The sequence below is a fragment of the Protopterus annectens genome, chromosome 3.part1 (genome assembly GCF_019279795.1).
Source record: "Protopterus annectens isolate FY-2018-M chromosome 3.part1, PAN1.0, whole genome shotgun sequence".
NCBI classification, from domain to species: domain Eukaryota; kingdom Metazoa; phylum Chordata; order Ceratodontiformes; family Protopteridae; genus Protopterus; species Protopterus annectens.
Window position 1 is genome coordinate 230,197,251 of NC_056732.1, and position 144,179 is coordinate 230,341,429.

A 144,179-nucleotide genomic window follows, 5' to 3' on the forward strand; every position below is an offset into this window, starting at 1 on the left:
ACGAGGGTAAGGCAGTCCACACAGCCTATCTGGACCTTGCCAAGGCCTTCGACACCATCTTTCTAAGCTGGGCATAAATCCCTACGTCACTCCATGGGTTGCTAACTGGCTTACTGACAGAACCCAGACTGTAAAAGTAGCCAACTCCAAATCCAGCTCCAGACAAGTGACAAGTGGAGTACCTCAGGGTTCAGTCCTGGGACCACTCTTGTTTGGCATCTACTTCTCTGAAGTACAGGCCAACACTAAGGGACTCTGGCTAACAAAGTTTGCAGATGACTGCAAACTGGGAGTCATTATTGAATCCCCAAATGATGTGGATATTCTACAAAAGGGCCTTACAGAAACAGATGCCTGGTGCCAGAGCCATGGGCTTAAGCTTAATGCCCAGAAATGTATAGTTATCCCCTTTGGAAAAAAATGTGTATCCATGAATTACCACATAGGTGGCAGGACACTAAACATCAAAAGTGTGATGAGAGACTTAGGGACACAGGTGGACAGTGGTCTCACTTTCAATAACCGCATCACCACAACAGTCAGGAAATCCTTGTATGTGGCACACCTCATCACTAAGGGCTCATTAGACTCATTGTAGAGTAAAATGCCCCATTTGGTATGTACCTCACAAGACATCTGCAACAGCTGGAAAGGCCACAGAAATACCTCACTAAAAGAATCACAGGCCTAAAGCAGATGCCATATGCTGACTGTCTAAAAAAACTCCAGCTATACTCTTTAGCATATTGTCTACTCAGAGGTGATCTCTGCTTAACATACAAGGCCATGTCAAACCCTGAGCTGTTGGACATGCTCCACTTAAAGAAATCCCAATCCCTCAGAGCCACATGCTCCAGGGATCTAAACTTTGTCATCATGATGAACAAAACATGCTGGAGGGATAGGTTTCTGACCCAGAGACTCCCCATACTCTGGAATAGACTGTCCATACATGTCAAGCAGAGTGCCTCATTGGCCCTCTTCAAAAGGAACTTTGATGATTGGATGGGAGATAGGAAATTCACCCCGGGGATCATGTCAGTCACCCTGCTAGACAGGGGTCCAGAGAAGTAAATATTGTGGGAAGAAATATTCAGGGAATTGTTATGGCTAGGCTTGCATAGGCCCTAGGGCCGATAGCCTAGTACCAACCTATGAACCTATGAACCTATGAATATGTAGTATGGTTGCACACTAAGCATCAGTGACCACCTCCATTCATACACTAGTTAGGATATACCAAAATTAAGCAAGAGTCAGCCTTTCAATGGGAAGAGGATGGGGATACTATCCAGACACAAGGGGGGCAAATAAGAATAGAACTGCTTTTTGGGAAAGTACTGTAAGTATTCTAGGTGAACATATGCATCACCATTTTTACAGGTGGCAGTTAATTACAACATAAAGTACTAATACACAAAAAATGCAGGAGAAATATAAGAGAATTACAGATTAAAATAAGTATCCTGCCATATAAACTTACTCTGCTCCCACTTCATCGTCCCCACTGTACCAATGATGACATTTTGTATGTCTCTGAAGTCCCAAATTATTTTGTATGGCAACATAAAAATAATCTAAGGTACAGTACCACAGCAAACAGCATTTGAGAAGAAATATAATATAAAAAAACAGTATAATAAATGTTTGTTTAACAGCAATGAATTAACTCTTGAAATATTTAAATATTGAGGACATTCAGTACCTCCATAGTTAAATAAAGCAGTTCAGCAGAATTATTCATCTAAGCAGAGACAAATGTGATTATTATTTATATGATGCCTTTTGACATCACTGAACAGAAGCCAGTAAGCACTCAAGCATGACTTTAGCAGTAATATAAGTAACTTTTGTGAAATAAAAAAAATAATTTTAAGAAGAGAGAGAATGTCAGATGACTAGTGACAGCAGACCATGCACCACACAGCATAGCCAACAGATATCCCATGCATCAGGTATAGTCTATGTGTTTTTTACAAGAAAGGAAACAGTAACTTGAATGTCATGGTCCATAGTTCTGGACTAAACAATGCCTCTTGACCTGCGCAGCCACATACCATGCACAACCTTGCTGCATCGGGTGCCTTACTACTGTGGTTGGCTGTTCACCATTAGTCATAGTGGGACTAGAACTGGGATCTGCAGTGACAGCATGGATCACTTCATCACCAGAACAGTGTATGATCATGTTGTGCAGAATGCAACGTGGAGTAAACATCCTGCAGGCAGCAGCTGGGTCATATTGAAGGGCACCCCCAGAATCATGCAGGCACCTAAAATTACTCTTCAAGAGGCCAAACACGGTCTCTATGACAATACAAGTCTGGGACAGGGATGTTGTACAGGTACCTCAGGGAAACTTGTCACTCCATCAAATGCACTCATAGTCCAGGGTCTATCTTGAGGCAACCCTGGGAAATAGATGTACTGATCCACTTATGGGCAAGATTATATCCAGGAACTCCTGCAGTATTCTCAAGGCAGAAGTCTGTGAGATACCCAATGTGTCCCCATGTCTGTCTCTGGAAGGTCCCTGTGGCAAGTATAGTGAGGGCTATACATACCTTGATGTCCACATGAATAGAAAGTCCACACATTCCTACAGTACCCCCATGGAGGTCTGAAATACCCACTAAGACTCTTTTAATGTCCCTGTTCACTCTGAACTTATTAAGAATTTCATGATTTTCAAAGTTGTAATGAGTTATCCTTTATTTACATTTTCATCTTCTTGACAGGCAAGTGATGCTGAGTGCAAACAGTTTTAACCCAGCCAAGACAAGCAACTCACACCTGGAAATTGCAAAACTAGTAGCAAGGAACAGCATTATCAAGGACTGCAACTTAGATTTGCCTTTATGAATTATAGCTCAGTTGTAATCATTCACAGACACATAGCTCTCAACCTTCCATTTCCAAAATGAGGAACACTAGATCTCATAATGTAGAAGAAATGGGAAAAATGTGGAACACATACTAACAGCTTCAACTAGAAAGGTCATGGGATTGTTAAAATGTGCTGGTTTTACTTATTAAAAAGATATTTTAGTGAATTAATATGATTCTTTGCTGTTTAACATGGATATCAGTTAAAAAACTCTTAACACTGAATGTGTGACAGACCCTTTTAATGTTGAACTTCGAGTAACATAAACTTTTTAAGCCTCCAAATGAGGTATGCTCCTCGTAATGAAGTACACTTGAGAGGTATGGACGGACATCATAAATAGCCTAAAAGTGTTCTTGCAAAGCCCTTGATAACAATGCTTTAATTAAACATAACACAGTATGTGCAAATTTTACTAAGTTTGTATTTAGCGCAGGACTCAATGTGTTCAATACTTTAAGGGATGTTAATAGTAACAACTTGATGGAAGTTAAAGAACTCAGATGACAAGTGTACCTTGACAATTCTAATTACCCAGAGTTATGTGAATACATTAACATTAAATGTTATTTAAAATCCTTGCAAGCTAGTATATAAAAACAATCCCCAGGATTCAGCAAGCTCTGCACTCTGTGCAGGAATAGTGCAAGAGCTGCTGCAAGCAATATGGCCGATGTGCGATGCAGGAATGAGTTCTCGGGATGTGCACGAGCACTCCTGCACTATTCCTGCATGGACACAGTCCCTGTATGCTAATTACCTCATTGGCTGGTGAAAACCATGCAAAAGAGGTGAATTAGCGATCCAGGAAGCAGGCAGGAATCCGTGCAGAAATAGTGTAGACTGCAGAAATGTATTCAGCCAGTAGCTGAATACATTTCTGCAAACTACAAAACGGAAGCATGACAGCTCATAAAAAAGCATGTATTATAAGGGTTAGGCATGCCAGTGGCCAAATATATGGCCATAGGCATGAAAAATAGTTAGTTTCGGTTGGCCACGGTGGTGCAGCAGTTAGCGTTGCCACCTCACAGCAATAGGTTTTCTGGTTCGATTATTGGCTGGGGTGCCTTCTGTGTGGAATCTGCATGTCTTCCCTGTGGTCACGTGGGTTTCCTCCAGGTGCTCCGGTTTCCTCCCACATCCCAAAGACATGCTGTAGTTGGATTGGACACTCTAAATTGGCCCTAGGTGTGAGTGTGTGCGTGTGTGTGCCTTCTGTGGAAGGTTGGGCACCGGGCTGGCAACTCGACATTGTAAAACTCCACTGCCAATCATGAGCGGACAGGTGATCCACTGTGGTGACCCCTAACCAGGAAAAAGCCAGAAGAAGAAGAGGAAGGCATGAAAAATAGTTTCAAAATTATAAAAAAACTTTTTTTTTTTGGCCGATTTTGGCCATTTAAGCGTAGGGGAGCGGTGCGCAAATGGGACCAGCCTGAAAATAAGAAAAAAAGCTGGAAATAAGCTTTTAAACCAAAATCATCATTTTGCCATAATAGTCAATGGCATGCATAAGACAACAAGACCATGGAATAGTGGTTGCTAAAGGGGAAGGCTGAATGTTGGTTTTGTAACCATGCATTAGCAGTCAGGTCTATGCAAATGAGGGGAATGATACTGAATCACAGATTTCCCCTCAGTGCTAGCTTGCACCCAACCATGTAGGTGCAATAGCACCATGGTCTAAGCCTAATAGCTAGATGACCTCATGAGGGGGAGTGTCATGACTGCTGTAAGTTTATTGGAGCACAGTGGCCCGTGTTTGCCATTAGCTAAGCAGAGCTAATGAAGGGGGTATGCCTGAAGCTGCCTAGCAGTATTTACATTGCCTAAACACGTGTGCGCACCGGGTTTTAAACAAATAAAAAAAAAAAACAGGAAATAGCATCCCCGTTCACATCTGAGCACTGGGTTTGAGTGGTGCACCTTGGGGCTTAAACAGGAAGTCAATGGGAAGGGAAACCAGCACTAGGAAGACAATCAAGGGGAACTAGCATAGCTGGCAGGTGAAATGTATCAGAATCAGCCAATTACACAGGCAGCAACCCAGCCCAGCCCAGCAAACTACTATAAACTATGCAAACACCTTTCACTCTGTTTTTTCCCACAAACTCTACACCACCAGTGTACACAAACAGGGAAATTTTACCTAACAAAACTAAGAAAATGATAGGGGCTACTGTCGCTCTCATACATCAATATGTGGAAGAGGCTGAGGATGGTGAGAATGAGAATGCTGATGACCAACCCACAGTGAGGAGAAGGAGAAGAGTGTACAGACCCAGGGTAACCTACCAGGGGCTACATGAGCTGGAGATAGTGGAGTGTTATAGGGTGGACAGGGACCTCCTACAGCAAATTGTTGAGCTGTGCCGGTCATGCCTCACACACAGAACCAACAGAGGGGAACCCATCCCAGTGGATACCAAGGTATGTGTAGGCTTAAGAATACTAGACACAGGTACCTTCCAAAGGCCAACTGGGGATATCATGGGGATCTCACAGGCATCAGCATCCAGGGTACTCCACCAGTTCCTGGATGCCATGTCAACACATGCTGGTGAGCACATATATTTCCTCAACACCCATGAGGCATTGACCAGCAATATGCATATCTTCCACAAAATAGCAGAATACCCCGAGGTAGTGGGTGCTATAGACTGCATGCACATACACATCAAAGCACCACCCAGTGAGCGGGGTAGGGTCTACATAAACTGCAAGGGCTTCCTCTCCATCAACTGCCAGGTCATGTGCAATGCCTAGGGCATTATAATGAATGTGCATGCTGGCAGCCCTGGAAGCTATCACGACTCCCACATCTGGCATATGACACAGCTGTACCAGAGATTTGCCAGTGGGGACATCCCATATGGCCACCTAGTGGGGGATGTTGGTTACGCACTGGAGCCATGGCTGATGACACCCATCAGAAATGCACACACACCTGAACAAGAACTCCATAATGAGGCACACGCAGAAATCAGAATCATAATACAGTATGTGTTTGGGATGCTCAAGTCACGGTTCCAGTGCCTGGGCATATCCAGTGGAGCCTTGCAGTACTCTCCAGCAAGATGTACACAATTTTTCATTGTATGTGCCATGCTACACAATATGATCCTGTGGAAACAGATGGAGCAGGAACAGCAAGGGGTGATGCCACACAGCCCCTCACCATTGCCAAGGCCAGCACAGGCACAGAGGGACTCAGAGGAGGAACAACCTGATCCTGCCTCTGTAGGCAGAAGGAGGCATGCCCAGTATGCCCAGGCTTTGGCAAAGAGGCATAACACATACACTGACATTGTAGGAACCCAGGGAATGACACCTCTCCCTGACTCATGCATACAGTAAAAGGGATGCCAAACATGACACTACCTGTGCTTTACAATGTATAGGGAGTGTACTATGTGCATCCGACATAGTCAGCCCACTAGCACCATCCTCAATACTGGCACAGCCACAAAGTAAGTCACTCTCCCTATCAATTGCTGAATGGAGTAGTATGTTCTGCTACTTGTATCTATGGTATGGATGTGAGCATGCAAGGGAATCAGGTGACTGAATGGGATGGCAGCAGACAGTGGACACCTATATGGGCAGCATGAAATCCATAACAAATACTGGTGTCAACAAAGTAGGCAGTACTAGACAAGGTGACAAATCCCACTGCAGGACATGTGGTGGGCCAATTGTGTGTCCATAGGACACACACATACATGTCAGTGAGGCTCACATACCCAACAACAGTCTCAGCCAGCAGGACAGGTGTAGATGACCACAAAGAAAGGCTGTGCTAAGACCTCTAATTGATGGCAATGGAGAACAGCCCCCCTCCAGACCTACACAGACAGTCTGCAACAGGTCAGGCAGTTGGATGTTAGTTCTGAAGGGTAAGACGTCTGAAACTGAAATGTAGGTCAATAAAACCTAAGATCTGTACTCCACTGATATGCCTCTAGTCTGCATGATAGGTCAGAATACAAAACAAAATGGAAGCCAACAGAATACCTGAAATACCAGTACAGTCATAGCAAATGTTTACAGTTCTCAGGTGTGCCACCCCCCACCACAATCATATGTAGAAATGTAGTAACATGTATGTGTGGGTTTAATAACAGTGGAGCACATATTACCTGAGCTGGCCTAATTAGCAGGATAGATTGTTGCACATGTATAATATGCAGGGCTCTGTGTGTTAGGTTGTTGTGTGTTGTATATTGAGTGGAAGTGGTCAGCATGTAGGCACGGAGGGTTTTGTCCTGGTGGCCTATTGCCAGTACTGTTGATGACAGGGCCATGTTCTGACAACTGCAGTGCCAACCACAATGCATCCCAGCAAGACCCAATCCAGGTTTCATCCATACTCATTGTTCGGATGTAATATCTGTCACCATCTGAAAGATGGACATGCCATGAATGAGGGCCCAGACATACACACAGTACACAGGTGGAAGTACCCTAGACAGAGTATATAAAATGTAACTGTCAAATGCACACACCTTTGGAATTGTACATACAGGTTAGTAGCACATTAGTTGGCTGTGTAGTATGGAATACTGATGTAGTCTGGCCAATCACTGGCAGACCACAAAGGGCACAGTTATGAAGTAATGAGAAACTGCCAATGTCCCCGCACAAGTCAGCATAAGGGGAATGTCCCAGGTATATCTGTGAGTCAGCTGCAAGAAGCTTCCATATCACACATGCACTCAGCTCACCCAACCATCAGCCACAGGTTCATCACAGGTCATATCCCTGCTCTTGGGAATGACTACAGTATGACCCCCACTTCTGTATGGGAATACCCACAGAATGCAGCATGCTGAAGAGGTGTCCCATACAGGTGTGTCCCTAGCTGCAAGCAGCACCCTGCCAGCATTCACACCAATGGATTAATAAGGACAGGAACTATTGCCATTAACACCTTGCACACTTACCTTGTCATCCCAGGGGAATCCAATGGCTTGCAGCCTGGGACTGTAGGAGTGACAGAATGCACTGGCCTGCTGCAGATAGCCTGCAACACTACAAAATGCCCTACAGTCCTCTGTCAAAGGCCTGTGCCTCATCCGTACTGCCAATGTATGTTATCTAATGGGGTCCGAAATAACAACATAACACAGTCCACAGAATACAAATTCAAGGCCATGTCAACAAATCCCAGTAGCATACCCCCATGTCCTACTGCATGAACTGTGGAACAACCCCTAAATACCACTGGGATGAAGGGACAACTATAGGGATACTTATCAGATATCGCTCGCATAATGTTAGGAAGAGGATAGAATAATTGGGGGGTGTAGAAGCATGGACGCCATGGAGTGTGTGAAGTCTGAAACTCTGATGTGTGCCCATACTACCCCTGCCTGCAAACCCAGTAATATGTGGCTACAAACCTGCTCATAAACCACAATGTGAATGGGAACTGACCAGATATATGAGCTCTGCCTCTGGGTAACCTGTATGAATCTGTACAGCTGAGAGGTATGGGCACAGCAGGATATGGCCATTCTGTCACGTCGATAGATGTACAAGCAGGGGATCCTTAGCCACCACAGTACCAAGGTGCTGGACTATTTAAACAAACCCATCAGCAGGTGTCTGCAGCCACCCCTCCAGAATGGCATGAGTGTGCAAGTATATGTAGGCTGCAGACCACAATACTGGACACAGCTTCATTCATCTTGTATTCCCCAGGAAATTACTGTGAGCAAATAAGTATATCTGTCAGTAGTTGATGCCATAATACATCACAGTGTAAAACAGTACATATGTCTGAATATCTCTGCTATCACCAAAACCATGTAGCACAAACAGCACAGACACAATAGTTACAGTATCCCACTATCCTTTACCCATTGTGACTCCATATTGTTAACCTATCTACAGATATCTTGCAGAAACAGGTTGCTAGCTGTAGGTGTAGAACACAAATTCCTGCACTGGAGTACAACCTACCTGTAATGGATTCACACATTCAATACAGAAGGTCATACTGGGCATGCTCCCACACTTAGAGAAATGAAGCCCATGTCTGACAACAAAATATAGAAGGTCATACTGGGCATGCTCCCACACTTAGAGAAATGAAGCCCATGTCTGACAAAACAGCGGACTATATCTATCTGTCAGTCACAAATTTCTGCACACACACACCACATTGCACACCATTCATGCTTTGCACACTCATCGGATAGGAATACACACATATATCCAAGGACAACACACTATAATAGGTCAAACATACACAAACAGAGATGTGGGGAGGAGAGAGACAGACAGTGACAAAGAGCTTCCCATCACGAGGCCTGTCCCACCCACCACACATCCAATTGGCCAATATCACATGATGTGCCGATGTCTATCACTGTAGACGTTTGCTTCTGTGGTACTTGTGATAACTGTGTAACATGACAGTACAAATCAGTATTCATCTAGCAGTCGTATACCCAGTCCTGTCATATGTAAAGTTGTGTGTGACTGAGAGTTGTGTGTGTGTTTCCAGAGGAATGGTTTATGGGCCATTCACACACACACACACACACACACACACACACACACACACACACACTGCACTCCCCATTGCCCTACTTTAGCAAGCCTGCTGATGTCAGTCACCTTGAAATGCCCCTTTGGAGAAGGTTCATCCCTATAAGCTCTGTGGTGCATGCAATAACTGTGTAATGCTATAGCGTGACATACTACATGCATGGCAACTATGAAACTGTGTGCGTGTGTGTTTGCATGTGCAGGGATCACTGATTTTGAGGCCATTCACAGTAACTACACCTCTCATTGCCCTACTTTAGCAAGCTTGCTGCTGTCAGTCACCTTGAAATACCACTTTGAATGAGTCTCAGCCCTGTAAGCTCCATGGTGCAATAACTGTGTAATGCTATAGTATGATGTACCTGTTAGGTAGGAGTTCTAATCTCAGACATGGAAACTGTGTGTGTGTGTGTGTGTGTGTGTGTGTGTGTGTGTGTGTGTGTGTGTGTGTGTGTGTGTGTGTGTGTGTGTGTGTGTGTGTATGTGCCTGTGGGAGTAGGGATCAATGATTTTGAGGCCATTCACAGTCACTCACTTCCCCTTGCCCTACTTTAGCAAGCCTACTGATGTTCGTCACATTACAATACCTCTTTGGAAAAGGCTCAGCCCTGTAAGCTCAGTGGCATGTGCAACAACTGCATAATGCTTAAGTGTGATGTACTAGTTAGGTAGAAGTTCCAATCCCAGACATGGCAAGTGTGTGTGTGTGTGTGTGTGTGTGTGTGTGTGTGTGTGTGTGTGTGTGTGTGTGTGTGTGTGTGTGTGTCTGTTTTTGAGGGGCCATCACAGTAACTACACCTCACATTGCCCTACTTTAGCAAGCCTGCTGATGTCAGTCACCTTGAAATACCTCTTTGGACAAGATTCAGCCCTGTAAGCTCCATGGTGCATGCAATAACTGCATAATGCTATAGTGTGACATACTAGTTAGGTAGGAGTTATAATCCCAGATTTGGTAACTGTGTGTGCGTGAGATAGAGAGTGTGTGTCATTGATAATACCTGATATTATGGACATTTACACTTACTACTCTCCCCTTACCCGTCCTTTAACACTGCTGCTGATGTTAGTCACCTTCAAAGATACTCATGGAGAGCTCTTCAACATGTAAGCTTCATGATGCATGCTATAAATGTGGAACAATGTTGTAGCAATAACTATGCAGGTATGGGTTTGAATCTCATCTGTGGCAATTGTTTGCATGTGTACTTCAAACATTTTGTCACCATTTACACTCAATACACATCTCAGAGCCTGTCTTTAGCAGTCCTGCAGATATCATCCACCTTAGAAGTACCTGTTACCAACCCTAAACCATGACAGGTCAGTGGTGCATGTGCTAAATGCTTAACATAATGGTCTGTAAAGATTGTTAAATACAGGTTTTAACCTCACCCCTGGCAAATGTAAATGTGTGTTTTGGGTATAAATGTTGGATCTCTCAACTAGTACATCACCCAATGTCAGTATTTACAAGGGCTGGTGATGTGCCTCACCTTAGAAGTACCTTGGAACAGCATCCATAATATGAGCTCCATGGTGCATGCAATAAATGTGGTGTACTGTAGTAGCAATACATAGGTAGGGGTTTGATTCTCAGTACTGGCAAGTGTCTGTCATCAGTAGCCTGTGTGGAGGTTGCTGTGACTCTGTAATAACAGGATGCATTGTGGAGTGGATTTTGCTACTTTATTATGTTGAGGACCTAGTATATGTCACAATGTCCACCTTACAAGGACAACAGATGTCAAACACCAGAGAGGCTGGTGTACACAATCCATAGCCCTACATGTGAACAATATAGACAGCCCTTATATTACTCAGAGAACACTCTCCACATACGTCTCCTACACAACCACACTTGGCTAGGCAACAACCACTATATTGATACTTCCCTGCATATTGCCTCACAGATAGTAACCACAATGTGATTGCAGTGGACTACATGCCTGTTGACCACAAAAGTGCCACTGACATCAGAAAGTACTGAGATAGGTTACATCTCCTGACTTGAGTGTGTGTTATCCAGCAAGTAAAAGGACATGGCACCCTGTTCCATCCCTACAATAGGCACATAAATGCTTATAGTGGTCCTTTTGCTATGTTCCTCACTGGATGCCTGCAATAACTGTAGAGTCTGCGAATGCAACCCACAAAGGGAATACCATGCTTTATACACATGCCCTGTATGGACAGATGCCACTAATTCCACTGAATACATGTATCATGCTGTCAATGTAGGTGGAAGCAACACCTCAGTTCAATAGCCAGGTCTCACCAAATGAGGTCAGGAATGCCACATCAGAAGATAACAATCTGTCCACACAACATGCCCCAGAGATCTCAATTACACTTCCACATGTCACACAACATGCATGTGGGACATGTGCACAACCCAGACGCTGCCCATGGTATGGAATATAGATCACATACATTGGAAGCAGTGCACATCAATGGCCACCCACAATAGTAACCCAGATGAGTGGATGGTGAATAAAATACCTACCTGTGGGGACCAATCCAGGGACTACACACACTGGAGACCATTGTCATGTGGCCTGATGCCAAGATATCCCCTTTGCCTAGCCTTGTACAGCCTTTAGGCCCATTCACATACTACACACCTGTGAAGCAATGAACCTATGCATCTCAGTACTGGCAAGTGTGTGTGTGTGTGTGTGTGTGTGTGTGTGTGTGTGTGTGTGTGTGTGTGTGGAGATTAATGAATTTGAAACCATTCATAGTCACTACACCTCCCATTGCCCTACTTTAGCATGCCTGCTGATGTCATTCACCTTGAAATACACCTTTGGACAAAGGCCAGCCCTATAAGCTCCATGGCACTTGTGAAAATTGTGTAATATTGTAGTATAGCAAAATAGTTAGGTAGGAGTTCTAATCTTGACCCTGCCAATCGTGATAATGTGTGTGTTTCCCTGAGACAGTGTGTGTGTGTCTTCATTGACACCTGCTTTTGTGGACAATCACATGTATTATACTTACCTTATCCCTCCTTTAGCAGTGTTGCTTATGTCACTCACCTTCAAAGATACATTTGGAGAGCCTTGCAACACATCAGCTCCATGCCACATGCAATATCTGTATAACTCTGTAATAACAATACATAGTCAGGTAGGGGTTTGAGACTCAGTACTGGTAAGTGTGTGTGTGTGTGTGTGTGTGTGTGTGTGTGTGTGTGTGTGTGTGTGTGTGTGTGTGTGTGTGTGTGTGTGTGTGTCATCAGTATCCTCTGTGGATGATGGGATGATTGTGTAATGACAGCATCCACTGCAGTGTGTGTTTTGCTACATCATAATATTGAGGACTTATATGTCCCATTTTCCACATGACAAGGCCAACATTTGTCAAACACTGTAGAGATTGCTGTAGACAATCTTCAGCCATAAATGTGTACAGCCGTGTGCAATTACTATGTGACAGTATGGCTTAGTAAACAATATAAGCAACCATTATAATGCCCGGATACCACTCTCCACCCATGAATCATACACAAACATGCCTGGTTCTTACTCTCTTACTCTCTTCCTTTCTTACATTGTCTCTGTGTGTGTCTCTCTCTCTTTCCCTCTCTGGTGGATGTAAAAAAGTACATCTGCTTTGTATAGGTAGCAGCTTCAGTTCTGTCAGCAATGCTCATGATCAGCTGATGCCCTTGCATGAATTGCAGTCCCCACTTGCTAATTGCATGTGGAACAGCTGTGGTATCATTCCCATAGCCAATTGCATGGAAACACATGCCTATAACTAAGCACTTCCTGTGGGTGTTGGCCCTTTTCTTTCACTGTGAGCAGGACTTCATGTGGGTGTTTGGTAAACAGCATTTCAGGAGGTTTTTGGAAAGACCTCTTACAACATAAACTGTGGAGACAGGCCAACAAACAGTTGGGGGCTGTTCCAGACATAGGGACAGAATGTAAATATTGCTGTTCTACATTTGAAGTAATGTTGGTTTAACAGTGTTTGTGTGGATATGGCTGTTCTACATTATTTAAAGTCTGCCATGGCAGTGTTATGTTGTTGAGAAAACTCTCACCTGTAGGGCTATCTGCAGACTGGCCAGAGTTTGGAGTCTTACATGTGTTGTGTTACTCACACATTTCCTATCTGTAGAAATGCAGTAGCATACTCTGATAATTGCAGTCAGTACATGGTGACATCCATGTGAGTTACTGACTTCATATCCCTCAGAAGAGATATATCACAACAAACCCTGTTACACCAGGAAATGTCTCAGTTTATCACAGCAATATGTCAATTTTGGCCCTGTGTTTGTGCCTTCAACCCCCAAGTCTGTCACCCTTTGTCCATATGTCATGCAGTAAGAGGTGCATATGTACAGTGCATCATTATTTACTGACATCATACCTGATAACAAGCCAGTGAGATATCAGACTGCTAGACATATTATGTATAGTAGGCCTTACAGTTGAGGACAAAACCTGGACATTCTGTTGTAGTGTGTACAGTAGTGAGGTCTATGTACTTATGGTGATTGTTGACAGTGTGTGTATTGTGAAAATGTTATTTGGCCTGTGTACAGACTGTGGTAGAAGTCATTGTTCTTGGTCCTGTTCTATCCAATGTTGCATGCTGCTCCAGTTTATGGTATCCTATCAGCGTACATGTTTGTAGGGCCAGACTGACATGTCCCATACCACAGTCAGGCATCAGACTACACTATTGGCCCAGTAAATGTAGGGTTAGTGTGTGAGTGGCACATATGAGGATGGTTTTGTCCACACAGTCCATATACTGCAATATTAATTAGGCTTACCATAATGTGACTGTGGCTGTGTTCATATTGGTTGTGGGTATGCACTTTCACACTGGTGTCTGTTACTCTGTGCTGTTACATGCCTGTAGTGCCTGCTATATTTGCAAGTACATGTGCATTCCCCTATAGGAAACTTAGGCCACTGCTGTGGCAGTCTGCCTGTAGTTTGCACAGTGCTTTGTGACATGCCTAGCAGCTCAGTGTATTTACCTAGTGTGATGTTATGTCCAGATATTTGTCAGATGTACTGTTGCCTGGCCACCATAAGTGTTGTGTATTTCTGACAAAGCAGTGGGATGCTGTAACAATGTATGTCACTAACTAGTGGGAAGTATGTCGGCTTGGTACCTCTGCTCCTCCAGTTAATATGTGCTAGGACAGACAGGAGTGTGTGAATGCATAAACTGTGTGAGCTTATCTGTTCCAGTATTTTACTGATATCCTCATTTACATGGCTGTAAACGTCCACTTTGTCAGGCTTGGTCCACATGTCTTGCACTAAGGTGTTCTGTGTATACCTCTGGACTGACCATATTGTGTCAGACTGTCCACAGTTATTGGTCATATCTCTGCTGTATTCCACAGGATCATTACTGTGATTTGTGTGGTATTGCACTATGATGATCTTATGATGCCTGTCAGTATTTGATGGCATACATGTCAGTATCAGATGTGACTTCCCACACATGTCTGTTAACACAACTCCTGTTACTGTAGTAACATTCTACATTTATACCTGCAATACTTACATGACATCCCCTTGAATTAAGAGGTTGTGACTACTGGTGCTGTTGTATGACTCCAGTACATGTTATGGGCATATGTTATACATATGTATATATATATATATATATATATATATATATATATATATATATATAGATACACACACACACACACACACACACAAACACACACACATCTATATATCTATATCTATATATATATATATGTGTGTGTGTGTGTGTGTGTGTGTGTGTGTGTTTGTACATATATATATATATATATATATATATATATATATATATATATATATATATATATATATATGTGTGTGTGTATGTGTGTGTTTGTGTATATATATATATATATATATATATATATATATATATATATATACACACACACACACACACACACATATATATATATATATATATATATATATAAAGCAATATATAGATATATAAATAGATATGTATGTGTATGTAAATATACATATATCAGCATGTGTGTGTGTGTGTGTGTGTGTGTGTGTGTGTGTGTGTGGGTGTGTGTATCTATCTATATATATATATATATATATATATATATATATATATATATATATATATATATCCATATCCTTGTTATGTGTATACATGAGTGTTGTATGTACCTTCCCAGATGTATCTAACCATATTCATCTGATATGTGTATATATAGATATAACAACTGATTCAACACTATTTTCACTAACAAGTACTACACAATTGTAGAAGTCAAAGCAGTTGTTTGCTACTATTCAGTATGTATACTGACAGATATATTAGAAAAAGAACAAACATTTGCACAGCTTTGATGGCTTTGTGGTTAACTGCTGTGACTGTATTGTACAGGGTTCTGGGTTCAAGACCTGCCAGGGCTGTTTATTTTGTTGCTAGGCAGAACAAGAAATGTTGGATACAGAGTGGTTAAGGCAGTTTTGAGCAGCTTTAAGTGTGTTTGTGCAGGTTTGTTCGATGGTAAGTGATGCTAACGTATGGTTAAATGAAAAGCCGCTTACACCATTTCAGCTTTGCTTACCAGTGTGCAAATCTGCTTAGCAGTTACATTTAAACAATGCTTACTCCTGCTAAACATACCTCAGCCCTGGTAACCACTGATCACATTCCAGTCTGATGAAATAGCAGGATAATGGCATCTTTAATAAGTGTATTTAATTCCATGTACATAATATGATTCTATGTGCTGTCATTACAGTAGAAAGGGGTGTGAGTATACTGTTTGGGACACCTGAGTATATATGGCTAATACAACAATCTTTGCCATTTGTCTGTGTTTCATTCATGGGTAGTATTCCAGGTTATATGCAGTCACACTTACATGTAGTGTATCATTATGTTACTACTGTTAACAGTGCTTACGCAAGTAAGAGTAGATTACAAATTATAGTACTGGAACCAAACACCCCTGTATGCAAAGCAGAACTCTGAGTCCTGATTATCGTGTTCTTGGTGTGTGAGCTGTGTTGCATTAAGTATTTCCTACTGGATATTGATCTGACATGTGGACATTAACTGTAGACTGCTGTGTGTATATGACATGTTATTGAGGGCTGCTGTCATGTAGTAATGGCATACCTATCAGTGTCAGACGTCTATCTATCAAAACATTCATCCTAATGCATAACCAGTTGGCTAGCTGATGTCTGTCTGTTCTCTGTGCAGGTGTGCAGATGTCAAGTTTCCATCTTGTCTGCTTACAGGCAATTTATGCTTGACTGACACTGACATGTCTGCCCAGCTGTGTTGTGAATGCCACAGCTAGGAAACCCCACCATGTATGCACCACATGCCATGGATACCTCAGCTACACTACCACAGTCAACAGAACATGCTTGGATACAGGTCTCCAGGACAGGTGCTGACCATGTTATGTAATATATGTTGCATACATGTCAATTGGTGCACCTTACTGCCCCTCTGCAAGAGGCAACCAGAAGATTGGATGTTGCATTTAACTCTCACCCTGAGGATCACTCATGTGGCATCTGTTATAAATGGCCTGCTGACAAATGGCAGGTGGCATGATTCCACTGTACCCACATCCTCTACTCTTCTCATCTCTCCATGGACAATATCCTGATACACACCTAGGAACAACTGCACCTATGAACCCCAGTACTGACAAATGTGTCGGTGTGCATTACTGAGAATAACAGTGTTTGTGTGTTTGTAAACCTGTAGTTGATAATACTCTGAGGGCCTTCTCACCCACTACACCCCCCATTGCCATAGTTAGAAATTACTGCTGTTGTGATGGACATTACATGTACCTTGTTACACTCTTCACCCTATGGGCTACCTGGAGCTTGCAGTACCAGCACAACAATGTTGTACAAATGGGTAGATAGGCATGGGTTACCCTCTGAGTCCTGGCAAGTGTGTGTATGTGTGCAAGTGTGTATATTTGTAGGATACAGCATTCTGAAGCCACATTCTCCAAATACAGTATACCTTGCCATGCAGTATAAAGGATAGTGATATTGCTGACAGTAGGACAGCTATGACAAACCATCACCCAACTATCCCTGTGGCATGTGCAATAGATGCATATCCCTGTAGTAGCACTCTTGAGATAGACAAGGGGTTCTATTGCAGTCCTGGTTAAAGTATGATTGTGGGTATGTCAGAGTATTATCATGGGTTTCAATGAGTAAAATATCCAATGTGGGGTCTGGGTGCTGGGTATACTGTCTTTACATCATGGTACCATTAGTACATGTGCCAAGGTCCACTGTATGTGGACCACTGTCACCATCAACCATACAGGTAACTGATTACACTATCCAGCCCAAATGATGCATGTGCTGTGTGCAAATTATCTGTAACATAATGGACTCACTGACAAAGTAGTTAGCACTGATAAATCCAGGTCTCTCAGATGTGTCTATGACTGTTATGTGTTTGTCAGTATGTATATGACAGTATGTCACACTATGTATTGTTCATTAACAACCAGTACATCTCCCATTACCATACTGTACAGGACCTGGTGATGTTCTTCACTTAACAAAAAACTTGGGACATACCTCATCCTAAAAGCTGTGTGGTGTGTGTAATTAAGGCCACACACAATAGTAGCAATAAGTACCTAGGTAGGGGTTCTACTCTCAGTGTTACCAAGTAAGTGTGTGTGTGTGCATGTGAAGGGATCTACTTCAGTTTGCAGAAAATACATATCCCAGGAGGTCATCTGTCTGAGAACTGAATGGCAAATGCTAACATTTCAAAGGTATCATCTTGTGGAAATTCATTCCATCAAAACTAGTAGTAGATGTGTAAACGTGCTCTTCCCCACTGTATAGCTGTACAGCAATACTGGGGTTGGTATATATAGTTGGTTGTGGATGTTGTGGACACAGCTACCAACATTGGGGCTATTACTGTATGTATCCCCTCGCTTAGTCGGCTGTAATACTATACAGTTTATGTTAACAGGTTAAGTAGCTGTCAATCACACTATCTGCGGTTCTACACCACCCCACACCCTCCAAAGTGTAGGGCTGTGCAACTCACACCAACACACCTATGTTTACCAAGCAGAGGACTGCACTACATTGGGGAAGGGGACATATACCCTGTCAGCACCATTGTCAATGACATTAAACTAGCAGACTGATTATTTACTGATGTGATGTTGTGCCTATTTTGTCTTGGTGGAATTACATAGGCTAAAATGGGTTAATCGGAAAAGTACATACATCCATTTGTACAGTATTCTTTGTGTATTGCATCAACACCAAAGCCTCTGTGTGTGTGTGTGTGTGTGTGTGTGTGTGTGTGTGTGTGTGTGTGTGTGTGTGTGTGTGTGTGTGTGTGTGTGTGTGTTATACACAAACATGTGATGTGTACCACCCAGTACACTTACTATTGTCCACTGTAGATGGGCTGCTGACATCAGCCACCATGCACTCACCTGTATACTCCCCTCAGACCTATCAGCCATGTGGCATATGCAGTAACTGTTATACAGACCTGTTACTTGTGTTCAGCTGTATCCAGGATATGGCACAGTCAAGGTGTCACCACAGTGCCACACCTCTTGTAGGAAAGGACAGCAGACCAACATTCTGTTGACACATAGACACCTACAACACAAACTGAATACATTATGGAGGCTACAATCAGTCAGTGTTAATAACAGCTATAATGCATCATAGCTGGACAGCTACACATCCTGACATGTAGGCATTAAACTTTACTGCTGAAAACATGTTACACAGCATTACATTGGGTACACCTTAGTAAATTCACCTTGTGCATCAGAACCATATTAGCCTGTCCCTGCATTGATGTTATGGATGACAGGGATGTGCACAGGTATCATATGCACAGGGTGTGTTGTGGGTTTGCCAAAGACCTAGGCTGAGCTGTTTGGTTGACATCATGTGTGTGTGTGTTAGGGGGTTTCATTATTTGGCTGTGCAGATGTGCTGTGTGTAGATATGGGGTTGCCCTAGCTGTGTTGGTGAAATGTGTGTGTATGCATGCACACAGTTCTGTCATGTGGCTGCACTATACAGGGGTTTGTTGGACAGCTGCAGAGCATACATGGCAGGGTGTGCAGTTCACTGTCTCTGGCCATGCACACAAGAATTGTGCCTGCTAGGGGTTCCACGGCACTACCAAGTACAAGGCCAGATATCGTACTCTCCCCTGACGATGACAAATGTCCGCTGGATCCAGGTCCCTCTTGGGACGGTCAGGGCCATGTGCATGTGGCCTGCTATGTTGTAGTGTGGACAGCACCCCCAAACAATGCTGGTGCTGGTACTGTCACTATGAGAGCGGCTCTGACTTGTTGCATGTCCACGTAGACCTCCACCTGCTGGTGTTGCTGACCTATGTCCACGTGGCTGTCACCCTACTCCCACCATATCTACAAGCACAGACATTGCACGGTGGAGGATTCCCACCATCTCACCCAACCATCTATCCAGGACCTCTGCAAAATAAGGGTGGGCACCTGCAAGATCATGGATGTCAATAACAGCAGAATGAGTAGCCGTCTGGAGCCTCAGATCCTGTCTGATATAACATTCCATATGTGCCTGTGCCTCCATGATGGCCTGAAACATGCATCTGGTGACACCTGCTGTGGCACTTCTGCCAGGGGCATGATGACCAACAGCCCTCCTACGAGCATCCCTGTATATCTGCCTGTGTGGTACCTCGCCGGTCATCCAGCTATGGCTGCTGTGTCCTGACACTCTTGCCATAGTCACCACACTGTCCTGTCCCATGCCACCACCCACCAACTGTCCCTCATCTATGGCCACTGGTGATGGGGTATGTATAGGCAATGCGACTGTGTGCGGGGATGGGGTGGATAGCAGTGGGATGTCAACTGATTGCACAGATTCAGCCCCTGACAACCCTGCCTGTGCCTCACCATACCTCTCATCATTGTCAGAGTCTGTATGGACACTAACATCAGTTTACCTGCAGGAGGAACACTGACCCACCTCGCCACCTGTGAGAGGAAAAGAAGAAATGCACTTTAAGACCTGTACATCATTGCTTAACTGTACGCACACTCACACACACACACACACACACACACACACACACACACACACACACACACACACACACACACACACACACACACACTTACAGGTGAGGTTGCACAAAGATATTACACACAGACCTCTCATAACCCAACTGTCAACATGCATGACATATGGCACTCAACAGCATGCACTGCAGCTATAGTCAATCCCTGTTACCAACATTATACATATCTGTGATGCATGAGTTGTGTTGGTAGGTGATGCCCCTTCCCCTGGAACACAATGCATCCATGTACACAATATTGCTATGCACCTGTTAAGCACCGTAGCATGTACTGTGCACCATACCTCATGGGTGTACACGCCATTGCTGAATGTGTATATGTGTGTCAGTGTGTTTGCTCTGTTGCTCACAGCCCCTATGTGTTTGTCCGACACATACCTGGGATGATATGAGGACAGATATAAATAGTGAATGCCTGATGTCTGATTAGCAGATCTCATCATCAGCAGTGCATATATGAGCAATAAAATACAATTACACTGACACCCTTCAAAGCTTACTGTGGCTATGAGGAGTGTACACACCCTTATTGACATGGCATCCTCTTCTCTGATATGCCATGGGGCCGCAATACTGCATATGTTAACATTACACAAACCTGATATGTGACATATGACTTGTGCAATCAAATGCAGTATCAAACAAATTTGTTAGTTGTGCAGATGCTGATTGAGATGCATACGATATGTGGGTGCATAAGTGTGCACACCCTTAACATGATGGTTTGTTGCATCAACTGTTAAGTGTACTACAGCAGTCACTATTCCTGGAAGGGGTATACTAGCATGGCCCATCTGCACTTGCCAGTATTTGGTTACTCTGCCCTAAAAATGTCCCCCAACTCAGCCAGATTGCAAGGTCAAGTCATGTGCAAAGCCCTTGGAGGTCACACAGTGCCTTCACTATTGCTGTGGAGTCAGGGTTATGTCTGCCTCAATTCATGACCTTGACTGCGTTCAGATACAGCCATTCTTAGCAAGCTTTGGATGTCTGCTTCAGTTCATTGTTATGTTTCAGGATGACACCCCTCCCCATCCTCAGCTTTTTTGCAGATGCTTGACAACTATCGGCCACACATGAGCGTCATTTTGCAGTGTCCCAAATTCAGAACACCATGTGTACCAGCCTAGTTCTTGCTAATGAACGTCAAACATACAGGTGTACACTGGCACCAGCAAGGTACATATGGGGATGGTGGTCCTGAGGTGGAGTGAGGTATTGATTGTGCAGCACATGTATCTTTATTAATACTATCTGTAGGTTTTGGACTTGGTCTTGGTACACCATTACACATTGCAACACATGCCTTTGGGGGACTTTTGATGTTATGCATATGTAACCTGTAGAGAGCCCTGGATGATGTTTCCTGTGGACCAACTTTCCCATCTGATTACCCTAACCCTAGGCCACACTTATGCAAAATCCAGGCAATTGCTGACACAGGTAATGCACAGGCAGTACTTGCTAGACATTCCTGCAACTCCTTCAGTGTTGTGGCATGTTTCTAGGCAGCCTTCATGACCAATTTGCAACATGTATCATCGTCTGTCTTGGATGGTCATCTGTTTATTTTCTACATTAATGTTGTCCCATACTTCCTCGTCACATACTTGACTGTCTGCACTGTTTGCAATGGTATATGCATTGGTGAGGTAAAGTTACGTCTCTGACTCCTGAGTGCTACCTGTTGGATATGGGATCCATTCCATGGTTTGTAAGATGTGTGCAAGCCATGACTGCCTCTGTTGCAGGTGAGTAGGCAAATGTCATGGACATACGTCTTGGACAGCAAACCATTTCTTGATGTGACATTGAGGACCTGTACTTGATGGAAGGTGCATACTCATGAAGAGTGAATGCTGTCAGTACCTCAAAAGCTGCTTCCACAATATGTTATTTGGAGTGTGAGCACACATATGCTTCCAGTGTTTGCTAAGGTATGTATTCCCCATATTTGCTGTCCTAACATATGATTCCATATTACACATTCATTGCTCATGTTCGGATCACATTACAGGCTGTAAGGGTTATGGAATGTGGTATTGTGATATGCCGTTGTGTATATCTGTAACAGTTGCCATTGTAATAGTGGTATAAACACTCCTGTAGCCACTGTATAAGGGTAATGTTTCAGACATGTTCCTGTAGGCCATTTGTCCAACCATTATGTTCATCTCTGTGCACACATCTTGCAATGACAGGTTGTTACTTATACTGCAGGACTCTTACATACCCTTCAGATATGCCACCTTGGTGACCAGTGTGATGCAGTGCAGTTAACAGCAACAATAAGTGAACATGTACAGCATGCATTATGGGTAGGTGTGTTAAATGTGTGGATGGCAAATACCATGGCCATAACATGGCCGGTGTATTGGCAAACCTAAACAAAAAATACTATACTCACCAGCTGCAGGCTGCTGTCCCAGAGGTATATCGGAGGGGTACACATACATACATCTACATATATAAATACATTTTCCCTACTGTTGAATGACTGCGCTGCATGATATGTTTGAGAAAACATCAAATTTATTTACATCTTAAATGGCTTAGTGGTAAATCACTTTGACTATAGTGTGCAGGGTCCTGGGTTTCAGACTTGCAAGGGCTAATTATTTTGTTGCTGGGAAAAACAGGGGCTGTTGGAGACAGAGTGATTAAGGCACTTTAAAGCAGTTGTAAGCGAGTTTGTGGTAAGCTCAGCTTCGCTTACGCCCGCTTACGGCTGCTTAAACCCATGCTAATTTCAAATAAAGAAAAGAAAACAGGGAGATAGGAAAGTGGTAAAATTGGGGCAAGCAGGGGGGAAAAAAAGAGGAGAAAAAAGGTAGGGATGTGCAGGATGGGTGTAGGAAAGGACCATAGCTCTGTATTTCTTTGGCAGCAACAGCTGTTTCAATATGGGCAATTTAGAATTTGGAGCCTCACACCTTACAGGGAGGTGTGTGGGCATCATACAATATGGATGATTGGTAGGATTAGATTTTGTGATGGGTACATGTCTCTGGGCGAAATGCAGAGCTATGTATAGGACATGATTTTTTTTGGGACAGATGGCCTTTCTTTTTTTTTTTTAAGGTGAGAGTGGGATGTTAAGGAAGGATTATGGATAAGTGTGGTGAGGGAGGTTTGTTAGGAGAGGTTGCATTTGCAGGCAGACAAGACAGACAAGACAGCAGACAGGGGTGGTGTATGACACATGGCAGGGTTAAACACCTTGACAGGGAGGGTTGCTGGGAATCAGAGGCTCATGAGCCTCCCAGATGGTACTAGTGGCACTGTCCCCACCCAATGACAGCCACCACTACTCCTTCACAGCCCCAAAGGTGGTTGTGCTGGGGGCTGGGCTGCAGGGGCTGCCTGCCCCTCTAGCTGCACCAGCCTGCCCTCCACCTGGTGCAGGTGGTCATCCAGCTCCATCTGGAAGACACTGCACCATGCCACAGACGATGTCCCGGGTGACAAAATCTTCACCGCACCTACTTGCGGGGGGGGGGTGAGCCCCATCCCCTGCAGTGGTTCTACCCGAGGGACTGTGCAGAACCAGCAGATGAGGGACATCGGTTGGGTCCCAGACATGCTGGGACCCATTGCCTAGGCCAGGTGGGGTGGGAGAGGCAGATCTACTGGGATCTGCCTTAACATATGTGCAATGGTGTGGAAATTAACAATTAATATTGGTTAGTCATGCAAAACACATTACAACATTAGTCAAAATAGCATGCATGGATATTCCCATTTACCCAAAACAGTGCAATTATAACAGTGCCATAGCAAACAGAACCCATGCATATATGGAATGGCATTCAGAGTTGCAACAGAATGCCAGTTAGTGGTATGTCAGGCAGGCAATAACAATGATTATTCAACAGGGAATATTAGTATGCACATAGTTTAAACAATGATAAACCAAATGGAACAACAGTCCCAACAGTAGAGGTTTGTTTAGGAAAATACCCATGTTGGTTTCAGTGTGATGATTGGATCAATTGAGTGGTGGGGGGAAGGGAACAGATTTAATTGACAACTGCTATCAAGTATATTTGTCAGTACACTACTATTCACTACTCTACATTCTGACCACACTTACACTCTACCTGGGCCATGGGGCTGCTACAGCACGCCAACAGTTGTACATCTCAACAGAGCATTTGTACCCTTATTTTAGTTATACACATCATACCTGTTTCTATACCGATTTCTTTACCTGTGGGTCCTGTGCAGATGAACTGTGTGCACATTACATTGCTGTTTCTACACATATTTCAGATTCACATATTAGTTGCAGGTCCTGGAGTGTGTGTTGTGCCTTTGACATACATCTACTGTGACATTCTCCATGTGCGGGTTTCTTGGCAACTGGGGAAACTATCCATCACAGCGTGACACTTGAGGGGCTTGTCTGGGCCAGACTGCAGAGTGTGGATGTCTAGCTTGCATCTATTTGTAGGACTGGGGCTGATCAACACAGCAATTGTACACCTTTTGTAGTTATACACATCATACTAGTATTTCTATTCAGATTTCTTTACCTGTGTGCCCTGTGTGGAAGATATATATGTTGCAGTACATTACTTTTTCTATTCATATTGCAGTTTACAACTGTAGAACCAGACTGACATGTTAGTGGCGGTCCATGGATTCGAACCATGGTGTGTGTGCAAAATTGAACTACAGGCCTAGTCCTTATCAGACTAAGCTACTGGGGAGGTGTTGTGTGTTGCTTGTGACATTTCTATCTAGTACATATTTTTGTGCACAGTACTTTTCTTATCACATGTTGCATTATTTGTTTCCCATTTTCAGTAGAAATTATGTATACACAACAGACATTGGTGTCACTGTTTGAGAAACATGTGCACATTCGCTGGATAGCACATTTGACTGTTGTACAACTACATACTGCAATTTAGATTCCTGAGTACACAGTGTAGGTTTTAAGTCTGCACCTGTTAGCCTTATACCTTTTTCAGTACATTCACAGCTACATACATCTGAAACTGAAAGGTGAACACAGGACAATGCTGGCAGACACACATGTAAAACACATTCTGATGGAAATATGTACTGTTGCTTTTTTCAGTTATTTGACATGCCCATTCTAAAGTATGCAGATAAGCAGTGCTAAATCAGTTCACCTCAGTTAATGCATTCTGCAGGATATACATATTTCTATTTTTCAGGTACAAGTGAGATGACACACACCAGTGTTTGGGATCACCTTTATTAGTTTTGACATACATATCTGTGCACAACTCAGAAATCCACAATTACTATTCCTGCATGATCTGCACAGGGGAATGCTTTTCATTTCTAAGTGTTACAGTAGCCCTGACATGGCACTTTCTTGGCAGGCTCACTCAGACACACTCGTACAGATTCTAATATTCCTCTCCTGCATATTTTACCTTGTTTGCTACTGACATCTGTATTACACAGCAGCTGGAAATACTCCATTGTAATGCTGGCAGCCTGACACAGTCATTTATTCTTGACTTTTACACAATTATATATATACAGGCAGTACTACCATTACTATAGTTTTGATTTCTTACTGCTAATATTAGGAGGTATGCTGTATTCACCATAATGCTGATGCAGCTGGGCCAGTCGCTGGGCATGACCCTCAACATTCTGGGACCTCTCTGCAGCAGCTGTATGGGGAGACATGACACATTAATCACACCTGCACAATCAGAAGTTGAACTTTTTCCATACTTACAAATACCTAAGACTGCATACTTACAGACACATGGGACATCCTGCGCTCAGGTTTCTTGGATTCACTGGTCCAAGACTGCACCCCTCCTCCACTTCAGGTCATTATGGTGGTGACGTACCTGCTCACCAGTCCAGGGTATGCCAGTGGCACCGGTGAGATCATGTGCAAGCTGGTCTCAGGCCTCCACTTTGTACTGGGAGCCCTGGTACTGGCCCTGCAGAAGCCTGGCATCATGTTTTTTTACTAGGAGCCCAACCATGACCCTGGACTCCTGGATGCCCCAATGTTGCACTCAGAAGCGAACACCTTCACCTACACCAGACATTTTGGTCCTGCTGTGAGCAATCCCAAATGGTTATGGCTGTATTCCCACCTGTGCTGTTTAAATAGGGCACTTTTCCTGCCCTTTTTCTTGATTGGCTGGTTTTAACATGTTGAACTATGCTTAACTCCACGCAAATCCACATAGCAATGCTTAAACCAGATAAGCACAGCTGAAAGCATGTAAGCAATACTTACACTAGCAAAGCATTGCTTAAATCTATTTTTTCCCATTAAATTTATAAAGCATTTTTACATTTATATTTTACATATTCCCACCCCTACTGTGCTATACGTGAGGCATATGATTGACATCTATCAATCAAATTCCTTAAAATTTTATTAAATAAATTGGCAGAGGGGATGCAAACTGAGCATATTCTACATGCTAAACCATGACAGTACCACTATGCTACAGCAGCTTGATGATGTTTTTTTATCACAGTAGCACTTGTCTATCATTTTCAGGATTTCAGCCAGACTAAGCATAGTGATGCGCCATGCAAACAAGCAGCGCACTGCTTAAATTTCGGATTTATTTAATGAAAAAAAAATACATTTTTTTGTATTTTTATTGCTTTCCTCTTGCCCTACTGCTTCCATGCATGTAGGGGAAGAGTGCATACATTCAGGGGTGTGCACTTGAAGGCTGCTGCCTTCCAGGTGTGTTTGTGTTTTGTTTTCTTTTTAGTTTAGTGTCCACAGACACTGAAATTTAGCTACTTACATTTCAGTGTCTGCGGACACTGGTTTAGTACATAATATTAGAGCCAGGCACCAATATTATGTACAGTGACACTCGTCTGTGTCACAAAGTGCCATACGGCACTTTCTGAGCAAAGGGGGCATGTTACATGTGCAGGCACTGCTGATACATGCCTCCTGTGCTCGTTCATGGTTCCTGTCCATTTAGATTAAACAGCAGCGTGCCTTCATTCATATGCAAGGAGCGCTGCTATTCTAAACAGACACAAACCACTCCATGCAAGAATAGTCTTATTCTTGCGTGGAGCTTCGTGAATCCCAGGGAATGTCTTATTTAATAAATTAATGTGGTATTGTTAAATTGTATGTGTTGAATATAATTAATTCTTTAGCATATATTCACATTTTGTTGACTGAAGTTTTAATTTTTAACAAATTGGTTAATTAATTGTATAGTTGTTTGATTGGTTTAATGAACTTGTTATTTAAGTCTGTGATTTGTACAGTGTGTTGAATTGTGAAGAAGTTTGTGTATGTATAAAAAATGCTTAATTCTATTTATTAAACTGTAGTTCCGGTGGTCGGTCTGATGCTTCTTATGGTTTTAGTTTTCTGAGTATCACTAGTTTACTGGAGATTTTTTTGGCAAGTTTTGTTTTGTTTTGTTTTGTATTTCTTATGTATTGCCACTCCAGTTTTGGCCTTAGGAACTATGGCACACCGTACCTCATCTGACCTAGGGTCAGATCTTATGGTTAGAATAGGAGCTGTGGCTATTGTTGATCAACAGACAATGAACATTTTGAGTGAATTTTTACATTCTCAGTGCTCACTGGATTTATTTCGGACTATGGCACATGCTTCCTTAACAGAGTACTATGGCAGTAAAACATTGGTACAAGTTTCTTCTCCACTTTGAGTCCTAAACCAATAGATTTTACTAAAACTAAGGACATGCCTGCTGTTTTAAGATGTTTTAATGTTCCATGTAATCCATTTCAGCAGTCTGCTCAAGTCTCGGTTTCTTCTAAAGCTAATAACACTGCAATGGACATTAAGTCTTAGAGAAGAAACCTTTTAAATATAAGTCCTTGGTCTAAGATAATTTATATGTGGACCAGTGTATATATAGTCTAATCAGGTTCCTAAGGGGCTTAGAGTTCTTAAATTCCTGAATGGCATTTCTAACACTGATCCAGCATATATTGAGTTGGTTGAATTGTTTAATAAAACTGGTTTATAGCTTATTAAAATTTTACAGAAAGGCAGTATCACCATGTTAAATGGTTTAGAGAAAGAAATGAAAAATACTGTATCTTTGTGTCTTTATTTTTCTGATTTGGCTTTGAAAGATGTCAGATTGGATAGACATATAGCCAGTATGATAGCCAAAAAAATATAAAAAAATGAAAGTGACTGAAGCCTGTAGCAATTGTACTACTTATCCTTTAACCAGTTTTAAGCAAAACCATAGTCATCAAATCAATCAGGATACAGCCAATTATGTCAGCATGGATTAGGTTTTTTTCAGAGACAGGTGAACAAGCCACCATTGAGAAGGATATCCAGGACAGCCAGCAAAGGAGTACAGAATGTTTTGCAGATATCAGAGGGCTTGGAAATTAACAGGATACATTTTTTCAACCAGAATCAATTCCAACATTCATGGAGAGGCAGACGGGGAGGGCAGATAATGAGCTACCAGACTGAGGATTCTTATATAAATAATCTTAATTATGTTAATATATTTGAGACTTTAACATCAGTGTTGCATAAAGGCATATCTTGTGTACCAGCATGTAGGGCCAACTTGATAAACACTGTGATAGAGTTAAAGATGTAAACGAGAGAGAGAGAATCAGTAATTTGGTGTAATTAGATCCAGGTTTTCCAAGGTAGGAATGTCCACCTGCTCTAATTGTAAATGGTGTTTGCAATGTTTTGTTTTTAGTGCATTCACAAACTAGGCTTTATATTAAACAATACTATTACTGTCAAAGTACAGACAAGAGCTATATTGCACAGTGTGTTAGTAATCCAGTTTTATGTGGGAAAAAACAAAAGGAAATTTTTTTAGAAGATTAAAGAACATGTTAAAGATATTAGAAATAGAATGATAAGAATGCTTTAGCTAAACATCTCACAGTAGGTGAACATTTTAATAAATTTATATTTAGAGCATTGGACTCAGTGTACAATAATTTACAGGGTGGTGATAGTAACAACTTGTTGGAAGTTAAACTCTGATGGCAATTGTACATTGACACTTCTAATTATTCTGGGTTAAATAAATGCATAAATGTTAAATGTTATTTCAAATTCTTGCTTGAGAGGAAATTAAAATAATGCCTTATTTAATAAAATTAATGTAATACTTGTCAAACTGTATGTGTTGAATATAATTCATTCTTTAGCATACATATTTATATTTTGTTGATTGAAGTTTGCATTTCAAACCAAGCCATTGTTCTGGTTAAGTGATTTAATTAGAACTGGACATTATCCAAGGGAGACTGGTGGACTCAAACCCAGGACCATTGCTGGCCTTATAAATATTGCCTAGGTGCCAAGCTTGACATTCCTACAAGGGTAATCTTTCCCTGTTTATTATGTTTTTAGAATGATGCTTCTTTGCTCTAATTATGAATAGATAAAAAATTGCCTCAGAAGTAGAAGAAGAAAATATTCCCAGGAGCTTTGGGCATCCAATGGGCAGTGGTCAGCGCCACTAATTGTAAATTATGGAAACAGTGTGAGGTCACAGGAGTATAGGCCTTGCATCATTCAAATGTAGGTGTGAAGGTGCCTTTCATGGATTTTCTGTTTACTATTTGCTACCTGCGATAAAAGCAGGGACATTCTTCAAAGTTATAGGAATATTTCAAAGAGTGGAGCTTTGAAAAAGTGTATTATTTTAAAATAAAGTTGGCAATGATCACCCAGATACTTTTTGATAATCTATTAGCTTTTTGTTGACAGTTGAGATGACAGAAGTGGTGTGGTTGCAAGATAAGTATTTTTACAGTATTATTGGCAGGGCTAGCCACCCAGCGGTGCAAACCTTGGCTGGAGATGATTGTCACTGTTGAAGTGACACCCTGACCCCATGTACAAAAATGGGAAAAAGGGGTTGAGGATGGATGGATGGATTGGCAGTGATCAACCAAATATTTTGGGCAATATTTCTAGCTGTGTGATTTGTGTGAAAAGTTAAAGGCAAGATGGATGTTATTTTTGCAGGGATGCTGGTAGTGATCAACCAGATATTCTGGGCAATATATCTCTGGTTTGTGATTTATGTGGCACAACTTGAACTAGCCTATTCAACTTGTTTGCACAGACTGTGGTGATGAAAAATTACATGGCCATCAGTCATAGCTCTCAATGAATCAGGGAAACATCTGAAAAGAACTGGGAAGGAATTCAGGAAGAATCAGCAAGACTTTTAAAATATTAGTACTGTTAACGTAATACATTGGCAGAATAAGACAATGTGGATTAATATATAATTTTTGAAGTAAAAGAATTCACTGACTCCAGTTATTGTCCTTATTCACTAAGTGAAATTCACCGCCTTATCTCCAAAAGTCACCAGTTTTAGTAGGGATTTAGAGGGACAGCTAAAATTTGGGTGGGGGCTGTGGTTGGCTGTATAAAAGTGACTGATCCTCCTGAAATTTGCTCAGTTTAAACCATCATTTTATGGCTCAGAAGGACTAATGTGCATTTGTGAGAAGTAAGATGAACTTCTTAACTGGACACCTGATAAGCACAGAGTAGGCATAATTGCTGTGATTGTCTTCTTTGGTGGGAAATGACTAACTGCCTGCTGCTGTTTACTTATTATTTTGGTTTTGTGATTATGTGAAGCAACATGCAATATTTTAATGTGTGGCAACTGTTTGTTTGGACCAAAGTTTAAAATACATGGTCATCCTCTTTTATCATGATCTTACATCTGAATTGTGGATAGATGTGGCTACGCCTGCTTGTTAGGGGTTGTCCGGAAGAAACTAACTGACCCTGGTGTCACTTGTTTAGTTTAGCAGGCATCTCCCAATAATTAAGGGGGATAAATGCACCAGAGAATATCAACACCTTTAGAACTCCTGTGGGCTGGAGGCCCCACATACCAGGGCTTTATAAGTGGATTTTGACATAGGCTTAGTAATCACCTCTGCCATGAGCCCCACCTAGTCCAAATCCAGCCCCTCACATTGGCGTACAGTTCTCTGTACTTGTGTGTTTGTGTGTGTGTGTGTGTGTGTGTGTGTGTGTGTGTGTGTGTGTGTGTGTGTGTGTGTGTGTGTGTGCGTGCGTGTGTGGGCTGGGGGTGATGTCATTATTTCTTTAACGTTCCTCCTAAATCTCAGAGGTTGCTGTATGTATATAATCAGTACTAATTCCTCTTTTTTACAGTTACCACTTTACACTACACTTACTATAGGACAATTGGATCCACGTCAAACAAGAATACTCTACCTAAAAATAACCTAATAAGTCCTATACAAATAATAAACTAATAAGTCCTATACAACTAACACCATCGGGTGGTGTATGTCCTATACAAATAATACCATCGGGCAGTATATGTCCTATACAAATAATACCATTGGGCAGTATATGTCCTATACAAATAATACCATCGGGCAGTATATGTCCTATACAAATAATACCATTGGGTGGTATATGTCCTATTCAAATAATACCATTGGGCAGTATATGTCCTATACAAGTAATAACATCGGGTGGTGTATGTCCTATACAAATAATACCATCGGGCAGTATATGTCCTATACAAATAATACCATCAGGAAGTATATGTCCTATACAAATAATACCATCAGGCGCTATATGTCCTATACAAATAATACTATAGAGCAGTATATATCATATATAAATAATACAATTGGGCAGTATATGTCCTATACAAATAATACCATTGGGCAGTATATGTCCTATACAAATAATACCATCAGGTGGTATATGTCCTATGCAAATAATACCATTGGGCGGTATATGTCCTATACAAATAATACCATCAGGAAATATATGTCCTATACAAATAATACCATTGGGCAGTATATGTCCTATACAAATAATACCATCAGGTGGTATATGTCCTATACAAATAATACCATCAGGCAGTATATGTCCTATACAAATAATACCATCAGGCAGTATATGTCCTATACAAATAATAACATCGGGTGGTGTATGTCCTATACAAATAATACCATCGGGCGGTATATCTCTCTTCTTTTGTAGTCTTGCTACCTTCACTTTATATTTTAATAGTCTGACTCAGTACAGTATCTGTTCACAAATTCCTTTCTGTAATAGCCAGGCTTTAATATTTTGTACTCTTTGATTGATTACTTAGTTTACAACTAGATCCTGATTGTTTTAAACTCTGTTGCTTTCACTGTGTGATCAATTCTAATCAAATTATTTTAAATTGTATGGATTATGTATTATGCTCTATGTGGAGCTTTCCTCCCTGGGCCTCTGCTGAAAAAGGCCATATGTCCAGTCGGACTTTCCCGGTAAACAAATGTAAAATAAATAAATAAATAAATAAATAAATATTGTATTGGGCCAGGGCAGTGTGGTTATTATTTCTTTAACTTTCCTCACAAACTTCAGAGAAGCACAGAAGGTCATTATAGCTTGTATATAATATATATTACCGCTGGAAGTAACAAATTGCAAACATTACTGTGATAATTTTTTTCATTTTCTTCACAATCAAACATTTAGTGCATACATAGATGGCTATCTTTTGGGGGAGATTGAATAAGCATACTGTTCATATATGACTGGTAGCAAATATGTTATATTCTGTTTGTCTTTTCAGTTTTGTTCCCGACCCCTTGTCTGAAATCAGAAGGGTACACACAGGATGGCTACCTTTTGGGGGTAGAGGATGAGGAGGCATGCTGTATATAAATAAGATAATGCCATCTTCAGATATGACTGTTGGCATTTATGCCTTAGTTTTAATCCCAATTTAACACCACAGGGGGTTACACAGAAAGTGGCTACCTATTTTGATGTAGGGGTGGGGTGGGCACTATTCCCAGATGTAAATATCCTCACAAGTATTTGTTTTCTCAAGTTTATTGTGAAGTGGTGTTTGGTCAGCTTTGAGCATTAAAGGTCAGATGCAACTTATTCCTTCCTTGAAACAAGACAAGTAGGATTCAAATTCTTTTCCGTATTGCTGAATTTTGTTCAGACCACCATTGGATCAAAAGGTTTGGATAAAAGTTGTAAAATTCACCTCAGAGCATCTCTACCCTACAGCTTCTGGGTGCACAGCACCCCTGCTTAATTTAGTTATTGCAGGGTAGTCTTGGTTAGTTAGGATGTGCTGAAAGGGTGTAGAAAAAAAAAACAAAGTTCAACAGTAAGACTGAATTTCTTTCTTTCATCATAGTTTTGTTTTGACAAGCATTGGATGAAAAAAGGTTGTTTAAAAAAACTCTAAAATGCATCGCAGAGCATTTAAAAACCTCATGGCTTCTAGGGGCCACAGATCCCCAGCTTAATGCTGTTGTTTCCTCCATGGTTGTCAGTGTACAGTGTTGTCTTGATAGAACATGTTGAATGGATGAATGATCCACCAAATGAATGAATAACTGCAGAAAAAAAAAACTGAAAAATAAGATAAACTTTTAGAAAAAGGGTTTTTGGGGCTTGGCACCATAGGGCCTTTTTGCCTAGAGTGAAAGTTTACCTAATGCCGACCCTGCTCAGCACTATAGGATGAAGCTTGTTCACAACTCACAGTCTTACCCTACCATAGTGTGCTGCAATCAAAATGTTTTTAATGTATTAGGAACACCACATTTCTGGTAGCATTACAGAATAATTATTTATGTCTTGTTATATGTCTGTTTTCTGTGAGGACTAGTTTTGTTTCACTTAACCCTGCCATATGCGATGTACCTAACCATTTTGTTTGCCTTTGAATTAAATATACATTTATGTCTTAATAAAATAGTGACCATCGATCTGACTTCAACATCAGGGTAGAACATTATGCTGTAGTGTTCATGGTCAAACCTGGAGTCTGTTCAGCTAATGGCAGATTTAATAAAAGCATGATGTTGTTGTTGTCTTTCGGCTTTTCCTGGTTAGGGGTTGCTACAACGGAACTCCGGTCCGCTAATGATTGGCAGTAGATTTTGACGAAGGCCGAGGTGCCAGCTTGACGTTCAACCTTCAACGAAGGCACACCCATTTATGCATGTCTTTCGAATGTCCACCCTACCGCGGGGAGGACATACAGACTCCACACAGAAGGCACTCCCCGCACTCCAGCCGAGAATCGAACGGGAGAACCTCTTACTGTGAGGCAACAAAGCTACCGCTGCACCACCGTGGATGTAATTTAATAAAAGCATGATACCATTCATAAAATGAATCCTCTAAGATAGCTTAGGCCCTGCATGTATACGCATTCAATAGAACTTGCTGAGCCAGGAAGACTAATAGTTTAAATTGTTTGCAATGGTTCTTGGTAGAGTGCAAGAGGCAAAACACTTAAGAAATACAATCTGCAGAATATCTGAAAAAGCAAGATGATTAGAAGTAACTTCTGAAACATCTGGGAGAGCAATAACTGACAAAAGGAAGTTAGACTGTTTATGTTCATATTTGTGTGTTTTCTTTCTAGTTGGATTTGCATGTCAATAATACCTGTTACTATGGAACAAAGAATCGTAACCAGGAAGACATTAATTGACTATGGTAAAAGACAGGAGGTCTGCAGTCAGAAGCATTGCTTTCAGTCCCACAGACAAGCTACACTCAAACTCTAGCCGCAGTTTCCATTAAATTCAAAGATGGGGATTGCTCATTCGACCTGCTAAATTAATATGAATACTCTTCTTGCTCAGTGCAAACTATCTGTAATTGAAAATTTGTCATGAAGGATCATATTCTTTAAACATATTTTGATGTATGAGCTTAAGAAGAAGAAGAATGTTTTGTATACTTATTTGAAACACACTGAATAAATTGGTAAATGGCATTTGCTTGCTCTTATATTGCTTAATGTCTGCTGTAATTTAAACATGAATCAATTCATCTGCAGGCAAATGCATTTATTTTGTAGTAAAGCCCAAGGTATGTTCATTATTTCATAAATAAATGCTAGAAACTGTTGTCTGACTCTTTCATTTTGTTTTAGTGTTTGTCATATTTGCTTGAAAGTAGTTTTTCCACATTTTCAATTACTTTATAGAAGTATTAGTTGTACTATTGGCTGGAAATTAAATCAAAAAGCAGCAATTTGTAAAAAAATGGATATGACTTCTCATTCATAGTTGTGTCATATTTCAGTGGGGAGCACATAGCTCACTTAACCGACATGTACATTACTGTTTCTCAATCTTCACACGTCATTGCCAGTGGTACAAAGTGAACTTTGCTAGTATCAGTAATACATATGCTCATTCTGAAGATTAAGCAGTAAACATGTTGTATATCAGTTTATAAAGTCAATGCATTTTAATCACAGATCTGACTTTTGCAGAGTAGCTGTCATTTTAGCATTTCCTTTCATAGAAATGAATGCCTCATGTTTAACTGAAAACTGAAGTCAGAAGGATGACTTTCAAAAGACACTTGCTAAGTTCCGTCCAGGATCATTTATTAACAAAATAAGAGTAGGTGTTCATGAATACATAAATAAAGCACTGGGGAATCTGCAGCATTCAATCAAAGTGCTGTGATTAGAGCAGTGACTTTACAAAACGAATGCATAAGTATCTGTCCGACCATCCATTTAAAAGTTACTGCCTGGAATGCTGTTACTCAAACTCTGACAATCCATTTGTTTTTGCATTTCCAGAGGGAATTGTGCAGCAAATACATCGTTAAGTATATTCTGTGCAGGTCTATGAAAGTATTTTGCCTAGCATCTGAAAATAAAAATTATCTAATTAAATGTGAGTCAAGTGTTTATTTTGGTCTATATAAGAATATGAAAAAAGAAAAAAAAAAACTCACATAGCCTAAAGACTGCAGGAAAATAAATGTCAGAGAGAACATGAGAAACAAGACTGCGCATTCAGTTTACAGAGGGCCTTTTGTTTATTAACATTCCCCTCATAACATGATAGAGGAGTAGTTCACTTTGTCGACTGCTGCCTTTGCTGACAGTGCGTTGTGTTACAACAAATGAGAGTGTGTTAATGCCAAACATTTGAATATGCCACAGATTTTGGCATTTGGAGTGGTAGTGTGAAACAAGTGTTTGCATGTTAGGGTTCAAGTTAGGGCTAGGTAAAGGGAGTGAAGGAATAGTGTTAGTATTGTGTAATGTGTGAGTTAGGGCTAGGTAAAGGGAGTGAAGGAATAGTGTTAGTATTGTGTAATGTGTGAGTTAGGGCTAGGTAAAGGGAGTGAAGGAATAGTGTTAGTATTGTGTAATGTGTGAGTTAGGGCTAGGTAAAGGGAGTGAAGGAATAGTGTTAGTATTGTGTAATGTGTGATGTATGGGAGATGGATTGTGTAATGCTACTTTCATGGTAAAGGTTTTTGTCAGGTAATAGGCAAGTTTGGGGTTAGGAGCAGGCTCAGAGTTAGTGTTAGGGTTAGCATACATGAAAGTTTGTGTGGAGGGTGAAGATGTAAAACATTTTACACTCATGCCCTTATTTTTGTTTTTACATTTTTCACCCTTACCCTTTTTTATTTCTTTTGTATCTAGTATCTAATACTGCAGTCAGGCAGTTAGAGTTCCACTTACTACAAAGAATCACGACTGGATCCTTTTAACCATAACTCGCTATGTGTTCTCAACGTGTATGTCATGATCTACCACTTGAACTTCACTTCACTGCTGTCAAGGTGAATTTCTTGACATGCATGTCGCAAACACATAACAAGCTGATTCTGTATGGGGCCCCAGTCATAATCTTCTGTGTGAAGCACGTGAGCATCTACAATCATTTTTGGGGACACTGTATATGCACATGTCCAATCATGTGTAGCTCTGCTATGGGGTAGATATTAAAAGGGAGATGGCATGGAAAATATGTACTTAGGCATTTACAGAAAAAAATAGTAATAGTGGTACCCAATGAAAAGAATGTGTTGGTTGTTACCATACATGTCAATAAGCTCAGCTTGTAACAAAGGCATTATTCTGAACACATTGCAGCTAGGCATTTTAAGGTGACGCAAAACACACAGCAGAGTTTAAATGGAGAAGAGGGTTGAATATGTGGGATCATCGATAAGAATATGAGAATAAACTCTAGGAGGTAACCATCGACAGTGAGTCTGCATGGCCAATGTCAAATAAAATGTGTGTATATGTCTTCGTTGCAAGTGGAAATGGCCATTTTAGTGATGCTGGACTGTGATTGGCTGGACACCATACAGAGAAATAAGAATTTAGTCAAATTACCTGTTAAGTTCACTGCATTTCTTCATTTAGTTTTCATTAATGAGCTATGGCATTTTGTTAAAATACCATCATGTGAGACCTCTTACTGGTCACAATACTTAGTTAATAATGTCTGTGATAACCACACTTCAGTCAAGTGCAAATGGTAACTGGCAAATTACGGTTGCAGTGGAGATCTTCATCTGTGGAAGTGAACTCAGATCCATATTTTCTCAAGGTGGGTGTGTTACATCATATCCAAATAAAGGGAGGTAAGAGATATCACTCTGACAACAACTGTGAACAATTCATTTTTTATTGTTTCAAGACCTTATTTTAGGCAGTTTTGCTGAGTGGACAATGACGATGGAGACAGAAAGAGCAAGAAGTCGAGTGTTAATGACAACTTAGGTCATCCATACTGTAGTATAGTGGGCCTTGTAAATGTAGTTAGGAGCACAGTGTACAAATACTGTAAATGTAGTTAGGAGCACAGTATACAAATACTCATCCTTAAATCAAATATCTACCCTAAAGAGACCAAAAGCTACAAACAATATTTATAATTAAGCCTGTCTTCTATTTTCTTATAGGTTCATAGGTTCATAGGTTGGTACTAGGCTATCAGCCCTAGGGCCTATACAAGCCTAGCCATAACAATTCCCTGGCTATTTCCTCCCACACTATTTACTTCCCTGGACCCCTGTCTAGCAGGGTGACTGAAGTGATCCCCGGGGTGAATTTCCTTTCTCCCATCCAATCGTCAAGTTTCCTTTTGAAGAGGACCAAAGAGGCACTCTGCTTGGCATGTATGGGCAATCTATTCCAGAGTCTGGGGAGTCTCTAGGTCAGGAACCTATCCCTCCAGCATGTTTTGTTTATTTTGATGACAAGGTTTAGATCCCTGGAGCGTCTGGCTCTGAGGGATTGGGATTTCTTTAAGTGTATATAACTATATTATATTATATTATAACTACCTGATTCTGTTAACATTATTACCCACTGCTTATGATACCTTACAGTATTACAGGTCCACTGTCCTAAGCTAGTACTGTTCAACTAATACTGTCTATGAAGTGATTTGTTTAGGAGACCTTCCTTTTCCATCCTTCCACCCCCCCAACCAATGCAGAATACAGTTTTAGGAAATCCAATCCTCTTTCTAGTGGTATGGTCTTTCAGAAGCTAATTCAGATGCCCTGGGCCTTGTAAGTGTTTCATGCTGAGTAATTACTGTTCCCAGATCATTTATTTGTAATATTAAGTAATTGATTTAATGTAAACAAAATATATATGATCTGATTACCTTATTACAACCTATATACTAATAACTGAAATGGCAGGACAAGTGTAGGAAGCAGCATTAATCTCATACAACTGCATCACACATTCAAAGCTGCACTTTTTGGTCAGTGCCAAAAGTTATCCAAGCACACTCCTAGCTGTATTGTTACTCAGCTTCAAATAAGGAGATCTATAAACATCAACACAGCAACTTGTTATATCCCCCCTGCATATTTGACTGTTCTGGAAGAAACACTATTAAATATTCTTATTCTGTTTCACAGGAGCAAACTGGTCCTACTAGGAGAACCATACCTCTCAAATGTCCAGACTTTCACATAATGTCCAAATGTTTGCCCCATATTTTTGGTTTGTTCCTCATAAAATTTGTGGTTATCAAGATTTTTGTGGCAAATCAGAGAGGACTGAATTCATTAAATAATGTCAGGCATTTGAGTTTCAGACTTCATATCCTTTAAAAAATACATGATAACACAATGCCTTTTATTCTAGCAACTTCTAAGTTTAAGAGATCAATATTTAAAACTTGCCCCTATTTTTGGAGCTTCGTCCCCCCATTATTTTTGGCTTTATCCAGATTAGTTGTACTAAGAGGTTGAGAGGCATGGAGAATTTAGCCTTGATGTGGCAGGTATTAAAAACTTGTAAATTACTAGACTGCTGAATCATCGTGGTCTAAGGTAACTAATTTCACCCCCCCAGTTATAACGTATTAAAACAAAGTTCACCACTTATTCTACTTACTACAAATATCCCACACCGAATTTATGTTTATCCATCATGTTATGCTCGCTTAGTTACCACTGCCACAGAAAATAATTTATTTCTTTTAAAATGACTTTTCCCTAAATCAAAAGAAGAACTTACAACTGAAATCTCCTCTACAAAATGGTCATTCATCTACCAATAAAGTGACCTTTATAGAAATGTATACTGTCTTAAAAGTATCTTACATCAAATTCTTAGCAAAATACTACCATCTTCCAGGAAAAGAGTTAGATGAAATAACTGTCCTTGAATAACACCCAGCATCAGATAGATCTTTAAATTATGTGACATCTCATGGATTCAGTGAAAAACAACCTCACAACATACAGACTGCTAGCAATTTGTTACATTACATAACAAATGCAGACTTCTGTTCAAAGAAGCCAAAAACTGCTACCTTAGGAATAAACAGGCACTGACCACTAAAACTTCTACCTTTCTTGAAGGTTATAAGCAACTCAGAAATCATGTAAAAAATGGATTATGTTGGATAAATGCCAATATTTCACTAAATTTCAAAGCTCACATGACTCCACCAAATTCTGGATTACTATCAATGCCCTGCTCCACACTGGTTCTCCTACCATCCCTAACCCTTTCCCCTATCACTCTCCCTCTGAAACTGCAGACTTACTCAACAAACACTTCATAGACAGCATCTCTAAACTCCTACCCTCTGGTAACTCTGCCCATTCCAACTCTTCTGTGTCACCCTCACCTCCCCTAAACCTCTATGCTCCTCTGTCTCTCAGCCTTTTATCTTGCAGCCTGTTTCTACTAAATACATCAAATCCTTGCTTCTTAAACTAAAACCATGCTCTTTGTCCACTGATAAACTCCCCCCTCAATTTCTGAAAATTGCTGCTGACTCTATTGTATATCTTGTATCTATCTTAATCAACAGCTCTATTCAGGAATCTACTGTACCAGAAATATGGAAATCCTTCTATACCACTCCTCTGCATAAAGGTGGCAACTCTGTTGAACCCTCTAACTATAGACCAATCACTATTCTCTCACTGCTCTCTAAGATCCTTGAAAAATGTATACATACTCAACTACTGTCCTATCTCATTCAAGAAAATCTCCTCACCCCCTCACAACATGATTTCTGCCCTAAGCACAGTACCTCAACTGCCTTACTATCCTTTACTCAAAGGGTCGCAGAAGCTAGGAACAACAACCTCCTCATCTCCTGTCTATTCCTTGATCTCTCTAAAGCCTTCGACACTGTGTCTCATCCCATCCTTCTTAACAAACTCTCAGACCTAAACCTCTCTCCTTCTACTCTTGGCTGGTTCCAATCCTACCTTACTGGCAGAAAACAAGCTGTTAGATGGCAGCAGGCTTTCTCACCCTTCCTTACTGTTCAAACAGGAATACCCCAAGGCTCCATACTTGGACCGCTCCATTTCAATATTTTTACCAACAACCTACATTCATCCTGCAGTCTCTCATCTGTAATACAATATGCAGATGACTCTACTCTCTTATCTATCTCCAATACTATCTCTGAACTGCACACACTAACACAAACTTCCTTTATCTCTGTTGAAAAATGGCTCCGAAACAATCCACTAATCCTTAACCCTAAGAAAACTCAACTTCTTCTCTTCCTACCTCAGACACTCTCTCACCTTAAATCCAACTTTTCTCTTTCCTCCCTAGATGGCACCACTATCTCCCCTGCCTCACACACCAAACTCCTTGGGGTAATAATTCATGAGCAACTAAAATTTGACTTGCACATACAATAGGCCATCAAAAAAACCCACCAAAACTTGGACTACTTTATAGGAACAAAAAATTCCTCACTGCTGCCACTAAACGCACTCTTGGACAGGCATTTCTCTTACCCAGTCATCTATATGCTTCCCCCATCCTTAGCAATATCCAAACTACCTCAATGCAGAAACTGGAACAAACGTACAACAAAATTGCCAGAATTATTCTAAACCAACCACTCTCTTCACATCACTATCTCTCACTAAGCAAACTTCAGTGGCTGTAATTCCCGCACCTTCTCCTACAATCGCAACTCCACACTACCTTTTCCATACTCAACAACCCCGCTGCCTGCCCAGCTCTCGCCTCCCATGTTGCTCTCTGCTCTCTGCCCCAGCCTCTCTGGAGTGCATCTCTCAGTTTATAAACCCAAAAGGAATATTTCCAAACTACTTTACACACACTCTGTCTCACTAAATTGGAAAAACTCCCTCTCCATATTAGATCCAACCTTTCCTTTCCCTGTTTTAAAAAGGAGCTTAAATCCCACCTACTAAACTTGAAATGATGCCGTTGCCTTGACCACACTTAGTCATAGTCTCTCCCACTGTATAACCTGTTGCATCTTCTAACTGTATTTCTTTGTTAGTAACTTCTGCTTAAACTAATCTCCTAAACCCTCAGCTTTACTACTATAGCCCCCTCCCATTCTCCACACTATTTATCTCCCTCTCACTTCCTATCAATGTCTGTACATCGTCCTTTGTTTGAACAACAATTATCTTTTTGTTTTTACTCTCATATGTAGTACATTTTAGCCCACTATCAGTGCAACCCTTAATGTTCATCATTTTTTTCTTTTGTTTTTCTCTTTATAATTAATTTTGTATTTGCAGTGTTGTTTTTAGTAGTTTTGTCCTGTATGTTTATCTTTGCTTATGTTTGCTGGGGTTCTTTCCCCTTGGGTCTCCACTGAAAATGGGTTGCTTACTATCAATGCAATGCAAATAGTTAATAACCTTTGTTAATAATAGTTAATAACCCTGCACCCAGTCTCTACAAAAACAATTGCTAAACTCCTCAAAAAACTAAAACCAACCACACCGGCAGCTGATAATCTGCCAGCAGACATCCTTCAGATGACTTCTGAAGCAATAGCCTACCCAGTATCCATCATAATAAATAGGTCAATATCAGAATGTAAAGTGCCTCACTCATGGAAGATATCGCATATTATACCACTGCACAAAGGAGGTAAATCCCTTGAGCTAACCAACTATAGTCCCATCGCTATTCTATCTCCTCTATCAAAAATATTGGAAAGAGTTGTTCATTCTCAACTCATGCAGTTCCTTCTACAAAATTACCTACTATCCGAATCTCAGCATGGCTTTAGACCTTCCCACAGCACCACCACAGCACTACTCTCTTTCACTAACACAGTCAATCATCATAGAAACAAAGGACTATTTGTATCCTCCATATTATTAGACTTATCCAAAGCCTTTGATATGGTTAACCATACTATACTCCTGGAGACTCTATCTACCCTTAACATAAGCACCTCCACCATTTCATGGTTCAGTAACTATTTATCAGTCCGTCAACAAGCTGTCCTATGGCAAGGCCAACTGTCCCCACTACTACCAGTAGCCATAGGCATCCCTCAAGGGTCTATCCTCGGTCCTTTGCTGTTCTCACTTTTTACTAATCAGACTGCCTCAGCCTCACCCGCAACCTCAGTGGTGCAATATGCAGATGACACCACCATTATATATGCAGCCCGCACCCTAAATGAGCTTCAAACCATAACTCAAAACAGCTTTACCCATGTAGAATCATGGTTCACTAACATCAAACTTATTCATAATCCCAAAAAGACAAAACTCATTCTCTTCAGTCCTGGAAAATCTCACCCTCTAAACAACAACTTTACCATTACATCTAAAGACAACATAAAGATCAACCCAACCACACACACTAAACTGCTAGGTGTTGAAATTGACAATAATCTGAAATTCGACATACATATAGCCCAAACTATAAAGAAAGTTAACAAAAACCTTGGTCTCCTTTATAGGAACAAACAGTTCATCACCACACATACCAAAGCCACTATTGCAAGGTCCCACCTCCTATCTATTCTCCTTTATGCCTCCCCTATCTTGCGTTTATATCACGCTATCAAAAGATGAAAATAGAGAATGCTATTTCATCTAACCTAAAATATCTAAACCACATAATATCGAACATTCAGAACAGTGAATTCTTTCCTTGGGAAAAAATTTGCTATTCCGAAACACATACACACAACACAAGCACACCTAAAAACATCAATCCACACACATACACTTATAATCCTACAACTAACCTTACACTAAACTGTACATACACTACTATCTATCCACTTACCTTAACCCAAACCCTAACCCTAACGAACACACAATCGCACACTTACCTGAACCCGACCTGTAACTTTCCACCACAGAGCTGAAAATAGGGAAGCCACACAACTGGCCAACCAAATTCTTTCCCTAGGAAAGAATTCGGTGTTCTGCACCTTCGCTATTTTTGGTGTTCACTCAAAACGGGTCGATATTAGAACATTCAAAGTTTTAAAACTTCGATGTTCTGATATAGACCCCCTATCTTTACCAACCTTCGCCAAAGCGAACTAAACAAAATGGAATCTTGTTACAACAAGATTGCCAAGTTCGCCACAGATGCCACTCATCCCATCACTGCCTTGCCCTCAAACAAGTAAATTAGCTTGAGTTACCTCAGCTACTCCTACTAAACCAACTCTTAATAGCTCACAAGCTCTACTACCTTCCAGAAAAACACCCAGCCCTTCAGCACTTAATTCATCACTATACCACCACTAGAGCCTTAAGATCCAATAATCAAAACCTAATCAGTTTCATCAAACATAAAATTGAAGCTGCGAAATCTCTCTTTGCCTACTCCATTGCCAACATCTGGGGCACACTCCCAATCCAGTTAACTTCTATCACCTCCCATCTCCAATTTAAAAAACTCCTCAAAACCCATTACTTAAATAACTCCCCAGGTTAATCTGCACTGTTACTAGGAATTTATCATGATCCAACTATTCTAATGATAAGTCCTTTTCAGTGCCAATAGACCTGTGTAACTAATGTAAAGTTCTGAACAGAAAGAGCAACCTTCTAGTAAAAAAAAAAAAAAAAAAAAGTAACTCAAGCTTTTCTTCATGTATCATTCGCTATTGCAACTACCTATAAATTGTTAATGCTTGATTATGTATGCTATATGTATTCTTTGATGTATTCATTCTTAGTGTTATGTGGAGCTTTTCTCCCCGGGCCTCCCCTGAAAATGGACTGTGTCCAGTTGGACTTCCCAGGTTAACAAATGTAAAATAAAATAAATAAAAAATAATAAAATAAAAACCTTTTCTTTTTTACAATTATTTTGTATTGTGATTGTTATTTAATATTTGTATATTGTCACTTTATTTTTACTTATGTTTACTGGGGCTTATCCCCCCGGGTCTCCACTGAAAATGGGTTTGTTTGCAAAGTCAATTGGACTAACCTGGTTAACAAATGTGAAATAAATAAATAAATAAATAAATAAATAAATAAATAAATAAATAAGATCAAAGCTCTTTCTTCACATAGTCATCATTTAACATGACAAATGGCTATCACTATTTCTAACATTTCCCTGACTGTGCCTATCCTACATTAAAACATGTCAGGGGTTTACTATTTGAAGATGAGAATAAGCACAGGCCAAACCCTACCTCTAGTCACCCATACCTTTAAAGCTAGTAGCAAATGATATAGCAAAACAAGTTGCCTACATTTATAGTCTAGAGAAAAGTTCTACTGTATAACCACCAGGAAAGAGTCTCAGACTAGGTTTTAGATTTTAGCGCTTTTGTTGTTTAATAAGTAACAAAAAACTTTTTTAGAAACTAAAACCCATACAAAGGCAGCAGTTTAAAAAGAATACTAAAAAACACATGACTAGAAAACATCCAATAACAGTGCAACAAAAAATAGGTGTTTCCTTAAAAACCCAATGTGAAGAATGTACTAGTATGATGAAGACTTACAAGAGGCCTCATAATTTAAAATCTCCTTCTTAGAAAATCACACATCTTTCCATTTTTTGATACTCAGTGTATCTGAGGCTTACAAGTGTGGGACATGCAAGCAGTGTCAGTACATCTGCAATCCCTCTAATGTGCATGTTAAGTCCCTCGGAGTAGACATTTGAGCTAAAAAAAATTATGGCTGCAACTCCAAAGGTGTGGTTTATTTGGTGATGTGTGACTGTCCTAGCTTCTATGTTGGGAAGACAATCAGAAGACTTTTCCGGAGAATATACGCATATATGTTAGCAATTAAAAACAAAGATCAAAATAACACTTTGGCCAAACACTCTCTATGTTGCACCAATTTCAAAAAAATGTTTCTGTTTTTAGTAGTTGATTCAGTTAGCCTTGGTGACTTTTTGGGGAACTACTACTTCATTTTGGAATTCTGTGAATCTTTGTGGCAGATTAAACTGACAGTTGACCACGATCCCGGGCTTAACGAGTGTGTAAATATTAAATGCTTCTTCGTCATACTATTACATTCTTCACATTGGGTATTTAAGAAAACACCTAGTTTTTCTTGCACTATTATCAGATATTTTCTAGTCATATCTTTTTTAGCATTCTTTTTAAACTGCTGGCTTTGTATGTGTTTTAGTTTCTGGAGAAGTTCTTTGTTACTTATTAAAGACATAAAACACTAAAATCTAAAACCTAGTCCAAGATTCTTTCCTGGTAGTTATACAGTAGAACTTTTCTCTGTTTTTTTTTTTTTTTTGTCATTCTACGACACTTTTTGGATTGCCTATATTTATAGTCTGTCAGTCATCTCAGCTACAGTGCCCCCTCAGCTTAAGCATTCACTTTTTATTTTATTTTATTTATTTATTTATTTATTTATTTAACATTTGTTGACTGGGAAAGTCCGACTAGGTTCCACAGAGCCTGTTTTCAGCGGAGGCCCGGGGAGAAATGCTCCAGAAGGCACTTAAATTCCCTTTCCCTAAGATTCATCTCCCTAATAATTTTAAGACTTCATACCAATCAATAAAGTATGCCTCTTCACCAAAATATATACTCTGCAGACATATAATGGATTATATCAAGAATTACTGAATAAAAAATATATGTTTACTGAATATATAGAGGCAGTGAGCATGATTTCCATGATGGTGATAGTGTTTTGAAACTCTGTATGCAGCAACCAGTGACATCTATTTATTTACTTATTTATTCATTTTGATAACCAGGTATAGGGACTTGTCAACAGACCCTTTTAAGCCATGACCTTGGACAGAGCCTCCCCACAAAAAAAAAAAAAAAACATGGTATTAGAACATAGGCAATCTACATAAGACATAGCAAATTGATTATATATAATATATAAATGGGCATAAAAAATAGACATGAGCTTAAGACATGATTAAGTTGTTGACAAAAAGCAGTGTGCAGATGATAAATCAGCTTGATTAGGTATATATACAGTATTTTTAAACTGTGCTTTTAATTTTAATTTATTTTTAAACTGTTCAAGAGTTTATTGCATTTTAACATTAGATAAAATAATGATTCCATATTGCAGGACAAAGTATATAATGTCCTTTCACCAGTAACTGTTTTGAAATGTGGTCTGATGAGTGTAAGAGCATCTTCCTGTCCATTTCTCAGAGAGTAACTTTGTGGTCTAAATTTAATTTTCTTTTTAGGGGAGAGCAATGTCTCATAGTTTCATAGGTTCATAGGTAGGTACTAGGCTATTGGCCCAAGGGCCTACATAAGCTTAGCCAACAAGGTTCCCTGGCTTATGCCACCGAAGAATGTTATTTTCCAGTGCCCCTCTTGAGCAGAGCCACAAAAGTGATCCCCGGGGTGTATTTCCTATTTCCCATCCACTAATCAAGATTTTTGTTGAAGAGTGCTAATGAGGAACTTTGCTTGACATAGATGGGTAGCTTGTTCCAGAGTATAGGAAGTCTCTGGGACAGGGTTCTATCCCTCCAGCATGTCCTGTTTATTGTGGTAACGAGCGTGTAGCTCGGAGGGATTGGGATTTCTTTAGGTGCAGCATGTCCAACAGCTCTGGGTTTAACATAGCTTTATATGTTAGGCAGAGATCACCTTGGAGTAGGCGATATGCTACGGAGTAAAGCTGGAGTTTTTTGAGATGGTCATTTTATTGCTTCATTGCTTTTTCAATTACAGGAAGCCAGACAAAATACTCAGTAGTTGGCAATGATGAGCTTTGTTAGTCGGCAGAGTGAATCTGCAAATTCTGTTTATATTGGTTTAAATTTTATATGCATCTCTGCTCCAGGGGTACATGATTAAGGGGATGCCATATTCAAAAGGATGCTTCTTGTTAAGGCTGTATGAGCAGAGGGGGTAAAATGGTGTTGAGATTTTATAGCACAGCTTTAGCTGGTGGAGAAATGTATGAAAATATTGTAAATATGCTCAGTTAAGGTTATTGAAGGGTCTAATATTATAGATAGATATTGGTGTTCTGTTGCCAGGGGTAGAATCTTTCCTCTTAGGTTTGATATGCTAATATATAAGGTATAGGGGAGTTTTTGAGGCATCTCAAAGATCATGACATTGGATTTATGTGAATTAATAAACAAGTTCTGGGGACAGACTTCTATGCACTGGGATATTTACTGACTTCAAAATGTCTTTTGAAGTTATTCAGCAACTCCTTCTACATAAACTTCAAAATATAGGCTTTGGTATTAATATTATCTATTGGTTGGCCAACTATCTTTCAAACTGCTCCTTCAATAAACTTAATGATGATTAACTCTCCTCTATAGGAACCTTCTCTTCAGGTGTCTCTCAGGGGCTACATTTGGATCAGTGCTATTCTCTCTCTTTATTAGTGACTTAACTACCTACATTTCTCCCAACTATCCCATTCTGTATGCTGATGACATCTCTATTTGCATCACTCAGACCCTTCCCTGAAAGGAGGGGAAGCAACCCCTTCAAAAGATTTTACAACAATCTGTAACTATTTCATTGGCAACAAACTTCAACTGACCCCATCCAAATCTGCTATAATGGTATCTGGTAACCAGCAAACACTAAAGGATAACCACATTATGAACATATGAGACAAAAACCACAACTGTATCCTCCAATAAACCACCTGCTGTTACCTTGGTCTTCAGGCTTGACTCCTCACTTAATTTTTCACAACAGACTAAATAGATCTCAGAGAAAGCCTTTCAAAACTAAAATCTTGCTACTTAATTTCTTGTCATCCCATAGGTAATTCTAGATCTGTATTTGCTGAAGGTGCACTTATCCTAGGATTGGTATATTCAATCCTTTTAACTGCTCTCCACTTATTCCAACTCCCAAATCTCCTGCAAGTCATTATCAATAAAAAATAGTCCATTTTAACTGCAACAGCCTACCTAAAGTGCTTAGGAATGAGATGAATTACTTGAAATTTAAGGAAAAAAAAACATTGATAGACATTATTTAATATCACTGTTTTATGGATGCAGATTAACAGTATCATAAATGCAATATACAATTTCTGCTAAACACCTAACATCATTTATCCTATTACCTAAAGTATATCTGTGGTTGCTTGTAAATATTGCATAAAAATAACATCTTACTTCCTTCTACTCTTACTTCATAATACTTCATCGAAAGCACCTTTCTTCCTATTGTACCTTTACTTACTTGTACTCCCCAGCACTGCCATACTTATAATAACAGTTTATTTTTCTCTTCAGTAAGTCTATTCACTCCCCATACATCCTAATCTATACATATCTTCTCTGTATCCACATTTTATCCTTGCTCACTGATAAAGAGGCAGCAATAGTAACAATAATACATGTATTTTCTAAACTGTCTAAAATTGCATAGACCTTACAATACATAAATGTATTCTCGCTAATTGTACCTTGTTGTAACCTTGCTTTTATTGAGTCTTGTTTGGCCTTTATGTGGCTGAAAGGAGTCCTCAGACCAGCCCACCTGCTTATTTGTGTATGTATTATAACCTGTTTGTTGTTGACAGGTGCTTTTCTGCTTGTGATACAACACTGTCGACTATCTTCCAGTTCTCCACAAAGCCAGTTAGATACTTTTTTTCTGTTCCTCATAAAATTTTTGTTTACTGGTAGATCATTGGCAATTCATTGAGGATTGAAATCAGAAAATAATGACAGACATTTGAGTTTCAGAGAACATACCTGCATAAAGTGCACAGCACCTCAGATCCTGAAAATTATAAATCCACCATCCTAACAAGCCTAGTTTTCAAAGTCATTTATTTATTTATTTTATTTATTTTCAGTTTGATTACCGGGGGAGTCCACTGGGCCAAGAAGTGTCTATTTTCAGTGGAGGCCCAGGGAGAAAAGCTCCATGAACAGTATAATACAATATAGGTTACAAAATGCAAATAAAGGTTGCAAAGTGAAATACCATACAGTATAGGTTGCAAAATAGAAAATAAAGGTTACAAAGTGAAATACAAGAGTAGGGTTCATACATTCGAGAGTTGCAGAGTGTAACATACATTATGAGACAGTTTAACAACTTGACGACAGAGTGTTTTTTTTTTTTTTTTTTTTGATGAAACAATATTTACATGCTTGGAGTCAATTAAAGTCTGCTAGTTCTGAAATGAATGATATCTGATTTTATAAAGTCTGATGTAAAACATCTTCCTGCTGTAGACCTTCAAAAATACATTGTTTGCAAAAGAAGATCATATCTGCTTTATTCAGTGAACATCTTTGAGAATGTCACTGAAACTATAGCTAGTGACCATGCTATTCTTACATTATACCTGACTCTAGCCAAGGTCCTAATGGTAATCATGTTTCATGTTTCAGAAACAAACCCTGTAGCTTTTCAGCAGGGATCAAAGAGGGTGTGCTTGACAAACCCTGCACTGATTAAGCAACAAGGTGTATCCGATCTGTAGAGGTGATACATTTAGTTTTAGAGAGTACAATTAGGACATGTTCTGTAATAATCTTGATGGGGTGGGGGACTCAGGAATTTGTAGGACTTCAATGACTGTTTCTGGTATGAAGATGGTTAGATTTATTTGCAGGTATACAAGCAATATCTTTAGGTCTGGAGTTGGTAATACCATTATGAATTAATTCAGAGCATTGCTGTGTGCCATTTCTTAATTATCTGGTATAGTTAAAGAAGGATTTATGATCATTGTTGTCTTCAGACACTAATTTTTTGCTTTGCTATTCCTTAAAGTGACATTCAGACTTTTGTTAACCTTTTTGATAGTCTTAAATGTGGGTAGATTTTGATTTATTATAGGCCTTAAATAGATTTTTTCTTTTAATATGTAGTTGCATCAGTGCTGACTGGCATTTCACAAAGTTGGCTTATTTTTACATTCCCCAGCATATTTGGTTCGTATTGCCTGGTTTATGCTATATTATTCATTGGAATAAGTGACAGATGAAGTTACACTGACTTGGGCTGGAAATCTTGCAGTTGAATTTTGAGTCTATCACACAGTTTTTAACAGATTTTCATTGTTAAAGTCCTTCACTTTAGAAGTGACAATTGTGATGGTTTAGATGACCTGAAGAGGAAGCCTACTGCTTAGAGACTGGATTTCACCAGAGGTGGGCAAACTATAGGAGTAGTACAAGTAGGTGTGATGTTAGTGAGGAAGAGGAAGAGGTCAATAAGATTTTCACCCCTTGGGGTATATCTGTTTGTACAAGGGAGATAGAATTCACAAAGTCTAAGATTTGTTGGGTGCACTCAGCCTTTTCAGTATAAGTATTCCAGTTAATCAATGGTAACTGAAGACAAAGAGCATTTGTATTTATCGGTGGTTCATTTGTCTTGCTTGGGGTAATCTGAAGTAAGTTTTGTTTGTGGGTTGCAATGATTCTTTCTTGAGATAACTGAGTCTCTGACAGATATTAATACTTTCTTCAGTTTCCGGCTGGTCTGAACGTGTGATGTGCATTGTAACACAATAAAGAAGTAGCACTGCTTTACATAGAAACCAAGTCTTAGTTACAACACAGACATGGATGTATTCAAGTTGCAGGAGACCCTTGAGAATGATTAATATATTGTTAAGATTTCTGGCATTAGGCAGATCAGCCTTGCTATGGTCCAGTTTGGAATTAACTGCAAGCTAATTTTTTATGCTGGAATGTCCAATAGGTGAACTTGGTTTGAAAAAGGCAAAATGGGGCAGTAGGTGGCTTGGCCAATATATGGACTGTATGGAACCAAACTTGCAGGACATCCTTGATGTAGCAAAGACTGTCAATCATCTTGCCCCAAGCTGACCTATACTGGATCTCTCTAGAATGACACCAATTACTTATGCAATTGTTAAAGCCAATTATCTTTTTTTGTAACTGGGCATCCTACTGCATGAAAGTATGACTGCACTCATGGCCAGAGTTTTCCCTGTATTTGGCACGTGCGTAACAAGCTGATGTATATCTGGCTACATGTCATTCTGGTTTGAGTGTCTCAGGTCATTCACATCTACATGAACCACCATCATATCTGTCCTACGGAGGGACTGTTTCACCCTCATGATGTTATGAAGACTGAAACTGGAAAGGCATCTGTCACCCTGTCTCTTTGCAGCATAGTAATTGCTTGAAGATATATTTGTGTGAACTTTACAATAAACAAAGAAATATGTTAGAGTGCTAAAACTACAAATATGGCAGCTGCTGTCACAAGTAAAATTAAAATTTCATGAGATAAGATCACATGCCAAATGTTTTCTGTACAGAATCAAGGAAAACCTGACTAATCCTTGGTAATCCTGTTGGATATAATGCTAGCATGTGTGCACTTCCTTGATGTAAAGAGGGTATATCATACCAGACCCAATCAATTTCAGACCCATCAACCTGATCAGTATGTGTAAAATCATGGAGGGGGGAGAGAGAGAGAGAGAGAGAGAGAGAGAGACAATAGTGCGTGCTCAAAATGACCTACTTTACTTAGCTGTGGAACAGGAGATGTTTGTTAAGCAGACATCCTGTATTTTGAATCTTTGTGTTTTTCTTTGAAGAAGAAGCAACTGCAGCAATTGATGGAGGGTTAACCGTGCATATTACTTATTTTGATACTGCAAAGGCATTCAATACTTTCTCATATAAGGGGATAATTAACAACGTTATGGCATTAAATAACTAACATATAATTCAAGGTGTAAAAGACTGGTTAAGTAGCAGGACATGAGTCAAGTTAGGAGTTACCTATCACAACAGGGGTTACCAGTGGCATCCCATCTGGCTCTGTACTGGGGTTGCTTCTTTGTGAATTATTCTTATTAAATATAACATTGGGAGATGGGTTTTGGTTAGCCAAATATACTGATAATTGCAAACTGTGTAGTATAGTTACTTCAGAAAAAGATGCTGAAGTTCTCCAAGATGACTGACAAAAAATACAGACGTGGAACAATACTGAAGAATTCAGCTTTAGTGTTAGTAACTGTAGTATTGTTTAGACTTGATAAAAAAGCATAAATAATGATCACAAACTAAATGGTCAAATCACAAAGCTACAGCCAGCATTAAAGCTCAATGGACTTAAGTAGACAATTTAAATTATGACCATTGTGTATCCTTCAGAGTCAGGGAGGCATATTCTGTAGCCCATCTAATTCTAAAGGATATGTATGTTCACTCTATGGAATTTATTGCACCACTTTGCACCTCATGCATCTGACCAATTTAAAAAAAAATACTGCATTTTGTAACCTACAAACAAGCCTCTCAAAATGACTTGAAAACATGCAATGAATTCTTACTAGCAAAATCATATGGTTGAAGTACTTGAACTATTTAGAAAAGCTTTAGGAACGAACTCTCATTATGTTCTCTTTGTTATAGCTAACTTAGAGGTTACTTCTGACTGTTCAATGAAGCAATGTCTGATCCTTTTCTATTTGAAAGTCTGCACCTGCTGTTTACATGCCGCTGAAGAAGCTAACATAATATCAGGGGAACTAATATTAAAAATAAATATCCATAGTGCAAAAAAGTGACAGGCACAATATAAGATGCTTTCTGAGATTTTGCAGTAAATTGTTTCTTGCTATCAGGAGAAGTAATTTATTAAGCCTTCAAAAATCTCTTGATATAAGCAGAAAATATCAACATGTGGTTACAGAAATTAAGCTTCTTTAAGACTATCAAGTTCTAAACTTGGCAATCAAGCCTATGAACATGCAAACATTTCTATCTCTGGTCCAGATATTTTTTATTACAAAATATGATCACTAATTTATCCAAATGCAACAATTAAATAGTAATGTTCATTTATACATAGTGGCACTCATCAAATCAACTTATCTTAACACAGTAGCATCAAAACAGAAATGTTAACACATTTTTGTGCATTCACTGAGATTACTCCTCATAAAAGCAAACTTCATTAACAGTGTTTTTGGAGGGGGGCAGGCTCCTCCTGCAACTTTACACCCTCTGCCAATTATATATATACTAACTCTGAGATAACACAATTTCAGTGGAAAGGGTATATTCCCCAATTCTGTGGATTGTCCACTCTCACACAACTGTTGACCATCTATATTGCTGACCAGTGTATGGACAAAATAAAGGTCAGTTTAATATCTAATCAACTAAGACGACAGAATCCTTATATACACACACACACACACACACACACACATATATATATATATATATATATATATATATATATATATATATATATATATATATATATATATATATATATATATATATATATATATATATATATAGCCAAAACAACTCATGCTACAGAAATAGTGAACATAAATAGCTCTCCACATCATGATAACTAAAACATCGCCCCCCCCCAAAAAAAAAAAAATGAACAACCCCTGTCTCAGTTCTTGAAAATTACTGCCAGATTTTTATGGCGGATCAACAAATCAGGAAAGAGTAATACACTGTCCCTTCCCACACATTCTTTATCTTTATTCTTTATCTTAAGGCCTATCATAGTATATCGCACAAATGGTCCAGTAAAGAAACTAACGTATTAAAATGGGAATTCTACATACCTTCTTGCCCTTGTGGTATAGGGGCTGTTACATCAGCTATTAGCAGCTTGGAAGATTTCTTCACCTTATTGCATGCTACCTGCAAGGGAGTGTAATCTAGTCAGCACAGACAAATGCAGCACCTATGCCTTCTGAGAGGACAGCATTTTAGGCCAGACTGTGAATTCTGGGAAGATCTAAATTCTTACTTGAAATTGGGAGAAGGCTACCTAAAACCTTATTGACTAACTCCCTGGCAGTTTGTCATATAGGAGTTATCCTTACACATGTTCAGGATTTATGGCATTCATCTTTCATACACTCCTGACACCTTTTCTAAACATCTCAATTGAATTATCAATTGTGACATAGACAAACTTACATTTATATAAAAATAATCAAACCATATTAACAAGTTCACATTAACAGACATTATACATCACGTCTTGTTATATATAACAACATTACATAAATTACTCAATTCCTGACTTCTCATAAACCTCATTCCTCATCCAAAACCTTTTTCTCCATATATTGTTCCTACATTTCCATTTTTCTATGTAATTTACTCCTACCCTTTTCTAAAGATCCCACTTCCTGTTTCATTATCTGTGTTATAATATTCACTACTTCAAATATATTTGGTTTAGATTTTGATTTACATTGTCTGGTAATTGCTTTTTAGGCAGCTGCCAGAATTAAACTTATCAAGCCTTTTTATGTCTATTCAATTCAGGTCATGTATCCCAGCTCAAAAAACAATTTCATTAGTTCTACTCATTTGCTCACCCAGTATTCCTGACTGAGTACTATACAGGAATTTTTTAAAGTCTGCCAACTTGTTAATCTTCTAGATTTTGTTGCATATTTGGGAGCCATACATATGTCTACCCATTGTTTTTTGTGAATTGCATATCTAATCTCTCTTCCCAATGTTTTCTAACTTCTTCTGATGGATTCTTAGAATTATCATGCAATATTTTATACTCCCTATGAATTATCCCTTTTTAACAGCAGCTTCTGATGTTAAGTTCAACTGATACCTCAACCAGTGCAGTTCTCTCATATAGGATTCCCCTTTCCCTTCCACTTTATCTATACTCAGATATCAAGCCCTGATAGGGAAGGCCTAGCAGTCCAAATGTCCTTTTGGCCTTTTCCCATTATCTTTCCTTTCCTTCTCTAATTATTTGTTACCAATACATTGGTTCCTTTACCATCTTCCGCCAGTAAATTCCAGACCCCCATTGCCTTTTCTTTGTACCATTCTTCTGATACCTTGAGCAGCTGTGTCCCTTACCAGCCATTCTTTGCGGGAAGGGTCCAGTATTCTCCTGCTACTAACTTTAATTAATGGATCAGCAGTCTAGGAAAACAAGGCAATCTGTCTTGGAGTCAAATCTGGGATGCTGTTATTTGAGCCCTTCTAAATCTATACATATGCTGTTAAACCTTACCTGGCATAGCCTCTTTTTGCCACTTAAGCAATATCAGATACAACTCCTGATGTATAAATTATTGAAACTCAAGAAACAGGACCTACCTCCTGTCTAATGGTGAGTTTCAAACTTTCAACCTGAGAAGTCAGGCATGCTCTGAATCATTACTTGGCTAGTTAAATTCAGTCTGCATGTGTACAAATGATGCAGCCCCCATTGTCCTCTCTCGTGCAGGTAGGAGTTTGTCCACTTCCTCCAACCCATTTCCATCTAGTTCCTCCATTAACTGCTCTTCTCATGTGTCTTTAAGACTGGGTTACCCTATAATGTAGCCTATTTGCATCACAGATCTAATCTTGGGAGGTTGACATGCAGCTTCTTAAGTTCTCTGGCTGTTGTAATGGCATACCATTCCTGGAAAGAAGGGGAGGAAGGGTCATTTGATAGCATGTAACAACTCTGTACATTTGATAGCATGTAACAACTCTGTACATTTGATAGCATGTAACAACTCTGTACATTTGATAGCATGTAACAACTCTGTACATTTTGTTGCCTAACAAATTTGCTTCAAGTGTGGCCTAAACTGGCATGGTACAATTTAAGGGCCATTGGTTCAGGCTTCCTCAATCCTATATGGGAGGCTTACAACCCCCAATTTTTTGACGAGAGACAGAAATGTACTCAGTACTCAGCTACATTTGCCATCACATATAAACCTTTTCAGTAGCTTTTGGATTTTCATAAGCCAGAACTAGTCGTAATGGGTATGTGTCAAAATATAACATACTTTTGGACAGAACAGCATTTTTACTGCCAAAATTCTACCCTACCAGGATAACTTTATACTTTTTCAAGAATGAACTTGGATATATAAAATATTCCAAAGAACTTCCAGGTTTGATGCAATCATTTGTCTAAGCTCTCTGCTTTACTGTAGGCCTATGTAATTTTAGCAGACTGGTACAACACTGTATGGGGGCCTACCCTTCATAACCTGCGTCTCTAACACTAGTGAATTTGCTGGGAATAATCATGTCATGTTCAGGTTAAAAAAGTAGATTACATGTATTCAGAATGTGACATTGTATCATTTTACATTGCAGGTCCAAGATAAGCATGTTCTCACAGCTGCCCTTTGTAATTTCCCAATAGATGTGTAGGTAAGTGGGATATTATTCCTGATAACTTGTATAACCTATGCAATAAATGTGATATAATGAAAATGTTTCCTTTTAGCCCTTCAGTAAGCAGCAGGCAGTCATCAGCAAAAAATGTAGTATTTTTACTTTTCTTAACATCAGTAACTCTGTCTTTGTCAGATTAACCCTAATCCCCAATAACTTGCATTAACTATGTAGTAAATTTAACATCATGTGAATTTCCTCTTTCAACCATTCAGTAAGCAACAGGCAGTCATCAGGAAACAGTGAAACGTTTGCCTCTATTCCGATGATTTCCCAGCTGTGGGCATCTTTTAATTTCCTAATGAGCTTTATTAACGGCTGTATGCTGAAAAAAAATGAAAAAAAAAATAGATCAGGAGACAGAAGGTAGCCTTTAGTCCCTGTGTAAGGTAAAAGGGGAGGAGGCCACTGATCCTTTTAACATTTTAGTAAATGAAGAAGCATATAATGGCTGTAACCATTTTAAGAATGTGAAGGGAAGACCAAAATGCTCCAGCACTACCCATGGTTAGTCCCAGCTGATGAAATCAAAAGTCTTTTTGAAACCCACTAAGACAGCTACCACTAGTTGAGCAAAAATATTTACTGTTTCCAAGTATAACAACATGTATGTAGTCCATACTCAGCCTCCCTTTAATAAAATTATCCTGTGAGTGGAGAATGATTTTTGAGAAGTATTTTGCAAGGCCTGTTATCATGAACCTTTACCTAAAGTTTCTCCTCAGGATTTCTGAATGAGATAGGTCTGTAATTTCCTACTATCAGGCAATCCTTGCTCATGATGGCTAAAACAATGATATCTGACTCCTGCACAGAGACCAGTGAGGAGTCCGCCTCCCTGATATTAATAAATAAATCCCAGAACACAGACATCATTTGGCTATATGGATAGAGGGCCTTGCCTTATAGGGTTTTGCTTATTGCTTTAGCTACTTTTCTACTACCCATCACTAGTGGTAGGGTATCCTTTGAGGCTTCACCCACCTTTGATAAGCTCAGCATAGACATAAATTTGCAGAGGCATTGCATTCAGTCACTAAGATGCAACAGCAAGAGTGGGGCATAAAGTGAGGCACGGCTATTTGTAAATATTTCATTGATGCACTTCAGACCTATAACTGACTTACCCTTATCACTCATGCAGCCAGTCCTTGCCTTTGCTCACCTTCTTTACAATGTATGAACTAGGAGCCCACCTGGTTCATCAAGCCAAGCCCATTCCTGAAGAGCAGATCTTTTTAAATTCAGAGTGGCGTGTCTGATAGCACTCACTGCAGCTGCCTTTTACCAGATCTGTACTCTTCCAGGGCTTTCTTATCCCTAAAATGTATTTGTACCATCTGTTTGTACAAAGGTGAGGCATTATCTTCCATATTGTTTATGTTAATGTTAATAGCTCTCAGCGGTTGTGCTTTAGCACCTGCACAGATATCACCAAGTTTTAAAACATTCCCACCAAACAAAAATTAGCATTGAGTTAATGGGGTTTTCTTGCATATCAGCTTCTACCTCATCTATAACATATTTCCTGGCTGTCGGATCTTTGAGTACCGAAAGATCCAGCCTCCACAGCTTGGTAGTGTAAGAAAAGGATTCTGATTCCTGAATAAGGGAGAGGTGCACAAGTTCATGATCTGTTATGGGCCAGGATAGCACTTCCATTTTCTGGGATGCACGTGAAAGCAGAATAGCTCCAGAAGAGATAATGTATTTGATACTGGGATTTTAAAGATAAACTAATCTCCTTCCTTAAGGGATCTCTTTTAAAATTTATAAGCTTCTGTGATTTAATGTGTTCTTCACTTTTAGGATTAGATCTGTCAATTGTTTAGTTTAATACCATGTAAAAATGTCATCACTCCTTATAATGCGTAGACCCAAGCAGTTAAATTCCACTAGTGCTGGCATCAGGTCTGCTATAAAGTTGAGGTTGTCACATTTCAGCCCATAAACAGAATCTAAGATTAGCAATCTCTCTATTTCCACCTTTGCTAAAGCACACCAACTGTTTTTATCAGTTCTGCTATTTAACAATTCCCATCTGAGTTGTTATGCATAAATATGGCATCCCCTTCCTTTAAGGAGGAGGATAAAATTATAGGTTCATAGGTTCATAAGTTGGTACAAGGCTATCGGCCCTAGCGCCTACACAAGCCTAGCCATAACAATTCCCTGGCTCTTTCTTCCCACACTGTTTACTTCCCTGGACCCCTGTCGAGCAGGGTGACTGATGTGATCCCTGGGGTGAATTTCCTTTCTCCCATCCAATCATCAAGGTTCCATTTGAAGAGGGCCAAGGAGGCACTCTGTTTGACATGTATGGGCAGTCTATTCCAAAGTCTGGGGAGTCTCTGGGTCAAGAACCTATCCCTCCAGCATGTTTTCTTTATTGTGATGACATGGTTTAGATCCCTGGATTGAGCTTTCTTTAAGTGTAGCATGTCTAACAGCTCTGGGTTTGACATGGTCTTGTATGTTAAGCAGAGATTGCCTTTGAGTAGACGATATGTGATAGAGTATAGCTGGAGTTTTTTAAGGCGGTCAGCATAGGGCATCTGCTTTAGGCCTGTAATTCTTTTAGTGAGGTATTTCTGCGGTCTTTCCAGTTGTTGCAGATGTCTTGAGAGGTACATACCAAATGGGGTGTCGTATTCTATAATGGGTCTAATGAGGGATGAGTACAGTGGGACAATGACCTCCTTTTTTCTGAATGAAAAGCCCTTAATGATGAAGTGTGCCATATAGAAGGGATTTCCTGACTGTTTTGGTGATGTGGCTATTGAAGGTGAGACCACTGTCCATCTGTGTCCCTAAGTCTCTTATCACACTTTCAGTGTTTAGTGTACTGCCACCTATGTGGCAATTCATGGGTACATGCTTTTTCCCAAAGGGGATAACTATACATTTCTTGGCATTGAGCTTGAACCCATGGCTCTGCCAAAAAGCATCTGTTTCTGTAAGGCCCTTTTGTAGAGTATCCACATAATTTGGGGATTCAATAATGGCTCCCAGTTTTCAGTCATCAGCGAACTTTGTTAACCAGAGTCCCTTAGTGTTGGCCTGTACTTCAGAGAAGTAGATGCCAAACAAGAGAGGTCCCAGGACTGAACCCTGAGGTACTTCACTTGTCACTTGTCTGGAGCTGGATTTGGAGTCAGCTACTTTTACAGAGTGGGTTTTGTCAGTAAGCCAGTTGGCAACCCACCGAGTGACGTAGGGATTAATGCCCAACTTAGTAAGTTTATCTATGATTCCAGAGTTCCAAATTGTTGTTTATGGACCTTCCATCATGCTATTTTGGCATCATATCTCCAGTCCAGATATAAATATATCTAGAGAAAAGCTCAGTCAAGAGTACAACCTGTTACATGAGTAGCAGAGCAATCCTGAGCAAAACTGAATCCTTTCATAATCTGGAGGAATTCCATGGCAATCCCAACTGACCAAATCATTAAATGAAGAAGTGAAGAAGGGAAACTGAAGAAGAAGGGACATTATAGAACCGAAAGTAAGACCAGAGGAAGGAACTAGAAACTGAGTAAACAACACTTGGGACATAGCAGTTGATATTTGGTCTAAAGACTGAAATAGAAAAGGATTGCTGCATCTCACTGGGTCCCATTTCACTGATTGGCATTCTTTAGTACAGATCTCAGAACTGCTTTATTGAAGAACTTGTTGTTCTCTCAATGGAGACAGTATATTATAGCAAGAGGATGGCAGCAGTGGAAAACTATAGACAATGTAAGTAATTTATTTTACAAAATAATACTTGGTCCCTGTTCTGCATGGTTGTGCAGCCTCAGAGTTACTTAAGTAATATTGTTGTGGGGGTGTAGCGGTCTTTCCACTATGTCAAAAAAGTGGTACTTTTTTTAGGTTTTTGAAGGGAACTAGAGTTCACTGAAATGAGGAGTATGTTAAATAATCTCTGCAATACCTGAGTAGTTTTCATGAACATGGGACTTGAACACTGGCCCATCAATGGCATGGAGTATGCCCCAAGGCAGTCATGTTGGCTCAGTGAAGTGTTGCAGAATGAAGTGAAGTAATCTGTGTAGGAGAAGTGGAGAAGCACTGAAAAGAGGAACTGCGTTATTTCTCTTATTTCTATTTTGTGCCAGGAAAGAATATAAACAGGAAGTCCTTACTGAATCAAGAATGTTACAGAATTAGGGATGTGAAATGGATGTAACATTTGCTTAGCAGAAAGGGTTAGAATGTGTAAAAGGAAAGTGAAAGAACTGTGTGTTAGATTATATAATCACCTAAAAAAGTTTTGAGAGGGAAATGATAAACTGTAATTATTCTTAACTTTAAGTATGTATGACAGAGCCAACTGTTGCTTTTGTAAGTAGATGATTAGTATGGTAAACGTCCCTCTACATTAGGCATCGAATATGTGAGTTCTGGTTTGATGAATATACTGTTTTTATTAAATGCTCTTAATGAGCTGACTGGGGAAGGAAACTGAGCTGAAATTGCTTTGATATAGAAAATAAAACATAAATAAAGCACATCATAGGCATCATTCTTTAGTGAAGTAGTTACAAGGTCTTTTATACTGAAGAAGAATGCACTGGTCAGGTTGAAATGGGGAGAGGTGAAAGGGATAGATAGATAGATAGATGGAAGGCATGTTTAAGAGGAGTGTGGTAGATGGGAAAAGAGAAAAGCTGACTAAGGATGTGTAACTGAATAAGGTAACAAAATAGACAATGAGAGAAACAAGGGAGGTTAGTGGTGAAATGTGGATAAAGTAGTATTGAGGGTATTTGCAAGCAGAGTGAGGAAAGAAATACATTGGGAAAAGTGATAGAATAACCTAAAAATGTCACAGAATACATAAGCAATACAGAATACATAGGCAAATAGAATACAGATGAATTAGGAGGGGGAAGTGATATGGAGGTGAACATGGTTGGAAAAAGGGAACAGAAAGGTTTTAACAAGGGTGGGAGAAAGTGGGATGGATTATGAAGGGATGTGGAGAGAGTAATCAAAGGAAGAGACAAAAGGTAAGGATAGGTGAAGTCTGGCAAACAAGTGGTAGAGAACTAATGAAAGGCAGAGCATGGTGGACATTTGTTACTTTTATACAAAGGAAGATTCTGAAAGGACTAGAGAAGTGAAGGTAGAGACAAACAAATGGGGTGAGAATAGGGGAAGCACAGAAAAGAATGGTGGAAGGAAGATTCCCCAGGAAGGAATAGTAAGAGCAGTTAAGCATGGAAGGAGGGAATGTGGCTAAAGAGGGTAGTCTACTAACTTATTTCTAAAATATTAAGAGAGAAGACATTGGAGCAGATGAGGTATGACACACTATGCAACATCCAAGATGGACACACATCTGGAGTCTGAAATTTAAAAATGTGCCATACTGTATATAATGAATGCCATGACAACATGTAATGTTCATAATTAATGCTATCTAATAATATGCTCAGATCTAGTAATGAGATTATTGTTAAAGATATGAGACTAAAATGATTTATTGGTTTGCAAATGAAGTACAGACTCAAATCAGTTGTCTCATATGCATACCCCTCAGCCAGGAAGCATACAAGCTGTATGATATCATACAACTTTTACAATGAAAGGAGAAAGAAACAGAGATTCACCCAATTCTCTACTTATTTGTAATGATGTTTATAAGTGATTTTTAAAATAAGTGATTAAAAGTCTCTTGCTAATAAAATGAACAAGTCACTGAACAGTGTGTGGCTAGTTGGCAGGTCTCCACCTTTAGTTCCCTTGTCACTTCGTCGTCCTTTTCTCATAGCATCAGGCCTAATGAGACTGACTGAAAACCAATGCCAAAAGAATGAGATTAAAGCAGCCTGCATTTTAAGCCCATACCCATGTTCACAAATATAGAGCGGTGCAAACACAAAATGGCTGCTTCTCATCTGTTGGTAACAGAGGTGTGTTGGTGGTCTTAAGATGGTGATAATATATCATCAGCCACTATCTCCCCAAGCATTGCTATTATTTTTTTGGGGGGGAGTAATCCCTGCAGCAAATAAGGATGGGGCAGACGGCATACACAATGAATAACTTCATACAGGCTCTGGCACATTACCTTAGGCTTTAGGATAGCCAAAGAGCTGGGCCTCCCCATGGTCCCTCACCTTCCTGTTCACAGGCTACCACGATCAGTGTATCTCCTGCACTGTTATAGATTGTAAAGGCTGCCACCATATCACCACTTACATATTGGTTTGCCTTTCCTGGTTTGTAATAGAGAACATGGCTTCACTGTCATATGTTGCTGTCTGTCCATGTTCTGTTTGGACACCTGCTGCTTGACCTCTGACTGTGTATAGTTTACCTCCAGCCCTGCCTTACTGCTATCACAATCTTCCTCTGTGCCTGTAAGGTGATTCCTTACCTCTATTGACCTTGCCTTGTTGGGGACAGACACCTGATGCTGTATACATGAGTCTGTTGGAGTGTTTGCCATCATGGGAGCACATACTGTTACAGATGTTCTGGGCACCTGCAGGACTGTTTGCATTTGGACTATGTGACAGCGGTGTATCTGTGCTAGTTTACCTGGTGTCTGAGAATTATTGCCTGTGGTGATCTCATGCTAATGGACAACAAGTAGGATATCACCACAAGCAGTCCAGCAGGGATCCACAACATTCAAAAATGCAATACAGCCTAGTGGACTTGCATTCATTTGCTAGCTGTATTACATTCCTGAATGTTTTGGATCCCTGTTGGACTGCTTGTCCTTATGGACTATGTACTACTTTCTGCAGTGTGCCACCACTGCCCTCAGTTTAATCTGTGTGCATGTCTGCTCTGCCATATACATCTCTGTTAGGAGCTTTGCTGTGTATCCTGCTATAGAGGGGATCCCTTCAGCTTACCTTATGTCAGCTGGGATGTTAATTTGCTATTGCTTTCATAGTGGGTTTATGCTGTTGCCTGTACTGATGTTGTACTCTTCTTTTCAGCTGCAGTATGCAGCATTGCTACACCTTCTTCAGATTTGTTGCTGCAGCTGCCTCGTTCCTACTATTGTAAACCTTTTCTTATTTCTGTTAGCACAGTCAGCCATCAAAATTTGGCCTGCCCCCCAACAAAATACAAACAAGCAAAAAAATACTAATTATCCAAATGCTTATACTGTTTCTATTTTACCATCTCACTGCCTACGAACAAACACTTGACCATGGTATTCACTACCCAAATGGTCAAACAGACACCCACGATTTCACACATAACACCAAACACTTTACCATCCTCAGCACACCAAATATACCACTCTCTATAAAATGCCACGCCTGTACAGCCGCAAAACATAATCCTAAAGACAAAGACTATATAAAACTTATAAACAAACTCCTAAAGCTCAGAATATCCTGTCACTATAACCTTATAACACATGGAGACATTAATCCCAACCCTGGCCCACCCACACAATAACCTCCACTCCCCTACCACAACCCCCACAGTCAAGCTACCCATGAATATTCCCACTAGTTCCATCCTAGCATTTCAACTAAATATTAGAAGTATTAACAATAAGATTCCCAACCTACATGACCTCCAAGCAACCCACTCCCCAGACATTATGTGTCTTACGGAAACCTGGCTAAAACCCAGTACTACTGACAATGAGATACTACCTCCAGGATACAATATTCACTGGTTAGATCATGCTCTAAGGAAAGGAGGTGGGATAGCAGTCCTTTATAAAAATACTCTAACCGTTAATAGAGACACCATTCAACCTCCCCAATTCAATAACGCAGAACTCCTCATAACCAAGCTACAGATTAACCAAAACAAGCACTTGAACATTGTCTGTGCATACATTCCACCAGGCAACAACCTAAATACCCTAAAAGATCTCCTTTACTGGTTATCTACTACCTATCCCCAAGAAACCATAGTTCTTGGTGATTTTAACACCGTCTGGCACCCCTGCTCCACTGACCCCTCCCCTCACCCATATAAACTTATCTGGGTTTAAGCAGACCATAACCTCTCCGACTAGGATAAACAAACCAACCAACAGGGAAAGTATCCTAGACTGGATCCTAGTTAATAACCAACCCCAACTGTACACAGCTGGTATTTTTCCTGATGACCTCAGCGACCATTGTCTAACCTATGTCATAAAACATAAGGCAGGAAACCCTCACCAGTCCAAATATAAAACAGTTAGAAACAGGAAAAAGTTTGATGCTGCTATATTCCAAAATGAATTAAAAGCAGTTGACTAGTCAAAACTAAAAAAATCTAACATTACAGGAGGCCATAGATCACTTTAACACTAAATCCTAAGTATCCTTGATTCCCATGCTCCAGCACGTACAATAAAAGCTAGATCAAATACAGCACCATGGCTCACAAAAGATACCAAAGCTACAATCAAAACTAGAAACAGAGCCTGGGCCAGCTGGAGAACATCTAAAGCCCTACTTGACCATCTAAAATATTGTTAACTCAGGAATGATACAAAAAAATCTATTTTACTGGATAAAAAAAAAATAACAAAATCTCTTAGAAAAACACCATAACAACCCTCAAAAGTTCTGGGCAGGCTTAAATCAACTACTTTGTCCAGGTCATTCCACCACCCCAACCCCGGCTAACTACACCCATAGTTCCCCAGAGACCGTAGCTAGTGCCTTTAATAACTTTTTCACTTAAACAATCCAATCCCTAGCAAATCAACTAACCCCCTCTAACTTAAACCACACACCTAATCTACCCAATAATCACCCCATATTTAGCTTCTAACTAATATCCACTAGTTTTATCAAAACATAAAAAAAATAAAACCTACCACCCTCGCTGCTGAGCTCCTCCCTGGAGAGTATCTACAAATAGCTGCAGATGCCATTGCATATCCCATATCTATCCTCATCAACAGAACCTTATCCAAAAACACTATCCCCTCCCTCTGGAAAATATCTCACGTCACCCCACTCCATAAAGGTGGTAGCTCCTCAGACATATCCAACTATAGACCCACTACCATTCTTTCTCCACTAGCCAAAATAATTGAGAAATGTGTACACAAGCAACTAATGCAATACCTTACACAGAAAAACTTACTATCCAGCTCTCAGCATGGTTTCAGGCCATACTACAGCACCACCTCAGCCCTCCTTTCCTTTACTGCTGCCATAAACCAAAACAGGAATGACAATAGGCTAAGATCCACCCTCTTTCTTGACCTATCAAAAGCCTTTCACATGGTCAACCATGAACTTCTCATTCTTTCACTAAAATTTATTTCCCTCAACAAGCCTGCTATACAGTGGTTCCAGTCCTACCTGACTGGTAGACAGCAGATGGTACTATGGCAGAGCAAACTCTCCAGCCAGCTACCTCTCACACTTGGTGTCCCTCAAGGTCAACAAAACCATGCAGACCATCAATAAGAAGCTTGGATCACTGGATAGAAACAAGACATTTTTAACCCCACTGGCTAGGACTGCAATCGCCCGATCACACCTACTCTCTACTCTTTTATATGCCTCGCCTGTACTCTCAAATCATATTGCAAGATTTGCCACTAGTTCCACCTACAGAACCCACCACTGCCAGAACCTTAAACAACTAGAGTGGCTAGAACTGCCCAGCTTAATTCAATTCAATCAACTCTTAATAGCGCACAAAATTTTGTACCACCCTGAGGATAGCCCCTCACTTAAAAATATTATTAAGCCATATAGCAACCTAAGATCTCTACAGTCAGCTGATAAACTACTGGTCCAAACCCACAAAGCTAATAACTCTGCTGGTGAATCCCTGTTTCCCAACTTCATTGGCAAAACCTGGAATTTGTTGCCAAACTATATAACACTACAATCCTCCAAAAGTCACTTCAAAAAAAAAACTCAAACAGTATCTCAAAGTGAATTGGTTATGCCCATGTACCAACCCTGATTATGTTATAAACTAAAAGCATATTCTGTAATTATCATAACTTGTAACAACGTCACCAAGCTCTGCTTCCAACCTGATGTCTCTTACTTTTAATTGTGTCTGTCCATGAGAATTGTGAGTCCCTACTAGGGAACACTACTAAGCCATTGTATATAATCACTTTGTTTTTCTAATTGTTTGCTAACTTCTGTGTAATCTATGTAAGTTTGTCTATGTGGCGCTTTTCTCCCCGGAACTCCGCTGAAAATGAACATGTATCCAGTCAGACTATCCCAGTAAACAAATGTAAAATAAATAAATAAAATAAAATAAATACATTTCTACCTTCAGATGCCACACTGACTACTTTGGGCTGCATTTGTCTGCCTGCTTTTTGGCATCAACTACGTGAAGTCTTTGTTTGCTTGCAGTTTTTTTTTTTTTTTTAGTGATTTTGCCACTGCCTTGGATTCTTATTAATGACATTTTGCTGCATTTAGCATGCTGAGCCCTTACACATGCTTGGTTTGTTCACTACCACAATACACTGTATGTTATAGTTCTGTCTTCTCATGTTTTTTTTTTTTTTCAAAGTGCCACACAGTAGATTTTTTCTCTTTCATCCACTTATGTTCTTTCTTGCAGTGTCACTTGCAGGAGTGGGCTAGTCAGCAGGCCGGATATTTCACTCAGTATGATGAACGCTATAACACCAACAAGAAACTGATGAAAATGACAAAGACTATAGACCGGACTGTCAGCAGTTAAATAAATGCATACAAATCAATGCACCAAGCTGGAAAAAAACTCATGCGAGCCAAAAATGGTTACGCTTTCATTTAATCCAATATTAAACTTCTTCAGACAACACATACAGTTCATGATTTCCTTTAAATAAGACCTAAAAACATTTCATTGGCTAAGACAATTATTTAAAGTGGTTAAGACAATTACTTAAAGTGATACTTCCTTAAAAACATTTTCAATGGAGAATTTGTCACTATTTATAAGAACATAAGACACCATCTCTACCATAATAAAGTTGAATTATAAATACATATACAACACATAAGTACATATTTCTTAAAATTCCTTGTAGGTTAAAATCTACTAAATATTTATTCATATAGTTATGCTAAAAAACCTTGCTATTCGATCTTTATAATTTCTTTCTTTCTTTCTAAAGCCTTTAATTTTAACACTGCAGAAATTGAGGTAAGTTCATTTATACCTGGCCATGAGTCTGCTTGCAGCTGCAGCTGCCCTTTTAATTCCTTTAATTCTAATTGCAGTCCCTGTGGTTGTTTGTCATTTATAAGTACATGGTCAATGATAATAAAGTAGAACTTATGGCTTGGAAATTCCATAATATGTTTAGATAAGGCATTATTTATGTTGAATTTTCTTATGGCATATTCATGCTCATAAATTCTTTGGCTAATCTTTCTCTCTGTTTTTCCTATATAAAATGCAGTGCATGACCTGCAGTGTACCAGGTAGACCACTGCTTTAGAGTTACAATTATACTTTCTATTTAACTCATACTTATAAATTCTTATGGAGAAATTATCTGTTTCTCTTATTTTGTTACACCATGTACATGCACCACATTTAAACATTCCACATTCATTATTATAGGCAATAGCTTGTCCTTTCTTTAACAAATCTTTAAATCTCAAGCCTTTTTTATATACAATGACTGATTTGTCGGCTACATGTTGTCTCACATAAGGGTCATCTAACAAGGAGGTCCAGTTTTTCTGGAATATGGAAATTAAGAACTTATGATCCACACTAAAAGTAATAACTAAAGCTTTTGTATAGTCTGTCTGTTTTTTGACAGTATCATGTGTCACATTACTCTCCTTTCTATCCAAAATTCTTCTCCCAATAAGCCATTATGGTATTAGCATAGGTTCCTCTGCAAGGCGAGCCCATAGCTATATCTCTCTTCTGCAAGAAATATTTATGGTCAAAACTAATGAAGTTATTGTTAATTATCAATTCAAAAAGTTCTAAAATAAGTATTGTTGTTACATGCGGTATTTTATGTTGTAACAGTATTTCATTAGACCATTCTAGCCCTTCTTCCGTAAGTATTACTGTATATAAGTCATTGACATCTACAGTCACTAAGATGTCATCTGGATCTAACTGAACTTCATTTATGTTGGCTAAGAAAGTCCATGAATCTTTACAGATTTAAATTTATTTCTGTAATACTTTTTTTCAGCTCATGATCTACATATTGAGCACAGGCTGACGTTATAGACCATAAATATTTCTTGCAGAAGAGAGTTATAGCTATGGGCTCGCCTTGCTGAGAAGCCTATGCTAATACCATAATGGCTTATTGGGAGAAGAATTTTACATTTAATACTAAGTACAGGATCCACCTTAAAACCTATCATAGGTTCCAGACATAAGCATAATATAGAATGGACCTATATGAGTCTACTGGAAGAATTCCTATCATATATTAACACTACAACTACATTTTTAAAATTCACATGGAACATTGATACTGAACATATGGATTATTTGATGTAAATTTATTTAAAGATTATACATGTAATAAATATGCTGCTAATATATACAGGAAGCAAACATATTCTAACTCGTTCCTGCTTTTTAGCAGCTCCCACCCATATCATCAGAAAAAATCTGTGGTTAAAGCTCAGTTAGTTAGGGCAGCTCAAATGTTTTCTAGAATGGAAGACTTTATTCATGAATGCAATACATTATGACTTATGTTCATTCAACAAGCATACCCAGTAGATCTACTAGGTGATTTAGTTCAAGAAGTGCAAATTAAAAGAATGAGAGATTTTCTAAACCCCTTTTAAGTAGTAATGATCAACGTATTAGTTTAGCAACAGAGGAAGAACTTTCCATTTCTCCTATGCAGGATAGAAAGGAGAGTAATGTGATACATGATACTGTCAAAAAACAGACAGATTATAATACTTATAAACCTTATAAAAACCTAGCCACACTAAGATCAGCTAATAAACTCCTCGTAGCCTTAACCAAATCAAAGAATAAAGCTGGGGACTCATTATTTTCAAATGCTGTCGGGAAAATCTGGAATCAACTACCTCAGGAAATAGCAAACCTAGACTCTACATCCCTTTTCAAAAGACATATCAAAGAACATCTCAAAACTCAATGGCTATGTCCTTGTACTAATCCTGACTGAAATTATTCCTTAACTACTCCCAACTTCCCCCCTTTATTTTTCCCAACTTTCCCACTATAAAACTAATTTTTACTGTAGACAGATTTAACTTTGAATTTGTCTTAAACATTTTTTTCTCTTTTTCTCTAGCACATCTTGAATTTTGTTTAGTATCTAACTGTAGAATGTTGCTTACCTTGTGATTTATATTGCTAACCAACTATTTTTCTGAAAGATTATGGTTCTGCTTTTTTGGTTTATTTGTGTTTTCGCTAAATTCATACAAATGTCCACCTTTGTACTTATTGTATGATGCTTATTATGATTTATTGTTAATTATTGTTTTACTTCTTGTAATTGGAGCTTTTCTCCCCGGGCCTCTACTGAAAACGGATAATTGTCCAGCTTGACTAGCCCGGTCACCAAATGTAAAATAAAATAAAATAAAAAATAAATACAAAAGCTTAAGTTATTACTTTTAGTATGGATTGTAAATTCTTAATTTCCATATTCCAGAAAAACTGGACCATCTTGTTAGGTGACCCTTATGTTAGACAACATGTAGGTGACAAACCAGTCATTGTATATAAAAAAGGCTTGAGCTTTAAAGATTTGTTAAAGAAAGGACAAGCTATTGCCTATAATAATGAATGTGGAATGTTTAAATGTGGTGCATGTACATGGTGTAACAAAATAAGAGAAACAGATAATTTCACAATAAGAAATTATAAGTACGAGTTAAAAGGAAAGTATAATTGTAACTCTAAAGCAGTGGTCTACCTGGCACACTGGAGTTCATGCACCGCATTTTATATAGGAAAAACAGAGAGAAAGATTAGCCAAAGAATTTATAAGCATGAATATGCCATAAGAAAATTCAACATAAATAATGCCTTATCTAAACATATTATAGAATTTCCAAGCCATAAGTTCTACTTTATTATCATTGACCATGTACTTATAAATGGCAAACAACCATGCGGACTGCAACTGGAATTAAAGGAATTAAAATGGCAGCTTCAGCTGCAAGCAGACTCATGGCCAGGTATAAATGAGTGTACCTCAATTTTTGCAGTGTTAAAATTAAAGGCTTTAGAAAGAAAGAAATTATAAAGATCGAATAGCAAGCTTTTTTAGTATAACAATATGAATAAATATTTAATAGATTTTAAACTGCAAGGAATTTTAAGAAATATGTACTTATGTGTTGTATATGTATTTATAATTCAACTTTATTATGGTAGAGATGGTGTCTTATGTTCTTATAAATAGTGACAAATTCTCCATTGAAAATGTTTTTAAGGAAGTATCACTTTAAGTAATTGTCTTAACCACTTTAAATAATTTTCTTAGTCAATGAAATGTTTTTAGGTCTTATTTAAAGGTAGTGATGAACTGTATGTGTTGTCTGAAGAAGTTTAATATTGGATCAAACGAAAGCACTAACTATTTTTCGGTCACATGAGTTTTTGTACAGCTTGGTGCATTGATATGTATTCATTTATTTAACTGCTGACAGTCCAGTCTACAGTCTTTGTTGATTTCACCCAGTATAACTGGGTAAGTTACATTTTCAACGTATTTCACTTCATCAAGCTGTAGGTTAACTTTGCTTCTCAAAAAACACAATGAATTGTACTCAATAGTGACTTGAATGTTTTTCTCGGAAATGTTAACACATATCAGAGTTGTTGTTGTTTGTCTTTCATCTTTTCCTGGTAAGGGGTCGCCACAGCGGAACTCCAGTTCGCTAATGATTGGCAGTAGATTTTTACAAAATGCCGAGGTGCCAGCTCGACGCCCAACCTTCAACAAAGGCACACCCATTTACACATGCATGTCTTTTGAATGCTACCCAACCATGGGGAGGACATGCAGACTGCATACAGAAGAGTATAATCGTAAAATTCTACCTATGGCAAAGAATAAACAACTTGGATATGCATAACACTTGTTTGAGTTGGGTGGGTAACTTTAGTCTGCATAACAGGAAGTCTCTGGACTGATATCTTGATTAGCTTGATAATCTAACATTGGTTGTTGGCCGTCTACATTTCACCAGCTATATCATTAGCAAATAATTGTAAACACTGTAATGTAATCTGCGGAGGATGGTGTGAGTCACATCACCAAAGATATTGTTCCATATTCCAGTGACACTTTATGATCTTAGTGGGATAAGATTTTAAACTAGTAGTCTCTTCTTTAATGGCAGTACTTTTTATTTTATATCAAGAGAAGTGCCACTTATTGCAAAACAGTGCATTACCAGTATGACACCATACTGGGAAATCCTGCCTCCTCACTGTTATGGCTTCTGGGATTGAGAAGTACACCTGCACTCAGATAATAGTTTCTTACAAGGAAGGTGGTGCAGCGGTAGCATTGTTGCCTCACAGCAAGAGGTTCTCCCATTCGATTCTCTTCTGGAGTGCGGAGAGTGCCTTCTGTGTGGAGTCTGCATGGCCTCCCCGCGGTTGGGTGAGCATTCAAAAGCCATGCGTAAATGGGTGTGCCTTCATTGAAGGTTGAATGTCGAGCTGGCACCTCGGCATTCGTGAAAATCTACTGCCAATCATTAGCGGACGGGAGTTCCACTGTGGCGACCCCTAACCGGGAAAAGCCGAAAGACAAACAACAACAAGGAAAAAAAATGACTTTAAACCTGAGTGGATTAACAAAGATCTTTGTTATAATTCTACATTAGCTCTGATCTCAACTGATCAAATTTTGCAGCTCTGTGCCATAGTACTGAGACAATGAGGTGAATTAGTATGGATCAACATAGATGTTAACATACCGCCGCTATTTTAATACCACGTTTCTCCTAGTATTTAACATTGTGTTTGAATATATTGGTGTCTGAGTCAGAAAGTGGAGTGATGAATAGTATCGGTATGTTGCTGAATATATTTTTTATGCAGTGGTGCCTTATGTTCTGAGGGGTAATATTATTTTGGACCATAATAATTAATAAATTTACCTACATTTTGATAATGCAAAATTAAAGCTAATAATTATATTACTGTGTCATTTTTTTATGTATATGTACAAATGTATAGCTCTGTGTAAGTTCATAACAGTGCAAAGGAGCATATGTGTAATTATATTTCTATGTGCGCGTGTGTGTGTGTGTGTGTGTGTGTGTGTGTGTGTGTGTGTGTGTGTGTGTGTGTGTGTGTGTGTGTGTATACATATGTGTTTGTAATGTGATTATCAATTAAAAAGCATGTATACATAATACATATCATGAGGCTAAAATATTAGCCTTAGAAAAGAATAAAAATATTAGAAAACTGTTATTCTGCTGAATCAGTCTGAACCAAAACATAACATTATTTTGTATCTAGAAATAAATTCTAAGCAAATTAACTAGAAATTGCTTTCCAAAGTGTTATCCTCTTTTTTTCTGAAGAAATGGCCTAAATATGTACTTGACAAACTGATTCATGAAAAGACAAGATAATATTTGACATCTCTGCATAATTCCTAAAACAGGGGGTTTGCCTTCAGCATTTGCAGTTGTTACCAGCTTGTCAATGCTGTCTTAATGGTGTGAATGGCCATATGGTTTGCCACTAATTAATACATGAAACAGTTTTCAAAATTAGAAGAAATAACCCATAATTAAGAAACTTATGTTATTTCTCAGGATAATGTAAATGCTCACAGAATGTATTGGAATTAGTTACTGTCTTAAAGTGATTTCTTATTTAGAGTCAGAGCTATATGAGACATATTATGCTGCAAGTACAGATTCAGTATTCTGTATGTACCGTTGTACTCGGTAAGGAATCATGTGCTCTTGCCGCCCAGCATCTTGTACTCTGACTGTATAAAAAACAATACTTTGTACAGACTGTTTTACTCTGTATATTATTTAATATTTTGATTGTACAGACTCCATTACTCTGACTGTATAGTAAATTGTGCTCTGACTGCTAGGATGGCCTGCTTAAGCTAATTGATCTGCTGCTTTACCTGTCTACATTCTCTTTGCAAACCATGTTGTGCTTCCTTCCTTCCTTCCTGCCTCCATTGTGCTCCTCTTTAACTCCCTACTGCATTTACAGTGTATATGGTCTCAGAAGTGCAACCCATGGCAGTTTACTTTCACTTTATTGGTAAACCTGCTTGAGGTATATAATGCTCCTGAACTGAAGAAGTTTCTGGTATCATGTTTCTGGATAAAGAGAATGAACCCTTCTGATTTTTTTCACATTTTTTTCTGAGAAAAATTATTTCTGTAAGGCACTGAAGCAGCAGTTTCATATCCTTTTATTGCCCTTTTCATCTTATCTTTTTTATATTGCTAACCAGGAAAGTCACACAAAGGCAGGATTTATTTCCAGGTTTAATTGCAGTAGTACAGGAGCTAGATACTTAATACATAAGATCATAGGATCATTGGAAGCTACTAGGGTAATGACCCAAGGGCCCTTACAAGCCTAGACAAATTTACCCTTGTTACCATGATCAGCACCTATTGCCCCTGTCCAACAGGGACAGAGGTGGAACCCCTACAGTCACCTATCCGATCATCCAGATTGCATTTGAAGAGGACTGATAAGGTGCTCTGCTTGACATGAAGTGTGATTCTATTCCAAAGGCGTGGTAACCTCTGGAAGATAAACCTGTCCCTCTAGCATATTCTATTGATGTCACATATCGGGTTTAGGTCCTTAGAGTGAGTAAACCATGTGCCATTTGACTTCCAAATGTGCAGCATTTCCAATAAAGCAGGGTTAGAGATTGCCTTATACACAAGACAGAGATCACCTCCGAGTAGTCTGTATGAAACAGAATAAAATGACAGTGATTTCAGCTGATCCACATAGGATAGCTGCTGAAGTCCTTGAATTTTCCTTGTGAGGAATCTTTGTGGTCTCTCCAATTGTCTCCAATTGCTGCATGTGCTTTGAATGGTAGATACCAAAAAGGGCATTGTACGCAATTATTGGCCTAATGAGTGAAAAGTACAGGAGGTGATAAATTCTCCTTTTCCGAGGAAATACCCTTACTTATGAGATGAGCCATGTAGAATGCCCTTCTTACCATTGTGGAAACATGGTGATCAAAGGCAAGGTTGCTGTCAACCTGAGTGCCCAGATCTCTCTCCACTGAGTGTGTACATAGGGTATTGTCATTGATATGGTAATTTTCAGGAAGATCACTCTTACTGAACGGGATGATAACACATTTTTTTGCTTTGATTTTGAGGCCATGACTTTGGCACTGATCATTTGTTTGTGTAAGACCTTCTTGAAGGATGTTGAGAATGTTTGGAGATTCTATGATTACACCCAGTTTGCAGTCATCAGCAAACTTTGTCAGCCATAGTCCCTTGGTTTTAGCTTGTACTTCAGAGAAATAGATTATTGAACAGTAGAGGTCCCAGGACCGATGCCTGTGGAACACCCACTAGTTACAGGTGTGCTGTTGTAGGTGAATTCCCCTATTTTGACTGTATAGGTTCTATCAGTGAGTCAGTTCACAACCCATCTTACAATATAAGGGTTAATATCTAGCTGGGCGAGTTTGTCAGTGATGCCTGAGTGAGGATAGTATCAACTGCCTTGGCTAGGTCTAGGTAGGCTGTATACACAGATTTCCCCTTGTCCAGGCCCCTGGTGACTGTCTAAAAGAAGTCTACCATGTTTAACAGGCATGATCTCCCCTTGACAAATCCAAACTGGGTAGGATCTCATGTTTGGATATTACCTGTATCTTTGTTGATAAGGTCCATGATGATTCTCTACATGGCCTTACAGATAAGGCTAGTCAGGCTAATAGGTCTGTAGGTTCCGGGGTCAGTAGAAACACCACCTTTCTGCAAGGGGATAACGGTGCTGTTTTCCATTCAGCTGGGACAAAGCCAGTTCTTAGACTGTGCTTGAAAAGAGTACCCGATGGCGACATTAATTCTTCTTTGAGCCCATGTAGGATGCAGCCTGGGATGTTATCAGGTCCCACTGATGCTGTGTTTTTAGCCTTAGAGAGGGAATTTATGACCTGCTCTTTAGAGATACAAGGTAGGGAACAGGTGGTAGGGATGTCATGAGGTATGTATAGCAGGGACATGGGGGTGAAGTTTTCACCATACCAGTCAGCTAACAGGTTAACTATGTCTACTGGCTCAGTATATATTTTACTATCAAATACCATTTCAGACCAAATCTGAGCCTTACCTTTTATGTTATGGATATAATGAAAGAAAGCTTTATGGTTGTCCTTTGTTGAGGAAGCTAACTTTGAAGTTTGCCATGGAAGACTTCACAAGAAGTCTTATTTGCTGTCCCCAGTTTAGAGCCTGTTCCTTCTTACTCTTAGCAGTTTCTCCCTTTTATTTTAAAGCCTTTTAATGGTGGTTGTCCACCAGGCAGGTTTGCTTTTCCTTCAAGAACTTGTTTTGATCCTAACGAGTACTGCCATTTCAATTCAGTAATACAGGTGCTTATATAAGGTATTGGTGTAGAGCTCAGCATAGTTACTGGTTCAGTCTGAGGGGGATGTGCAGTGAAGCTATTTATACCATTCCGTAAGAGGTTATAACCTGCTTTGGAGAAGTTTTTTAGTCTAGTTGCTGCTGGGGGGGGGGGTGTCAGGTGTGATAGTTACTTCAAATAAGACTGATTTGTGATCAGATCTCACCAGAGATGAACTCACAGTGGGGGATGCTACAGTTGTCTCCCATATTTGTAAGCATCAGATCCAGGATGTTGGCACCCCTAGTGGGGGTGTCAGCCAGCTGGTCCAGAGTATCGGAGATGACAAAGTCGAGGAACCTTTGAGCAGATGAGTTTGGGCATGAGTAAATCACCCCTTCAATGCTAGGGTAGTTAAAGTCACCCAAAACCATGGTGTTTGGATGTACCTTGATAGACTCAAGTTGATCCAAATAAACAGAGTGGGTGTCCTGATTCATGGAGGAAGTTTTGTAGCTGGCAATGACATGAATAGGTGTTCTACCAACAGTAAATTGCACCTGAAGTATCTGTAGGGCATCGTACTGTTTAACCACTCTGGAGGTGCATTTATCTTTGATGAATACTGATACACCTTCAACTTGTGGTCTGGATGTGTGGAAGGAGGTGTAACCTAGTATGGCTGGGGCATTCTCCACAGCCTTGAACCAGCTCTCCATGACTGCACAAATGTCCAAGACAGGAATGCTTCCAGTGAGTGCAGTTTCATGTTAAGACTCCTAGCATTTAGCAGCATGATCTTGAGGTTGTTTTTGGTTGGTATTTTTAAGTCGGGAGTTTTGTCCTTGTGACACTGCCTAAAAAAGGCACTATTGGGGTGGCAGGAGCCTTAGCTACTAGCCAAAATCCCAGGAGTGACAGATGAAGACCATCTCTGGCAAAGAATCGAGGTGTGTTGATCATGTCATCTCAGGCTGACAGATACTGGATCCCCTTAGAATGACATCAAAAACTAAACCAATTATTGAATTTGATCATTTTCTGTTTGTGTTGAGGCATCATTTTAGGTGAAGGTAAAATGCTGCTTAAAGCTAGGGACATACCTGTTTGAGACACATAGTCCAAGAGCTCAGTCATGTCACTCTTCATATAGCCCAAAAAGGTACATCTCAAGTCGTTTACATCAATATGGATTATGATGGAGTCATAACAGTACTTGTAGTTGAGAGACTTGCGTGCACGTGTGATATGGTGGATCCTGGCATCTGACAGACAGCTGACCATGACCTCTTCCTTATCTAGCCTGGTGAGAGGGACATTTATGTGTCTCACAATGGAGTCTCCTATGACTAATGTGTTAGGTTTAGTGTTTAGCCTTATGGGCTTGACAAGTGACACACTGGTACATGAGATATTGTGTGTATTGTGTTCTGCAGAGGAAGTATTATGTGTAGCATGCTTGTGTTTATGTTTGGGAAGTCTTTGATGTTTAGGTAAGTTTCTGGCAAGAACCTCCACATATGTAGGTATGTGTGATGTGGGTTTGGGTGGAGTAGGTGGTGAGGTTTGCATGCTGACAACCCACTCAGTATCAGATGTACTGACTGGCGTGTGAGAGCATGGATTCAGGTTTTTAATATAGTTGCTTCTCTCATATGTTGAGTTTGTGTGGACTAGAAGTAGAGGGCTGTCTGTGTTCATGAGGCAATTACTACACTGCCTCAGGATGCCCATGTCAACCAAGATGGCTGGAGAAATTGTGAGAAATTGTCCATCCATAGTGCTAGGTAAATTTTTATGGTCCAAAACAGGAATATGACAGGAAAAGGGGTCACAAGTAGAAATAACTAGTGGGCAAGGTGTGTTAGAGTAGTCTCCAAGGTACTTAGTCCTACAGTAGTCAGTAGAGCAGGACCACAGAAAAACTCTTGCAGCTGTTATCACAATGGAGTGCTTACACAGCTTCACTAGTAATGCCTCTTGGCCTGAAAGCATGCTAAAGATGAGGACTACACTAATGGGATACAGCTGTATCTAAGGGAAAAATTGCTGAAATTATTTGTCCGGCTATGGTGCACAATTATGTGGCAGTGAGTGATGCTGAGTGATGTGCAAACTGGCAAAAACCCACTCCAAGATGGGGCTTAAATACCAGAAGAATAAAACCTAAAAAAAAAAATTAAAAAAAAAACAAAACAAAAAAAAAACAATGAGGTGCTTACTTCAAGCCCTAGACCAGCCAATCTTTACCAGCCAGGCACCAATCAGCACAATTCTGTCACAAGAGTGCAGAAGGGCCCTTTCCAATCCAAGATAGCCTGGAAAATGTGCTGAGAACAAATAGCCACTACAAACAACGAGGCCCAGATGCAGCAAACCCTGTATCTGGACTATGCTACAGCTACTAGCTACAATATTTTAGGCTGAAAACACTAAAGAAATGTTTGCCACAGCAGAAAAACAGCAGTGAGACACTAAATAAAAGTTTCAAACAGCAAAAAAGAGCAAGGCGACTCTAAAGAATGCTTTTAACTGCAAACAAATCAGTTATATAACATATTACCTGGAGGGAAAATCAGAACAAACAGACAGATACTTTACAAACAGTGAAAATATCAAAAAAGCTTTGCAAACAGTGAAAACAGTAACAAAAAGCAATTTAACAAGCCCAGTAAGGCAGACAATTGCAGTACAACAGGGCAGATTCCTTTATAGTAATAAAATACAGTAAAAAAGTAGGTGGCAGACAATAACAAGTGCAATAAATAATAAGAATAAGCAATAAATAGTAAAACTAATCAAGAAAACAAGCAACTTATATTTTTTAGGAAGCTTAGAGGCCTCTAGTCCTCTGGTATCTCTGCACAGAGTTGTGGTGGTAGCTCTCCTCTGTTCAGCTCAGTACAAACAAACAGAAGCCCACTCAAAGATGGGGCTGAAATACCAGAAGGTTAAAACCTAAAAAAAAAAAAGCTCAAAAGAAACAATGAGGTGCTTACTCCAAGCCCTAGACCAGCCAACCTTTATCAGACAGGTAGTGATCAGCACAATCCTTTCACTAGAGTGCAGAAAGGCCCTTTGCAATCCAAGCTGGTATGGAAAATGTGATTAGAACAAATAGCCACTACAAGCAAACAGGCCCAGATGCAGCAAACCTGTATATGGACTATGCTACAGCTACTAGCTACACTATTTTAGGCTGACAACACTAACCAGATGTTTACCACAGCAGAAAGCAGCAGCGAGATACTTCATAAACGTTTTAAACAGCAGAAAGAGCAAGGCGACCCTAAAGAATGCTTTTAACTGCAAACAAATCAGTTATATAACACACTTCTTGGAGGGAAAGTCAGAACAGACAAACAGATGCTTTACAAACAGAGACATTTTCCAGTAAATACTTTACAAACAGTGAAAAGTGCAAAAAAAGCAATGGAAAGCAAGAGAAAAAAATGTATTCCCATTTTAAAAAGACAAGGGCAGCATAACAAAATAACTATAGCTTTGTTATCAGATGTTAGGTGGGAAAAAGAATGCAATGTGACCACATGGCCATTGTCTGCCTTATTATATCGTTCAGCAGAAGAATGTTCTTATGGGAGACTGCTCATACATAAAACGGGATGCAAAAGGCCAGAGAAAGTGGCAGGCTTACTGTGAGCTGAAGGCAATGAAAATAAATATGTGTTGTGGAATTGTGTTGGGGGTTCAGCAGAAAAAGAGGTAATAAATGAGATAAAAATTAAATTTATAAAAAATAGAGTCTGACATTCTGACAGCAGATAAACACTACTTGGCCATCTAGTTTTCTTTTAACCCTAAATTCTGTTTTTTTTAGGAGCAGTTGCCTTTCACTTTGGACTTTGCAGACTCTGTTAAGAAACTAAGAGACAGTCACATTGTTGCAAATGACTTAGTTGTTAGAGCTGGCAACCAAAGGTTATAAATGACCATTTCAAACCAGCTTGGACTGCTTTGCACTAAAGAAAACTTGAGTGCACACAATTTTCTGATGTTAATATTACCATTTTATGTGAATTTGTAGATGTTATTTTAAGATACAGTCTTTGGGATTCAGAAAGATCTTTTGCTATTGCATAATTTTCCTACATTAACTAATTCAATTCTATTGCATAAATTGCCTACCTCAAGTAAGTCAATTTATGAGGCTCCAGAAAAATGCAGTTCAGCGAAGCTTTATCTGCTATGAGGAAGACCTCATTACTGGGTCATTTACATGTTTTTTTTTTTTTAATCACTAGCACTGTCAGACCAGTGACAGCAGTAGTGTTTACACTGACAGGCCATGCATTGTGTTGGGACAGGCACCCACTAACAACCGCATATGCACTCACATTCAGACATTCATGTACAAATATGCACACACACACACACACACACACACACACACACACACACACACACACACACACACACACACACACACACACACATGCGTACACGCACACGCACACACACACACACACACGCACACACACACACACACACACACACACACACACACACACACACACACACACACACACACACACACACACACACACATATATCCACACACTCAGTAGCCTACCTAATTCCCTTAAGGGCAACCACTCAGACAGACACACACAGTCACACACCCACAGCCATTCATCTCAATCCATTCATGCATCTACAGGCATGCATACTTCCAGACACATACACATGCACATAAACTTTTTAAAACTCCCATCCCTATATGTCTGCTGTATTTTGCTTCATTTACCTGCACCATTACATCATCCATTAAAGTCAACAGGTGACTGTCTTCTGATGGTGTTATCTTTTTCCACCAACCACGGAAATTTACACATCCAAGTAATTATTTGAATTGCTCAGAAGTGAAAATTGGTAACCCCAAGCATTTTCAGGAAGAGAGCACATGGTGAATTAACAAAGGGGAAGGTGGTGGTAGTAAAGCTAGTGATAATAATGTTTATCACTTTCAGCAATCCTTTATGAATCCCAGGGAACTGTTTGGAGATCTTGTTTTGAACAAATCAAGGTGTAGCTATGGGATGGGGAATAGCTCAAGCTATGAAGAACAGGAAGAAGTGTATATGCACAATACTGTTATTTACAAACTCTTCAAATGTTACATACACTTTATTAATGACTCAGTGTTTATATGATTTGATCTGATGATTTGCTAATGTCTTTTAATAAGTATTTGAATTTTTTTTGCCATTTTTTGATGTTGTGTTTCGTAGTTAGTAGGTTTAGTGCCATTTTGGATATTAAAACTGAAAATATTGCAAGAGTGGAGGTAGAGAGTAACGTTTACTTGGAGCACTACACTACATGCTCATCACATTTCACTCACAAAGGTTGACTCCACGGATGTGAATCTACTGGTGTGGACCATGTGCTCCCTCACAATATTGTATTTTAACAGAGATGACCAAAATAAAAAATGCTAAGAAAAAAATTGCATGCTTTTAAGAACTAATAAAGAATTAAAACCACATGATTCTATTAAATTTTTTGACCATCAGGTAATCAGTCATAAAACCTTCATATGTCCAAATAATTAGGATTTTTGTTTGGCTCAACACTTTTATTTAAAGAATATACAGAAAATCTTGTGGATTAGGTAAAGGTGCATGCTTATAGTAGTCTGCACATTATCCAGTCATCTAACCTCAGATTCTACAGGAGTTATTATGAGAAATGTTTTAATAGCGAAGGCAGAGTATTATATTCCGTTTATAACATTACTATCAAATCACAACACACAGCTTCTAAAGACTGCAGTTAAAAAGATTTGTAGACTTTCTATGCTAGTTTCTAGAATTGAGCATCACTACATAATTTTGCAAAAAAACTTCCCACTGCATCTCACATAGTTTTTGGTTAATGAATGGTAGCCTTTAAATTGTTGCATGGAAGTTAAGTGAGCATCTCATCTTATCATCTCAGAATAAAAAGAATCCTTGATGCATGCATGGATGTCCTTCTACATTAGCAATAAAACAAAAGGGCTTTATAAAAATTATCCAAGAAAATTAGAGCCACTTACCTGACACATATGAAGTGAAACAGATTGTTATAACTTCAGAAGAAAGTAAATAACATGTGTAAAACCATCTAACAAGTATCTTGGAGAGATTCTGGCTAATTATAGACCATTATGCTGAGCTATATTGATAGGCAGCTCCTTTATGATATCCCTTCTATATAATTTGCTTAAGTCATTGATTAGGTCTGTCACATTAATTCAGTAAATCTTTAAACATTTTCCTTTTTCCTTTAGTGTTTCATATTTACTGTAATCAACATTTCCTGGCATTTGCAATATTGATATAACTATGCTAGTGTTCTTGATGTTCATAGTTTGGCCCTTCACACTAATTTTATATACTGTGTTTTATTACATATTATGCTGAACTATCAATATTTTATAATTCCACTGCAGCTCTACTAGTTAGGTTTCTCATGGACATCAGATTGAAATGTAAGTTGTTGTTTGTCTTTCGGTTTTTCCCGTTTAGGGGTCGCCACAGTGGAACTCCGGTCCGCTAATGATTGGCAGTTGTTTTTTGTTTTTTTTTATGGTGTTGAGTTGCCAGCTCGATGCCCAACCTTCAACGAAGGCACGCCCATTCAACGCATGTCTTTTGAATGCCCACTCGACCGCTGGGAGAACATGGAGACTCCACACAGAAGGCACTACCAACACAAGCCGAGAATCGAACGGGAGAACCTCTTGCTGTGAGGCAACAACGCTACCGCTGAAGAAGGCACTACCAACACAAGCCGAGAATCGAAAGGGAGAACCTCTTGCTGTGAGGCAACAACGCTACCGCTGAAGATCAGATTGAAATGTAAGTAAAATATAAATATTGGTACACATTGGCAGATATAGTTAATGCTATATTGCAGAGTTTGAGATTTTTTACATGCCTTGCTGACAGTAATAGATTTTTAAAACCTATTTGCAATTTTCTAAACATTCTGGTATTGCTTTTCATGTTTATTGAAATGTATAATATTTTCTAACATTGCAGTACCATTCATCATTGGCTATAGCTGAAGAGTGGCATTGGACCAGCCCACCTATCGAGCATTGGACCAGCCAAGCTATCAAGCAGGCAAACAAGTAACTGGACATACAAATAAATATCTGGGTTTTGAGCATAATTATTTGTTAACTCGACCTGAGCTTCCAAAAGGATTAGTGTGATGCAGGAGCCTTAGTGCAGAAGGTTTTCACATTGCACTAAGCCTTTCTGATTCAGGCACCACTCTACAGCTGAGGTTTTTCCCTTGTGGTTTCCTCAGCACACAGAGCAGACTCCCTGATGAAGCTGCAGTAGTCCAGGGGAGTGGCTATGCCTTAGCCTTGAACAGGCAGCCTGTAAATGGTTCATCTCCCAGGCTCTTTCTTGTAAATATTTCATCTCCCAAGCCCCTGCTGCAACTTATCAAGGGTACCAGAACTTGTCAGAGATTTGCAATGCATGGCTAGGCTTAAAAAGGCCCTTGTGATCATTAGCCTAGTACACACCTATGAACTTATGTGTTTGGACATGTTTGTGCATGCCTGTAGGGGCATGGTTGAGTTTGCATGAGAGTTTGTGAGCATGTGTGTAAGTGTGCATCTATCTGGCAGGTTGCATTAGGGGTTAGGTAAGGAATCACTAGAGCAGATATATGTGTTTGCATGTGTGTGTGTGTGTGTGTGTGTGTGTGTGTGTGTGTGTGTGTGTGTGTGTGTGTGTGTGTGTGTGTGTACGTGCGCGCGCATGTGTGTTTGTGTGCGCACGCGCGTGTGTGTGTGTGTGTGTGTGTGTGTGTGTGTGTGTGTGTGTGTGTGTGTGTGTGATCTCTCATCTGGGCAGGACTGTCAAGATAAAATTTGATTCAGAAATATGCTAATGAACTGATAATGTAGTCATAACTGTCATTGAGTCACATTTTCTTACCATCCTGATAACTGACTAACCATTACTGGGCTTTTAGTATGAGCAGTGAGGATTTTAGTGAATCCCAAGGCTGGTCTAAAATAAATCCATAGACTTTTTTAGCAGTTTTTTTTTGTAATTGTCAATATTAATCCATGTAATGACATTATTAAATTTTGTTTGTGTGGTGCATTGAGCAGTACATGTAGTCAAGCAGAAGTGGCCCCTTAACCCCTATATAAAGTGAATGCACAGGGGGCACATAATGCTTTTCCTGTACTCAGTCTGGTGATCAATCTTTACTGGATAATAAAATATCTTCATGCTGCAGTGTGAGTTTATATAAAGTATAAACATACAAAGAAGGAAATTTGTCAGCAAGACATTAAGTGACTCATTTTGGAAGAATTAAAGCATTTAAACCAGCAATTACGTTATACTATCATTGCTATGCATAGGTACTTGACAGGATTACTCGGAATTTAGGGTGTGTCCACATATGGATTACTTTGAACCTGGTACAGTTAATGAAAACTTAAGAATAGATCCTATGAAGCCATTGCAAACATGTTAAAAGGACATTGTAAGGATGCAATGAATTTGTGGTAAGGCTGTAAACACTGAATCTCTGGTAAATAGTTTGATATCTTGTTTTAGTAGCTGTAATTAGAGACTTAATATGACAGTAATGCAGTATGTTGCTGACCTAAAACAGTACAATATGAACTCTGAATGTGATTCAGCTAACACAAGGACTCATGAGTGGCTCTCGTAATGAAACGTGCCAGAAAATGTTATTTTCTTACTTGAACTGTAAGGTTCCATGGGTATTGGAGACTGTCCTTGTATGCAGACTGCGGGAAGAGATATACAACAGATGATGAACCACAAGTCATATGTTGGGGCTCTACACAAAACTGAAATACAGGTAAATCTGGCAAAAGGCAAAATGTTTTGTTATTGATGTAACAGTGAAAATCAACCTCCAATGACTGTAATTATAAAGAGGTTGATTCCCTCAACTGTGGAAAAGTAAGGCAGAAACCATAGTATAGTAAGTTTCAAGATAATAATAGTTATGGCAAAAATGTTATATACATATGGAAAAAACAAATAAGAATATGAAAGTGACATACCAAGGTTTGCAATAAGTTTGTAAGGGGAGAAGAGATTGTGCCTATATTTAGTGTAATTGATAAACTATACTGGCATAGTCATATATTTTGTGCCATAATGACTTATTATAGACTATAGTATTGTGAAGCTAAAAATGTACGCAGGTTAGAGACTGATTGGATGGAATAATGGCAATCATATGCAATGAAAAACAGAATGGGTGATTGCCTTTAGCTGGGCAAAAGGTGAAAGACCAGTTTTATGTGGGAGTAGCTATTAGAGAAATTATGGTTAAACTGAAGATGAAATAACGTAAATATGTAAGGCAAAGTGTGTTGTGTGAATGTAAATCAGTCTAAGAAGGTCTTGTGTGAGGAAACATTCAGTGAGAAAGTAGGGATACACTACTAGCTGCTACAACCATCATTTTGGTAAAGCAGACTGTATACCAAAGATTTGCAAAAGCAGATTATTGTCACCTACAGTAAAAGAAAGAGGGCATAAAGATCTTGAAATAATGTAAACAGTCAAGCAAACTGAATGGGTGCCTTCAAATATTCCTTTTGCAAAACAGGAAATTACTCTGTATATTTGTGGTGATTATAAACTGATCATAACTTATACTGTGGGGGTGGTGCTGCAGTACCGTTGTCGCCTCACAGTTAGATGTTGCCCGTTCGATTCTCAGTTAGAGCATCTTCTGTGTGGCAACATGCGTGAATGGGCCTTCCTTCATTGAAGGTTGTGCGTTAGGCCCAACAAGCCAGCATGTAAAAATCTACTGCCAATCATTAGCGGACCAGAGTTCCGCTGTGGCGACCCCTAACCGGGAAAAGACGAAAGACACAAACAATAATCTGATCATAACTTATTCCACAACAACATCCATTGATCAACCAGTAGACAAGGGAGCCATGACAAAAAATGAACTTTTTGCTTATTATTTGGTAAGCGCTTTCATAGTGACTAAACACCACTTCATCAGACCTTTAATTACAGCCATTGAAACACTTTTCCTATATATCACACTTAAGTTTACAACCTATCAAAACATTCATCTAATTAAATATTTAAATATTTAGATATTTAAAATCAGTCAGCTTACACCAAACCACTAATCAGTCATATATGCCACATTCAAAATTACCGTATATAAAGCACATAGACATATCTATTGCATCTATAGAATGCAAAAATCAACAAATTAAATTTATACGAAACTAGTCAGTCTTTAAAACATGTATAAAAGTAACCATTCCTGGAATGTAACTACCTACAAATTATTCTGTTTTTAAATGGGCTTACACTTGGCTGCTACTCAATCATGCATACCCATCAGATGGTTACTGCATATGAAAAAACAAAAAGATAAAAAATATATATCTCTCTATATTCTACTTACAGATAATTCTATTAATAACTATTTTAGCAATGCATATTTATAAAAATTAATAAAACTCAGAAATACATAAATGATTTCTTAAACTACTTGCAAAGTGCTCTACTCTTTAAAATTAGCTTGATAGGAATACTATCATTTAAACCTCTGCCCCTGTCTGCCCTCAACCTAATGATCCATCTAGTTTTGGAAGTTTCTCTCTGATTTATTACATCTCCCCTCTTTCATTTTCCCTGACCTTTTCAATCACTAGAAACCTGAATGTATATGAGGGGCCTTCAACAGAAATATGCTTCACCAATGCATTTGTTAGAACTGCATTCCTAATATTTAAAAGATGTAGTAGGGAGGTGCTATCAGTGTTGTAATTTACAGGGGTATTTTATTTCCCAAAGTGTATTATTATTATGCACTTCTTCACATTTAGTTTGAGGCCATGGCTCTGATACCAGTCATTAGTTTGCATCAGAGCTTTCTGTAGGATATCAACATAATTTAAGGAGTCAGTTTTTGCCCCCAACTTGCAGTCTTCAGCAAACCTGGTCAGTCAAAAGCCATCTACAATTGTCTTGAGATCTGAGAAATATACCCCAAACAGTAGGGGATTCAAAACTGAGCCCTTTGGTACTCCACTGGTGACTGTTCTCTTGCTGGATGTGGATTTCCCACTCTACCAACATGTTTCTTATCCGTGAGCCATTTGGCTATCCATCTGGTGACACAGAGGTATATACCCAATTTTGTGAGTTTATCTATAATATCCATATGAGGCATTGTGTCAAATGCCTTGGCCAGGTCAAGGTTGGTGGCATGCATTGTCTTACCTTCATCCATGGCCTTGGTGACCTTCTCAAAGAAGTCCATCAGACTGAGTAGACAGGACATGCACTTGGTGAAGCTGAACTGGGTTGGGTCCAGAGTCTGGAGATTTCTATGTTTTGTTAATCAGGTCCATGATTATCTTGTTCATAGCCTTATATATGAGGCTAGTCAGGCTTATAGGTCAATAGTTCCTTGGTCATTTGGTGGATCCCCCCCTTGTGCAGTGGGATGACTGTTGCTGTCCTTCACTCAAATGGGACAAAGCCTGTCTGGAGTCTGGTTAAACAGAGAATTGAATGGATCTGCTAGGACATATTTCAAACTTATGGTCATGTTATTGAAGTCCATACCTAATCAAGATATAGTGCTAGCACCACTGTATAGTATGCAAAAAAAAAATTGTCTTGGCAATGAAAATGACAGAAAAGTTAACTGAGAAACAATATCACAAGTGGTTCGGAACGTACCATACAGAGGACTGATTATGTACTGATATTTAGTAACTTCAGTAATAGACTGTATAGACAATAAAATACCCCCACCTTAGTAAATTATTAAATGGGACCAAGATAAAAAGAGAGATAATTTGGTGTACTGAACAGTCCATGAAGTTCTGTGAAAGTACTAGCATTGATCCATATACAGAGCTACTCCACAGGTGCACATCATTCAGTCCATACTTGGTAGCAAAGTACCTTCTGTCTGTGCTCTTGTCTCTGTATAAAATAACCATATATGTCATGTTAGCTTTAATATGACTCAAAAGGAATACCTGTCACTAGCTGTGGATTAAATGAGAACAACATCATCTTTTAAATTGAAGACAATGGTAGTTCAAAACTGCACGTCTAGAACTTAGCTTTTTGACCAATGTGACATAATTATTTTTTGGAAGTTGATGGAAAGATCAACACTCATCTTCAATCACTGCATAGATAACCACTAGCCTAGACAAGCAATTCTTGTTACATAATTCCAATGTCATTCTAACATGATCATTAAAGTTAAAGTAACAAACAAATAGCTAATGTTTTAAAAGGAAGAGAGGTTAAGTAGTTAAGTTAAACATCTTTAAAACATTAGTTAATGTATCTCAATTATCTAGTGCCTTAGGCAGCACCAGATCAGTACACAAGTAAAAAAAATGGGGGCAGTTTTTAGTTTTGTCATTTCCGGTTCATAGTGCATATTCTGCTTTCCTTACCATTGCTGAACTGTGATTAAAACATACTTAATTCTACAGAAGTTATGAGTATAAAACAAAGACAGAAAAGAAAGTTGATAATTAGTTTGCTGTTGCATCAATTTTCTCATGACAGAAGTAACAGGAGGATAAAGGTAAAATAGTACAATTGCACTGAAAGCAGTAGCAGAATTTAGCAGAATTAAAACTCCTTGTAGAACAGTGGAGTGTGCCAATTGAGCTGCAAAAATAAGTAACTAAATAAATAAATAAGTAAGTAAGTAATGTCATACATAAGAAGTTGTCTATGATAACAAGCTTGCAATAGTGAGGTTCCTGCATAAGATCTTTGCTTTTATTGGTCAATATTTTGCTGTCATACACACACTGCTTTAAAAGCTGTAACACACCTTCTGCTATCACAAAAACAGCAACCAGAACTTAGAAAGCTGTAAAGCTTTAAAATTCATTGTTGAAACAAGCAGCAGTTATGCACACAGGAAGATAACATGTACCCATGACCAGATCTTTCATTTTTCCCACATCTTCTTTTGGAAAACTTATGTTATGAATGAGAAAAGTCTCACAAAATTAAATTGTGAGAAAACTGAAGTTCCAGTCTTCATGGCACAAAATCTTTGCTGTCATTATAATCACTACACCTGAAAGCGTTATCTTCTCAAAAGAAATGTGTTTGTATTACCCATCATGAATTCAGGTTTGCTCTTAAGGCAAATTTCTTGGAATCCATTTCTTGGACATATAGCAAACTGGTTATTTTCAGTTATAGGTTTGTAATAGGCTCATAGGTATGCACATAGTTAATGACCTCAAGGGCCTTTTAAAGCCTAGCCACACATCCTAAATCTCTGACAAGGTTTGGTACCCTTGATAAGTGTAACCAAGGCTTGGGAGACAAACATCTGCAAGCAGAGACCTGTGAGATGACCCATTTGCAGGATCCCTCTGTCCATTAGAGACATAGGTGTCAAACCAGGGATGAATTTCAAGTCACATTTGAATTGGGTTAGGGATAAACTCTGCTTCACATGGATAGGGAGCCTGTTACAGACAAGGGGTAATCTCTGGGATAGATACCTGTCTCTCCAGCAGGTCCTATTTATATCACAGGCAAAGTTTAAGTCTTCAGAATGGGCAATTCTAGTGCTGTTTGTCTTGCAGATATGCTGGCAGTCCATCAGGGTGGGTTCTGACAATGCTTTGTATGCCAGTCATAAATCTCAGCCTGTAGGAGACAGAATACAGGGGAAAGGGCTTTGAGGTGGTCTGCATAGAACATTTTACTTATGCTCTGTATTCTTTTAGTTAGGAACCTCTGTGAACATTCCAATTGTAGGATGTACCTGGTTAAGTGCATACCAAAGGGGGCATTGTACCCAATGACAGGTGTGATGAATGCTGAATTTAGTGGAATAATGACCTCCTTGGACCTAGATGCTATATCTTTGTTTACAGATTGAACAACTTAGACTGATTTCCTCACTAGAGTAGACACATGATGGTCAAAGGCTAGATCTCTGTCTATGTGCGTTCCCAAGTTCCTGACTACTGGGTCGACACTTATGAGTGTGTTTTCAATATGACAGTTAGCATTGGGGTGGATAAATTCCCAAAAGATACTATTATGCATTTTTTGGCATTTAGTTTCAGTCTATGGCTCTGACACAAGTTATTTGCCTGTGTCAGCCCTTCCTGGAGAACATTAGTGTCAGTGGGGGATTCTATGACTGCTCCTAATTAATAATCATCTGCAAATTTAGTCAGCTAGAGGTCCTTGACATTGGCCTTGACTTCAGACACATACATTCCAAAAAGAAACAGTCCCAGGACTAATACCCAAGGGACTCCACTTGTGTCTGGCCTCTTTGTAGAGGTGGACTCTCTAATTCTGACTTTGTGGATCCTGTCCTTGAGCCAGCTGACTATCCATTGGGTGACATAAGGGTTTATACCCAACCTCCTGAGTTTTTCAACAATGCTTGAATGAGGTATTGTTTTAAATGCTTTGACCAGGTTAAGGTAGACAAAGTAAACTGTTTTTCCCACATCAATTTCTTTGGTGACCTTCTCAAGGAAGTCCACCAGGGAGAATGGATGTGACCTGCCCTTGATGAAACCAAATTGGGTTGGGTCCAATGTTTGGAGGTTTCCTATGTCATTATTGTTCATTTCCATGATAATTTTTTCCATGGCTTTGCATATGAGACTAGTGAGTCTTTTGGGTCTGTAGTTACCAGGGTGTGTAAATGGCCCAGCTTTGTGCAGAAGAGGGACTGTCATTGTTGTTGTTCTCCATTCATGAGGCACAAAGCCTAGTTAGACACTGCAATTAAATAGCAAATCTACAGTTCCTGCTAAGTCATGCTTCATGCCATATAGAAGACGTGCTGCTAAATTAATAACTGATAAAGTTTTACCACAAGAACACAGAGTAGGGAAAGAAGGGACAAAATCGAACACCATCATGGAAGTATCAAACAGAGAAAACTATAAAGCAATTAAGAAAGAATTGTCACTGTTAGAAGACTATAGAAGAGGTAATAGATCAACAAAAATACTAAGAAAGATAGATGTGATAAAAGCAATGCGCAGTATTAGAACAGACAAGGATCCATCATGCACTATCGCAAATAACAAACTAAAAGTTTTAGCACAGGTAGAAAAACGTAAGAAGATACACAGTTAAATATAAAGGAAAAGTACAAAATAAGCAATTTATTGATGACCCAAAAAAGTTTTATAGAGAATTGGGAAATAAGGTAAAAGGAATTGAAAAGAGCCAAAAGAAGAAGAAACAGATACATTTTGGAGAAGTATCTGTGAAGAGCCTGTGGAACATAACTAAGATGCTAAATGGACAGAAGAAGTAAAAGAAAGAATACGAAGTTTAAAGGTGCAGGATATAAAATGGGATGAAGTAACAACCAGAGAGACTGAAACAAAGTTAAGAAAAACCTCTTATTGGAAAACCCCAGGCCCAGATGCAGTACCTAACTTTTGGTTAAAAGTATTAACATTGTTGCAGGAAGATTTAGCCATGAGTAAGAACTATTTACATGTGCACCCCAAACAGACACCAATCTAGCTAACAACAGGCAAACAATGCTCCTACTTAAGAGTGAACCTGCAAGCTACCCTAAAAATTATAGACCAATAACTTGCCTTCTGATGACCTATAAACTATACATGGGAATTGATGTTGACAGAGTTTATAGTCATTCAGAAGAAAATTCAATTATGCCAGTAGAACAAAAGGGCAATAAAAGAAAGTCATCTGGAACAAAGGATCATTTATTGTTAAATAAAGTCATACTGGAGAACTGTAAAAGGGGGAAGAATCTAAGTATGGCATGGACTGACTATAAAAAAAATCTGATAGTATCCCACATTCATGGATAAAAGAGTGTTTAAAAATGTATAAGATGCACCCTACACTGATCGACTACATTACAGTGACCACGAAACAGTGGTAGATCACTTTGCAATTAAGCCATGATAAAGGACAGATCATTATCCCAGGGATAAAAATTCAATGGGGGATATTCCAATGTGACTCTCTATCACCATTGCTATTCTGCCTTGCCCATAACCCATTAAGCTGTTTACTTAACTGCTTAGGCCATGGCTACAATTTTGCTCCTGGAAAACAACAAAGTATAGAGACTTCTCATCTTTTCTTTGATGATGATTTAAAACTGTATAGCTCATCAGATGAGTAACTGAAAGCACAGCTGCAGGTTGTGAAAATTTTTCAGATGATATAAGAATGTCATTTCGTCTTGATAAGTGTGCAAAAGTAACCTTTAAAGCAGGAAAACTGCAGCACCTGGAAAATATCAGTTTGGGACAAGAATATGATATAAAATAACTTGAGCAAGAGGGAGTATATAAATATTTGGGAACTGATGAAGAATCAACAATAAAACATGAACAGATGCAAACAAAACTTAGTAAGGAATACTTTAGAAGATGTAAATTAATTCTGAAAACAGCATTGACATCTAGGAAGAAAATCCAAGCTATAAACCGATTTGCTCTTTCTATCCTAACTTACAATTTTGGACTGAGTGACTGGCCCCAAAATGTGTTGGATAGATTAGACAGGAAAACAAGAAGGATGCTTCATGCTCACCAAATTGTTGTGCCTTTCAGCTTTTCCTGGTTAGGGGTCGCCACAGTGGAACTCTGGTCCGCTAATGATTGGCAGTTTTTACGTGCTGAGTTGCCGGCCCTGACGCACAACCTTCAATGAAGGTATGTCCATTCATGCATGTCTCCACACAGCTGAGAATCGAACAGGACAATGTCTTACTGTGAGGCAACAACGCTACCGCAGCACCACCACTATAATAATCAGTGTATACCAAGATTATATATTCTCCATTCTGAAGGAGGGGTGGGCCTCCTTGAAATTGATTACATGTATAGATCTGCAATTGTGGGACTCCACACATATCTGCTGACCTCACAAAACCCAAATGTAGTGAAAGTTTTGAAACACGAGAAGAATAAATCGGCATCAAGCAGGAATGGAAATCAAACCAGAGGCAGATACAAATCAGGCAGCAACTGAATGTACCAAAAAAACAAAAGAAAGAACATAAGGTGAAGGACCAGATAAGAAGACAAGAAATGTGGAAAAAGCATAAATATAGTTGCAAGTATAGAAAACTTCTGGAAGAATCTCATGTTAATCAGGAACGAATGCAGGAATGTTAAGGAGAGGCAAATTCAAATCAAGAGATGAAAGGTTAATATTGGCAGCTCAAGATAGTGGGCTATGTACATGCTGGTTTACAGAGTCCATTGAACATGTGGGAGAAACAGACAAATGTAGGTTTTGTAAAACCAAATTGGAAACAGTCACACACCTTGTTGCTGGTTGTGACATGCTAATGGCAGAAGGACTGTATACTGAAAAGCATAATAATGTGGCAAGACTGTTGCACTGGGGATTGTGCAGATGTTATGGTACTGAAGTGGCTGAAAACCACTGGAAACATGAGCCACAAAGCATCATAGAAAATGATGATGTGTATATCATATGGGATCACCCATCAGCAACAGTTCAAAAGATAGATACTAGAAAACCGGATGTAGTGGTCCAAGAAAAGAAGACTAAAGTAGCATTGATCATTGAAATCGCTATACCCAGTGACTACAGTTTCTTGAGTACAGAGAGACACAAAGTCATAAAATAGCAGGATCTGCAGGCAGAAATGAGAACAATGTGGAAGAAAGATACCCAGGCAGTTCCAATAGTAGTAGTAGGAGCAACGGGTCTTATAAACAAGAATCTACAATTGTATTTAGATATGCTACCAATCTGTTTAACACCATACAAATTGCAGAAGGAGTCATTACTGGGCACATTGCGGGTGCTGTGAAGAGCACTTTTAGTTGACATCAAAGATTGAAACAATATTCATTTCATGAACTTTAATCATACTTTGACTTAGGAATGGGGTCCATTCTCATCCTAATATTAGAAACCCAAAAGATTTGGAGAAATAAAAAAAAGGTGTCCTGTGACATTGTCTGGACCCATCAATAATGTGTTCTTGGCCTTAGAGACAACACTGATGACCTGTTCTCTAGTGATAGTAGGGGAGCTTATATTTGATGATATTTTCTGATGGGAGGTTGGGAAGAGAAGGGTGAAGTTAGAGATGAATTTGTTGGCCAGTAGGTTTCCTATATCTTCTGGCTCAGTATAAGTAGGTCCATTAATAATGAATTCTGCATACAATTGTATATTGTCTTTGAGGTTACAGGCATAGCTAAAGAATGGCTTGTGGTTGTCCTTGGCCTGGGAGGCCAAATTTACCTCAAATTTGGCTTTGGTAGAGTTTATTTGCCCTCTGTGTTGTTTGTTTAATTTGGTGGGAGTGCTTTTATCCTGCTGGATGCTATGCCTCCTCATTTATGGCATGATTAATTTGATTTATACAGCCTATAGATCTTGCAATTCCACCAGGGTAGCTTGTTTTTGAGTTAGTTCTGTACTTATTCTTGGTGGGTAGAGCTACCTCTATGCAGCTATTAACATACTTGTTTTGGGTTTCTGTGAACAGTTCCACATAGGTACAGTGTTCTCAGTGTTTATGGGGGCTTAAAGTTTTGTTAGGTTATCACTTTATAGCAAGAAGTTAGCCTTAGAGTAGTTCCTGGACATGCCAGATTAACTGGGGTTACAGGTTTTATTTTTTACTTCACAGGAGACCATTTTGTGGACTGATGTTACCATAGAAGACACTACACTAGGGAGTGTGCAACACTCTCCCATATTAGTGAGGACCAGATCCAGTATGTTTGCTCCCTTGGTTGGCGTACTGATAATCAGGTCCAGGAGCTTGTGTTTATAAAATCCAGGAATCTTTATGCCTGCATGTTTGGTGTTGTATATGATTACTAGTTAATAGTGGGGTAATTAAAGTCACCCATGTATATGGCATTTGGCTGGATGGTGAGTGTATCCAGTAAGCTTAAATACTTGTTATGGGTTTCATGAGTCATACTAGGGTACCTATAACTTGCTAGGAAGTGGTATAGGATTTTGCCTATGGCAGTTTGAATATGGAGAAGCTCCAGTGCATTGTCTTGTTTGACCAGTCTTGAGGCATATTTACTTTTGGTGTAAATTGAGAAACCTCCACCTTTAGTCTCGGTCTGTGTAGTAGCTGTTCTAAATGTGTGGAAGGCATTATAGCCTTGCACTGCCTGTATGCTCTCTATGGCTTTAAGCCATGTCTCAGTGACTGCATAGATGACATTCTCTGTGGTAAGGAGAGCTTGTAGGGAGAGGAGTTTCTTGTTTAGACTCCTAGATAACAGGTACAAGTATGCAAAATCTGAAGGTAGTGCTACTCAATGCTAGAAGTCTAAACCTCAAAATGCACTCTCTCTCGAGGCACTCCTAAAAATGGAGAACATCAATATCTGTGCAGTAACTGAGACCTGGTTCAAGGCTCCAGAGAGCACCCCTGCAATACCAGACTACAACTCTTACCACACTTTTCGGCCACCAAAGCAGGACCGAAACACTAAAGGTGGAGGAGTGTCAATATTCACCAAGGATATTCACACCACCAGGCTAGTTGCCCAACACAATGCGTCTGAAATTCTCCAGGTGCAACTAACACTAGGTAAGACTGCAATCCAAATTGTAGCTTGCTACAGATCCCCCACCATACCCCAAGATTCTCACTACACCTTTCTAAACATACTGGAAAATATTAAGATAGAACCAAACACCCTAATACTGGGTGATTTTAACTACCCTGCCATTAACTGGGAAAGCTACTCATGTACCAACACCTTTGCCCAACGGTTCTTGGAATTCATAAATTCCAATGCCCTGGATCAACTAATCCATAGTCCCACCAGGGGCTCCAATATCCTAGATCTGGTCATTACCAACATGGGAAATCGATGCTCCACACCTATGGTCACCCCCTCGTTAGTTACATCTGACCATAAGCTAATCACCCTTAATATCCACATCCCACCCCCACCCCCCAGTAAGGAAACCTCCATAAAAACTTCTCCAAAGCCAACTTCATGCTACTCAAGTCAGAAGTGACAAACTTCATGACACCCATGCAGACGGGAGCTGAAAGTTCAACTGCTGAATCCTACACTAAGGCACTGTACGAGCACATCCACTCATGCATAAATCGTGCCATCCCAAATAGAACCAAGATGCTCTCATCCAAAAAAAAGAAGCCAATCTGGTGGTCCCCTGCCATAAACAAACTTTACAACAAAAGGAAGAAACTGTTGCAGAAAAGAGGAAAATCCCAGGATGCAAAAAACTTCCTTACCAGCCTCAGTAAGAAACTGAGATCCCTCATAAAATCCTCCAAAGCTAGTTACGAAAATAAAATTGCCAAAGATTCCAAAGGCAACAACAAGGCATTCTATAACTATGTCAAGAATCTAAATGGCAATGCTCAGATCTGCTCTGAGCTGCAACAGAATGGCATTAAATATACTGATCCCAAGGATATTGCCAATATCCTGGCAGATCGATTCAGTGCCAACTTCACCCCCCTCTCACTCCCTAAATGGCCCATCTCAATACCGGAAGATTGCCAAATTCTGGTAATAACGGCCACACAGGTAAAAAACGCACTCTCAAAAGCTAAGAATACAGCATCCATGGGACCAGATGACATCCCGGGCTGTGTACTACATGAACTACAATATGAACTGGCACCTCACCTAAGTGTCATGTTTAATCATAGCCTCACCTCAGGTTTCGTGCCCACTGAGTGGCGCACAGCTACAGTTATCCCACTCCACAAGGGGGGATTCAACTTGGATCCCGGAAACTACCATCCCATCAGTCTGACAAGCCTTATCTGCAAGGCCATGGAGCATATTATCATGGAACTTATAAACAAAGACATTGGCAACCTTCAAACACTGGACCCCACCCAGTTTGGGTTCGTGAAGGGCCGATCTTGTCTCCTGAACTTGATTGACTTCTTCGAATCAGTCTCCAGAGCCATGGACAAGGGTAAGGTGGTCCACACAGCCTATCTAGACCTTGCCAAGGCCTTTGACACCCCCCCCCCACTCTGGAATCATAGATAAACTTACGAAGCTGGGCATTAATCCCTACGTCACCCAATGGGTTGCTAACTGGCTTACTGATAGAACCCAAACTGTAAAAGTAGACGACTCCAAATCCAGCTCCAGACAAGTGACAAGTGGAGTACCTCAGGGTTCAGTCCTGGGACTGCTCTTGTTTGGCATCTACTTCTCTGAAGTACAGGCCAACACTAAGGGACTCTGGATAACAAAGTTTGCAGATGACTGCAAACTGGGAGCCATTATTGAATCCCCAAATGATGTGGATAGTCTACAAAAGGGCCTTACAGAAACAGATGATTGGTGCCAGAGCCATGGGCTCAAGCTCAATGCCAAGAAATGTATAGTTATCCCCTTTGGGAAAAAACATGTATCCATGAATTACCATATAGGTGGCAGTACACTAAACACCAAAAGTTTGATAAGAGACTTAGGGACACAGGTGGACAGTGGTCTCACCTTCGATAACCACATCGCCACAACAGTCAGGAAATCCTTCTATGTGGCACACCTCATCACTAAGGGCTTTTCATCCAGAAAAAAGGAGTTCATTGTCCCACTGTACTCATCCCTCATTAGACCCATTATAGAATACAATGCCTTGTTTGGTATGTACCTCTCAAGATATCTGCAACAACTGGAAAGGCCACAGAAATACCTCACTAAAAGAATCACAGGCCTAAAGCAGATGCCCTACGGTGAGCACCTTAAAAAACTCCAGCTATACTCTGTCGCATATCGTCTACTCAGAGGCGATCTTTGCTTAACATACAAGGCCATGTCAAAGCCAGAGCTGTTGGACATGCTACACTTAAAGAAATCCCAATCCCTCAGAGCCACACACTCCAGGGATCTAAACCTTGTCATCACAATAAACAAAACATGCTGGAGGGATAGGTTCCTGACCCAGAGACTCCCCAGACTCTGGAATAGATTGCCCATACATGTCAAGCAGAGTGCCTCTTTGGTCCACTTCAAATGGAACCTTGATGATTGGATGGGAGAAAGGAAATTCACCCCGGGGATCACTTCAGTTGCCCTGCTAGACAGGGGTCCAGGGAAGTAAATAGTGTGGGAAGAAATAGCCAGGGAATTGTTATGGCTAGGCTTGTATAGGCCCTAGGGCTGATAGCCTAGTACCAACCTATGAACCTAGCATTGAGCAGTAACACCTGTAGCTTTTTTTTTGTTTTTTTTTTTGGTTTGGTTTGTTATGTTGGAAGTACTTTCAGTTTGGCATTGCCTAAAAAAGTCACTAAGGGGGAAGACAATGTTTTAGCCAATATTCAAAAGCCTAGAGAGGAGAGGTACAGACCATACCTTGCAAACCAGTTTGGTCTGTTGACCATCTCCTTCCATGCTATGAAATATTGTACAACCTTACAATGACACTAGAAGCTAAGCTAATTATTAAAGTCAGTCATGTTCTGTTCATATTGTAGAATCATCATTGCAGAAGGTAAACTGCTACTCAGTGCTAGACCAGTACCAGCCTGGGACAGATATTCCAAGATCTCCATGATGTTTCTCTTCATATAATCTAAAGAGGTATATCTCAGGACACTAACACCCACATGAACAATGACAGAGTCATACTGGTACTTGTGGTCCAATGACCTGAGTGCTTATGTAATGTGCTGAATACTTTACCCTGATAAGCTACTGACTGTGACGTTCTTCTTATTCATCCTGGTGAGAGGGACATCAGTGTGTTCAGCAATGGAGTCTCCAATGACCAGAATGTTGGATTGTGTGGTGGCTTGCTTTATGGGCTTAGAAGTGCTGGAATACAATGCCCCCTGCCTCTTCTCTCACCAGAAGCAAATATAGTAACAACAAACCCAAATGATAAAGTGGCCACAGGTTCTTTGGTAATCACCAGTCTTCTCCCACATGATTCAGGTGACTGTAGGCTTGTTGTAGCCTTTTCCTAGTAGATGCCTTGAACAGCAGCCAGACCAATCAGGAAGGTCCCACACAGACATTCACTGCCCAATCAGAGACAGTCAGGAATCAATGCCCTCTTTTCCTTCTCTCACCAGTAGCAAAATATAAGCAGAAATTTCAAGCTGGCATCTATGAAGCAATTAGGCTTTCTGGTGATCAGCAGTCCCTAGGAAATAAAGTCCCTTTACTCCTTCTCTCTCACCAGAAGCAACACAGAAGCATTAATCCCGAGATGACTTCTGAGAGGCAGAATGTGGGTTCTCCAATAATTGGTGGCCTTGGATTAGATGTTGAAAATTTTAAAGATAATATGGAAAAATGGGTTAATATCCTAAGATTGTAGTGTGTACTAAGCAGTTAGATATGAAAGGGGAAAATTCAAGCCACAGCAATCTAAGGAGATTGCCACAATTTTTAAAAGAGCAAGATAGATTGGAAGGGGTGGGCACTTGGTATTCTGGATCTATGGAATATAATGGAATGGCCAAAAAATTTAAATAGCTAAAGGAGAGTGATTTCGCAAAATGGTAATTTTGTGTCTACTGACAATAGCCAATGAAAGAGGAGAGGGAAGGAAACACGTGATCAAATTAACATGAGAGGCAGACAACTAGGGAGGCAGTTGTTTTTAATAACATAACAGCCTCATGGTAGGAGGGTAGATGAAAATGTAATTTCTATGTGATTCATAAAGTTATACAGATATAGTCTCTTCTGTAGTTTAAATATGCAAGTGAAAGCAGAATACATGTAAAACACAGTGTGAATGAAAATACGCCACAGTATAACAAAAATCAGAGAAGGTAATGAAACAATAGAAATTGTAAGAAAGCAAAAACAAACTAACATTTCCCTCACAGTAATCTATGTCAAAGTCTGATTGAGCTTTTCCAGTAAAGCCATGAAATAATTTATTCTACTCCTTAAATAGAAGGTTTAGTTCCTAGCTCCACCCTCAGTTCATAAGTAATTAACCTTAACTGACCTGTTATAATTTCTATGTGACTCACAAGAGACACAGCTGTGGTCTCTTTCCTAGTTTAAATATTATACAAATGAAATCAGAAAGACAAGTAAAACAATGTGTAAAGAAAACACACCATGATATATGCAATAGAAGAAGGCAATGATGCAATACAAATTGCAAGAAAGCAAAAACAAACTAACCTTTCCCTCATAGCAGAATCTGACTGATCTTTTCCAGTAAAGCTATAAAATGTTTTATTTTTTCCCCTTAAACAGAAGATTTAGTTCCTAGCTCCACCCTCATTTCATAAGTAATTAACCTTAATTGACCAGCTCTAATTTCTGTAACTCAGAAGAGACACAGCTCTAGTCTCTTTCACAATCAAAAGAAAAATACAAGTAAAACATATTGTAAAGAAAATACACCACAATATACAAAATAGAAGAAGGCAATGAAGCAATACAAATTACAAGAAAGCAAAAACAAACTAACTTTTCCTTAACAGCAATCTGACAGAGTCTGAATGATCTTTTCCAGTCTTTAATCTCATGCAGCTGCATTTCATTCAAGGAATGCCCATGTAAAAGCACCTTAATCATATTGATTGATAATTTGCAAAATAGTGCTGTCTCTTTTCCTTTCACAATAGTAATCATAACCTTAATGACAGAGAAATTATGGCATTTTCCATGCTTGTTTTTTTTTACATCCATCATGTTGTTCCATGCCATATGCAATATAAATAACTAAAGTCAAAATGTAATTCCAGATATTCTAATCAATATTATCCCCTTTACATTAGTTAAAAAATAGAATCTGGCTGCATTTAGAGTGAAACAGTGTTCTCTTTTAAACTCTTCAGATATGCAGGTATGTCCATTATAACCATAATAAGAATTATTGTGGAACTGTCCTAATATCATATCAATGCTTTTTTTCATTTTAATGCTATTGTATAACTAAGACTTTTTTCAAAAGACCATTTAATATCACATAAAACTTTTTCTAGGTGTTTCTGATAGCTTGCTTACTGTGCATGTACTTTAACATAAGGCTTAGAGTTTCTTATTTTTCCAACTTGAAATTAATACTACACTTTTGAATAAAAGCATAAAACCCCTTAATCCCCTTTATTATTTTTGCTGATTTGTTTTCAAAGCACTATTGCAAAAAACAACAATACAAGCACAGACCATCAAAACATTTTCTTCAGAACAAAACAATTCAAATGACTTATAATCATCAACTTATGATATGTAACTTAATTCACAAAAGAGATACTTTGTGTAACATAATAAATTTAACACAGTGCAGTCTCTCACAAGCATACAACTGTTAATTTTTATAAAGGCTATCTTCATAAATCTTAATGCACATGTGGGAAATGAGTAGAACTCTTCAAACACATATATAGTATTCTTATATTTGTGCAACTAAATGGAGCTGTTTTATCTATAAATACCTCTGCTTTTTGGATTTTTGCCAATCTCATATAAAGCTGTAGGCTGCAAGATAGAAATTTCATGTTGTTGGTGACACTTGCCATAGCACAATGCAACTATACTGGACCTTGAAATGTAATATCTTATCCAAGACAAAGGTTTCTGCTTTAACACAGGATGTATCACCTAACCTATCTCCTTTCTGAGTCTCTTCTAATCTCTCAAGAGCCATTGAAGATTGACCCACTTTAGAAACTAAAAAAAAAAAAAATATATATATATATATATATATATATATATATATATATATATATGTGTGTGTATATGGTTTACCTTCAAAAGTTCGGCGGCCACATATGCAATGCTGCTTCTGCAAACTGTGAACCACAAAATTTGAAAACCGCAAAAAACAAACTGCAGAATTACAAAAACGTACCCCCTTTTTGACCCATGGTAGCACTCATTTCGGTGGTGGACCAATTGGGAATGTCAAAGTCCGATATTCTTACATTTCAGGAAGTCGGCGCAATGGAATTCTGTTAAACGTTTCACGTATACGGCCATTCGGAAATGTGCCTTCGCACAAATGACTGTATATCATATATATATATATATATATATATATATATATATATATATATATATATATATATTGTACATTACACTCTTCTTGATTGCACATTTGCACATTGTACTGTGCTTGTTCACTGGAATGTATGTGCACAGTATTTCTATGTAATTAGTCTGAACTATTCTGTTAATTGCTTACATTTCTGTATTTTATGTTTGTGAAATGTTCTGTATTTCACCTGGTCTGAGCCTGAAACTTTTCAATATTGATCGTTGCACTACCCAGTAAACAAATATAAAGAAAGAAAGAAGGAAAGAAAGAAAGAATTAAATGTCTTGGGCAGGTGGAAGTGAAGTACTTTTTAGATCCACTGGAATATATTTCCTTTAAACAACTGACCATATAGTCATACATAATCCAAGAATAAAAGCCACAAGGGCCAGCATGCTGAATCTCATAAAAAACAGTTTAATAAACAATGATAAGAGCACTAAATAAAATAAAGAATAAAGCTGGAGAAGTGCTTTCAGAAGGTTCTCGCTTCATCAGATCGTCCATAATATGTACTTCCCATCTTTTAAAGCACAACCATGACCACTCAGATTCAATTTGGGAGCCTACACCCCCTCAATACCGGATTTAAAGGAACAAGTCTGTTAAATCCTGGAAATCTTTCAGCTTGAAGTTCCACTATCAAATGCACTTCAGATCTCTCAGTGCAATTTATCAAATCACCACCCCTATAATTTTCCTTCTGTATATAGAAAACCATAAATAAAAAATGGTGCTCATGATTATCCTTTAGGTGATCATACAGAGAATTGTTTTTCACCTTTAGCCTATTGTCACTAAGATGTTGTAAAATCTGGTCTTTTAGCCAGTAATTAGTTTTCCCAAGATAAAAACATGTACATTGGATGCACCTGGCTAGATAAATAGCATTTTCTGTGTGACAGTCTGCATATAAACGAGACTGATATATCTTCAGAGATATAGGATGTTTAAACACATTGTCAGGACTTACTGGTGTGCATGCTTTGCAATACTTGCAAGGAAAAGTGCCAGTTCTTTCTGTTGGTTGTGGAAGCAGTCTCATAGGAAGAATGTTTTTACATAAAAATTTCTTTAAGTTCATATTATTTTTAAAAGTAAAACTTGGAGAGTCACCCACAATTTTGCTGAAATCCTCATCAAGCAACAGGATCTTCCAATTGTTGCTAATACTATTACATATTTGTTTGATGTCACTACTATGTCTTAAATTCACATGCAGCATGTGGTTATCATCATTAATTCTCTGCTCCATTTTCTACAATTGTTCTTGTTCAAGTCTTCTAGAAAACCACAGTCTCCCATGAGTTTTCCACAATTTCTTATCTGTTACAATATGTTCCACCTTTTCCTTGTTATATCCACATCTCATAAAACCTGAAATCAGCAAGTCAGTCTCTTTAAAATAAGATTCATCATTAGTGCAAGGTCTAGACATCCCTTAGTGTCTGTCCCTTGACAATATTATTAAAAATATGTCTAGGGTGCATGCAGTCATGTCCTAACAACGTATTTTCCTAGCATGCCTTCCTAAACACAAAGGTGTCTATATTTTTCTATTGTTGCAAAATGAATTTGACATCCAAAAAATCAATTCATGTATTGGATGTATGTAAGTGAATCTTAAAAAAAGAAGTACTATCCTCAAGTTATCAAACAAAGAGGTTAAGCTCTTCCATATTATTAACCCGAAGGAGAAAAACATCATCCACAAATCTTCAGTAAAATATAATGCTGTCTCTCCATCTGCTGGTCTCACTAAATGTTACATGATCTTTCCATTGGGCCAAAACTAAGTTTGCACAGGAGTTCACACCACTCACCCACAGTGGCTCCCCAACGTTGCCAATAATATTGTTCTTGAAAGATAAACATGTTATTATCTAAGATACATTGCAAAAGAAGGCAAATCTGCTGTATAGTAGACGTATCAAACATCAGATGTTTCTTGAAGAAGTCATTGATTGCCTTCAGGCCATATGCATTGGGAATAACAGCAAATAAGCTGTTTATATCTAATGTCACAAACATAAACTTATTCCCAGCATATGAGTCCATAAAGTCAGAAAGTGAATGTAAGAAATGGGCTGTATCTCATAATATAATGTGTGCTTTAGTTAGAACAACCTTCAATTTTCTTTCAACCCATATTGATAAAGGTTCCATTGCCCAACCATTTCCTGAAACTATAGGTCTGAAAGGAGGGTCTTCATAATTTTTTATGGATTTTAGGCAGACCATTAAAAATTGGGATGATGGGATGCTCTCTTGTAAAAAATAAATGCATGTCCTTAGTTATTATTTGACTTAGGAATAGATCATCTAGATTGTTCTTTATGTTTTTGATAATTCTGTTAACTTCACAGGTATTAATCATTACATATGTAACATCTTCCTTAAGTAAATCCTTCATCTTCTTTATATAATAAATTCTGTCCATTATCGCCACCACTCCTCCTTTATCAGATTGCCTTATTATTAGGTTGTGATTTTGTAATACTGAGCAAACATGCGTACTCTCTGTATACTTTGGATATCTTGAATTGCTTTAATTAATGCAAAAAGTGCTTGCTATAAGCTACTTCAAAAACAATGGGGTCATTTTTCTTATTTTATACATTTGATGCAATTCAGGTATTATTTCAAACATTTTCCATAGTTATTTTAATATTTCTATCAATATGTTGCAGTTTCAGACATTTTGTTTACTTAGAAATTCGTTTAGAGCATTCTGAGTGCTTTGTTTTATATTTATTTATTTTATTTATTTTACATTTGTTGATCGGGATAGTCCGACTGGATACATGTCCATTTTCAGTGGAGGCCTGGGGAGAAAAGCCCTAAAGGAAGTAATACAGAAATAGAAACTTAAATAGAACACACTAAAGTACATTAAATAACAGTCAAATTGCCACATGGAGTATAGGTTAGCTGTAATAGCAGCTTTACATCTGAAAAGCTAGTTTACCAGACAGTAGAATTAAACTGACAATTAATTGCAAAAACAATTGTTAATATGATACTTATTTTGCAAATAAGAGATCATTTAAGTAAGCTTTGATACCCAAAATATGTTTCTGACCTGTTATTGTGAGTTAAACATGCAGTGGGGATGATCTATTCCTCTATATTCCTCCACCTTTAACTTAGTGCCTTCTCAGACCAGAATCTGAATTTCTGGATCCCACGTCTGACACCATGTTGCTTGTCTTGTTTCCCATTGAAGACAAACAGGATGCATAGTTCATTTACACGTTTTATTACACAGAAACACATCAGGATGGATAGCAGCAGTATAAAATATAAACAAACTGATTAACGGGCAGACTACACAGACATACATTCTTAGATCTCAACAGCTTACTACAAAATGGCAGTCAGGCTCACACATGCTCAATATTTATACACTTGTGCAAGCCCCTAGAAAGCTCAAGTGTTTACATACATATTGATCTACAGATCAGATTGCAGTATGAATACTGTATCCATTGTGGAACCTGTATTTTGTTTGGGAGAGAAGAATATGCCTGTAGTATAATCTAGGAGATGTTTGATAATAATCTTTTCATTTTTTACTGTGGGGATTGAGATTGTAAATTGCACTATAATCTTACAGGGATGAATGTGAGCTAACTTTTGGAAGAGATTGTAATGGAAATACTGCAACTGTGAGGTATTACTTCCAAAGAAAGATAGATACTAAATATATGAATGACAGACTTAGTAATAAATGCAGCTGCCTTACCTAAAAATGAGGATGCAAGCCTGCAAGATTTGGGATGAGTTTTGTGTAAGTTCTCTGAGAGCTGCAAGCTGTTTTGTAGCAATGACTGACAAGTAAAAAGAAGAATTTGTTTAGAAAACTGTGGAGATATACCGGAATTTATGGGTTATTTGCCAACAAGTTGGAGCTAGAAGATGGAGAAGAGTTCTATGAAAGTACCACAGCAATTAAGTCCTTTGCTGATTTATTTTTGGATTTATAATCAGTGATATGCTAGAAGACCGTGCTGTGGATTACAGGCCTGCAGATCCATTAATAGTTATAAACCATATGTTTCTCAGAGGCCATAATGGATAGCATTAATGTTAATTCTAAATAGCCTACAGAGAAAAATAAATATTTAGAAGTTATCTGAGGTAATATTAGCTTTTCTTTGTACCACATTCTGTCTTTACTTGTAATTTGTTATTTTTCTTTAAGGATAAGTCAGGCCTAGCTTTCAATGTTATGTTATCTGACTCAGTCATGAAATTGCTTGTAAATAATGGGGTAAAGCTGAATAAGAAACTAATCCAATGCAATAACTGAATTATATGACTGATAAGTGTGTTAATAGTTAACACTGTCTAGATTAATCATGATTGTGTAGCATGTCTTTCTGTAAATGACTTTTAAATAGAGGTGGTTTTGACTTCTGGTGTTTGTATGAAATCATAAGAATCGCTTAATGGATTTGGTATTGCTGATTATTTCATACATTTCTTTGGAATACATCAAGCAATATGCTATTTCTGCTGATGGGATTTCTTAAGTAGGTACAGTAATTAATGAAAGTATCCATCAGAGCTGATCCTTTGCTGGTATTAACAGATACAATCCAAGTTCCCCCTTTACAGGGGCATTACTTTGTGTAGGGTGCTGTATCAAATCTAAGAATGTGCTTTCAAAATGTTTTGAAAAAAAGGATGGAGGCATGTATACCAGGCCTACATAAAATTTGGTGTGGCATCCTATTATGAGCTGACTGGCTAAACAGTCTATCTTCCTAATTGGTATTATTTATGTTGATTAGTTTAACTCACATGATAATTCTGACTGATGAAAGGAACTAGGCAGATTTTATATTTTAGCTTTTCTCTGCTACTATGCCTGTGTAAAAATTGCAAAATAACTGCTTGGCCATTGTAGACAATGGGACTTTCTGCCACAGTAAAATGGCAATTCAAAATAAAAATACTTTGCTGAGTAAACCAGACAGAAGAATCTTTTCTTGCTGAATAAAAATAAAAACTTTATGTCCTTCACTTTCTGACAGGACTGAATGAAAGGATTCCAGTTAAAAATTTCTTACATTCTTTATATTATCTTTAACCTGCAACAGCAATTTTATTAGTAGCTTTTGACCCCATCTGTAATGATTTCTTAAGTATTGATTTCTTATCTTTTTTTAAAAATGTCACTCGACCAATAATAAAAGGTGCCTCATTGATCATTAAATATTTTTGCTGTTTTTCTACTTTTTGTTGCCGACCCAATTAATTATTTTGTTATAGAAGGTACAGAAAACTTTCATCTGCATCTTCTTTAGTAATTAGAATCTATTACCCTAATTAAACTAGATTGTCAATAATGTGTATATTATATATGCTGGTACACCTCTAGGAGGTACTGGACTGAGGGTTGTACCCTGCAGAAGGTGCCCTAGGCAGCTGCCCAGGGCTTAATGCTGTCTGTGGAGCCTGGCCACAATAAATGCAATATTAAAAAGTCCAAACTGCTGCAAAGAGCATTGCAAAATGTAATTTACTTTGTACAGCTTTAAAAAGTTTACAAATTCATTTCATCTGTCATTGGCTCAAAGCATGAACCAATGATACAGGAACTGTGATGTAGATCAGACTTCTGAGATTTTAGTGTAATTTGAAAGGAGGTGTTTTTCTGTTGTATACTTGCAACCCCTGAACTTTTTTCTTTATAATTAGATATATTGCTGGAGGAGATGATAAATTCTTTCTTTAAAGAACACTGAGCTGCCGAAACAATGAGCGTGTATGTAATTCCCCAGTTAGAGGTGCTATCTGTTAAGTTACAGTGACTTATTTAAAGCCGCACATGCTCAAACCATGTAACTTGGCTATTGGTGGCAAGAACTTTAATCCTCCACACCAAATGCTTGGCATCCTTTTTAAGTACACCACTATGAGTTTAATTTAGCTTGTTTTTTTTTTTTTTTTTTAGGCACACAGGTGAGAAATACAGTATGTTTGCACTAAGACAGTTTATTTAGCACTTGATACAAATGAGTAAGGCTATGAGCAGTTAAAGAGCTGTTTCCTGTAGTACATGGTTTGATTCCCTCAGCCTTCATTTGTCTTCTATGTGACTCTCAATTTATTTCACCAGACAGCACTCCTGGGCTGCTCCTGAAAAGGGACACTTGGGTTAGTGGGATAACCCAGGCTTTTAGAAAATGTGTTACACATTTGTCTTTTGGATTCCTGTACCCTTCACATAGACACCAATTGATACCTTACTATTTGAGTATGAATCCCAGCATGTCTCCTGTAGTTTAATAGGTTTCCAGATGCATTTTCACTAAATGTGAGTCTCAGGGAAAGAGAAGTTTAATGTTTCACATGTTAAGGTTGTTTTAAATATGGAAGTGCTTTTTTTGTTTAGAAAACAGCTGTTAGTGTTTTTTTTCTATAAAATTTCAAATAAAAGTTTTAAATGAAATTCAAATATCTGTGATAATTTTAAAACTAAAGAAGAAAACAATATGTACATTGACAGGTTTGAATTATGTTTATGGTAACTGGGTAGAGACAGTCATGTAAATGGATACTGGTATGACTAACAAGAGCCTAATTCATTACCCTGCATAGAACCCCATTTGTCCACAATCTATTTGTGTTAACTCTGGAGGTGTATACTGAAACAATACGGCATTATTAGCCATTCATGTAGATCAGAATTTTCTGAGTAAAGTCACATGCTGTAGCTATTCTTGTTGACAGAGACGACATAGGGAGGTCAAAAATGAGATGTACACGTCTTGCAAGTATGTTACCCCCCCACCCCTCAAAACAATATGTTGTATCCAATATTTCTGACTTTCATGGGTTGTTAAAAGCTTCTATAGCATTTAAATTGTCTTTAATTGTTTTGCTTTATTCATTCCACTAAAGATTGAACTAATTCATTAACAGGCCTATATTGTGTAATATAGCGTAAACATATTGCATTTTTAGTAGTCCAAACATTTTGCATTTTATAGTATGTTTTTGCAGGACCTTCTTTACAGCCTCCAGTAACTGCAAAGGCATTGATATTTGTCAGGTCATATAATCTGCATTATTTCCAGTAATTATCAGACCTATCTGACTGTCAGCATCCATGTTGTACTTATTGCTGCAGATTACTACAATATAGCCGTCTCTATAAGATTGGACTGTAAAGGATTTCAACATTTAGTTAAAAATTGTTACTCTGGCAGTTAGCATAGAGGACTTAAGCTCTGACTTTTTAAGGAGCTGTTTTCTGTGGCAAGGGTGCAACCTTTGAATCTTACCTCCTTCAGTTATCAGAGGTGCAACACTGAGCAAGTCACTTAACCAAACAGTGCTTTGTAGCAATTTATAATTTAGCCTGGTCTCCTTAATGGTCTCCAAGACTGCATGCCTAATAACTGTGAACCTGTTGTCATTGTTTGCCAGACATTCCCTATTGCATGGCTGAACTAGTGCAGGGAATAGGGTCTATATTAAGTGATCGAATGCTTAGGTGAGCGAACACCTAAACATCGACCACATAATATCGAACCCCACAATAGCGAAATGGGAAACAGAACTGTCGACCACCAAAAAAAAAAAAAAAAAAAGAAAGTTTACAGCCAAACTAAGTGGGGGGCGAATACCAACTCCAAGATCGCTCTACAGTGGAGAAAATGGCAAAACACAGCAAACGACCAAGAGAAATCTTTTCCTGCATTAATTCGGCTGTTCGCTGTTTTTTGCCTTCGATATTATGTGGTCGATGTTTAGGTGTTCTCTCACCTAAGCATTCGACCACATAATAAAGACACCAGGAAATATTATGGCAATATCACCATCATACCCCAAATTTTCATGTAGTATAGGGAATTTATTCTTCAAGGACAGCAGGTACAGCATTTGTAGATGAAGCACTGGAATCCTGAGTTGTTTACCAGCAGCAATCACTACATTAGTAACAGTTTTCTTTAACGCAGAATTATTCAGATGACTTTTACTTCTACAGAGATTGTGCATATTGACTTAACTTATGTTATTGGGTGGTTAATATTTCTCTTACTGCCATAAATACTTTTCTATTTAAACTGTGCTATACATGACTGGATTTTATGGTACGATGCTAGTGATCTTTAGATAGTTCCATGTAGTCCATCCAAAGCTACCACTAAAGTATGTATAATTTATTTCTTCAGAAGAATTATGAATGCATACAGTCAACAAAGTGGTTATAACTGTTGGTGGGGCTGGAATGCTCTCTGTGGATGAATGCACCTTATGTACTTATCATATGGTCATTATAAAATATTCTTTAATTTGGCTTTGCAGGGCTAGTGTGTGTGTGTGTGTGTGTGTGTGTGTGTGTGTGTGCGTGCATGCGTATGTGTGTGTGTGTGTGTGTATATATATATATATATATATATATATATATATATATATATATATTGTCCTGAAGTTAATCTACATTTTAGTAGATCAAAACTAAAAACATCATATGCTCATGCTCCGAGGCATAACATCTGACTATGCAAAACAAAACTACTGTTTTTCCATAGGATCATAAGAAGTTACTAGGCTATTGGCCGTGAGGCCCTTATAAGCCTAGACAAGAGTTTAGCCCATGTTTAGACAAGTCAGCACCCGATGCCCCTGTCCAGCAGGGACACGGGCGGAATCCAATGGATGTATTTTCTGTTTCCCATCCAGTTATCCAGGTTGCACTTAAAAAGGGGTAAAGAGGTACTCTGCTTGACATGGAGAGGGAGTCTATTCCACAGATGGGCAGCCTCTGGGACACAAATCTGTCCTGCCAACAAGTCCTATTGATGTCACAGACAAGGTTGAGGCCACATGTGCAGGTTTCTCAAGTGGAGCTTGACATGTGGATATGTAGCAGTTCCAGCAAGGCAGGGTCTGAGATCACCTTGTATGCCAGACAGAAGTCACCTCTGAGGAGTCTGTATGAAACAGAGTGGAGGGATAGGCTTTTTAGCCTATCTGTGTATGGAAGATTTTTGAGGTCCTGGATTCTCCTGGTGAGGAACCTCTGTGGTTCTTTCAGCTGCTGCATGTGCTTTGTGAGGTACATGCCAAATGGGGCATTGTACTCAATAATGGGTCTTATAAGGGAAGAATACAGGGATGTTATGACCTCCTTGTCCCTGGATGAGATACCCTTACTTATGAGGTGGGCCATGTAGAAAGCTTTCCATACAATGGAAGCAACATCATGGTCAAAAGTCAGGTTGCTAGCAATCTGGGTGCGCAAATCCCTTATGACTGACTGCATGCTTAGGACATTATTATTAATTTGATAATTTGTGGGGACATCACTTTCCCCAAAGGGGATGATGATGCATTTTTTTGTATTCAGCTTGAGGCCATGTTTATGGCACCAGTCATTTCTTTGGGTGAGACCCTCTTGGAGAATGTCCAAGTCACTAGTGGAAATGATGACATCATCCAACTTGCAGTTGTCTGCAAACTTGGTCAGCTACAGACCCCTGGTTTTGGCCTGCACCTCAGAAAAGTATATCCCAAATAACCAAAGGTCCCAAGACTGAACCCTGGGGTACGCCACTCAATACGGGTCTATTTTGACCAGGTGGGCTCTATCAGTGAGCCAGTTAGCTACCCATCTGGTAACACATGGATTGATGCCTAGTTGAGAGAGTGTATCTATTATGCCGGAGTGGGAAATTGTGTCCAAGGCTTTGGCCAGGTCAAGGTAGGTGGTGTGCACTTCTTCTCCTCATCCATGGCTTTGGTGACTGCCTCAAAAAAGTCAACCAAATTTAACAGAGATGACCTCCCTTTGATGAAGCCAAACTGTGTGGGATTGAGTGTTTGGAGGTTGCCAATGTCCTTGTTAATGAGGTCCATGATAGTCCATTCCATGGCCTTGCAGATCAGGCTAGTTAGGCTGATGGGTCTATAATTTCCCAGACTGGTGGACACTCCACTTTTGTGTAAAGGAATAACAGTGGCTGTCCTCCATTCAGCTGGGACAAAGCCAGTACTCAGACTTTAGTTGAAAAGGGTGCCTAATGGTGCACAAATTCTAGACTGAGTTTATATAGGATGCAGCCTGGGATGTTATCGGGTCCCATGGAGGCTGTATTTTTTGTCTTTGAAAGAGAAGTGATGACCTGATTCCTAGATATAAGGAGAAGAAAGCAGGTACTGGGAATGTCCTGATTTACTGATGGGGAACAGAGGGGTGAAATTTTTACTGAATCTGTCAGCCAGCACCTTTGCTATATCTACAGCATTTGTATATGTGGTGTCCTTGACCACCAGTTCTGAACAGATCTGGGTGCTACCTTTGAGATTACAGACATATGTGAAGAAGGCCTTATGATTGTCTCTAGTAGATGTGGCCAATTTGGACTCAAAGTTTGCTTTGGAGGGTTTCACTAGTGGAGCAACCCCCTCAGTACTCCCCATGTGGGAGGCTGTGTCCTACATACCAATTGTTATTTATATATCTTAACTCAGACATTGCACAGTCCCCAGGAAAGGGGGTATATTCCCCCTTCCCCTGTCCCTAAAAAGTGTTAACAAAACAGATGTAAACATTTGGGAGTTTCAATTAATACACCCCAGGTGGAGCAGTCTTGCGAGCTTGCATACTTGTAAGCAAAAAAAAAAAAAAAAACTGATTTGAGTTGTGTTAAAGTTGCTTTAAGGGAATTATTTTCATGGTTTCAGAACTTGCTAGCAGTTACTTTGGTTGAGTGCCATGCTTTAAATCAGCTCTCTTCGGAATGTACTTTGCATAGAATTTAAACCAAGTCAAGAGACCTCAACATCTCCTGACAAAAATATATCTCAGATCTTTACTAGTCTAGCGGACTAAAACCTTATCCTTCTACTCTGTCTTGTATATGCTCCTGAAAAGTGATTTCTAGTTAACCTTCCATTTTATGGATAACCCTGAAGTCTTTGAACCTAAACAGAATAAGCAGTAAAGTAAAGAACACCTGCCTTGTGTATAGCTCTTCAACAGATCATATCGTATCAGCTCTATTACACATTAACAACTCCAGTGGAATCATAAATACCCACTCAAAGGATCTCAACCTCTTTACAAAATAAATAGAACATGTTGGAGAGACAGGTTTGTATCACTGTGAAGAGAATGCTGCTTCTAAGGAATCATCTTCCACTCCACATAAAGCAAAGTACTTCTCTTATGGTATTCAAATATAATGTGAATGATTGGCTGGGTAATTGCAAATTCTCCTTCAGCTTAACATCTCTGTCCTTCATGAACATGGGAAACCTGTGAATTCCTCATCATATCCTTATTGACCCATCCCTGGGCTATTTGTATGAAAAATATAAGAGCTAAAAGCTTCCAAGGGAATGTAAAGCTGGGATTCTTAAGATCCTCACAGATCGATAGCTTAGCCAGTACTTATAAACTTATGAACCTATGGAGACCATGAACTATACTGGAACATTAACAATATTAACTAATGTGACAGGTACCTAACCAATATAAATCTCACATTTTCTAGATAGGGTCCCCTTACATATCAAGCCCGAGTACTTACTGTCAATATTTAAAATCATTCTGAATGATTGTATAAGTATTTAAAAATTTTTACTTGAGATATGTGAGCAAAATGTACTTTTTGGTGGACACTATTAATCTCCTAGCAGTATTGGGTGATATGGCCTAGCTTTTAGATAGTCTCCTTGGATGTAAACTTAGTAAGACCCTGTGAATCGTTGAACTTATGAAATGTAAATTGCCAGCCAAATGATGTACTTAGAAGGTGGAAGGGAATTGGAGTACCAAGAGAAAACCCATGAAGATTCTGGGAGACATGCAAACTTAACCACAGTGCATAATTAAACAGATTCTAGGGCTATGAAACAGCACAACCAGCCAATGTGTCACCACATTTCCTACATTTGTGATGTCAGGAAGACAGTTATCATTACTAGATGTTATACTGCTTCATTGTCTCAGAACCGCTGTCTGATTTTGGCCACAGCAAGTGAATTATCACACTTTTCTAGTACTTTAGGTAAGAGGTTCAGAAAGGTATCAAAGTATCTTGTTTGTGATAATGGGGTGCTAAACTATCATGTTTCCTTTAAAAAAAAAATTCTGAAGAATAAGTCAAAAAATGTGCACCACACAACCCTGTGGGTTTCAGATGAAGTCTGTAATCCTGGTATATAGCAATAAATGCAGCTAAGCAGCCTAGCTCATATCATCTTTGGCACAACTGTCTGTGCTTCATGTAATCACATTTTATCTTCAGAGTACTTAAACTAGGTTCTGTTTTATTAAATTCTAAACCACAAAAGAAAGCAAAGCTTTTTCTCCCATATTCCGCTTCCATCTATTCAATGGCAGGGGATAAGGAATTCGAGTCTTTCCACAGATTAATAAAGCTGATGGTAGAAGGCATCATAGCAGTATGCTGAATTTCTGAAAGCATCAGAATTTTAGTGTGATGACTGAAAAGCCATATGTTGTTCTTATTGTGCTCTTTGTATTGTCATCGCCAAGATAATTTACAGTAATTACATAATCTCAGATATGCAAAATAAATAAAGTTGATGACGTTAATAATCTCCTTTTATTTAATGGTTTTGTGTTCTAAACGTAAAATGCAGTTCTTAATAAGAGGATGAGTACAGAAAATATAAAGAATTGCTATATTTGTCAAGGCATTCTTGTGTCTCCTGTATCTTGATTAATTTTTTTGAAATATTTTCTATTACTATAGAAGTCTGCAATATAAAAAATATGAAACTGTTTTCTCCTACCTCCTTCCCTGGCATTTATATGTGTTGTAAGCTAGTTCTCAAAATGTCTCCAAATAGACAACAAAATGGTCCCCATGCATCTCATTATTTTCTTACATAAGCTGTAGCTTTAAAGCTTAAATGCTGGGATAATGCTGACTTTGCAACTCTTTGATATACCTTATTTTAATCTGAACATCTGAATTTAGGTTCAAAATGCCCAGGGGATAACATTTATATGGATTTCATGCTGGGGAAATTACATGTTACTAAGATGACTGCGTCATACACAAAAATAAAAAAAAATACTCCTTATTAGACTGGGATGTATTCTATAAACTGCCTTGATGCATTTAAGTGCTTTCTTTATCATTATTGGAGCAAGGAACATAAAGTATCACTTTTTGTTTAATTTCTGTAAGAAGTACTTTGTTGAAACTAGCCTAATAGATAGGCCAGTGAAATTATGAGCTAACAAAAAAGGTACAGCCATTGATTCATTTTCAATGAACATTTTAACCCCTTGGCATAACTAGAGAACACAGCAATAATAGTGGCAAGTTGCAAGTTATGAAAACATGCTATGATAGTAAGCCAGCATTTATATTAAATATAATGCTGATGGATCTATATTATACTATGAAAACTAACATAAAGCACTGAACAATTCTGAAATTGGAATAATTGTTGGTAATAAATTAAAATTAGCTTTGATGTTTGCAGCAGTAAAAAGAGGGTGAATGGAATGATTCATGCTGTCTTTTGACATATAAACTCTGGGAATTCTGATTACAGGTAGCACAACTATAATTCATCCCCTAACAGTGAATAATGCTCTATGTTGTAACTACTTAAGTAAAACCATTAATCATCTTGAAGAATCCACAAGAAATGTATAAGGTCACTGCAAACAGTGAAAGACTTTTGTTTTAAGGATTAGGGTATTAAGCTTAATTTATAATCTGCATCCTACAGACTTTTGAGGAGATAGCTTCTGATTTAGATTTAGGCTCATGAAAGATCTAGTGGTATGTGTACAGTTACAGCAAGACATTTCAAAATGCATAAAAGACAGAAGAGCTCTAATAGATTTTTAATGTTTCGCATTAATTATCAGCTCATAAGATATTATTACTTCTCTATCCTGTGACTACTGAGGATGTGAAGTAAATTTCCACTCACTCACTCACTGATGACCTTGACCAATTTAAAGACTCATACGGCCACAATACCAGACTAATGCAGCACAGTGGAATGCTAACTAGCCTTCCACTGTATCACATAGCAGGTACTTCTGATTCCTGTAGAACAGGGGGGAGTGTGGCACTGTGGTTGGCTACATGCCACAGTTTTTTCAGGTGTACACTTTAAAGGTATGCATCAGAAGAGACACAACCCCTCTGATTTGTGATTTGCGCTATAAGGTTTTACTTTACAGAATTCTGTGTGTTGTGGTAGGAGGAGCCTCCATGCCTCCACTATGTCAACACTTGCTGGCATTGCTGCATCTTAACATGCATTATGTACTATTGGTTTTCCCAATTCATGTGGCACAACAGAAGCCAGGCTCCATGCAAACACACAACACACATGCTAAGTAGCAGCATATCAAAGATTTATTCTGCTATAAAAACGACAATGACTGTAGATCGGACTGTCAACAGTTAAATAAATACATACAAATCAATGCACCAAGCTGTAAAAAAACTCATGCGAGCCAAAAATGGTTAGCGCTTTCATTCAATCCAATATTAAACTTCTTCAGACAACACATACAGTTCATAACTTCCTTTAAATAAGACCTAAAAACATTTCATTGGCAAAGACAATTATTTAAAGTGGTTAAGACAATTATTTAAAGTGATACTTCCTTAAAACATTTTCAATGGAAAATCTGTCACTATTTATAAGAACATAGGTTCATAGGTTGGTACTGGGCTATCTGCCCGAAGGCATATATTAGCCCAGCCACGTTGTGCGGTATTCACCTCCCCTTTAGTAGTTCCCTAGACCCTTGTACTAGCAGCTAGTACCCTTGGCCCCTATCAAGTAGTGCTATTGGTGTGATTCCCCGGTGTAAACTTTCTGTTACCCATCCACTCATCAAGGTTCCTCTTGAAGAGTGATAGTGAGGGACTCTGTCTTATGTAGATCGGGACCCTATTCCATAGTAAGGGAAGTCTCTGCGAAGGAAATCTATCCCTCCAGCATGTTCTATTCATTGTTGTGCTGAGGTTTATATCCCTAGAGCATGTAGCTCGAGTAGATTTGGTTTTGCTAAGATGGAGCATGTTCAACAATTCTGGGTTGGACATGGCTCTGTACATTAGACAGAGATCACCTCTGAGAAGGCGGTATGCAACAGAGAACAGTTTTAGCTTTTTCAATCATGCTGCATAGGGCAACTGTTTGAGGCCAGTAATCCTCTTGGTTAGGTACCTCTGTGGTCTCTCCAGCTGCTGGAGATGTCTAGCCAGGTACAGTCCAATTGGTGCATTGTACTCAATAATGGGTCTGATGAGGGAAGAGTAGAGGGGCACCATTACATCCTTAGATCTTGATGCGAACCCTTTCGTGATCAGATGGGTCACATAGAAGGATTTTCTAACCACTTTGGCAACATGGTTATCAAAGGAAAGCTGACTATCTATTTGGGTCCCTAGATCCCTTATTTCTTCTTCAGATTTCAAGGGATTACCTCCTATGTTGTAGTTTGCGGGTACTCTGTTTTTTCCAAAGGGGATTACTATGCATTTTTTTGCATTTAGCTTGAGACCATGGCTTTGACACCATGCATCAGTCTCATTTAGGCCCTTCTGGAGGATCTCCATGTCAACCGGAGACTCTATTATAGCACCCAGTTTGCAGTCGTCTGCAAACTTTGTCAGCCACAGCCCTTCCGTGCTTACCTGTACTTCTGAGAAGTAAATGCCAAACAGGAGAGGGCCCAGGACAGAGCTCTGGGGCACACCGCTCGTTATTGGTCTGGATTCGGACATAGATCCCGCTACTCTTACTTTATGGGATCTGTCTGAGAGCCAGTTTGTGATCCATCTTGTGACGTAAGGGTTTATGTCCAGGCTGGTGAGCTTATCAATAATACCTGAATGGGGAATGGTGTCAAATGCTTTAGCAAGGTCAAGGTAAGCCGTGTGTACCTCCTTTCCCTTATCTATAGCCTGAGTAACTGTCTCAAAGAAATCCACCAGGTTCAGGAGGCATGATCTGCCCTTGATGAAGCCGAACTGTGTGGGGTCCAGTGACTGGAGGTTCCCAATCTCTCCATTTATGAGTTCCATAATGATTTGCTCCATAGCCTTACAGATCAGACTGGTCAGGCTTATTGGTCGGTAGTTCCCAGGGTCAGTTGTGGCCCCACCCTTTTGTAGTGGGACCACCGTTGCCGTGCACCATTCTATGGGCACATATCCTGTGGAGAGGCTGAGACTGAACAGGGTATTAAGATGCGGGGTTAATTCCTTTTGGAGCTCGCATATGACACAGCCCGGGACACCATCTGGTCCCATGGAGGCAATGTTTTTAGCTTTAGATAGAGTCTTGTTAACCAATGTATCAGTAATAATTGGACTTACACAATCCCCTGGAATGGTAATAGGCCCTGTAGGTGGTGGTGGTGGTGGGGGGGGGATTTGCACTGAACCTGTCAGCCAAGATGTTGGCAATGTCAGTGGGGTCAGTGTATTTTGTTCCATTTTGTACTAGCTCAGAACAGACCTCAGCATTGCCATTTAGGTTTTTGACATAACCATAGAAGGACTTATGGTTATCCTTGGCATCTTTGGCAACTTTCTTTTCAAAATTAGCTTTAGTTGACTTGATGAGGGCCCTCAATTTCTTACTAATGCTGGTCAGGGATGATTTTTCTACTTGAGATTTGGCCTTTTTTTGTATAAGTCTCCTCTTTTTATTGTAAAGTTTGCTTATGGCCAGGGTCCACCAGACTGATTTCTTCTTGCTTGAGGAAGGAGTCTTGGTTTTATTTGGGATAGCACGGTCCATGCAATCCTGAAGATGCATATAGAGTGCCTTGGTGTAGGATTCCGCATCCTGGATATCATTATCCTTCTGTAAAGGAATAGTGAAGCTTTCCACTTCAGATGCAAGTAGTTTGAAGTTTGCTTTGGAAAGGTTTTTGACTATGGTATCTTTGACTGGGGGGAGGTGGAGGGGTGAGGATGTCCAAGGTTATCAGTTTGTGGTCGGATATGACCAAGGAGGGAGTGATAACGGGTGTGGTACAATGGGCACCCATATTTGTGATGATTAAATCCAATATGTTGTCCCCTCTAGTGGGGGAACATACCAGTTGTTCAAGGACATTTGAATTTAGAAATTCTATGAATCGCTGAGCATAGGAGTTGGAACATTGGTAGTTCGTCCAGTCTATACCAGGGTAGTTGAAATCACCCAAGATTATGGAGTTGGGTAGGACCTTTATATTTTCCAATATCTCAAGGAATGTAGAGTGGGCATCTTGGGACATGGTGGGTGATCTATAACCGGCTACGACTTGAAATGTGGTTTTGCCTGCTGATAGTTGTGCATGGATGATCTCTGGGGCATCATGCTGCGCTACTAACCTGGAGATATGGGTATCCTTGATGAATATGGATACACCTCCGCCATTTGTACTGCGATCCGGTAACTGAGGCCTAAAGGTATGATATGAATTGTAACCTGGCAGTGCTGGGGTGCTCTCTTGAGCCTTGAACCAGGTTTCCGTCACTGCACAAACACTGAATTTCTCCATGCTGAGGAGAGCCTCGAGTGTGTGCATTTTGAGGTTGAGACTTCTGGCGTTGAGTGGCATTACCCTTAGTTTTTGGTTACCTGTGCTGGTTATGGTGGTTGGTTTGTCCTTAGAGCCTTGCCTAAAAAAGGCACTATGGGGACGGCAAGAGCCTTGGCCAGTATTAGAAAACCTAGGAGTGACAGGTGCAACCCATCTCTGGCAAAACAGCGAGGCTTATCTATCATGTCATCCCAGGCAGACAGACACTGGATCCCCTTAGAATGACACCAGAAGCTTAGCCAATTGTTGAAATTGATCATTTTGTCTTTGTATTGTGGTATCATTCTAGGTGAAGGTAGTATGCTACTCAAGGTCAGGGTCATAACAGCTTGGGCTACATGAGAGAGCTCCTCAATGTCTCTTTTCATGTAGTCCAGGGAGGTACGTCTTAGATCATTCACACCAACATGTACAATGACAGCGTCATACTTGTACTTGTTCTGGAGTGACCTAAGTGCCTGTGTTATGTGGCAGATCCTAGCACCCGACAGGCAGCTGCCAGTAACCTTCTCCTTGTTCAGCCTGGTGAGTGGAACATCCGTGTGCCTTACTATAGAGTCTTCTATTACTAACGTGTTAGGTATGGTATTTTGCCTTAAGGGCTGTTGTGAGGCACACTGCTGAGGTGAATTATGTGTTTTCTGGCTTGTGTTTGGGGGTGCAGGTTGCTTGCTTGTCTGCTTTGGAGGGCACTGTTTCTTTTTCAGATTGATACCTAGTGCCTCCGAATATGTTTTTGTGTATTTATGCGTATGTTTTGCCGGTGCTTGTTTTGTAGATTCATGTGTGATAGGTGGTGTGATGCAAGTGTGTCCCTTATCCTCTTGACTGTCTGTTACAGTCATGGGTTGAGAGCGCTTAGCCTCCAGTCTGGCTGTGTATTTGCATCTCTCACAAGTGTTTGTGTCTAGAGGTAAGAGGAGAGGGTTGTCTGTATACATGTGGCAGTTGTGACATTGCCTCAGGATGCCCAATTCCACCAGATGAACTGGAGAGTACACCTGAAGCTGACCTCTGGACATGCTTTGAAGAGTAAATTGAACTTAAGTCCTGCGCACGATCGACGGTCTTATGCTATATTATAAAAGTGCTGTCTAGGAAATTTGAAGAATAATAGTGCTGTCTAGGAGATTAGGACAAGTACTGATTTCTGTTTTGCAAGTGTTGCAATAAGAGCAGCTGATCTGAAGCACTTGAGTTGAGGCTTGTCTAGTTCTAAGGGAAAATTTGCAGTGCAGACTTTGTGGGGCCAGGAATAGTATACCCCAGCTAACCGGCACTGCCCGATGCTGCTCTGTGTGCAAGACCGCGCAAAAAGAGAGTTGCAGGGTTTTTCCTCTAGATAAGTGAGGAAGGTGAGTACAAGAGCTGTTTTTCTCTAAGTAAGTGAGAAAAGTAAGTACAAAAACTGTTTTCCTCTAGGTAATGAGGGAAATAGAGTGCTATAGTAATTAGTAGCTTATTTAGTGCTTACAAGTTCTGAACAAGTGCTGAGCATGAACAAGCAAATTTAAGTGCTAAAACTAAGAATCTGTATCTGCACTAGATGAGTTACAGGACAGAAACAAGTGCAAATGCAGGCTTTCAAATCAGAAAGTTGAGAGAGATGGAAGAGATTGCCCAAACGGCCAATAACTACAAATTCTGGGCCAGAACCACTACTTATGTGGTAGACAGGTTACCTAGTGGTTACCACTCCCACTGATAAGCTAGAAGGCTTCCCTCCAACACAGAAAGGCATGGGGGACTCAGAAGCTTACATACAGTCCTGGATACAGCAAATCTGTATCTGGAACGCTAGTTACAGGAAAGGTAGGAAACAGGCTTACAGTTTTTTTTTTTCCTACAGAAAAGTAGCAAAAACAGTAGTAAAAAACAATTCACATGCAGTGCAAGCTAGCACACCTGAGTATGCAGCAATATTAGACCAAACACAGTTTAAAAAATGCAATTAAATTAAAAAGGACTAAAAGCAAGTGCAGGAAGAGTTTATTAGGTAGAATGTGGTAAAGAGATGGGACGGGGGAGTGTCCCAGATCAAATATACAGTGGGGCGGGCAACTGCAAAAGCCACCAAATTTAAACTACAAACCAAAAATATGGAGGGTGGGTGGGACAAAACAGTTTCAACAGAGATCTAAGGAAAAAACTATAACAGTACAAACTTTAAAACCAAAAAAATATTCTCAACTCTGTATATTTGCCGATCAGTCTCTCAGAACAGTGAGACAACAGTTTCAACATAGATCTAAGCAACAATTAAACTCTATAACCAAAAATATATACTCAGCTCTGTATGACACCATCTCTACCATAATAAAGTTGAATTATAAATACATATACAACACATAAGTACAGATTTCTTAAAATTCCTTGTAGTTTAAAATCTACTAAATATTTATTCATATAGTTATACTAAAACACCTTGCTATTCGATCTTTATAATTTCTTTCTTTCTAAAGCCTTTAATTTTAACACTGCAGAAATTGAGGTACATTCATTTATACCTGGTCATGAGTCTGCCTGCAGGTGCAGCTGACATTTTAATTCCTTTAATTCTAATTGCAGTCCCCGTGGTTGTTTGTCATTTATAAGTACATGGTCAATGATAATAAAGTAGAACTTATGGCTTTGAAATTCCATAATATGTTTAGATAAGGCATTATTTATGTTGAATTTTCCTTTTGCCATATTCATGCTCATAAATTCTTTGGCTAATCTTTCTCTCTGTTTTTCCTATATAAAATGCGGTGCATGAACTCCAGTGTGCCAGGTAGACCACTGCTTTAGAGTTACAATTATACTTTCCTTTTAACTCGTACTTATAATTTCTTATGGTGAAATTATCTGTTTCTCTTATTTTGTTACACCATGTACATTCACCACATTTAAACATTCCACATTCATTATCATAGGCAATAGCTTGTCCTTTCTTTAACAAATCTTTAAACCTCAAGCCTTTTTTATATACAATGACTGGTTTGTCGCCTACATGTTGTCTAACATAAGGGTCACCTAACAAGATGGTCCAGTTTTTCTGGAATATGGAAATTAAGAATTTACAATCCATACTAAAAGTAATAACTTAAGCTTTTGTATAGTCTGTCTGTTTTTTGACAGTATCATGTGTCACATTACTCTCCTTTCTATCCTGCATAGGAGAAATGGAAAGTTCTTCCTCTGTTGCTAAACTAATAAGTTGATCATTACTACTTAAAATGGGCTTAGAAAATCTCTCATTCTTTTAATTTGTACCTCTTGAACTAAATCACCTAGTAGGTCTACTGGGTATGCTTGTTGAATGAACATAAGTCATAATGTATTGCATTCATGAATAAAGTCTTCCATTCTAGAAAACATTCGAGCTGCCCTAACTAACTGAGCTTTAACCACAGATTTTTTCTGATGATATGGGTGGGAGCTGCTAAAATGCAGGAACGAGTTAGAATATGTTTGCTTCCTGTATATATTAGCAGCATATTTATTACATGTATAATCTTTAAATAAATGTACATCCAAATAATCATATGTTTAGTATCAATTTTCCATGTGAATTTTAAAAATGTAGTTGTAGGTTAATATATGATAGGAATTCTTCCAGTAGACTCATATAGGTCCATTCCATATTATGCTTATGTCATCTTGGAACCTATGATAGGTTTTAAGGTGGATCCTGTACTTAGTATTAAATACAAAATTCTTCTCCCAAAAAGCCATTACGGTATTAGCATAGGCTCCTCCGCAAGGCGAGCCCATAGCTATATCTCTCTTCTGCAAGAAATATTTGTGATCAGAACAAATGAAGTTATTGTTAATTATCAATTTAAGAAGTTCTAAAATAAGTATTGTTGTTACATGCGGTACTTTATGTTGTAACAGTATTTCATTAGACCATTCTAGCCCTTCTTCCTTAGGTATTACTGTATATAAGTCATTGACATCTGCAGTCACTAATATGTCATCTGGATCTAAGTGAACTTCATTTGTATTGGCTAAGAAAGTCCATGAATCTTTACGGATTTGAGTTTCTTTCTGTAACACTTTTTCAAGCTCATGATCTACATATTGGGCACAGGCTAGCGTTATGGACCCTCTCCCATCTACTAGTGGTCTCTTCGGAGGGTTGTAAATATTTTTATGAATTTTTGTGTTACCAAAGAAAACAAGTACCCTGGGAGATGTCACATTTAAATAATTATACAATGAAATGTCTATTCTTTGTTCTAAAAAATTGTCACTCAGTTGGAATTGTATGTTTTTATATGCCCCATTTAACTGATTCAAGGACACTTCTTCATAAGTATCTATATACAATAAATTAATCATTTTTTCTGTGTATTTATCTATGCTCATTATTACAGCCCCCCTCCCTTATCAGGTTTCATAACTCTTATGTTGGCACTTCGCAACTCTTTCAAAAGTTATGCTTCCTGATAATTTAAATTTAAATTTAATCCAACTCTCTGTGTGTGTAAAGATTTTAAGTCAAGTTCACACATTTTTCATACATGTGACGTTTGGGGTGGAGGGGGGTTGAATATAGAGCTAATGTTATACATATTACTTTGATTGTTGTTTAACACTTCTCTTTGATACAACAATGAAATATTAAGCTTTCTTAGATATAGCTTCAAATCGATCCTAGTGTTAGTATAATTAAAATATTTTGTTGGTACAAACGTCATTCCTTTCATAAGCAAATTGGCTGTACATGAATTGATGTTCATATCAGAATAATATATACACTAAAATCACCATGAACATGTTTTATGATAGAAAACTCTGTGTCCACATTTCTGTTGTGATTAGACACACAAAGTGTTGATTCACATTCAGATATAGCACCAAATGAATCACATTCCAGCTCCGAAACACTACTTAATGTTTCCAATATTTATGTTCTGGTCTGGCTCCTTGAAAAACCGCATCATGAGAATTTGCATAGGATATAGGTTGGTTATAAGAATCAGCTTTATTTCTTATTTTTTCGGACCATCTTAACAGTGGATATTCAGAGTTACAATCAGCTACTGTTTGATGCTGATGCCTCTCTGTTTTCTGGTTTGTATGAAAATTATTATGATCTTAAACTTCATGCCAGGCATTGTTATTGCTTTTATTCTGTTTCTTTGTATGCTGAGGCTCTGATGGTCTAGGATATACTAGGCCATTAGCATACTCATTAAGGTCTCTATTAATTTTATGGCTTTTCCTTACTTTTAAATTGTCAAAGTGTCTCTCAGTGCTGTTATAAATTCTTAAATGCTCAGTTTTAAATCGTTCATATGCTTCATCTTGCATGATGACTCTTTCTAATGCCTATACGTCATTAGTAATACGTTCTATCTCTTTTTCATTATGTTTAATTAATAGTTCGAATAGTTGAAACCCAAAATTGTCAAACAGTTTTAAAAGATCGATGTGCAAGGTTGAATTAGTCAGTAAACCTGTTGGATACTTCCATATGCGTAAGCCCTTTAGTACAATGTCCGTTTAATGCATTCTTTAAAGTATGTATTTTCTAGTTGTAATTTCTTGCATTTAAGCAGCTGTGTATCAAAATCATTTAACTTACCCTCCAGGGTTAGCTGTGTTTGTTTCTGTTCAAAGGAGAATGAAAACTGTGCTTCAAGGCATTCATTTAGTATTGGTATATTCCCATTAGTATGGTGTACAACTCCCTCTCTTCCATTTGAACGCCTTGTATTCGCCAAGTTTTGAGGCTGAAATTCATTCCGAGTATTCTGATTAACAAGCAGAGATGGTGCTCGTGCTTGTGAAGATAAACTGAGTGGTGTAAGGTTAAAGTTACTTCTTGAAGCTGTTCCTCTTCCTGTAGCTCCCTCTGGTGGGAGCATTTGCATCAGCTACATGTGCTTTATTCTGCTATGCCATGTTCAGGCCTGGGACAATACCTAATTCCTGTGCAGCATCAATACCACTGTAAGAGAAGGGAGGTGGGTGTCTCTGAATAAAGAGTGAAACTTATACAGCTATCTATCTATCTATATATATATATATATATATATATATATATATATATATGTATGTGTGTGCATCTATTGTGTATGGCTGAACTGCCCTAATGTCAAATGTAAAACCCTGACAAAATAAGTTTGAGCATACACAATAGCGGAAAAAGAAAAAAATTAAAACAATAATATCGAGAGAGGTAAACTATTTCTTCTCCTAATATTAAAACTGAATGTCCCAGTAACACAAGCCTCACATTTGCTTGGCTCCACCAGCTGCACCGCCTTAATAGTGGTTGCTAGCACTAACTTTAATGTTGCCCATTCCCCAAACCCTAACCCTTTACCTTAAAAACATTAAAACCTTCCCATAATATTGTCACTATACAAGACAGACTCAGACACATAAACATTCACAAATGCACACAAACAACTCTACATCTATCCCCTAACCTAACCCTTACTCTAAAATACACAAACTTACAAGAACACACAACACCCATCCTTCATTCATTCCCGACCCTGACCCCAACTCTCACACACACACACACACACATACATGTTCTCACCCCCCCAACCCCACTTACCTGTATCGACATTCCATACTATTGACATAACTACCATTTGGTCATCTGTACCATCGACATTACATCACACCACTGCATTTGTTGAACAAATGCAGCGGAACCATATAGGTGTGTGTGTGTGTGTGTGTGTGTGTGTGTGTGTGTGTGTGTGTGTGTGTGCGTGTGTGTGCGTGTGGGAGTGAAGAAATATCAAACATTCATAAGAGCAAATTTTCAAAGAGCGATCACTTTAGAATGAATGTAAAGTGATTGAAAATGCAAAAAAGTGCAACTTCCCCCATTAACTCTGACATTGCACTACAGTGGAATATGGCCAAATTCCATTACCCTGCTGCAAGACAAGCTCATACAATAAGCTACAAGCAAAAGTTCCTTTGGAAAGAATGTTTGCTAATGAAAAGTGTTTGTTTTTTTCAACAGTAAAAAGCATTTGCGATTATGACTGTTCACTCTTTCAAACTGTAAGGATTAAAAAAAAACATGATATATATATATATATATATATATATATATATATATATATATATATATATACACATATAATCTATATTTCTCTATCTATATCTACCTATATATATATATATATCTATCATCTATATATCTATATATATCTATCATCTATATATATATATATATATATCTATATATATATATATATATATGTATATATTTATATATCATCTATATATCTACATATATCTGTATTATATATTTATTATATATATATATATATATATATATATATATATATATATATATATATATATATATATATATATATATATAGCTCTGTAAGAGAACTAGGAGTACCCAAGAGAATATTGCATGTATTTTATATCTTAGGTGGGGCGACCTCATCCCAGTTCCTTTCTTCACTCCCAAAGAACTACTTCAGAACCCACTACACTCATTGCTGATAATCTTCCCTCAGAATATTAGCATGCCTGCACCTGTTAACCCTTCATCATATTCTCTCTATATCCTCATTAAGAAATCTAACCATGAAAACTATGTACGTATTATGTGGAAAAAGTCATTATCACCTTACACAAATGAAGAGATTCCAGTGAATTCTGTAATTATAGCTCAACAGCCATTCATTCTCCATTACCAAAAATCCTTGAAAAGTGAATATAGTCACAACTGCTCAAACATTTGATAGATAATAATCTCCTTTCCTTTGTCCATCATGGCTTCTTGTCACACTACAATGCTACTACAGCTCACCTTAATATCACCCATCATACCAAACTTCTCAGGGACTCTGAATACTTGTTTCATCTCTATTCCTTGACTTATCTAAGATGTTTTACACTATATCCCATCAGAGTTTTCTACATAGACCACACTCACTAGGCTGAAAATCCCTCCTTCTCCTGTTTCCATAGCTGCCTTTCTAACAGGCTACAAGCAGGAAAATGTCAGAAAGAACAATAGCCACTCTTGCCCATCTTAGTCAGAATGCCACTAGGCTCAGTCCTGGACCCCATACTCTTAAACATTTGAATTAATGATCGCTACACTGCACTAATAATGCAACAGTCTTTCATCATGTTGATGGTGCTGCACTGATAACCACAACTAAGTCCCTCCAAGAATTTCAGGAAAACACCCCAAAAGCTTCTCTTCTAAAGAAATCTGGCTCACCAATTGTCACCTCATGCTGAATGCTAAGAAATTCAAGTTATTTCTTTATACACCAAAATCTGTGTCTTACACAAAAAAATATTTTCTCCATCACCTCAGCAAACAACACTCTTATCAAACTTGTGTCCCACATAAAGCTACTTGATGCCATTATAGATAACTGTCTAAAGTTTGATATTAAAATACAACAAGCTATTATGAAAATCCACAGAAAAATGGACTCCAAATACTTTTTAACTAGCAATGGCAAAAAAATTAAAAAATAACCTGTGCATATCTCCCACCTTCACTACTGTACGCTGCTTCCATGTGCACCAACCTTTAGCAATCTAAAAAAAAAACTGAGCAATTATATAACAGGCTAGCTAAATTCACCAGTAACCAGTCTGCTAAAATCCCACCACTGTCGAGCATTAAAACAGATAGGCTGACTAGAAGTTTCACACTATCTCTCTGTAACCCAGTTAGCAGCTGTTCATAATATCTACAAACCTCAATACAGCAAGGCACGTTCCCCAGGTTTGGCCCACATCACAGATTAGTCAAAATATAAAAGTAATTTTTGATTCCTTGACTATACTGATAAAAGTATTATCAACTGCTCATAAAACAGTGTTGAGAAAGCTCAGGAATGTGGTCTTGTCAATGAAATCTAAACTGGGTACAGCCATCTTTTGTACAATTTCCTGTCTCTGGGATGAGTGCAGTACTCCACAAAACGTTCTTCTGTCACAGACTCAAAGACTGCAAGAAAAAAAGCAACAGCAGGAATACAGTACCAAGAGGAGGAGGACAAGTCTGCCTGACTTAAGGAAATGTGCTGAGGGAGAATGTAATGTTATAGATGACCACCTGGATGACTAAAATCCTACACTTGGAGCATGTTGTCCTGATAAATGCTTGGACAGCACACAGGTCTCTTCACCACTGTCTAGCCTTAAAAATGATAAGCTGGCTAGAACTTTCACTATGTCCCTCTGTCACCCAGTTAGCGAAGTTTTTTACACTGTTTTGTTTATATCTACAAACCTCAAAACTGTCCTGCATTGCATCTGTTAGTGGAACATTATATCCTTGCATCATCACTATGCTCCATGGACAAGTCCCTATCATCCAGGACAAAAACACCCACAACTCTGCTGGCCTTTTCTTGTACTCAGATTATGTCTCCAAAATCTGGAATTCTATCCCTACCACCTTCAGACAACAAACCAACCTATCCAGATTTAAAAACTTGCTAAAACACTTTAAAAACACTTGACTCTGTTCTTGCACCTCACCAAGCTAGACTATCATGGCTCTTACACACCCTCATTATCCCTGTATACCTCAACAAAGCAAATTCTCAATGTGAATTTCCTACCATCGTCTGTCTCGAACCTTGCACTCACTTCTGTTGGCTCTACTTATAACCTGTCCAATTTTTCCCTACAAAAAGAATTCAGTCCCATTCTTGCTACCTTTTACATCTACCTCAGCTTTACTACAGTTTCATTTTTCTTTGTATCACCTAGAAAATATACACACTGTTTACCTTTTCTGACCTAGTCTTTGCTTTCTACTCATATTACCTCTTTTCTGCTTTCTACTCGTATCTTTCATATCATCTTTCTTATTTCTTCTACTCATAAATGTAGCACTGCAATTTGACATTTAAAACCTTACTATATATGCCAAATTGTCTTGTATTAATATGTAATGCCTCTATATTTTACTGAATGCATTTTTTTGTGGTGTAGCTCCCTTTCAGTTATTTTACATCCATATTGTAACTTTAAGCTTTACATTTTTCACTCTTGTATAAAATTGCCTATTTAGTAACTGGAGGTTTTCTACGCAGGCCTCCACTGAAAAGGGACTACCACAGCCCAGTCAGACTAAAAATGCAACAACAGGAAATCAATACCAAGAGAAAGAGGACAAGCATGCTTAGCTGAAGAAAATGTGCTGAGGGGGAATGTGATTTCATTCCTGACCATCTGGATGTCTAAAATCCTACATTTTGAGCATATTGTCTGGATAAATACTTGGGAAGCACAAATGTCACTTCTTCAGATGTCAAATTACACAAAATAAATCCTAGATACATGATTATTCACTTTCAGTCCTGGGTGACAGCTGACTTTATGGATATGCAGGTATGGAAAGCATTTATGAGGTTTAGTGAGATAGAAGGAAATGTTGATCCATATAGATGGAAGGCTTACAGGCCAATATTTCCAGGCCCAAAATGTACAGTTGGATAATTCCCTTTCTAGCATGTTGATGGGAAAGTGCCATTTCCTGGAGCCCTCATTAAAAATATCAGTAGCAGGAGTCTATGCACTGTTACCTTATATCCAGCAAAGCTAAAAATCATTCATGCACAGAGGCAAGGTATGCATTAATCTAAATTAAGTGGTTGGTACCATGAGAGCTGACAGAGTCCTTGCTGAACAGAATATGGAATGGGAAGATACAGGAAAATGGCACTGGTTTCCAGAATGTCCCAACTGGTAAATACCTTCCAAGGAAATTCACTGAACCCAAGAAGCTTGACTGGGGACTTTATTATCAGAGATTATTGTTTTTATTTTGTTTTTCATTTGTTTCCTTATTTCTAGTTTGGATAAAGCTGCTGCTTTATATCTCAGCAACTCACCGCAGAAATCCAGTGCTGTGATGTTCCACATATACATTAAACCAAACATAATAATAAATCTTTAAAGATGTTTACAATGGCATATATGGTGCACTGAACATTAGCTTCCACCTTGAAAGCTTCCCCTTGAATTCTTCACAGATGTCTGTTGCCCTTTAAGCCACATCACTCATACATTTATCCATATGGGGCAAAATATAGTGAAAAATTCTGCAATAAACCTAAATGGTGATATTGCAATATTTATTATTTATTTTACATTTGTTAACTGGGAAAGTCCGACTGGACACGTCCTTTTTCAGTGGAGGCCCAGGGAGAAAAGCTCTATGTACACAGTAAAATATTACATTACACAGTTGATATACAGTTAGATTACATAATATCAACATTTTATTAAACAAAAAAAAAAAAAAAACAGCATGGAAATCATTACATTTTAATTATCTCAATGCAGCAAGGATAAGCTCAACTCCATATGAAAATAATTCACTAAAAACAATCAAAAATAGAAATTAGGATGGTTAATAATAAGGCAATTCTACAGTGACAGTAAAAAAAAGGGCAATGAAAAAAATGTAGCTTGCTAAATAACATAGCCAACAGATACAGAAAACGCATTGGCATACAGATATGGAGTACATTTTGGCCTACAAAAAGGAACTCAATCCAGTTGTTCCCTCTGTGCCATATCATCAAAAATTACATCAAAATTAGTGACAACTGGCCTCATTAAGGTCAGAAACCCCAGTTCCATGGGACCAAATAAGACACCAGGAATCTTAATCTGTGTCATTAAAGTAGTCCACTAGACTCCTTGCGCACATTACAACTGGGTACATCTCTAACATCCAGAAGCAGACTACTGTAGCATCAAATCACAAGAAAGGCCCTTTTACAGATCCCAGTAATTACAAAACTGATCAACCTCACAAGCATATTCCACAAGATGATGCCTAAAATCATTGTGAAATTTATTCAGTTCAATACAGGAATCCTCCTACTCTTCAATGTAACCCAATGCCTTATTCTGGCCAGATGATATGTAAGTCAATAGCACAAGGTTATTGGCAGTTGGACTATAAAAAAAAAATCACAATAGCATCAGTGCGATTGCACTATGGAAATGGCACAGCTATCACTAGGAAGATTTTATCCCTTTCTGGATTTTGCAGATGGAAGATATTTTTATGATCACCCCCACTCCACATTATTCTGCCCAAAATGACAGATGTCCCTTTCCAGTGCTCATGGACATGAGCCTTGAATGGGTGGGCCTCCTAAATCTTTGGAGGCATAGCCTAGCTGTTACTACACCTTAAGCCAAGGAACAAAGTACATGATGGGAATGTACATGTATGGTCAGAAGTTAACATCAAAGTGTCACGGGTCAGATTCTCTATCATATAGACATGCAAAGAGGTCAGCAGTTTTCTCCCTCCCACCCTCAAAGTAAAACATAAAACTGTACAGACTCCTGATCTCCACCAGTAGTGGCATAACTAATGTGAGATTCTGCAGCCTCACCTAGGATAGGAGAGTTGGCTGATTCACGTATCAATGTATCCCTGACTGCGAATCCTTAGGACTCAATGAGCTCAGTCCTGAGCCCAGTTCCCTGGCAACACAGAAAGACACCTTACTTTTGTGCTAGTGTGCTCGCTACATAGAGCCAGTGTTCAGGTGACAGATTTCACTTTGCATTTCAGACATTACTGCTGCAGGATATCTGCATAGTTTTCCCCCACCCCCTTTAGATTTCTTTACTCTCCCATTAAAGACGTGTAGTCTGCAGACTGGGAAGCCCAAAAAGGAGCAAGTACCCTAGGATATATTCACTATTTTTACTTTTTTTTTTTTTGAAGCAAGCAATCAGTAATGGAAACTTTGCATCTATATGTGTTAGAAAATCTTCTGAAATCTAAGTAGATTAGAAAATGTAAACATTGTAGAGTGTATTTCAGAGAAGGTTTATAGAACTATCGTGCTAACTGTATTATATTGACTGAGCTCTTGAAGAGTGTCCAAAGTGGACATTGATATATTTGGAATGTAGTTGTCATTATGTAAAAACATTTTCAACAATTGTTAAATGCATCAAGGATTGGTATGGTTACATAGAAGGAACTATCACTGAGAGTCTAAGGATTGTACAGAAAGAAATAAAATAGATGTGCCAGGACAAGAACTGGAATCACAGCTCCTCGCTGAGGAGGCCAAAGGGAAGAAAAGGAAAAAGGATTCCAAGTTAAGTACCACACAAAAAAGTATAAGTTGCTAAATGCCATTGGTCCTGATATCATAATAAGGAATGATCTTGTGTATGGGTTCTTTGTGGCTAGCTACAACAGCAATAGTGAAAGTAATATTTCTTTAATATTAGATAATGAGTCTGACAATTATATTAATAACTAGAAAAAGGCTGCAGACAAACGGACCAAGTAAAGCAAATTTACCTGACTTAATGTCCTATCTTTGCGCTTATGTCCAAGTAGTAAAAGTCTTATAATCCAAATATCGAACACACCGTGTTGTTTCAAAGTGAAAAAATATGTTTATTTAAGCGAAAACCAACTTCAGTAGATTTTGGTTAGTTAAAACAATACAAAGTAAAACGCTTTTCATTTCCAACAGTTCAGAAACTTATTCAAATCACTTGTACTCCACCCCTTTTCACCTTTTTATAGTGAACATGACATCACTGTCATTTAAAGGTACAAACCCACCTTAGATACAATGTGCTTTTAAAATATCAAAAGTATGTATTACTTTATCGCATATTGTTAAATAACATCACATAAAATAAAGATTTTCTATCGCCCTTTTATCTGTCCAGTATCTAACAAAGGTTATGTCCATTGTCAAATGCAGGACTGTGAAAATACAACCTCATAGCTTAATATAATATATAAGCACCATAATGTAAATGCGCACTGCACTACTTGTGTTTATACTAGTACCAAGTCGATTGTAAAATAACAGCTCTGGTAGTTTAAATTTACTTGTTGAATATGTACTACCTGTCTGTTAAGTAAAGCAATCAAGCCATTGTAGCTCCTTAAACACTATATAAATTCCATTGTATAAGAGCACCCTGCGCTATTTGTGTTTATACCTATACAAATACACTTATGTTAAAAACAACCCTAATAAAATTAAACTAATTTGTTAAAACGTATAAAATGCCTAACTTTAAAGGATATGCATATAAAAATCGATCTGTTGTCACATACATATTAGTTCAACAGAAGTTGTTTTTATAATCTATTTGACGACCCAGACAGATTACATAAGTAACACTATACAAATTCTGAAGACTTCTGTTAAACACCACTTTAACAAACATATTTATAAGTTGTAAAAGCTGACATAATGAATCTGTATAAATCAATATTTAGATTCATCTTTGTCGTTATATTCATGAACCTTAAGCCTGTCCATCCAATAAACACACCACTTTTGTGAATATAAAAATGAAAATTGAACAATGTTTAAATTACTGCCTATAAGTACACTTATGTTATAAACCTGTACTGTAGATGTTACCTAAATTTTAAAGACCTGAAGGTAGTCATGTGGAAGACTATACCCACAAATGTGCCCCTATTGAATATAAGGGAAGTTTCTCTTTAATTAGATGCAATTTGACCGAACAACATGTAGTCACTATGCTAAATCACCATATAAGTGTGAAATGTGGTAAGTTCTCATAACTTTATAAAAAAAATGATACTAATGAGACCACAAGACTGCTTCAATAATAAATCCTACTGGTGAAATCAACTACTTCTATCTAAATTCTTCAATCTAAGAATGCAGAGTATCGAGGACATTTCATTAATACCTGGGTACGTACATGCATGGGTAGTAAATTGCCACATTAGTTCTAATCTATCCAATAGAAGACTAGCAGGGCCGCCTCTTTCATCAGTTTTTATTTGATCTATTACTCGAAACTTGAAATAGTGTCCTACATACTCTGTAATACGTCTTGCCAAAGCATTGTCAAGTTTACCGTTCTTTATACTACATAGGTGTTCGTACATTCTTTCTCTAAGTGTACGTATATAAAATGCTTGACACTGTTGGCATGAAGCCAAGTAAACAATCATCTTGGATTGACAATTATACTTACTTCTAGTTTCATATTACCTGTCCCGAATGATAAAAGTCTTTCCTGTGTCTGTATGTCTGCAAAAATTACACATTAAACACTTTGTCATACCTGGGTTTCTTGTTAGTGAATTGATTTGATGTTCAAGAAGAATTTTCAAATTCCTACCCTTTTTAAAAATCAAGTTGGGAAGTTCTGTAAGTCTTTTCCTTACATATGGGTCACTGACCAATATTTCCCAGTTCTTATAAATGACCTGCCTAAGGTCTTCTTCGCTAACACTGTATCGTGTAATAAAATTGTAGGTAATATAGTTAGTTCCTTTTTGTGTACTATTGTCGGTCTCAATTTCTACATTTCTCTCAAACTCTCTATTACTAGTAGCTAGAATTGGTTTGTATGTTCCTCTCCTTCTTTTTATGGTAATTTCCTGTATTAAGTCACTTACCAAATCGAATGGGTATCCCCTATTTTGAAACATCATGTTTAAATTCTGACATTCAATGAAGAAGTCTTCATCTAAAGTTGTCATTCTAGCTGCTCTTGCCAGCTGTCCTTTTATCACTGATCGTTTTTGATGAAATGGATGACAGCTGGTGAAGTGTAGCAAACTATTGGAGTATGTTTCCTTTCTGAAAATAGTACTGACGTACCTATTGTATATATTGTCTTTCCTTAGTTCAATATCTAGAAAGGAAATCCTGTCTTCACTGTAACTTGAAGTGAACTTTAAAAATTGTGTAGTGTTGTTTAAATATTGTATAAGATCTTTAGATGTATTTTCGTCTCCTTTAATTATGACAAAAATATTATCCAAAAATCTTGTGTAATAATACAACAAGTTCTTAATGTGGGTTTGTCTCATGATAAACGTGTCCTGCCGTTGGGCCATTACTAGGTTCGCGAAGCTTGCTCCTAGGGGGGAGCCCATTGTTACTCCTACTTTTTGTAAGTACAGTTCACTGTCAAATGTGATGTAGTTGGTGGACAAAACTATGTCCATTAACTCCTCCACTAGGTTCAACTCTTCGCGTGCCATGCCTAAACTAGTTAATCTACTAATAACCCATTCAATCCCTTCTTGATGGGGGATACATGTATACAAGTCCTTAACGTCTATTGTCATAAAGTTAAACTCTGCTTTGTATACAAGTTGATTAATATCTTTCAAAAAGGACCAAGAATCTTTGCAAACTTGACTTTCACACTTTATATACTTTTTTAATAATGAGTCCACTCTTTTAGCGCAACCGTAGGTGATGCTATTAGGTGCGTCTACTAGTGGTCTCATCGGGGGGTTTTCTATACTTTTATGTACTTTAGGTACCCCAAATAATAATGGAATTTTTGGTGCTAGCATAGTCACGTAATTGTACATGTTTAGGTCTATTTTTGCTTCTGTAAACAAGTCACTGATATACCCTTTAATTCTGGCGTAGGCAATGTTCAATTCATTCCTTGAAACTCATATTTATTTATTTTATTTTACATTTTTTACTGGGCTAGTCTGGCTGGATACATGTCCATTTTCAGCAGAGGCCCGAGGAGAAAAGCTCCACTATATACTGGTACAATACATAAAATACATCACTGTAAGATACAACTTATAAGGATCAAAGAACTATTTGAATGTAGGATATTAACAATACAGAAGCATTTTTACAGAAATGTACAGTTCTTAAATTACAGCATTTTTGCAGAAATGTAAAATTCTTAAAATACTAAATACTGAGTAGATTCCTAATCCCATATTATTAGCAAAAGCAGGAGTAGTCATTTTGAAAAGAAAGAAAGAGGTAGCACACACAAAGGTCTATACAATATAAGTATTAACAGTTATGATAATACATTTGTGCCAGGGCACAAGTTTTAAGAAATAGATTTGCACAGCAGGGAGCAATGTGTAGGTTTAAGTGAGAGGGTAGATGATAGGTTGCAGAAGTGTATTGAGTAAAGAGAAGAGACGTTATAGGAAAAGTAATATCTAAGTGGATATTAGGTGAGCTACAGAGGAGGAGTGATACAAGTAGTAGAGACAAGTAGAGAAGTAATGGAGAGAGCTGTAAAGAGAGTTGGGTACTGAAGTCAGTCAGGATTAGAGCAAGGGCATAGCCAGTTGGATTTGAAATGGTACCTTAATTGTTTCTTGAAAAGTTTTGATGAGCTCAGGGAGGTCAGTTCTATGGGAAGTTTATTCCAGTAAGAGCCAACAACATTTGTAAACAAGGAGTCACCAGCTTTATTGTGTGATTTGAGAGTAGTGACTAGCAGTTTGTTTGCTGAGTGGAGGGAAGTAAGATTCCTGTAAGGGGTGACAAGGTTATTATGTATTGGTGTATTATTAGGGTAATGGAGAATTTTATAGGTGATAACTAACTGATGGAGGAGAATAAGATTTTGAAGTTCAAGCCAGTTGAGTTTTTTGAGATTAACACAATGATGGGTACGAAATGGGGAACTCTGGCAATGCTATGGTAGGCTGTGGCAAGTTTCTGAAGGTTTGATTTTGAAAGGTTGATAAAGGATGGGGAGGCATACAATAATGTAGAGATGAGATGAGTTTGGGCTAGAGACACCCTGCTAGTTGGTGTAAGAAAGGGTTTAAGTCTATAGAGGGCACCTATCTTTTTATTAACAGCTTTGATGGTTAGGTCAATGTGGCAATCAAAGTTCAGTTGATTATCTATTGTAAAGCCTAGTAGTTTAGTGGAATAATCAGGTGTAATGATAGTGCCATTGTCAGACACAATAGAGAAGGAGAAGGGGGCAGACTTAAGGGTAGGTGAGAAAAGTAATAATTTGGTTTTTTTGGGATTGAGGAGGAGACAGATATGTTGGAACCATTTTTCTGCTGCTGTCAAGACTTTTTGGGTGGAAGAATGGAGTTCAGCTGGAGATCCAGCAGAACAGATGAGAGTTGAATCATCTGCATACTGAATACATGTGGATGTTGGGAGTGAAATAGATAGGTTATTTATAAATATGGAGAAAAGAAGGGGACCTAGGATGGATCCTTGAGGGACACCGATAGTGACTGGGAGCTGAGAGGATAGATGGCTGGCCCAAAGCACAGCTTGTTTTCTATCTTTCAGGTAAGAGTCAAACCAGTGCAATGCCATAGAGTCAAGTGAGAGAGATTTCAAAGTGTCTAGCAGAAGTTGATGGTTCACCATATCAAAGGCTTTAGAGAGGTCGAGAAATAAAGCAGAGGAGAAAAGGTTGTTATTGCGATTTTTGTTGATATTGTCTGTGAAGGAGAGAAGAGCCGTGGAAGTGCTATGAAAAGGTCTAAAGCCATGTTGGGAGTCTGCTAGTAGGCTATTATGTAAGAGATGATTTAAAAGTTGTTGGTGTATACAACGTTCCATAATTTTAGATAGTGGTGATAGAAGGGCTATGGGATGGAAATTAGTAAGTTCATTAGTGTTTCCTCCTTTATGCAGAGGAATGATTTGGGAGACCTTCCAGAGGGAAGGAATAGTAGATTTGGTTATTGTTCTGTTAATTAAGATGGAGACTGGGTATGCTAGTTCTGCTGCTGCTAGTTGCAGATATTCGGCTGGTAGTTGGTCGGCTGATGGAGTGCATGGTTTAAGTTTTGAGAGTAATTTACGTATATAGGTAGTGAAGACTGTATTAAATTTTAGTGTGGGGGTATTTATTTGAGGAGAGGTCTTTTGAAGGGAGGTGGGGGGAGCCATGGTGTTTGCTAGAGAGTGACTGTTTCAGAGAAGAAGTTGTTGAATGTATTGGCAATTATGTTGGGAGGGGGTCTGAGCTAGGTTAGTTGGAGTAGGTGTTTTGGTATTCCCTGGATGGAGCAGTTTGTTGATTCCTGACCAGAATTTTTTGGGGTTAAGATTTTGATTTTGTTGATATTGAAGGTAATATTTTTTTTATCAAGATAGGTGAGTTTTTTTGTCGTATTTCTAAGGTGTTTGAAGTTTTGATGGTCAGTTGGGTTTATTGTAGTTCTCCATTTTGACCATAGTTTATTCCTTAATAGCATGATTTGCTTGGTTTCTTTAGAAAGCCAAGGGGCTGCTTTGGATCCTATTCTAATTAAGCAAGGGGGGGGGGGCGTGACGGTCAAGAATATGGAGAAATGTGTTGTTGAAAAGGGTAACAGCTTCATCTAGGGGGAGGTGTTTTAGAGCTGACCAGTTGTACTCTTTGAGTTCATTACGGAAAGAAGGAAGGTTAAAGTTTTTTTTGTTATGTATAGTACGATAGCTAGCCTGTTTGAGATTGTTATTTTTTTGTTTAGTGATGTAGGTGAGGAGATGGTCACTGATTTTGTCTGGGAGTGTTCCAGTTTTATACAAGAGGTGATTATTGTTGACTAATATCCAGTCCAGGATGGCTTGTTTATTGGTAGTTTTGTTAATTCCAGTTGGGGAGTTTATGGTTTGTTGAAAATTGAAGAGGTTGAGGTGATAGGTGGGTTTTGGTGTTATGCAGGAGTTCCAATCAATATTAAAGTCTCCTAATATGGTTTCCTGAAGAAAGTTACAGGAGAGCCAGCTAAGAATGTTTTCAAGTGTATTTAAGTTGTTGCCAGGGGGGATATAGGAACATATTATATTGATGGCTTTGCTTTTATTTATTTGGAATTTGCTGCAGAGTATTTCAGCATTGGTAGGGAAGGGAGGCAGGGAGTCGATTGAGGACACCTGCAGTTCAGATTTATAGTGTAAGGCAACTCCTCCACCCTTTTTGTTTAGACGATCCTGCCTTAAAATGCTATATCCAGGTGGGGTAATTTCATTGTCTTTGGTACCTGGTTTAAGCCAGGTTTCAGTAAGACAGAGGATATCAAATGCGTAGAGGTCAATTAAAGCATGCAGTTGTGTGATTTTGTTGTTAATGCTACGAATGTTTAGGTGTGCTATTGTATGTGAGTTAGAAGAGAAAGGTGTACTCAAGAGGTTAGTAGTTTGGTTAGTGAGGGAGTGATCAAGGGGATTTTCAGGGCCAGGGTTGGGGTGAATGTCCCCGTGTAACAGTAGGAGTATTTGTGGGAGTGGACATGCTTTTGAGTTTTTAAAGGGTATTATTAGGTAGAACTTTTTGTTGCGAGATACCTGTTATGGAGTATTCTGTGATAGTGAGGGGTAAGGAAAGGACAGGTAGACAGGAGGTTAATATAGGTTTGTTCAGATTGAGGTAGGACAGTGGTAGTGTGTTTAGATATATTAGGAGATCTGCTAAGAGTGAGATACTCGTAGGAAGTGAGGGTGTAGTAGAAAAGAAGGATGTTAAGGAGTAGCAGTGAGTAAGGTAGTTTAAGAGTGACGGGCATATTAAGTTTGTTGAGCTTAGCAAGGTTGGAACTTAGTCGTAATTAGGATGGTAGGGGATGGGTGTGGCTGTAATACAGGAGTGGAGAGTTAGTAGGTGTGAACGAGGCTGGAAATGTGATTGGAGGTGAGAATGTTGGGGGAGTGGCTAGGCAGGTATAAGGGTAGGGTCACTGGGGGTGGGTGGGAATTGGGGGTAGGGTAGGGGAGCGGAGTGAGCCCGTAGGGCAAACGGAGCGGGAAGAGCCAAGTGAAGGAGAAAGAGTGGAAAAACAATCAGTAGAGAGAGAGAGAGCAGAATGTAAGTTTGCTGAGATATGTAGTAGGTTGAGAGATTGACAGAGAAGTACAGTTGTGGGTAGGGTTATGGAAGAATGACAGTAGGAGAAGATAGTAGGTTGTGAGAAGGGATAGAGATGGGTGTTTGCTGAGTGGAAGAAAAACTGTGGAAAGGTAGTCCTGAGAGAGATAGTAGGGGAGAGGGCAGCAGAAGAGGAGCAATGGAACTAAGTAGGTGAGATGAGGAGGAGAGTGGCAGGAGAAGCAGGGACAGTAGGAAGGTAGAGGAGCGCCACCTAGTGGGCAGTTAGTTAGAAGCAACACAGTCTTAATATCCAGTTAGGGGGAGGCAGCTTATTGTGAGACAGTAAAAGTGTAGAAATACATTGGGAGGGGAGGGTTGATCAAAAGACAAGAAAAGGGGTGGATAGGGGGAGTTTTGGCTGCAGGCTAACCTGGCAGGGAAGCACGCTGCGACCTACTAGTAGGTATCTACTAACTGAAAGTTTTACAAGGTTAGGAATAACACATACTTTCAATGCAAGTTCCTTGCTGGGAGAAGATGGGAGTTTAAATTGTTTTAAGAATGTCCTTGGTTGAGGTTTCTTTAGTGTGGCCTTCCGGTAGGGAGCAATTCAGTAGGGTAGAGCAGGATGGGCAGGATCACAAGCTGGAACATGCAAAGGAAAGAGAGAGAGAGATAAAAACAAATAATTATGTAACTGATTGAAATGTTATGTAGCAGGCAGACAAGAGTCAAGTGTGTACAGTGTACAAGCATACAATATTAACAGTACTAGATATTTTCTAAGTAGGAAGTAGGAGTATAGCAGCACATATGAAATTATGTTAGATTGTATCAAAATATGATAAACTCTATCAGATTCCAGGTATAACTACATAGAATTTCACTAGTTATATCACAGGTTAGCAATTAATGAATAGGATAATGCAGCACAATGAGCATAAGTTAAAGATCTACCAAGTTCAAATGTATCACAAAACAGGTTTTCACACAGTTAACATCCAAATATCACTTAATAAGGTTGCACAGGTTTGCTAAATAATGAATCTAGCTATAGCAGCACATAGGACTTAGGTTAGGATTCTATCAACACATAAAACAGGAGATGGGAAAATAAAAAAGCCCCACAGAGCAGTTTACAGGGACAGCGAGCAAAACACAAAGTAGTTGAGCAGTAATCAATACATTCTATTAGGATGCAGTAAAGTTGCAATTAGATCTAGCATCAGTTCAGTATGTATATATCTTATGTATGTTTCACTGTTCAGAAGTTCCCTCATTCTCTGTTTATAATCTTTCTTTTCCATAATAACTTATCCCCCTCCCTTGTCTGGCTTCATGAATCTGAGGGGTAACTTAAGTATAGAACTTAATGTATGTTTTTCTAATTCTGAAATCTTTCTTTGATATTTCTTCAAATTACTGTTTGTTAAACTATTTCTTATATCAGTTTCACATATTTTATCAAATAAATCCACACTGCTTTGTAATGGAGGGTTGTAGGTGCTAGTGATGTAAAATTCAGTATCTTTATGATGATCTGTACCCAGAATAACAGCTAAATTGACCTTACGCACAAACAATTTGAAGTCTATAAGTGTCTGTGCCAAGTGTGCTCTTTCTGCTATAACAAAAGTGTTGCCTTTAGCAAAAAGTTCAACAAGAATAGGATCAATAATAGTTTCTGTATAATTGTAGACCGTAAAGTCTCTTTGCGTGTTAAACAGCAATTTACAGTATCTGGTGTTGTTTTGATACACACTGTCTACTTCCTCCTCCTCCTGTTGTTGTTGTACCGCTGTTGGTTCCTTCCCCGAGGATTGTGGTTCTGAGTTTTATGGTGAAAATTTTCATTGTTGTTTGCAATGTTATTACTAGAAGTTTCTATGTTGGTACAATTGTTTTCCTGAATAATTCTCTCACTTCTATGTACTTCTCTGTCTTCTTGAGTGTCTCCATCATTAGATCCTTCTCTTCTTTGTAGGGGAGGTGTCTCAGTTGTATGCGGTCCAAGGTTGGTAACTGTTTCCTTCTGTCTCCAAACTTGTGAAAGTGGTGCTTTTGGGTATGCTGTTCTATTCTTGTAAGCCATTTTATCACGCTGCATTTTCTTTTCTTTTGCTGTCTTCAATTTAACCATGAGTTGGTTAATACTTTCGAAAGTTCTATTGAACATCAAGTCAATTCACTAACAAGAAACCCAGGTATGACAAAGTGTTTAATGTGTAATTTTTGCAGACTTACAGACACAGGAAAGACTTTTATCATTCGGGACAGGAAATATGAAACTAGAAGTAAGTATAATTGTCAATCCAAGATGATTGTTTACTTGGCTTCATGCCAGCAGTGTCAAGCATTTTATATAGGTAAAACTATACGTACACTTAGAGAAAGAATGTACGAACACCTATATAGTATAAAGAACGGTAAACTTGACAATGCTTTGGCAAGACATATTACAGAGTATGTAGGACACTATTTCAAGTTTCGAGTAATAGATCAAATAAAAACTGACAAAAGAGGTGGCCCTGTTAGTCTTCTATTGGATAGATTAGAACTAATGTGGCAATTTACTACCCATGCATGTACGTACCCAGGTATTAATGAAATGTCCTCGATACTCTGCATTCTTAGATTGAAGAATTTAGATAGAAGTAGCTGATTTCACCAGTAGGATTTATTATTAAAGCAGTCTTGTGGTCTCATTAGTATCATTTATTTTACAAAGTTATGAGAACGTACCACATTTCACACTTATATGGTGATTTAGAATAGTGACTACATGTTGTTCGGTCAAATTGCATCTAATTAAAGAGAAACTTCCCTTATATTCAATAGGGGCACATTTGTGGGTATAGTCTTCCACATGACTACCTTCAGGTCTTTAAAATTTAGGTAACATCTACAGTACAGGTTTATAACACAAGTGTACTTATAGGCAGTACTTTAAACATTGTTCGATTTTCATTTTTATATTCACAAAAGTGGTGTGTTTATTGGATGGACAGGCTTAAGGTTCACGAATATAACGACAAAGATGAATCTAAATATTGATTTATACAGATTCATTATGTCTGCTTTTGCAACTTATAAATATGTTTGTTAAAGTGGTGTTTAACAGAAGTCTTCAGAATTTATATAGTGTTACTTATGTAATCTGTCTGGGTCGTCAAATAGATTATAAGAACAACTTCTGTTGAACT